Raw genomic sequence first — 121,896 nt, 5'->3', positions numbered from 1 at the left:
ATACAAACAGTTTATTTGTGAAAAAGACTGCATGTATGCCATGGGGGGAGAGATTTTTTTTCTTCAGCACAGCATCATGCGTCCTGGAAAGGGCAGCCATGAAGGAGATAGAAAAGATTCTGAAGTGTAGGGATGTGTCAATGGCAACCAAGATCAAGTTAATTCATGCCATAGTATTCTGTATTATTATGTATGGGTGTGAAATTTGGACAATGAAGAAAGCTGACAGGATGAAAGCAGATTCCTTTGAAATGTGGTGTTTGGGGAGAGTTTTACAGATACTGTGGACTGCCAAAAAAGACAAATAAATGGGTTCTAGATCAAATCAAGCCTGAAATGTCCCTATAAGGTAAAACAACTAAAATGAGGCTATCGTACTTTAGTCACATTATGAGAAGACAAGAGTTACTGGAAAAGACAATAATGCTAGGAAAAGTGGGAGGCAGAAGGAAAAGAGGAAGACCCAACATGAACTGGATTGACTCTAAAAAGGAAGCCACGGTCCTCAGTTTGCAAGACATGAGCAAGGCTGTTAAGACGTTCTGGAGGACATTGATTCATAGGGTTGCCATGAGTCAGAAGCAACTCCACAGCACTTAACACATACATACACACGTGGGGGACCTGCAAAGACTTTCAGGGGGCTTCTCATTTTCCTCTCCCCCACTATTTTTTCTCATAAGAACATAAGAAAAGCCATGCTGGATTAGACTAAGGCCCATCAAGTCCAGCAGTCTGTTCACACAGTGGCCAACCAGGTGCCTCTAGGAAGCCCACAAACAAGACAACTGCAGCAGCACCATCCTGCCTGTGTTCCACAGCACCTAATATATTCGGCATGCTCCTCTGATACTGGAGAGGATAGGCATGCATCATGACTAGTATCCATTTCATAGAATCATAGAATCATAGAGTTGGAAGGGACCACCAGGGCCATCAAGTCCAACCCCCTGCAGAATGCAGGAAATTCACAACTACCTCCCCCCTCCACACCCCTAGTGACCAGAAGATGGCCAAGATGCCCTCCCTCTCATCATCTGCCTAAGGTCACAGAATCAGCATTGCTGACAGATGGCCATCTAACCTCTTCTTAAAAACCTCCAGGGGAGTGAGCTTACCACCTCCCGAGGAAGCCAGTTCCACCGAGGAACCGCTCTAACAGTTAGAAAATTCTTCCTAATTTCTAGACGGAAACTCTTTTGATTTAATTTCAACCTGTTGGTTCTGGTCCAACCTTCTTGAGCAACAGAAAACAACTCGGCACCCTCCTCTATATGACAGCCCTTCAAGTACTTGAACATGGTTATCATATCCCCTCTCAGTCTTCTCTTCAGGCTAAACATACCCAGCTCCTTCAACCTTTCCTCAAAGGACTTGGTCTCCAGACCCCTCACCATCTTTGTTGCCCTTCTCTGGACACGTTCCAGCTTGTCTACATCTTTCTTAAATTGTGGTGCCCAAAACTGAACACAGTACTCTAGTTGAGGTCTAACCAGAGCAGAATAAAGCTATACCATCACTTCGCGTGATCTGGACACTATACTTCTGTTGATGCAGCCCAAGACTGCATTTGCCTTTTTAGTTACAGCATCACACTGCTGACTCATGTTCAGTGTTTGGTCTACTAAGACCCCAAGATCCTTTTCACACACACTACTGCTCAAACAAGTCTCCCCCATCCTATAATTATGCATTTGATTTTTTAGGTAGGCTATTCATGGCTACTAGTAGCCATGAATAGCCCTCTCCTCCATGAACATGTCCACTCCCCTCCTAAAGCCTTCTAAGTTGGCAGCCATCACCTCATCCTGGGGCAGGGAGTTCCTCCAATAGCATTTCCCCAGAGACTCACACCCCAGGGTTTGGTAATTTTGTGTGTTGCTTTTTCTTCCCGGGAATCCCTTGGACTAGGGGTCCTTAACAATAACCACTAATTACTAAAGAAATCATTTAATTTCACACAAGATGTTCAGAATTCATATTCTAAAGTCTAAAATGATCTCCTGAGCACTCAGTTACCTGCTATCACAATCTGTGCGTACCAAGCAAGAGAGTGACTGCTTTCCAAAATGTTCGATTGGAGTTTTAATTTTTCTTCTTAGTCCCTTTATTTATTTTACCTCAGTAGATATGAGACACCAGAGGCTTTTTCAAGTTAACAACCAAATAACAGAGATTTAATAAACACTGTACAAGGGATGGAAACGGTAGGTAGGGAAGGTATAGATCCAGAGCTAGTTTATAAGTTTTACTACAGTGAAGGCATAGATCTTAGATGGCTTAATTAGTACAGAATTACAATTCTTAAATTAAGTTCCCAAATTCAGTTCAAAGAACTTCTTATAGATGTTCCTATTCAGACTCTGCTGCCTAGCTAACAGGGAAGTATGGAGATTATACAATCACTCTCCCCCAGAGGACAATAAAATATGGAGATTGTTCCTCAAATCTCTCTTCCAGTTCTCTCTATAGATCTACCCCACTTTTGTGGCAGTAATCCCTTAACAAAACCCTGTATCTGGTATATCTCCTTCCCAGAGCCTATTCCTTTACAGTGACCAGAGAAAGGGACCCTTTCCTCCCAATCTCTGCCTGTCACTCCACAGGAATTGTTTCACAACCGCTTAGGCAAATGTGAACCCTCAAGTTCCCAGAGTCAAAAACAGCTACTGAACATGCAGGTTACCAAAAACAGACTCCCTTTTTATTGTCGAAGGCTTTCACGGTCAGAGTTCATTGGTTCTTGTAGGTTATCCGGGCTGTGTAACCGTGGTCTTGGAATTTTCTTTCCTGACGTTTCGCCAGCAACTGTGGCAGGCATCTTCAGAGTAGTAACACTGAAGGACAGTGTCTCTCAGTGTCAAGGGTCCTACACCCTTGACACTGAGAGACACTGTCCTTCAGTGTTACTACTCTGAAGATGCCTGCCACAGTTGCTGGCGAAACGTCAGGAAAGAAAATTCCAAGACCACGGTTACACAGCCCGGATAACCTACAAGACCCAAAGACTCCCTTTTTCTTTCAGAAAAGAGAGAGTGAGCTCTTTAGCTCTGCCCTCTTCCTGCCAGTTTTTCCTGAGCTTCTCTCAAAGATTAACACTTTGTTCATCACACCTGCCAAGAAAGGTCAGCCTCTGTGACATCCGCACAGCTAGGCCAAAGTCCAGGTATGACAGTCTGCCACCACAGATGTACTGACACCAAAATGCTTTAGTCGATGTTATCATAAGGGGTGGGAACAGCAGAAGGGGCAGAGGAAGAGAAAGTAAAGTAACTCTTATGTGGTCTTGCTGTCTAGTCTTCACCTAGAGCAAACACTGGTGCAGAATTATTTGTCTGACAAAACAGAAAACTTTAAGATCTCTCTCACATTAAATCTCCATCTTCTTATACTGAAAGTAGGCAGTAATAGCCATTTTTTTTCATTATGTCAAGCACAACAATTTTGTCTATCAAAAAATCTAGTATTCAATAATTCAGCATTTGTCCCCCTGGACAAATATTTACACATGGAATAAATGAAATTTTTGAAGATGAAAAAGCAGAAGTCTTTTATCATCTTCAAACATGATTTCTTGCCTTGGAGACGTAACAGTAATTCTTCATAGGCACATGTGACAAATTGTACTGTGTATTTCTGAAGATATGCTATAGAAATGGAGAGGGTGCAGCAAATGTTCCCTTTCATGTGCTCAAATAGCAGCACTGACATCTAATAGCAGCAATTGGTTATCAGTAACTTGCAGCCTCAGTCTGCTCCATTCAGGCATTAATATTTTAGTTGACGTTTAACCCAACTTTTCTTTCTTTTCACTTTGCCAGAAAGATGACACACCTCGTGTGGGGAAAAAATAAAAAGGAGAGGAATCAATTACAAGTTTTTATGTGGAGGAAAGTAATCTGTGGGGTTCCCCAATATTCATTCAGGGATCAGTATGAATCCCATTCCACCCTTTGCCAGTCATGGCCTGGCAACCCTGCTGCTGCTTATCCAAACAGATTTTTACAACAAAAGACCACTTCCTGTGTTTCACTGTTACCCATTGCCAGGAAGGTAAATGGGACAGAAATGAAAACTAAGGCCGAAACACTTTTAACAGGAAAGAAGTCTCAATGACCTATAAATGGCTGTAAACTAATGAGAGGCTGAGGATGGAACTCTCCCTCCCTCTTTCTAGCTACTATTTTTAAATGCTTTAAAGATTCTTCATCCAAGCAGCTCAAGGCAGTGTACATGGTTCCTTCCTCACAAACCTATGAGGCAGGTTAGGGTGAGATGAGATATGGTAACTGGCCCAAGATCTCCCAGGGAGTTTCATAACAGAATGGGGATTTGAACCGAGAGCTCCCTGGTCATTGCCCCACTCTATCTACTCCAATGAAGTAGGCCAGGAATATTGCCCCATTTAGTTAGTTGAGCTTGTCTCATTTTATTGACTGTTAATTATATCCCTCAGTGGGTGCCTTATATTTTCTCTATTGGCATAATATCTGAAAACATTCAACAGACCCACATTTTCCTGCCATCTGACTTGTATGTTGATAAAAATAAGTTCTTGTAGTCAAACCATTTGTCTTAGCTATGCATTGGAGGGCTCTGACATTTTCTAATCCAAGACCTTCTGAACAGAAGTATTCCATACTTAGAAATAACTGACTTTGATTAAGGTTTCTATTTTAAGCATTCCTTGGTACCAGCTTTTCTAAAGCAAAAGAAATTCAAGGCTATGCTTGAAGATATTCTTTAATTTTATTTCAAGTCTGCACCAACCCATACCTTGAAGAAATTCAGGAGATATTAAAGACTACACTCAGAACATCTACCTTGAAGATAAAGAAAGGGCAAACTGGGGAACTTTTGTAAGAAGAACCCAGAAAGCTTAATTTGTTTTCAAGATAACAACTCTGGCCCAGACATCGACTCTTAGAAGAACAGTAGCTGAAAAACCAGATAACAACTTTCTAAGTCAAGAATTACTAGCTCGCTGTTACTTAAAGCACCATAACACAGTTCACTATTCCACTGTGACATGTGAAAGATATTGTCAAATGTATTTTAAAGGTATTGAAAAACATCTTGATGACCTGCATTAGGATGGATAGAGTTCTGTATGTTCTAGATAAACAAGAGGAAAGACGGAATTAATCTTTCAGGAAGGAGAAAAATGACAAAAACAAACATCTTCTGAAATCTGTGGGACTTACTCTTTTGAAAACAAAATTTAGGTAACACTATCACAGTTACAAGCTCTTAAGTCATAGTATCACAGAATTGGAAGGGGCCTTACAGGCCATCTTGTCCAACCCCTTGCTCAATGCAGGATCAGCCTAGAGCATCCCTGACAAGTGTTTGTCCAGCTGCTGCTTGAAGACAGCCTGAGAATAAGAGTTCACCACCTCTCTAGGCATCCAATTCCACTGCTGAACTACTCTCACTGAAAAACAAAATCTTCCTAATGTCCAGCTGGTACCGTTAATTCTTTTTCTAGTATAAAACTGTTCTTGTATGTATAGGCAAGATTTTATGCAACATGAAAATAAGATAAAATTAAGAAAAAATATTCTTAGCAATAATTGTTAGAATTTTATGTGTAATCTGATTTAAATAATATGTATCCAGTTTTCTGCTCGTGTAGTTACTTTTTATTAGAACAAGAGTTACAGATATCTCCAATACATGATTACTTGAGAGTCCCATGGATTTTACTTATCAGTAAGTTTAGGATTATAGCTAAAGTATAAAGCGTTCACATAGAAACATGTTATAAAAAGATGACATCATCTGCACTACTATGTCACTTCCAGGGAAAACTGAGAAGTGATGTAGAATAGCTCTAGGAATCATAGAATTATTTTGTATTAGAACAAGGATTACAGACATCTTTGTCTATAACTCCAAAACATGTTTACTTGAAAGTCCCATAGAGTTTACTTATGAATAAATTTAGGATTGTAGCTAGGGCTGCCAACCTCCAGGTACTAGCTGGAGATCTCCTGCTATTACAACTGATCTGCAGCCGACAGAGATCAGTTCACCTGGAGAAAATGGCTGCTTTGACAATTGGAGTCTATGGCATTGAAGTCCCTTCCCCTCCAAATCCCACCCTCAGGCTCTGCCCCATAAATCTCCTGCCGGTGGTGAAGAGGGACCTGGCAACCCTAATTGTAGCCAAAGTATAATGTGTTCACTTAGAAACATTTTAATTTCCACTAAAATAATGCAGTCTTTGTAACATTTTCCAAATTCCATCAGATAAATTGCATCTATAAAGACATGAATCAATTTATAGTCTGCAAAGATTCAGCAAAGAAAATGACTTGGCACTACATATTTGTAAATTTAAAGATGCCTTTGCAGAAAGCCAAATCATCACTTTCATTTTCTTTATGCATTCAGGTTCTTAAGGTCTCTGATTTTCTCAGGATGTACTACTGTTAATAATGGCTCTGAGGAGTGGAGAATCATAGCTTGGAAAACGCAGCTGATGAGTGCAAAATATATATCTTTTATTTACAAGAAATCTTAAAATAACTTGTAAAATACTTACTCAACACAGAAATTTGCTGTAGAACCTATATCCAATACCAAAGCTCAAGTACTATATAGAGCCTATGCTTTATGCACTGGAATAACCTCTTGCCCATTTCAATCCATGGTTCCTAGTTTTTATATAGAGATTGTTGATGGAAACCCCATCAGTTATGGAAGTCCTCCTTTAAAACACACAGTCTCCTGTAACTTTTCTGTTTATGCTGCTTTTTGTGGTGTCACAAACAGTACTAGCTGAGCTTTCAACTTGGAGATTAGGTAGAGCATTTAATTGAGAGCCACTGTGGTGTACTGGTTAAGTAGTTGGACTAGGTTCAAATCCCCACTCGTGCCATGGAAGATTGCTGGGTGACCTTGGGCCAGTCACACACTCTCAGCCCTGACCCTGGCTAGTATTTGAAAGGGAGCCCTCAAAGGAATACCAAACTCATTACATGGAGGCAGGCAATGGCAAACCACCTCTGGAGGTCTCTTCCCTTGAGAACCCTATGGAGTTGCTATAAGTCAACTGTGACTTGACCGTAAAAAAAGAGAGTATTTAATTACTCAGTTTTGAAGTTTAAAAAGAAGTGAAACTGTACAGTTTGTTGAAAAGTTTTGCAACGAGACAAGGAAAAATAGAGACTAGCAGACAATTAATTAATCTGTCTAATTTACAGAGAAACTATACAAGCAAAGAGATATTGCGTTGCTTCTTTGCTGCTTCTCACATATTATTGTTTTAAGTATTTTTCATAATATGTGGCTTAACTATTTCTTCTTCCATGTGGTATGTAGCTCATCTTCAATTAGCATAAACGTCTATGAGATAATGTTAGTGTGTGTGTGGGTCACATGTATATATCTAATTCCCAAGTGTGCCCTCTGCCTGCAGATAGTTAAATCTGCAGATAGAGGGCACACTCACCCCAAACAAATGTATCTGCAGACTTGGAGAACACATGCAGAGAACACAGGCCGAGAACACACACAGCTGCCTCTGACCTCCACTGGCCCAGCTGGATGTGGGATGTGTGGCCACCGAGTTGCTGTGGTGGCGGAGCCTGGGAGTTTCTCCAGCCCTGGGCACCAGAGCCTGGAAGCCACTGGCAGTCCTGCCCAGTTGCAGCCAGGAGGAAAGGGGAGATGGGATTCCCCCTCCAAGTTTCACGAGCCTCTGGCTCCGGGCAAGAGGCTCTGGACAAGCCCTCAAGAAAACAAGATGGGGAAGGGGATGAGGCCTTGCTGCACCTGCCCAGAGAGACTCTGGGTGAGCTGGCAAGAGAGTGGGGCTGGGAGGGGAGGAGGCCACACTGCGCCCATCCAGAGCGGCTCCAGGCAAACCAGGGAGTGAGCAGGACTGGGTGTGGAGGAGGACTGTGGGGGGGGATGGGATTCCCCTCCTGCGAGTTTCATGGGCCCCCACTTTTGTATGCTGCTTGAACACCTGCTAGTTCAGCTCACATCATGTTCACCAGTGGTGATCAGGCAGCCAATTAATCAGAAGGCTATTCAGCTTTTTCTTTTTTCACTTATATATTATTATTGTTATATAATAATAAAAACAACATGTAAATATAGAAAATACAAATTGGAAAACATACTACAGATTTGTTTTTATTATATAATAAAAACATGTAAATATAGAAGATACAAAATAGAAAACATTATACAAATTAATAACATACAAGTGTTAAATATTAATAACCTAAGTTTGCTACAAAATATACTTTTAACCTAAAATATTCTGAGTACTTTCATACATTCATTTACTCTAAACAACCTAAGGCTATTCAGCTTTTTCAACTTGTTCCTGTCTATTTGCAAGAACTGGCTATTGGCAGCCACAAGGAACTGAATCTCAGCTGATCGCAGTAGTATTCCATCTTGCCAGGATTCAGCTTCAGATTATTAGCCTGCATCCACCCCAAATTTGCCTCTGGTTCAAGGTTTCTATAGCCTCCTTGGATCTGCTGGAAGCATGAGAGAGCTGAGTGTTATCTGCATATTGCTGACAGCCCAGCCCAGAGTTCTGGATAACCTCAGACAGCAGTTTCACATAGATGTTGAAGAGCACAGGGGACAAAATGGAGCCCTGAAGGACTCCAAAGGCCAAGGAGCGGAATAGCAGCTCCCCACCAACTTCTGCAACCTGTCTTCTAGGCAGGACTGAAACCACTGTAGAATGGTGCCTCCCACTTCTAATTCTGCAAGGCAGTCCAGAAGGATACCACGGATGAAAAGATCTTAGACAATAAGCAGGGTTGTACTCCCCCTGGTACACTTCATCCATTAAGGCAACCAAGGCCCTTTTAATCTCCTAAACCTGAAGTCAGACTGGAAGAATCCAAGTAGTTTGCTTCATTCAATAAATTCTTGAGTAGTCCACACACCTAGAGTTGTCTAGCTCCTCAAGAATGGTACATTTGAGACTGGTCAATAATAATTCAATTGTTATAGGTTCAGGTTTCTATTTTGGTCTTCTACAAGGAATAGTTGCTTAATTCCTATTTAAGAAGATTGATATATTCTTTGCTGATTTGGATATTTTAGTATATTGATTTAAAGTGTTTTCTAGGTTTTGGTACTGTCAACTTCTTTGAAGATTGTCCGGATAAAAATTGACACTTAACAAATAAGAATAAACACATAGTACAAATCATAAATTAAAGATTGAACCCCAGCCCCCAAGGCGGATCACTAGAGATTTCAAACACAACACTAATTTAAAGTATAAATTGTATATATAAATTGTATAAATGTGTACACATTAATTGTATAAATTTATAAATTGTATACATTTGTATGAGCCATGATATTGTTTTTAATTTTTTTTTAACAAAACAGAAGATGCATAATTTCTCCTACAGGGAACTAAACCTAAAATTGCTAACAGTGCAGTTTCTCGTTTTCAGTATAATTGAACCAAACTGCAGGTGCTGCTTCATGCTCCAACTTCAGAAGTAGAAATTCTTCTCTAAGCAAAATAGCTGACAATGAGCTGTGATCTTACCCCTCACGGTATACCAATAACAAAGGCTGGAACAATCTGTGAATTTCACAGATTGTTATTTTGAGGTGTTGGTGCTGCCTAAGCCAACCATGCAAACAACTATTTAGACAAAGGCCATGCACATCCCAAATTGGCTGAGCTACTATTCCTTTTCTGTCCTTCTGAAATTGTAGTTGTCTTTTTCACATTTCTATGCAACTGTTACTTTGCCACTGCACACACAGCTCTGTCTCTTTCTCCTGTAGTGACAAACTGCTCCCATTCAAGCTAGAAAAGGGAGAGAGATACACAAACTGTGTATGGATCCAACTCAGCAGGTAGGAAAGGTGGAGAAGAACATGTATTCCTTAGTAGGGGTTTGCCTAGCAGATGCTTAAAAATAGGGTGGTGTCAATAAAAATTCTACAGGAAAAAAATAGGGTGGTGATTGCGGGCATAACAGGCCTCCAAGCACTCCACGGAAGGGTTACGAGTTTTATCATACATACGGCTAGGTTTGATTGATGCTTGGACTAGAGAAAACTACATTTTAAAAGGATAGTTGGTTTACCCATCATGGCACTGCCTCTAAAACACAGATGGAGGAAACAAATAAATAGTTTTGGAATGGCATATCATAGCTCCCTTTTTCTAAGATAAGTTTGGGGATGAAATAAAGAATTTTCTCGAACACGAATAACAGTATCTGCACAAGACAACAAATTCCAGCAGAGTAGTAACATTAGTTCATTACTGTTTAAAAAAGAAGTCAAAACCACAAAAGTCTTTGCAATTTAAAGGCCCATAGATTTATTACAGCACAAATCTTTGGAAACTAGAACTGCTGATGAGGTGAGTTTCAGAAACATTATGCTATAATAGGTTGTGTGGTAATCAATCTGTTAATCTTTAAGGTGTGACAAGGCTTTTTTTGTTTTGCACAAAGACAATGAGGGAGGGGATGCAGAACATAGCTCTGCCATTTTAAAGGTAAATCTCCCACTTCTTGGACTGGCTGCAGGAAGAGTTCCCACACAGGCTGTCTGCCTGCTGCCACCTCACATTTCCCCCTTTATGCTGGAGTAAAGCTCAGAGGGGGAATATATGGGATACCCATGAGCCATGCTTGGAAAGAGCAGTAAGTTGTGTGGAATCTCCCCTCAAAAGCAGAGAATTCCCAACTGTCACCCCCCTTGGATTCCTCATGCTCAAACATTGTGACATTTAATGAGTCAAGTCAGGGTTCTGTAGATCCAACTTGCCTTCCGGCAGTCACAAAGAAACTCAGGGGCCTGATTCTGCTTGGAACCATGGCTTGCAGGGAGAAGGACCTCCTGCCTTCCCCTGTCCTGCTTTCCCAAGCCAAAATTTGCTCATTTTGAAGCTGTATGTGTAAAGAACATGTGACTGCAGGGAATGCGAGTCCCAACTAGTTAAAAGTCATGATGCCTTTATTCCTGAATATCTAGGGGACAACAGTGCTAATCTGAATTGGGTGAAGGGTTTGGTTATCTATTTATTTAAGGACACTATTAGCATTCATTGAAGGAAGAAAACAATTTATGGACTATTAGTTTATTTGGACCATATAACAAAGAAGTTTTGCCATTCCTTAAAGCAGGGGTGGGGAACCTTTTTTCCGCCGAGGGCCATTTGGATATTTATAACATCATTCACAGGCCATACAAAATTATCAACTTAAAAACTGACCAAGCCCCAAGCAGGCAGCTGTCCCAGATGACCCTCCCCCCCTGGCACGGGCAAGCAGGCAGGCATCCAACTAGGGGTTCACTCGGCCACCTGGTGGCACAGGATGGTCTGTTGCAACAGCAGGGCGTAGCCGTCCAGCCACACGCCGGAGTTGCTTCTGCTCCGCATGGTTGGGGCCGGATTCTACAGCCGGCTCCTGCTACCTCTGCCTGCAGGGATGAAATGAAGACACATTGACTAAGAACTTGCCCCCCCCCCCGACGCATTCTGCCCCTGCCCCCTTTAAACCCCTCCATTGTCACCACTTCTGCCCCCAGCCCTCTTGTAGTACAGAGGGAATAAGTTTCTCCATGGCCCTGGTGGGAAAGGGTTCACACAGTTTCTTGAGCGGTCCTAGCAGCTCCATAACTAATGACTCTTCTGCAAGTGGGAAAAAGTTTCCTTTTCTCAGCAAAACAAACTCACATCTGCCTTGAATAGAGGCTATTCCTGTCTGTGGGAGGGGGCAGATCACCAGTCTTAGATCCTTCTGAGCTAGAGATCTGCCAGGACTCACGAAGGGCCAGACCAAATGATTTCGCGGGCCTTAAACAGCCCCCGGGCCTGACGTTCCCCACCCCTGCCTTAAAGATTTACCAGTGTATAGTGTCATAAGCATTTGTAAACCAGAGCCCCTTTTATCATTTAGTTGGCAGATACAATATACATAGAAACCTACAAAGGGCAGAAAGGAGGCAGAAAAAACAGTAAGAAGGCCCTGTTTCCCAGGACATATTTTTAAACATTACATTACGGAATACAGATACAATCAAGGTACAGTTAAGACAGTATTAGACTTACTCACAATGACAGTAGCCCCTTACACTTAAGCGGCTTACAATGACAGTGGTTAGCAAAGTAGGATGAATCCCAATGGTGTACATAAACTTGTAAGGAGGGACAAATACTTTCTGTAATGAAATAAAAAAGCAATGTAATGTCTTATATTCAAGTTTTCCAGATTGCATCCGTTTAGAATTAATCAGGGGAGAAGTTTATAAAACAGGCGGACATGAATTTTAGTTGATGCACCAAAAATTGATGTCAAAATGGGTAGTATTATGTAGAATTCAGGGAAAATATTGAGTCTCCAGTATTAACATAATAATTACCAAGTTTTTACTTTGCTGCAAGCCTTTTAAGGAACCCAAGTGCTCTCTCTGGTGTTAGAAATACATTTGATCAGCTACCGGTTCTCTTTGTTTCCATTATTCCCCCCCCCCCCACAGAACAGCTAAAATGTAGCCTGACACCAGTTCCACCAGGTATCATTTTATCTATAACAACCTGCTGGGTATTCAGCACAGGATGCTTACATGACAACTTCTAGGGTTACCAATCTTCAGGTGGAGCCTGGAGATCTCCCAGCATTACAATTAATTCTCAGTTCCCCTGGAGAAAATGGCTGCTTTGGAGGGTGGCACTGAATCCTGTTGAGACCCCTCCCCAACCCTGCCCCATCCCCAAAATCTCCAGGTATTTCCCAACCCAGAACTGGCTATCCTACCTTATGATCATGGAGTGAAACATATCTCCCCCCCCCCCTTTCCCCTCTGTTTAAATATTCAGCTTGATGCTAGCCTTTCCTGGCCTGAATTCACAAATTATTGGGTACTACACTACGGCAATCATTTGCAAGTCGATTGATTTGTCCACTCAGGATAATACTCAGGATTTGTCCACTCAGGATAGTAACAAAAGGTTACTATCGGGTAGAGGCAGCTCCTAACTTTGCACATCTTGGGGCATTCCAATGTCTACATGGATTCCAGTTCTGATAGTATCAACTCTATACGTGAATGCCAACTGCCTAACCACAGGATACTTTGGTCCCAGTTTCGCAACTCAGCCAAAAAAACAAAAGCAATAGAAAAGAGCAAGAGTCCAGTAGCACCTTAAAGACTAACACAATTTCTGGTAGGGCAAGAGCTTGCATGAGCCACAGCCCACTCCTTCAGATACCAAAACAAAAGTGAGATTGTGAGAGCTGATATTTTTGAACGAAGGCCGTGCATATATACTTTGCATGAGTGATGCGTTATGGTCACTTGAGAATGGTGGAACACGATGGGTAGCTGTGTTAGTCTGTCACTAGAAGAATCAAAGAGCAAGAGTCCAATAGCACCTTAAAGACTAACCATATTTCTGGCAAGGTATGAGCTTTTGTGAGCCATAGCTCACTTCTTCAGATACAGCTAGAATGTGATTTCATCTATCATAAAGTAGAGAAGAGTGAATTAGACACACAATGGCAATGTAAATGTCAAAAGCAAGTAAATGACATTAACAGGCGTGATTGGATTAGGTGTGATATAGAGGGGTAGTAGGTAATAAAGGAAGGCACAGCCCTCAGTTTGCAAGATTGGAGCAAGGCTGTCAAAGATAGGACATTTTGGAGGACTTTGATTAATTGGGTCGCCATGAGTCTGAAACGACTTGACGGCACTTAACACACACAGTAGGCATGGAGAAATTAGCAATGGGGACGAGACAGGAATCCCAGATCTTTATACAGTCCAGGAGAATGAATTGTCTTGATCATATCACACCTAATCCAATCACCCATGCTATTGTCATTTACTTGCTTCTGACATTTACATTGCCATTGTGTGTCTAATTCACTCTTCTCTACTTAAGGATAGATAGAATCACATTCTAGCTGTATCTGAAGACTTGAGCTGCGGCTCATGAAAGCTCATACCCTGCCAGAAAGTTTTGTTAGACTTTAAGGTGCTAATAGAACCCTTGCTCTTTTCTACTACTTGTGAATGTTGTTAGTGTGCAGTATTAACAGGGCCGGTGCTACCAATAGTTGAACTAGGTGGCTGCCTAGGGCACAGGGCTTCTTAATCTTTTCCCACTCATTTCCCCCTTTCCCCAAAGAAATTTTTACACGACCCCGGGTATATAGGTATATAAAATAGGTCTACAAATCAAACGTTTACTGATAATAAGTCATAAAGAACCCTTTTACTGTTGCCAAATTTTTCGCGACCCCCAAATTCAGTTATGCGATTCCATAAGGGGTCGCGACCCACAGTCTAAGAAGCTTTGGCCTAGGGCACAGACCTCAGAGGGGCGCAGAACTGGCCTGAGGGGCACAGTTTTAAACAGATTAGTTTAAACTGACAATTTATATTTTTTTATTTTAAGATAAGTACCACAACCATGGTTCAAGACTTTCTATTCCTTGGCTCCACCATCAACCAAAAGGGAGACTGCAGCCAAGAAATTAGAAGGAGACTGAGACTGGGAAGGACAGCCATGAAGGAGCTAGAAAAGATTTTGAAGTGTAAGGATGTGACTCTGGCCACCAAGACTAGATTAATTCATGCCATCATATTCCCTATTACTATGTATGGGTGTGAAAGCTGGACAGTGAAGAAAGCTGATAGGAAGAAAATAGATTCCTTTGAAATGTGGTGTTGGAGGAGAGTGTTACGGATTCCGTGGACTGCCAAAAAAACAAATCAGTGGGTTATAGATCAAATCAAGCCTGAACTGACCCTAGAAGCTAAAATGACTAAACTGAGGCTGTCGTATTTTGGTCACGTCATGAGACGACAAGAGTCACTGGAAAAGACCGTCATGATAGGAAAAGTTGAGGGCAGCAGGAAAAGAGGAAGACCCAACAAGAGATGGATTGACTCAATAAAGGAAGCCACAGCCTTCAATTTGCAAGATCTGAGCAAGGCTGTCAAAGATAGGACATTCTGGAGGACTTTCATTCATAGGGTCGCCATGAGTCGGAAGCGACTTGACGGCACTTAACACACACACACACCACAACCAGGCTTGCCAGGTCCCTCTTTGCTGCCGGCGGGAGGTTTTTGGGGTGGAGCCTGAGGAAGGCGGGGTTTGGGGAGGGGAGGGACTTCAATGCCATAGAGTCCAATGGCCAAAGGGGCCGTTGCCTCCAGGGGAACTGATCTCTACCAGCTGTAACAGCAGGAGTTCTCCAGCTCGTACCTGGAGGTTGTGTAAAAAATATTCACAATACTGGTAACCAAAAGCTAAGGGAAAAAAAAACCCAGCACAACTCAATATATTCAACAATTCATTAACAACGTGCTAACAGTGAAATTTGCTCGGATAGACTTTTGGACTTTGCTATTAGGCTTGTGATAACCAATTGTAAATAATTGTATATATTTGTACACCTTGTGGTTGTTTTTCACTGTTAGCACGTTGTTAATGAATGGTTGAATATATTGAGTTGCGCTGGTTTTTTCCCCCCCGGTACCTGGAGGTTGGCAACCCTGATCACAACAGTGCAATGGAATATAGTTATTAAAAGTTTTGCGCTTTTATTTCCCCCCACAAGACGTCTGTTTTTGGAAACAGGTTAGCAACGGGTGTGGGGGGGGGGAGGCACGAGTCGTTCGCCTTGCCTAGGGCGCAAAAACGACCTGCCCGGGTCCTGGGTATTCTTCACCCTCCACCCCTGCCACAGGCCACCGTCCGGGCCCCTTCTCGAATCCCCTGCCGGGATCCAGCCGGCCAGCCAGAGCGCCGCCGTTCGCGAGGGGAACAGCGACCCCGCCTGGCCGCGCGGGCAACCGGCAGAAAGCAGCCATTGGCTTCGCGCACGGCGCCGTCGCTAGGGAGGCAGCTCGGCCGGGCTGGAGCTGGAGCTCCCCTTTCTCTCTCTCTCTCCCCACGGACGCAGCGGGCGGCTCCCCCCGGCCCCCCGGCCCCCATGCCCCGGGCGCCCGCCCAGCCCGAGCGCGGCCGTTCCCCCCTCCATGGAGAGGCACCCGCCGGCCGCTGCCCGCCTCGCCGCCCGGGCTGGGCTCTAGCGCGTGGGCGGGCTTCCCGGTCGCCCAGTTCGCGGCGCGCCTCGGACCGCTGGCTGCCCCCCGCCGCCTCCCGCCGGACTGCGCGCCGCCTGGGCCAAGGGGGGCTGCGCGGGGGACAGACCCTGCCCCCCCGCTTCGCCTGATGGCGTCTCACCAGCAGAGCCGCATCCAAGCCTACCTGGAGAAGAACAAGATCGGGCCGCTGTTCGAGGTGAGGCGCTCGCAGGTGGGGCTGCTCGGGCGGGCGGGCAGGCAGGCAGGCAGGCAGGCGTGCGCAGCCCAGGTGGGCAGGGGCGCGCCGGGGAACTTTGCCTCCATGGCCTGACTGGTGGGTGGGTGCGTGGGTAGGTGGGCGGGGGCGCGCCGGCGGGCCCCTGTGCCTCGCCGCACCTGCCCGCGAGCGCGCGCTTCGCTTCGCCTCGCCTCGCGCCATTGGTCCGGCACGTCGGCGGCTGTCCTGTCTCTCTCTCTCTCTCTCTCTCTCTCTCGTGCCTCTTCTCCTTCCCTGCTGGTGCTGCTGGGCCGCTCTCCCTTCCGACCTCTGCCCCCCCCTCTCTTTCCCATTGCGTTCAGCGCAGGGCCAAACAGCTCCTTTCCACATTTGTTCGGGAAAGGGGGAGTGCAGCGTCCCCCGTCGTGCTTGAGAAGCTGAACTTACCACATTGTCTCGCTGGGACGCATCCGCGAAAAAGGCACGAATACAACGTAACCCATGGGGAATGGGGATGTGCTGTTTGTTCCTCAAGCTTTGGCTGCAACGTTTGCTTGCCTGACTCCACACACCTGGCCATCCTTTTACAGGCATGAAGTATGCTTCCATTCATGGATGTGTTCCAATTTTCCACCTTATGATCATGGGAGGTTTTGCTTTGGATTTGCCGCTCTTTAGACGCGCTTTCCCCCCATCCATATTTTCAAAACTCAACAATAAGCCCCCATGCAGAGTTTTGAGAATTCGGATGGGGGAAATGTGCATCTATAGAGTGGCAAATCCAATGCAAAACCTTCCATGGATAATATTTTATTGACACTCAGGCTTCTGTGTGTGTGTAAAGGGCAGTCAAGTTGCAGCCAACTTATGGCAACTCTGTAGGGTTTTCAAGACAGACTAACGGAGGTGGTTGGCCAGTGCCTTCCTCTGCACAGCAACCCTGGCATACCTTAATGGCCGCCTATCCAAGTGCTAACCAGAGCAGACCCTGCTGAGCTTCTGACAAAATCAGGCTAGCCTGGGCCATCCAGGTCAGCCTCAGTCATCTAAAGGTAAAGGTCCCCTGTGCAAGCACCGGGTCATTCCTGACCCATGGGGTGACGTCACATCCTGTCGTTTCCAAGGCAGACTTTGTTTGCGGGTGGTTTGCCAGTGCCTTCCCCAGTCATCTTCCCTTTACCCCCAGCAAGCTGGGTACTCATTTGACCGACCTCGGAAGGATGGAAGGCTGAGTCAACCTTGAGCCGGCTACCTGAAACCAACTTCCGTTGGGATCGAACTCAGGTCGTGAGCAGAGCTTTTGACTGCAGTACTGCAGCTTAACACTGTGCGCCACGTCTAACATATTTAGTACTGCTGTTCTCCTTGGTCTGTGGAACTGGTTCTTCACCTGCATTATCTCCATATATTATCTCATGTCAAACTTCTTGTCCTCTGCTGTTTAAAGGCTGAACTCAGATGTTGAGCTTTCACTTGAACTGATACAACCATATGTGTTTGTTTCACTAGTACCCTTAGATAAACGTTGCCATGTTTGCTCAAAGAAACTGGGCTGAGTTGGAATCATCTGGATATCTGTCACCTTTGGGCTGTGAATAGTCAAGCCTGTTATGGATCGAGTTGGGCTCTGTGCATTTGTTTACGGAAAGGAAAGTGTCCAGTTTGTTGCTAGGGTACATGGTTAGAGAGTGACTTTGCACTGCCAAGCGACAGAATACGCCTGAGGCAGCCATGCATTGGCTTTCCTGTCATTTTCGATGTAAGGGCCAGTAAATGTTCTAGAGTCTTACTGGACAGGGTACCCAATGAAAGCTGCAAATGCAGACTTGACACATGGGAGCACTTGCAAAAGTGGAGTTACTGTGCTTTCATAGGAAATAGAAGGATATCCAATGCAGCCCACACTCTGTTATGAATGGCACTGGGGCAGTGGTCTTCTTTTGACAAATTTGCAACAACATAAAACCATGTGGGAGATCAAGTCAGGATTACTGGAAGCTCAAGGCAGATTTTTTTCTTAAAAGACCATTATAAAAGTGATTTATCCTATTATAACTGCCATCCTAACCACAGTTACGCCCCTCTAAACCCAGTGACTTGAGTGAACTTAGAAGAGTGTAACTCTGCTTAGGATAACTGTGTGTGTCTCTTCATATGTCTGAACTATATTTTTTCCATTGGTTACAACATTTCAGTATACGTTGTGCTTTAATATTAACAGCTACAAAACCTTGAATTGCTTTGGTGGTAAGATCTATCTTTTAACTGATTCTACAGTGTATCAATGGTTTATTTATTAGAACATTGCAATAGCTGTTCCACATTTAAGCGAATGCACTGTTGGTACTTTGGTCTCTTTCTCTCATTTAGAAGTATTGTGACACATGACTTTGCTTTATGTTGGCATATTTTACAGATCGTGAATAAACCAAATTATATTGCTCTTTTATCTGGGACAGTTTTTTAATCTTCAGAAACCATTCTTGGAGTTCAGCCAAAGGGCTTTCTTCTAATACACAACTTGGTCTAAAATGAAGTGATACCATTCTTACAGGGAGGCAGGTCCCCAAAACTGTGTAATCGTTTTAAATTTGTGACTTTAAAATTTTATGACTTCTTTGATTTAAGTGGACCATTAGAAAGCAGATGCTACAGTAATCCCCATATTTTTGTTATATGCTGGGGAAATTATAACATTTAAAGACTTGGATATGGTCATATTACAGAAGAAAAACATTAACAAATAATTACGAGGCCTTCTATATCATTTGTAGTAATCTCAGTTATTTTTGTAACTTGTTTCATGTTTTGTTTATATTAATATCATGTAATATTAATAAATTTAAAAATAATAATGAATTTATAAACCATTTTAAAAGCATCCTATATACTTTGGCTGAATATGGCTCAGCTGTACCCATGAGTCATACATGGCATCCAGCTAGTGGGATTCCCATATGGACCGTGGGTTTTGAGCACACTGATTCAGCATGCCTGACATTTATAGCGCATAGGGTAGGATACGTTTGGTAATTTCCCAGTGACAGTAACAAATATAGTTAACACTTTGAATTTATATAGTGATTCACATATGCCATCCTTATTATTGTTAAAGTAACTCTTTAACGCGGACCATTGTGGCCTTGTGGCAAGGGGGTAAAGGATCTGAGGCTGAAAAGTGGTGACTTGCATAAACCTACCTCAAGAATTCTAGAGCAGGGGTAAGTAACCTCTACTTTAATTAGAGCTACTTTTGAGTAATGATAATATCCCAAGCTACCCTTTCCCAGCATGTTACCGGTTTTGTTCTGTCCTAGAAACAGAACATTGACTAGGAAAAGCACAAAAAAATGAACCTGTCAGCTAAGCAGCTTCACGAACTACTCTGTAGCAGCTGGCAAGCTACCTGTTGGAAACCCCTGCTCTAGAGAATTCAGGTATGGCTTAAGTTTTAAACCCAATAACTTAAACCTTTCTAAGTCTTGTTAGGATTTTACTGATAGCCACTGCACTAGTTCTGCTTTATTACTGTTTCTGAGAATGATAAGCACCTTGCTGTATTGGACTATCAAGAATAATTTGAGTCCTTCTGAATAACAGTTTGACAGTTTCTTACCTCTGCTGCTTAATAATTGTAGCACACACCATATCTAGCAGGAGTAGCAGGCTACAACCAGAAGCATTTAATTTAATTTTATTCATTACAATATTTGCTCAAAGCGGTTTACAAGTTGTAATTAAAACAGCGTACTTTAAAATCAATAAAACCCTCCCCACTCTAATGCAACAATGCTGAAATAGGAGACCCCTGTTCTTATAGCAAGAATGCCATACCCTTCCAAAGCAAAGCTACATTCTGCTTTTCTGCTGCAATCTTAGGGCAGTAGGCAACATTTCCACAATCTCCGTTTCTCACCCTATTTTCTTACTGGCTCTCTGCTGTACCTCTGACAGGGGAAGGTCTGGACCACAGCATAACCTAGGGCTAAGAGCACCCTCACCATCTTTGACACTGCTGAGCTTTGTTTTCTTCAGCAGTATTAGGGCATAAAACATAGTTTCCCACAGTGGGCATGTTTTCTGTCAGCCTCTTACCCTGCCATTAGCTTCCCAACTGGTGGGGGAAGTGAGAGGAAGATAAAATGCACTTGAAGTTGGCAACACACGTCATCCCTACAGAGTGAGTGATATTTTTTGTCCTAGTCTTCTATCCCCTGCCGTGCATATATGTGTGGGCTAGTGCAGGGACAGATTTTTCAACCCTTTGCTATACTGTCTTCAGACTTAATGCTGTGGAGATGTGCAGTTAAGGTATTGGCAGAAAGTGTTGAACCACATGAAGTAACAGGGTATGTGTTCAGCATGCAGAAGGGTTTTGTATGAAAGGATGGCTCTGGCACAGTCTTGTTGCTGGTGTACCCATGTAAGCAACAATGTGTGTGTCCCTCTTCCAATTTGTTTGGCAGACTGATCTGCTTTAACCATTACACTCAGATTGTGTAGTGATGTTGTTAATTGGTTCTTGTACGTTATCCGGGCTGTGTAACCGTGGTCTTGGAATTTTCTTTCCTGACGTTTCGCCAGCAACTGTGGCAGGCATCTTCAGAGTAGTAACACTGAAGGACAGTGTCTCTCAGTGTTACTACTTCAGTGTTACTACTCTGAAGATGCCTGCCACAGTTGCTGGCGAAACGTCAGGAAAGAAAATTCCAAGACCACGGTTACACAGCCCGGATAACGTACAAGAACCAATGAACTCTGACTGTGAAAGCCTTCGACGATGTTGTTAATTGTTTTGTTGTCTACTGTTTCTGTGAGTCCCAGAATTAATCTTGAAAGTGAGAGAAAATTAAGCCATCATGTATCTTGGGAAATATAGTTATGTATGGAAAAATACAAATGATTTCTGTACAAGAATGGATAATGGTTATTGACTTGGCCTCTATTAGTGAAAAGGAATGCCACAGATATCAAGCAAAATAAGGGCATTTGTTGTAGATTTCCAGATAGTTTAATTATGCTTATTTTTATTTTTTTTGCTTGATTGTTTCTTTGCTGGAGCAAAAAGCAGTGTGCTTAACAATGCAATCATAGGCAGAAAGACTCTAGTCTAAGCCCACTAATTTCAGTATGTTTAGTCTGGAGTAAAGAGGACTGTGCTGGAACTGCATTAATTGGGGTTTACTCTCAAGTAAATGTGCATAATATTATACTGTAATGCTGCAGTCCTAAAATGCTTTCTAGGGACTGAACTCCACTGAATAAAATGGGACAAACAGCCACCTCTGTGTTAGGATCTAGCTGCCACATCAGCTACAAAGAAATTGCAGTACAGCGAGTATAGTTTTTTTTTTTTAAATATAGAAGGCATCCAAAAGTTACAATTCTATTTCATTAGATTTCTTGGTCTGTAACTATAAGGACCATACATTAACATATAAATATACTTGTAGGCATATGCTGTGAAAACAGTCACACTTTTTAAACAGCAAAGAATACTTTTAAAAGCAAATATGCAAGATTTGCATTTTTTGAAATGCAATTGGGAACAAGGCTTTTAAAAGTGCTCTGCCTTGCTTGTAATGTTTAGAATTCAAAGATATGACCAAGCTGTTGCAAACTTATTTTAAATTATTATTTTAATATAAAGCAGGATATTGTGGGGTGGCTTTGAAGGAGTACTTGCAAACTGACAATGAGGAAGCTATATTTTAAGAAATGAAGTTTCTATTATCACATACTGTAGAGCAATAGGCAAAGTATCCTGGCTGCTGGCTTTCTGCCAGGTTTTGCTTCACTTAAAAGCCATCTTTTTTTCTTTAGGATATATATTAGAATAATGACGCTGTGCAACCTTGTTTGGCAGCTGGTTCATTAATGAACGTTAGTTTATTCAAAAATTTCATGGCAGTGAACCCATATTAGCATTGCTTTCACTGCTTCTAATTAAATTAGCACTTTTCAAACTGCAAACAATACATCTATTGAATTTCATGTTCTATAGTAGGAAAGTCCAATTTAGGCTGCACTGATGTTGAGTTTTGAATAATCCAGGCTCCTGGCAATAGAAATGTGCTTTGGTAAAGATAAAAGAGAGAGTAATTTAGAATGAATTGCTGTTCAGAAAATCTTCAAGAAATTGCCCGATATCTGAACGACAACTTCACCTATTAGATGCATTTTAAACTTACGGGGGAAAATGTCTAACATTTTTTTCCAAGGAGATGGTGCAAAAATAATAGTCTGTATAGGGTTATCTCATTATCCAGACACCTTTGGACGCTAACCCCCTTTCTCATATTTTACTGTTGCTGACTGGCCCTAGTTTGGATGGAGGCCAATGAATACTACTTGTTTGAGTGTTGTCTATTTTCCTTAAGGTTACTTTGGGCTGAATGTTTACTGTTTGATTTTTATGGCAGTTGGTATGTAAAATAGAATAGATGTCTGAATAATGTGGGTTGAATCCTATAAATCAAAGCTGATGAGAGAGAGTGAGTTTCATTTTTATGTGATTCCCCATCCTTACTACACCCCATCCTTTTGGCCATTGTACTCACAGGCTTCCCTGACCTCTCTCACCCAGCGTCAGGTGGATTCACAAGGGACTACTGAAGGAAGGGGAAAGAGGGAAATGTCCACAAGTGCCTTATGTTTGTAGGATCCCTCCTTTTGGCACTAGTTGAATCTTTGTTTTAAAAAGTGAAACAAACATCATGCTTATGTATTTTGTTGCCCCTTGCTATTTCCAAACAATTTCACAGTGGTCTTTTATGCATGGGTTGGAGCTCCCTGCTTGGACCTGGGTTCATCGCACATTAAAGTAACCTGGGTTGGGGGAAACTATATGCATTGGCTTGAATGATCAGGGACAAAACTGTGTGCTAATCGAACCATGAATACAGAACAACAGTCTCCCAAGCTCAAATCAAGTCCCACCCCTTTAAATGCTGCTCTGTAATTGGCTTACTTCGCAGTGCTCCCCGTGAGAGAAGATTTCCTCCCCCCAATCCCAACTGCCGCAGAAAAGATCATTTTAAGAACAAAATACGAAGCAATCTAAAAAGAGGGGGGGGGGGAGAAATCCAAGACTCGTTTTTAAAAAGCCTTTCTTCTGCTCAGAACGAGCTCCCAGGAAGCGGGAAGCACTTGAATCCCCACCTCTTTACACACTGCTTTGTGATTGGTTGTGAGAGAAGCCAATCTTCTGTTTTCCCCTGTTTAACCATCGGCATGCTGCTTTGAGGAGGGGGTTGGGAAAGGGTGGGGCGTGATGGCGCGGGGAAGCTTAACCTGAGAACGGAGTATGCACTCTCTGTGACTTCGGAATGAGCCAGGATGAACGGTTTAATTCAGGCCAGAAGAGGAATGGGAAAAGCCAGGTTCATTTTGCTTCGAAACAGCGTTGAGCTTCCAAGAAATGAGATATCGGGCATACTGAAAAATTTGATCCTGGCTGAAACGGGGAATAAAGGAGGTTAAAGCGACCATGTATAAAACACCATCGTGCATACTGAAAAATTTGATCCTGGCTGAAACGGGGAATAAAGGAGGTTAAGGCGACCATGCGTAATTATTATCTATCTTATAGATAAGAAATAAAAAATCAATATTCCTTGTTGGGGATGGGGAGGTATGATTGAGAATCAAATTAACAATTTCTGTGAAATTTATGTGAAATGATCTTTCCTGATTGCTAAATCTATAGCCTTGTGAAATGGTTCCCTGCACAGATTGTTTTGCCAAATGTAGATTTTGCTGCTATGAAGTAATATCTTACTTTCTTCTGAAGATGAATTTCTGTGTCACTACAAGGCTACAGGCTTTGGCTTTTGGGTAATAGTCTAAGATTAGAGTTGTTCCTTATGGTAATGAAGACTGTGTATTCCAGTCATGCTCTAAGAATTCACATAAAATAGCTTATTTTGACAGTATCACCCTTTCCATATTTACTGAGAAATAAGTCCTGATTTAACTGGCATTTATTGCCAAATAAGTATGCATGGGTTCGAAGGACTGCAGCCCAATTAATGTTGACTTGTGAGTAAAAACTACTGGGTTCATTTTGGGCTGAGTCTTAAGTAAATGTTTTATAGGATTGCATAATAATTTTTATCAGTAACCATAAGTCAGCTGATATAGTAATTTAATTGTGCATGGTTATAATTATCAGTTTGCCTTGATGATATACTCATGTGTTTAGTTTGGGTGTATTAACGAAGGTACCTTGTTTCGGTGTGATTTGTACTAAGTTATTAACATTTGTATTAAGATACATGTTCTTTATCATTTAATTTCCTGCATGTAATGGCAGGGCGTTTGTGTATTAGTCTATCCTAAAGAAATGTTTTGCCCTCACAGGAGAAAACTGTGCACACAGCAGGAACTTTTCCTGCTGTTTCTGCTGCAGCAGTGCTGGTTGTCAAAGAGTCTTTCTTTCTTTCTTTCTTTCTTTCTTTCTTTCTTTCTTTCTTTCTTTCTTTCTTTCTTTCTTTCTTTCTTTCTTTCTTTCTTTCTTTCGCTGGGACTGAAAGTTAGGCTTCTAAGGCTTTTATATACGATGGATGTGATGTCTCTTATAATCAAGATGAATTTAGTGGTTTTATTGGAAACATTTGCCTATTTAGCAGATGTAGAAAAAAGTTAGCCCATTTATCTTCTGCCTGCCACAGGATTTGAATTGCTATGCAAGTGAATAAATGTTTAGGATCTACCATATTGACAGTCATGCTGTCACAGTCTATGGTGGTATATTGGAACTGCAGGAGCTTGTTTGTACTTCAGGTAGGCAAGCCAGGTACACCACCAATTTAGGCCAGATCTACATATTCTGTGCAGTTCTGTGATTCTTCTAACATTAATTTTTCTTTTACAAAATGTAGCTGATGTATCTGCAGTTTTAAGGGGAAACTTTTCAAGCTGCTTCTACTCTCCTGGGATAATGAGGTGTTTTTTTCTTAGTGGGGAAATAGTTTTTTGGGGGGTTAAATAGATCTTTTCCCCCAGCATCAGTCTCCATTTAAAAATTGCAGCCCTGCTTCCTGTATTCTGTTTAAGTCTGTTAGAAGGACCAGAGAGCTACATGAATAGGATCATGGTGTTAATTGTCTCTTAAAGTGCACTTGGAAATAATGTAATATTTCTTTCTACATTTTCACCTGCTGTCTTAATGTTCCTTATGTACTTGACAGTTTAAACCCAGGTATGCCTCAGTTACATATAAAGTGGTGGAGAGCCAACGTTTTAAAGCAAAAGGTTTGTATAGTGTGTGTGTGTGTGGGAGTGAAACTTTTACCCTAAGTAGGCAGTCTCCACTTTAGTTGGGGGGAATTAGTTGGAGACAGAGAGGGTGAAACTGAGATCAATAAACTATGTATACCAGGATAGTCCTGGGTGAAAACTCTCAAATGAGAAGGCAGTTGGATAATTAAAATTGGTTTTTATTACAGAATAAAATAATAAAAACAAGAAATATGTTTTAAGCAATTAATATGCACACATAAGGCATACAAGAGCTGGCTAAGAGAAAAGGGAGGAAGTTGGGCAGGGTTTCAGAATTGGTGATAGTTACCAGTCTTGGAGGGACATCCGTGGAAAACAGCGCTGAAGAAGAAAACGACCAGCATCTCCAGGAGCAAAAGGAAAAGCCCACACACAAACCGGGGTGCTTCCACAGAACCAGAACACACACACACACACACACACACTATGAATGGCCAAAGGACCAATATTTATACCCCAAAATGGGTCCTGAGGTGGTATGAGGTAGCTTAGCAGGAAAGCCAGAAACAAAGAATTGATTGCTTTTCTGTGGCTCCAACAAAAAGAGTATTGATGTCTCTGTTACTCTCCTGAATACCGATTTATTGCTGGGATAGGTGCAGATAGGGGAAGTAATGGTCTGCTCGGAGCACTGATTACATTGCTTTAGGGTGACACAATGGGGATTGTCCAGCCAGGCACACCTTAGGGCCAGGGGAAAAGTGCAACTGCCAACTGCTTTCCTGCCCAAGCTTGACCCATAAGATGGATCCCCAAACTCTCAGAGAGGCATCCATTTTGGGGAGAGCAGTGTCTCGCTCTTATGCAAGTCTTTGCCCCTCCTTAGCGGAAGGAGGGGTATGACTGCTTACACAACGTCCCCTGCCCTTGGCTTGCATCCTAGCAGCCTTCTGTCCTGATGCAATCCTCCCCCCCACCTGGGACCAGGAAGTGAGCACAGGAAATAGAAATCTTCCAAGGGGTATTTGCAATAGAAAGGTAAGTATTAGGGAAAGTGTTGAAATGCTCTCCATGTACCCCATTGTTCTAATAATTGTCTGCCTGTTTATATTTAATGTATCTGCTCATTCGGCTGCCGTCTCATGTTGGCCTATGATCAGAGGCTCAGGCCTTCTCTATGGCAGGCTGGGTACTCATTTTACTGACCTTGGAAGGATGGAAATCTGAGTCAACCTTGAGCCGGCTACCTGACCCCGACTAGGTCATCAGCAGAGCTTTGGCTGCAGTACTGCAGCTTACCACTTTGATCCGTGGGGCACCTGCTTTAAATTAGTAAAGCACACTAAATACTGGGTTTGGGAATCTGGGTTAGGGTTGCCGTGTTGCAGTCTAGAGAACCGGCTTTAGTAGCTGTTCAATGATGAACAAGAATGCAGCTAAGTTTCATCTTCCCATGCTTCTTCCACAAGAGCATTCTGATGCCTCCTGTCCAACCTAATAGAGCAAATACAACCCATTTGGCCCCATAATAAGTAGGAACACAGAGATGGTAAGGTGCTAGGCTGGGGAACTATGGATGCATCTTCCTTTGTTGTTGTGGGTCAGATCTGGAACACTTTACTTTTACAGGGCATTTGCATTTCTTTCTCCCCATTTTCTATTCTGTCAGGTGGGGCCCTGAATTTTTAAAAAGGTACTTTTATTTTTGTTGTAACCTTGTTCAAATGGTAATCAATGGAACAGATAAAGAAAAGAGAAGTCTACAACTTTCGCCTGAATTGTTATTGGTTTTCTGTCTGTCAAATTAATGAGGTTTTATTTCTAGCATCCAATTCAATTCTGAAGCAATTTACCTTTTAAGACTTTTTTCAGTTAGTACCTTAGTTAAGAACATCTGAGATATTTTTTTGAAAAAGTCTGTGTATATGTGTGTACATACATGCATTATGGTGCTGATGATTTTTTTGTGGGGGTGTATTGAAAAGATAATTTTACTGTTTCATTTCTGCGACATGATCTAGCAAAAAACTGGACAGATTTTTGATGGAAGCTCCGTAAGTGTTTTGGAACTCATAGGTAAATAATCCAACTAGCATCTCTCTCTCTTTTTTTTAAATAAATATTTTTATTGATTTCTAATATTAAGTGAGAATACAGGAAAAGAAAAAAGGGTAAGGGAAAAAACTATCAAGAAAATACATATTTTTACCCCCTTAACAAGGTTCAAATTGTCATCATTTGTTAACATGATATATTTAATCGTCAAAACTTTTGGTTTTGATATATTCATAGAAGGCGTGCCACTTGTCTTTATTTGATCTTTGAGTGTCTGTTTGTAATAGTTCTGTTAAGTGTGCCATTGTTATAAATTCATACGCTTTGTCAATCCAGATTTCAACTTTTGGTATTTTGTCTGTTTTCCACAGTGATGCTAAGACTATTCTTGCCGCTGTTATTAAAAATCCAACTAGCATCTCTGAGGCAGTATACATAGTCGTATATATTTGCAATATTTCTACCCTACCTTTCAAAAGAGCCAGTGTGGTGTATCGGTTAAGATGTTGGACCTAGGACCTGGGAAACCCAGGTTCAAATACCACCATGGAAGCTTGCTGGGTGACCTTGGGCCGGTTACACACTCTCAGCTCTGACCCTGGCTAGTATTTGTATGGTATGGCAATAGAAAAGGCCAGATTTCTCACAGAGGCCAATTGAATCCGTAAAAGATATTGTGCTGATCTCAGTGGCCTCATGCCAGGAAAGGAGCACATGATCCCAGCATCTTTTCCAAATCTCTTCAGTAAGGGACTGAGAGTTTTATGTCTGCAGCAGTCCTTGGAGTTTCTCTGTATCCATTTCCTAACATATTGATCTTAGAGAGCAAAGGCTTTGCTTTTACATTGAAATAATTTAAAGTTGAGTGAGATACGAGTCGACTGTGGCATACTTGTAGATCAGATATCAGATTTATTAGATATCATTTCCCAGTTAGAAGCATGCGTTAAATAAATAAGTAACAAATTTGTCAGGTTACAGAAACAATGACATTAGAAATATTGAGATTTAGATCTAGCTGAGACCTTTAGATCAAGTTTGAACTCTTGACCAACTATGGTGGCCTCCAAGGGCTGTATGCATAGCTATCAATATGCATTGGATATGAAATATTTTAGAATGTTCTTTTCAGACTGTCTGGAATCCATAATCGTTAGATATAATGAGGGCAGTTTGGACTGTTCCACATGACTATTGAGCTCTGGATATGCTTTCAAACTAGTGTCCCCCCCCCCCCAGAGGATCCACATGGCATCATCCTCCAGTCATCTGCTTCCTGGAATTTCCCCTGTTTTGCCTTGTTGTTTTTCAAATATGCTTTACTATGATCTTTTAAAAAACATCATTATCTAAAGATATTTTCTGTCTGTGAGGATGGGAATGTTTGGGTTTTTGAACCTCCTTGCCCAGATAATTCCATTTAATGATTGTCATCCCGTCACAGCTGCCATTCTCTGCCCCCCTTCATCACCAGAATGCTTTTTACTATTTGCTTGTTTTTTACAGTTGTGTCAGGCAGCTGCATTCTAAAAGTTGTCCCGGTCATAGAACCCCCTTGATTGATAGGGAATTCCAATAGAATTCTGAGAGTGACGGTTAGAAAACAGACAGTTAAGAACTGACAGTTGAGTGAGAAAGAAGTTAACAGACAGAGCTTGGAAACAGCTGTGTGAGCTGTATGCTGTCTGGTGGAGGATTCTCCTCAGGATGAAAAGGAACACATTTTGGATTTTTGGATCCAGACAGGATCCATAACCAGTTACATAGGGGAAATAGCTCTAAGGTTTATAGTGATTCCTAAGAGTTTAATGGGAAATATCTCTTGTGAATCAAGTGAACCTAGGCCAGTTTGAGAGAGAAACTAGAGAAGTGTGTTAATGTTCCTAATTCCTATAGCTAAAGGACTAATGTGAAAATGAAAGAAGCTTAAGTTTAAGAAAGTGTTAAAGCTTCAATTTAAGAAACAAACCAGAGACTGCCAAGAGAAAACACTCTGAGTAGAAACTAAAGACTTGTATATGAACCACCTTGATACGTTTTGAAGTACAATATATCACTTGAACTTAACCATCTCAAACTTGTATCTTGCCTTGAAAACCCTACAGGGTTGCCAGAAGTCAGTTGTGTCTTGACGGCAAAAAAAATAAAAAAGTGGATGAGACTAGTGATTTAAAATTTGTAGATATTTTTAATGCATGGGGGAAACTTTTTTCTGTTTTAGGGGCAAAACTGAAATCTATGCAGTACTTATTTCCTTTTCAAATCTAAACAGTGCCAAATGTATGACTTGTAACAAGGGTGCACAACATATAGTTAGTTGTTGCATGCTGTCCACTGGAACCATGTTCAGCCCCCCTTTCTTGCTGGATTCCAGAACAAGGACATGGTGAGAGGTTGGGGAAGGGGGACAAATGTGAACTTGCAGCTGTTCTCTGGGTTGAGCTACCATTCTCCCCCACCCCATGAAATTTCTCTGTTTTTTCCCTTGGGTATGCAAACTCAAGCTCCTGGAATGCAATTAAAAAAAAAAATCCCTATTGCAAGCCCTTGGGATGCAACAGAGAAATTTGCCACAGGGTATGGTTTGGTGCAGAATTCCATATCTCAGCCCAGATAAGAGCTCCCCCAAAGGCTCCCCCCAAAGAGTTAAGTGGCTGACTCATAATACAGCTGGGTGATATCATGGGACGAGTGAAGACTGATCATGGCTCTCTTAACTGTTTTAGTAGTGCATCTTAGATTTATAATTCAGTACAGATTTATTTGTGGAATTTTAAATGCCATAGTTTTCTACATGCAAAGCTGTGAATGTATCCAATAATAGAGAGAGAGCTCTGCAGCCTGTTGTACCCTATGCCACATTTGCACATGTATCTTAGTTTTTGCAATCTGAGAAATAATAAAAATTGAAAATAGAAATCACAAATTGTGAAGTTAAAAAAAGGAAGTACCGTATTTTTCGCTCCATAGGACGCACCGCTCCATAAGACGCACCTAGTTTTTAGAGGAGGAAAACAAGAAAAAATCTTGTTTTCGTCCTCTAAAAACGCGGGCAGGGAGCGGGCGCGCGGGCGCGCCAAGCGCTCAGGGTGGGGAGGAGGCGGGCGGGCGCTCCAAGAGCTCAGAGCGAGCTGGGAGGAGCCGGGCGGGAGAGGCGCGCCAAGCGCTCAGAGCGGGCGGGGAGGAGGCGGGCGGGCGCGCCAAGCCGCCCCCCCTCCGCTTCCCAGCTGGGAGGCGAACAAGCGCACAGAGCGGGCTGGGCGGGCGCACAGAGCCGGCTGGGCGTGCTGGAACGGCGCGAGGCAGCTTTCCCCGGCTGCCTCCCAGCGCGCCCAGCCGGCTCTGTGCGCACATTCACTCTATAAGACGCACCCACATTTCCCCTCACTTTTGAGAAGGAAAAAAGTGCGTCTTATGGAGCGAAAAATACGGTATATTATTTGGACAGAAATAATGTTGACACTGTCGCCTGGAGAAATTAGTTAAATAACAAAATGATAACCTCACAGATCTGAAATCTGTCAGGGTGCCAAGTATGCAAACTGGGGGAAAAAACCTGTGATGGTTCTGAGGCCACCTATTGTCAGTTGCTGAGCAAGATGGAGCATTACTTAATTAAGTTAATGGTCTGCTACACACATTTAGATATAGCTAATTAGAGATTTCTTGTCATTTGACTTATACTTAATAGGCTGCAAAGGCCGTTTTATTTCTGTTTAATCAAGGACAATCACAGGCAGATTAGATTATTGACCTGCATCAACACTTGATGGACTATCCAATGTAAATTTTACAGTAAAATATAAAGACGTGGCTTTTTAGAGTGTGATGATAGTATCTCTCTTAAGAAATTTGCATTATCTCTGATAGACTAGGACAGTGATGGTGAACCTTTTAGAGACTGAGTGCCCAAACTGCAACCCAAAACCCACTTATATATTGCAAAGTGCCAACACGGCAATTTAACCTGAAGAATCCCCCTGAAGGAACCATGCAAAATAACAGCGGCGGGTTAGCTATGCACATGCTAATGGCTATGCAAACAGGAACAAAGGAGCAGGCGAGTGGGAGGGGTGGAATTTCTCCTTTTGGTTTGAGACTGTGAATAGGCAGTTTTAAATTCGCATTTTAAAAAAGAGCTTTTAGCGAACATCAAAACTGACCATGCATAAATGGTCAGGGTATCTGTTGTGGGGAGGGGAAGGTGATTGAAAGCCGCTTTGATTCTTCCTTAAGTGGTAGAGAAAGTCGGCATATAAAAACCAACTCTTCTTCAAAGTGAAACTTTATATTTGTAACTGAACCATCAGGAAAAGAGGTAAATGATTGGGGGAGAGACACCTGGCAACCCTAAAGAAAATATATGAAGCAAAACCTGCTCTATATTCAGAGGGTTCCGTCCGAAATGTGCATCTGAATGGCAAATCCAATGCAAAACCTCCCATTTATAAATGGCCAATAACCCCCCATGCAGAGTTTTGAATCAAACATTGCTAAACCCCCCCCCGGGCCCCGATCTCCTCCTCGCCGCCCGCCTTGGTGCTGCCGGCCCTCGAGCGCGCATTCAAAACTCGGCCGCGCTGTGAGGGGAGGGTGAGGGTGGCGCTTTACCTCACACACCCGAAATGGGGCGGTGAGGAGAGGCTTCATGGTTGACTTTTGGTGGGGGTGGAGCCTCCTCTGACCTAATAAGGTCTTGGGGGCGGGACTAGAGGGAGGGCTGAAACATCCTGCCCTCCTCCCCACACCCCAGCCAATTCCTCTGACTGGCGCAGGCACGACCGGGCAGCGGGGCTACAGCTGGGGTGCGGCGGTGCACCGCCGCGTCTCTGCGCTCCGTCTTCTCCCGGCTGTCGGCTTGCCGGTTCCTCGCCCCGTCCCTCGGGAAGCGGGCTTGCTCTCTCTCCACCTCTTCCATTCGTTGCTGCCTCGCCCGTTTGGACTTTCGGTCCCATCCTGAGCCACTTACCCGCGTGCCGGCAGAGAGGGCTACGCATGCCGAGTCGGGCACACATGCCATAGGTTCGCCAACACGGGACTAGGAGCTCATATGGTATCCATCATTCATAAGAATATAAGAAAGGCCCTGCTGGATCAGACCAAGGCCCATCAAGTCCAGCAGTCTGTTCACACAGTGGCCAACCAGGTGCCTCTAGGAAGCCACAAACAAGATGACTGCAGCAGCACCATCCTGCCTGTGTTCCACCCTACCCAAAATAATAGGCATGCTCCTCTGATACTAGAGAGATTAGGTATGCAGCATGACTAGTATCCATTCTAACTAATAGCCGTGAATACTCCTCTCCTCCATGAATATGTCCAGTCCCCTCTTACTTCCTTTTATCTGTTTTGAATCTCTCACCCTCCAGCTTTAGCAGATGACCCCGTGCTCCAGTATTATGGGAGAGGGAGAAAACCTCTCCCTGTCCACTCTTTCCAAACCATGCATAAATTTATAGACCTCTATCATGTCTCCCCTCAGCCGCCTTCTTTCCAAGCTAAACAGCCCTAAGCGTCTTATCCGCTCCTCATAGGACAGTTGCTTTAGTCATTTGGTTGCTCTTTTCTGCACCTTCTCAAGCTCTGTAATATCCTTTTTTAGGTGTGGTGACCAGAACTGTACACAGTATTCCAAGTGTGGTCTCACCATAGATTTGTACAAGGGAAGTATGATATCAGCAGTTTTATTCTCTATTCCTTGTCTAATTATGGCCAGCATGGAATTTGCCATTTTTACAGCAGCCGCACACTGGGTTGGCATCTTCATTGAGCTATCCACTACCACCCCAAGATCCCTTTCTTGGTCTGTTGCTGCCAGCACAGATCCCATCAGTGTATATGTGAAGTTGGGATTTTTAGCCCCAATATGCATCACTTTACACTTACTCACATTGAATCTCATTTGCCATTTTAATGCCCGTTCTTCCAGTACGCAGAGATCCTTCTGGAGCTCTTCACAGTCCAATTTTGTTTTAAGCACCCTAAATAATTTGGTGTCATCTGCAAACTTCGCTACTTCACTGTTTAACCCCAGCTCCAGGTCATTGATGAACAGGTTGAAAAGCACCGGTCCCAACACAGATCCCTGAGGCACCCCACTGCTCACATCCCGCCATTGTGAGAACTGACCATTGATTCCTACTCTCTGCTTCCTATTTTTCAGCCAGCTCTCAATCCATAAGAGGACTTGTCCTCTTATCCCATGACTACGAAGTTTGCTTAGCAGTCTTTGGTGGGGGACTTTGTCAAAAGCTTTTTGGAAATCCAAATACACAATATCCACAGGCTCATTCCTGTCCACATGCTTATTGACGCTTTCAAAAAACTCTAATAGGTTAGTGAGACAGGACCTTAAAGAAGCCATGTTGGGTTTTGCCCAGCAGACCTTGCCCTTCTATATGCTTGACAATTCTATCTTTAATAATGCTTTCCACTAATTTACCTGGAACAGACATTAAGCTAACTGGCCTGTAATTTCCTGGGTCCCCCTGGAACCTTTTTTATAAATGGGTGTTACATTGGCCACTCTCCAGTCCTCTGGTACAGAGGCTGATCGAAGGGACATATTACATATCTTTATTAGAAGTTCAGCAATTTCCCATTTGCGTTTTTGAAGAACTCTAGGATGAATACCATCTGGTCCCTGTGACTTGTTAGTTTGCAGTTTGTCTAGACGTTCTAGGACTTCCTGCCTTGTTACCACTATTTGCCTCAGTTCCTCATTTTCCCCTCTCCAAAATCTCTGTTCAGGAGAAGGAATCTACCCTGTATATTCAACAGTGAAGACAGATGAGAATAATTCATTTAGTTTTTCAGCAATCGCTTTATCCTCCCTTAGAGTTCCTTTACTCCCATTGTCATCCGATGGTCCAACCGCTTCCCTAGCTGGTTTCCTACTCCTAATATACTTAAATAATTTCTTATTGTTTGTTTTGATGTGTTTAGCAATATGCCCCTCAAAATCTTTTTTTGCATCTCTAATTATCTGCTTGCATTTCCTTTGTGCAAGTTTGTGTTTGCTTTTGTTCGCCTCCTTTGGGCAAACCTTCCAGTCTCTGAAGGAAGACTTTTTCCTCTCTCTAATTGCTTCCTTCACCTTACCCGTTAGCCATGGTGGTGACCTCTTGGACTTATTACTACCTTTCCTGACCTGTGGTATACAAGCTAGCTGAGCCTCTAGTAATGTGGACTTGAGTAACCCCCAAGCCTTTTCAAGAGATTTAACCCTTCCGTTCCTTTCAACTTCCTCTTTACCAGTTTTCTCATTTTAGAGAAGTTCTCTCTTTTAAAGTCAAAGGTAATTGTGTGAGATTTCCCAGTCACTTTCCCACTTGCATCTAAATTAAATTTGATGCCATTGTGATCTCTATTGCCAACTGGCTCAACTACATCCACATCCCACACAAAGTCACTGGCAGCACCATAGAGTATTAAATCCAGGATTGCCTCCCCTCTGGTTGGGTCTATGACCAACTGTTCGAGGGCACAGTCATTTAGGATGTCTAAAATTTTTATGTCTTTGGCTTGACTGGAGCATACATTTATCCAGTAAATATGAGGGAAGTTGAAGTCTCCCATTATTACTACTTCATTACCTTTACATGCTTCCCTAATTTCATTCTCCATCTCAAGATCACCCTGAGCCATTTGGTCAGGGGGCAAATACAACGTCCCCAGTACTAAATCTCCTTTGGGGCCCGGAATTGTCACCCATAAGGATTCTGTGGACGAGTCTGCCCTTTTTATGGTCTCTAGCTTATTAGACACTATGCCTTCCTTGATATACATAGAAACACCCCCTCCAGTACGCCCTTCCCTGTCATTTCTATACAGTTTGTAACCAGGGATGACTGTATCCCACTGGTTCTCTCCCCTCCACCAGATTTCTGTAATGTTTTCTCTTAAAACCATGCACTCTAATTCCCCCATTTTTGCTTGGAGGCTTCTAGCATTAGGCTTCTAGCATTCAGTGATGGCAACATCCAAAGATGCTTTGCATGAGTGAAACAAATATCAGACCAGTGTTTCATCTTACTCGACCATCTCAAATGCAATACATGTTAAAGCAGACAGTTCATACATTCAGTTTGAATCCTGGAGTGTTGTGCAATTAAGTTTTGAGAAATGCATGCAAAAGCCATGTATTATATATTAAATGAATGAAATGTACAATCCACAAAAATGGCCAGTAGTGACCATAAACCACAGCCAGAAAAAGCAGAAAGAGAGATTAGAGCAGTGTCACACTATGCTGGATTAGAAAGGCAGATTCCATTCTTCCCCCGAGTTCCTTAGCATGCACAAAATATCACAAGAGAGATAATAATAAGAAGCAAGAATTTCTCTTGCTCTTTCCAAGTCTCCAGAAGGTTGAGTGAATTGAAAGACCCATCTCCTGTCCCATGCAAATGCCATAGAAGTCAGGTATGGACAAAACTGGTAGCAACCACAAGTAGTGGCTGATTCCCAATGCACACCAAGGTGATATAGATGAAAATGTTTTTTATATCGCTAATATATAAACATGTTTTAAATCATTTTTGACCAGGTTATTGGTGTTGATTTGATGTAATTACTTTGCTCGTGTAACTACTTCAGTAGATTGTAGTTTAGTTTGCTTTCATACACTTGGATGTTGATATTGGAAGGGAGTACTGATCTCAAAGTTGAAATATCTATAAATAGTTATATAATGCATTTTATATTAGAAGTGCAATGTTCTGTTACACATGATTTATGTACTTTCATTAGTGTACCATTGCAAAGTACAGGTCTCTTGCTGAAAGAGCTTACAGTTAAAGTTTAAGTGGGGCAGAGTGAAAGACAGCAGAAGCAGGGAAGGATTGAGAATGTGTTTAGTTATATATATAGTTCTAAGATTAGTGAGGACTGGTTTTATTTTTAACCTGTAGAACAAAATAAAAACCTAAGCAGAGTAGTAATTAGTTGCCAGTTAACCTAGAGATCAACACAGCAACCACACTGGTTTTTATTTGCTCCTTTCAGCACAGTGGCGATGAGATGGCAAAGATTAATGAACACTCCTGTTCACATTTATCTTGTGCACATACTCACCTGGCACCTAGAGCCCACAGAATCCAGACCGCCTCTCCCAGTTACCAAGGTTCATTTTGCTGTATATTAAACTGTCTTATAAATTATCTTCTACCCCACCAGCTGGGCTGTTGGATCCAATGCAGCAGTTTCCATATGGACAAAGTTGTCTATTTAGCCTGTTGGCCATAGTCCAAAGTTGTGATCGACACACAATGAACTCTGCATTTCAGTGTCAGAGGGCTAGAGTCATTGTGGCAAATTTAAACAAACAGTTCGTCACAATACAATTACATGGATTACTTACTTTGGAAATATTTCCCCTAACAAAAAGTGTAATTGTGCCTGTGACTGATTCAAATGCTCTGGGGCAACCAAATTCCACAGTGTATATATATTGTTTAAGCAGTAGTATTATATGTGTGCAAGGCCCTGATCTGGATAGCCCATCTCATCAGATCTCAGAAGCTAAGCAAGGTCAACCCTGGCAAGTATTTGGATGGGAGACCTCCAAGGGATACCATGGTTGTGATGTGGAGGCAGGCCGTGACAAACCAACTCTGAACATCACTTGCCTTGAAAACCTCACCAGGGTCACCAAGTCAGATGTGACTTGATGGCAAAAAAGAAGAAGTGCAATAGAGTACTTGTTAACTTTTCTGTAATTCAATCTTTTGAAGGAATTGATGACCAAACTGATAACAGAGACGCCTGACCATCCAATACCATTTCTTATTGACCATCTCCAATCCAAACATGGGAGTCGTAGCCAGCTTCAGAGGACATTGTCTGGATCTGCTGCTCTTTGGGCAGAAAGTGAAACTTCGGGTGAGCAAAATAATAATTATATTTTAAGAAATTCTAAAATGATAATTTGAAGCAATTTTTATTTTTTCCCACACCTGTATTTCACCTTTCCTCCAGGCAATTCAGGGTAATTTTAGGGATTATTGAACCATTTGATGTAAGTTTGAGCGACCTACCCAGGTGTGAGCGACCTACTAAGCTCTGTGGTTGGGCATCTGGGTCTCATTTTTATCTAGGTTTATCTTCACCTAAAATTCTTTCTTCCTTTTATACCATACTATGTTTTCTTTCCTTGCAGTATTTATTTACTACTATTATATTTTCTTTATATTGTATTAAGGAAATCAGGGATGTAGTAGAGATACATAGCATATAAAGACAGATATGTATGTGCCTCTGCTATATCCCATTATTTCTTTAACAATACACCATATAAAGACGAGCGTTTTAAAATTGGTAAATAGATAACGAACCTCCTGATTAATATCAGGGCAGTGCTTTATTTATATTTAGCTATTTATTTAAAACTTTTTAATGCTAACTTTCTAACCCACTTAGGGTCCCCAAGGGGTAAACAATCAAAAACATGAAAACCAACTTTAAAATTAAATATATACAAGTAGGGAACCCACAATGACCTGTGTGGGTATCGTATTTCCCCTCCCTTACCATTTCTTCCCCATAACTTCTTCCCTGTTCTTTATTCCTCCTTTCCTTCCCACCCACCAGCCAGCGTACCTTTATCTGCCCTCCTGTCTTCATCCTTCCCTCCCTCTGTCAAAATGTACCTAGGAAAACAGTGGCAAGGTCTTTTCTGTCCAGGAAAGGCTGCAGCTTGTTAACCAGTTGAAGCTGGTGAAAGGCATTCCTGGCCAGTGCCTTCACGTATTTATCCAACAGGAGCCCTGGATCCAGGAACACCCCCAAGCTATGTACCTGATCTTTTAGGGGGAGTGCTACCCCATCCAGAACAGAAGACACCTCTCTTCATGGTCAGGCCTACCACATATCAGTAGAACCTTTTTTGGGGGGGGGTTGTGTCAGTTTATTAGTCCTCATCCATCCCAAAACTGCCTCCAGGCACTGATTAAGGTTTCTTCAGCCTCTCTGGAAAGTGAACACTTGCAATAATCTAATTGCAGCCCTGTAAATAAAAGTTAGAAATTAAATTACATATTGTTTAAAACTATTAGCATTTCTCCCTTGTGTTCCTATGCCTGTTTTATGACTTCTTGGTTGCAGAGAAAGAACTAGACCTCTTGGTTCAGCAAAAGGCACTATGTAATTCTTTCTCTAGGTGGGAAAAAAGAAAAACAACCAGTTTTTGTGGTGACCTAACATGAATAGAAATGTATTTTTCTGTAGTGTTTTCTTTGCCTGATAATATTGTTGTCAAGGTATGTTTTGCATGTCAATATTAAAAGGCAACTGTTCAAATATAATATTTCCCCCCCAACAGAAAACAAGGGAATAAGAAGGGATTTCAGAAGTTATGATAAACCCTGGCAGACAAATGCAAAGAAGCCTAAAAAATCCAAGAGTGATCTTGCTGTATCCAACATTTCTCCTCCTTCTCCAGAATCCAAATCATGTAAGGAAGTGTTAGCATATTTAATATGAATGAATTCTTCAGAGCTGGTTGTTTGTGGATCTTAAAAGCTGAAATAGGAGCACAGTAGAATTTGCTTTTAAATTTAAATGAGTGAATCTTTTAAATTTAAATGAGGGAGTCGTGGTTCAATGTTGAATAATACATTAAGGACTACAAATTGTACATATGTTTTCATGTGTATACAATTTATTTAAAATGTTCATATTTGGGTGTCGTATTTTTTTGTTAGCTATATATTGTTTTCCTTCACACTGGTGTCTGTGGTAGAAACAATTTATAATTTAACGAATGCACAGTTTAAAATTTGAGCAAGATAAATAAGCAATCCAGAATTCTGATTCAGTTTCAAAATAAGAAGTGTAAGACTAGTATTACTGTAGATCTACTAGAGATGAATTTAATTGTATGTCAAAGCCTAGCACAGAATTTACTGGCTGTGTGATTGTGGTAAGGGACTGTTTCTGGGCTTTTGAAAATATTTGAAACGGGGAAAGCCAAGTACTTTAGCACATCTTTCCCAGCTGGCACAGGTTCTTTCAGTCCCAGCACCTTTGGCAAGCTCAGGGCTTTTGAAAAGTGTGTATGGGGATACTTAACAGATCTTTCTCAGATGGCTTAAGTTCCCAAATTTCTTCCTTCCTGAGTATTTCTTGTAAATAATAAAGGTGCCAGAGCATTGTGTAGTGGTTAGGGCATTAGAGTATAAAGTGGGAGAGTCTAATCCCCACTAGGGTGTGCACTTAAAAACTTGTGTTAATTTTGGCTCATGGTTTTGAGGAGGGCATGCTTTTTGTTATTCTGAAATTTCTGAAGTGTTTTGCGGGTAGTTTTTTGCATCCTGAAAATTCAGGTCCATTCTTCCAATTCCCCCTTAAGGTAGAAGGAGCAGGGAAAGCAGGAAAGGGAGAGAGGAAGCTGGTCCTACCAACAAGTCATTAGCTGGTATCTCCTCTCCCCTTAAATGGAAGCTTGACTAACAACTAATATTGACTAGCATCTAATTATCTAGTGGTCAGAGGCCAGGTCTATGGGCTATTGGAAATAACAGGATCATTATTTTCTGAGTTATAGAAAGGCCAGGTCTACCCATCGCAAATAATGGCCTCATTATTTCTGATAGGTGGACCTGGCCTCTTTAGTGACCATCACAAATAATGGCTCCATTATTTCCAGTGCAGTAGACCTGACCTCCTGTCTAAGGACTATCAGTTCTCAGTTAGCTTCTACTGTTAGGGAGAGTTTCTAGTCCCTTTAAAATTTAAAGGGACAGAGACACTAACTAACAGCTATTTGGTGGCCAGCTTCCTCTCCCTCCCTCCCTGCTATTGTGTCCCCCGAAATCTCTCTTGAAAATCCATTTCAAATAAATTTTCATTACTCTCAGAGGTTTGGGAGTGTTATGGATAATTTCTTATATCAGCTTGGGTGTATCTGAATGCACACCTCTAATCCTCACCTTGTCATGGAAGGTTGCTGGGTGACCTTGGCTAGTCATTCTCTTTCAGTGTACCTTTTTTCTCTGGGCAGTGTTGTGAGTCTAAAATAGAGGAGAATTGAACTGTAATCTCCTTTGGGTCCTCTGGGAGAAAGGCATGGTATAAATGCCCATCAATAGAACACACATGTATTATCTCACACAATTCCTAGGGGTATCATCTAAAACATATTAATTACAAGTTTAAAACTGCCAGCCCTGAGTAATATTGCATCCATTCATTGTTATTAATTTTATGAAGCAATGAATCTCCACAAATGGAAAAATTTCAGCATAAAAATAAGGTGTGCCCCATGTCTCTGTTTATTGATGGAGAATGTAAAGCTATATTTGTGTGCAATAATCAAACAGTGAACCACTGAGAAAATACATCTGAAGTTATGAAAGCCTTAGCGGTGTGAAGTGTGTGTGTAAGGTAAAATAAGGTGAGAGGTAAAATAATTTTACGCCCAAACCATAACAAATCTAGTACACACTGTAGTTGTATTATACTCAGTATTCAAATAATATATGTCTGGAATAAGAGATTCGGGATTCAAGTAATATGATAAGGGATTTAAGAAGCTGCCACACTGATTTTAATAAATGGCAGAATATAAAGCAAGAGAAGGTCAAGATTATTAGTAAGGAATTATCCTAAATCTTTCATGAGAAATTCCTGTGATTATTCAGTGATAAATAATAAAATTGGTATTACTTTTTGTTGATGAAAGTTTTACTGATGAAAGTTTGTTGTATTCATGTGGAACCTCTTGGTGGAGGCATGTATTTCAAACTCTGGATGTTTTTGATGTGTTAGAACTGCAACAACACTACTTCTTTCTGCCCCACTAGGGGGCCAATAAAATTGAACCCCCTTACTCAGTCTTACTAATCAAACTACTAGAAACCTGAAGCATGTGAACCAGGTTACCAAAATGCTTCTAGGAGGACATTTACAGTGTTAATGGTACCATGTAGTGTTGTGCATTTGGATATGCCAAAACGAAAAAGGGCACCATTTCAGTGGAGCCAAAAAAGCCGAATCCGAAAAAAGTTGTAAATTTTCGGCTTCTTTCGGTTTTTTTGGATTAATTATACCACATGGGGAATATTTGCAGGACTTGCGCGGGGGAGGGCTGTTCTTTGAGGCAGGGACACCGAATTTGAAGCATTGCATGATGATAAACAAGCTGATTCTCATTCACAAAGATCAGTCAGTTTTGTTAGAAACAAATGTTCGAATTTGGTTTTTGACATATTGAGAAATATTTATCAAGCTAAAGGGGGTTATGGATGATCTCAGTATTGTCAGCAGTACTATGTCATTTGTACAGATTATTACTGATAAATAGAGTTTTCAAACATGAAATAAAAAAAATGATGCTTTATTTTATTTAGTGCCAAAGTCAATAGAACATCCTAAATGGGACTGGAGAACAAAATCAGATAGTCATGATTTTGATGAATTAAATCATATCCTTCAAGAAAGTAAGAAGCTGGGTAAAGCCCTGGAGAATCTTTCTCGAAGTAAGTTGAGTTATCTAGAATGCTGGATTGTTGTGTTATGTTAGCAGTATACTATTTACGTACACCAGTACAAATAAAGAATGATGCCACTGGAGGCAATTCAGCACAAATAATCTTTATGTTTTCAAAACCTTAAAAAATAGGCTTTTTTATTCTTGGTACCCATGATGAATTCCTGCTTCTAGGTGCTGTCTGAGACACAAATCAAGACAGTGGATTGGATCTAGCCCAAAATTTCCTCTTATACTGCTCAAGTGGAAATGCAAGGAAAGACTGCAGTAACCACTTGTACTATATCAAGCTTATTTTATCCCCACTTATGTTTCAGCTTAAGCAAGACCTTGCACAACCATTTTCTGGGACCTATAACGTATATGGAGGAAAGCACCAGGTGTTGCTCAAGATTTTGTGTGTGCAGAATTCTGCTAAATTCATTTATGTTTCTGTTTGTGCATAGCTAGATTTAAACCATTGCTTGCTAAATACAAAACAATGGCAAAAGTCATTGCTTTGGACCACTGCAACTGTTAACAATTTAATGGTACCTCACACTATTGTTTCAAGTGATGTTTGGGGGAACTTTTGGAGACATAACAATTATTTGGGTGTAAAATAAACCAGCTCTTAAGTAAACGGTACCAGATAACCGTGTTACTCTCATACATGCCAAATTCTTGAAAGAAAAATGATCCTAACTGGTGTCTTGAAATGTGGACAGAATCATTGGAACGTTTGTGAGGCCATCTGCTGGCAATTTTGAAAAATGCATCAGCATAGATCTCTTGTTTTGAGTACAATAAATGTCTTTATGGAAATTTGTATATTTAAATAAATTTCACACCAACTCAAAGAAAATAAAAAAAACCCTCAGCATCTTCACTTTAAAGTCTGTAGTAAAAATGACGCAATATCACATTAAAACCATCATTTGAAATAATTTCATATTTGCAAGATCTTAAGACTACTTATACAAATGAGCTTTACAATTCCTTTCTTCTAAGAAGAATGTTTAACCTTGTGAAAAAACCTTGCGATAAAACATGCAGTGGGGTTGGATTCCGCACAGCATTTCCTTGGGTGCAGGACATCTGGCACATGAGCCCTGTATAAAATCATTCCCAGGTTACAGTGGATATAGTATATTATAGCAATTTTAATTCTTCTATTGGGTTTATCAGGGGAGATGCTAGCATGAGTAAGAATAGGTGAGGCAGTTAAAGTTGAGTAAGCCAGAATCTAGAAGAAGTATAGAAGTCAGATATTTTAGTTGATAGATCATAGCAGAATGTGATCAGTGTGTAGCTAAAGGTTGTGGACTGGAAACTGGAAAATAAGGAACTACAGCAAGTTAGGAACTACCATGCTGAGAGCCGGCATAGTGTAGCAGTTACAGAGTCAGACAAGAATCTGGTTTAGAAGGGTGTAACTCTGATTAGGAATGCACAATAGGAGACCAGGATTCAGATTCACACTTTGCCAAGAAGCTTGCTGGGCTGCTTTGGACCAGTCAGTAATTTTCTTTCAGTGTAACCTACTTTATAGGATTGTAGTGAGATGAAATGGAGAATTATGTACAGAATGGCAGGAAAAAAATGTACTAAATAAACAAGTAGAATCAAGTAAAAGATGAGAGACTGTGAAATAAAAGGTCAGTCTGATCACAAGTTTCAAATGAACTGTCAATCTGCCAAGACTAAGCTTAACCTAAAGGCTTTTGTCTAAGCAAAGAATTATTTTTCAGGCCTTCTCAAACTTTCCCAGTCTTTCCATTGGATAAATTGAAAACAAGGCCTTGGACTTTTTCATACATCTCACACATTTGAAAAGGAAATCTTTTTCTAGGACTTTTTTCATTGCTTCCTAAAACTGTTTTTACATTGGGAAAGGACTTTGGGGGAAAATGTTTTCCCCCCCTGAAATGTTTTTCCAGGCCTTCGCTTACTTAAATGTATTAATTCTGTTACAGCCCATTCCTGACCTGAAAGGACAAAAGCCCTTTGGAGGCCAGGAAGGGGCTGTGCCAGCGTTTGTGCCCCCTGCGTTGTGCCACTTATGCCATCCAGGGTGGCATGGATGCCATTGGGGAGCCCTGGATACCACCATCCTCCCTGGGCTGCTGTAGCAGCACCACCCAGGGATGCCAGTTGGGCCTTCCGCTAGGGTCCCACCAGCGCAAAGGCCTGCACCGGCGTCCCAGGGGGCATTCCTGGGGTGTGCTGGGGTGGACCTACCAGCAAGTAGTCTCCTGACCACTTTCACCCTGGGTATGTCATCGTTGAGAACAGCATTGCTGCGCCAGCTTTTTGCTGGTGTGGCCTCACTGTTTTCAATGGGGCAAAATGCCCCATTTTAAAAATAAAAAGCCTCTGAAAAGCTTTTTAAAGCATTTTGGCAGCCGGGGAATGGCTTTGGAGGCTCCACGGCGGCACCTCGGCCACGCCATCCTTGGCCACCAAAGGCTCAGGAAAGGGCTGCTATTCTTCAGGGATGCAGACTGTTTGAGGCTATTTGACACTTGATTATTTGGGTAGGGAAGGCGATATGTCCATTGTATCTTCAGAATAGCAGATAATGTGGATGAAAATTAGAGATGATTGTAGTATACCAAAATGTGCACAGAGGCAAATGCAATATTTTACACACAATTAAAAGAAAAGCACAATGTGGTTCCTTCTTCTGTTCTTAGTCCTAGTGAGCAGACATAGCAAGAACAGTAAGCTAAATTAAGTCTTTACAGTTTCTAGTTTTTGCAAACACCCACACAACTAGAGTTGGAGGGATGTACTTTCGCTGCTAAATTAATCCCACAGGATTAAAAACAGATTAGCTTCTGAAAGCAAAGTGTATTTTGTTCAGTATGTATATGCTTGGTAAACTCAGAGTGAAAAACATTTCCATTAATGACTGGCAGTTTTTCACATATTGATCTAGTCATAAAATGTTAATTACTGTACTCTGTACTACACAAAGCTTTCTCCCCCGCCCCCAACATAAAAGTCAATAGAAGGAAGTAATCTAGTCTTTTAAAAAGGTCAATATGTAGGCAGGTTTTAAAAGCTTTTAAGAAAAAATAAACATCTGTTTTGAATGCATGAAACATCAAACTTCTAACATACTTATTGATATTGTTTTGTGGGAATAGTTAACTGAATGGAATAATTATATATTTACTTTTTAGTTCTTAGATTCTTTTTGAGTAACTAATACTTTATACATGATACATTTTATAGTTGTTTAAGAATGCAAATGTAAGGGGCTTAGACCTACCAATGAGTAAGATGAGAGGCATCAGGACATAGTGCAAAGATGATTGGTACCTACTGTGTAAGTCTGTGAACATTTTGTCTTGGGGTTTCTAGTGATAGCATGGTTTACCTGAAAGCCTCACGTCTGTGAAAATCCACTGAAACAAATCTCCTCTGATCACCCTCCCTTGACTGATTTAATATTATTAGGTTCCATGAGTTATTCCTGAACCATGACATGCTCTGATGACATTCAAACTAGATCCAAATGGGTAGCGTAGTTGGGTAACCTGTTATGTACTACAGACTGATTTGGAAATGCGTAGTGAGCTTTTCATCTACATGAACATGGCATGCATCAGCCCATGGTTGATAGACATGTAATGTTTCCTTATAACAGCCTTGTTTGAAACTTGAGGTCTAGTCCTATGCGTGTTTAACTTAAAGTACGAATGTATTTCAAGTACTGCACCCAAGGGACATTTTCTATAAATGGAGAGAGCGTTTCTAAACTTTAACAGAACTTCCTAAATATGACCTACATATCTTTTTTGGATTGAAGTATTTTAACAGAGACAGCTCACATAGGTGTGAGTTGTAGGGCCATTAAAACCAAGCCAAACACATCATTAAAACAATTAAAACCTAAATATTGTCGAAGGCTTTCACGGTCAGAGTTCATTGGTTCTTGTGGGTTATCCGGGCTGTGTAACCGTGGTCTTGGTATTTTCTTTCCTGACGTTTCGCCAGCAGCTGTGGCAGGCATCTTCAGAGGAGTAACACTGAAGGACAGTGTCTCTCAGTGTCAAGTGTGTAGGAAGAGTAATATATAGTCAGAAAGGGGTAGGGTTTGAGCTGAACCATTGTCCTTCAAATGTGCTAATCATTGTCCTGTAAGTATCAAGATAATGTGCTAATGAGGGTGTGGTATGTTAATATGGAACCATTGTATCCTGAAGTGATTGTTAATGTGTGAAATCCAAATAATAATAATTTGAATAATCAAAACATTAATGGACCGTGCAAGACTGATCTGTGAACCACAGTTTCTCAAGGAAGAAACTAATCATCTAAATCACGCACTGCTAGCAAACGGCTATTCCAGAAATGAAATCAGAAGGGCCATTAAACCAAACAAACATCAGAAAGGAAAAACAGTCTCCCATAGGAAAGGTATTCTTGCCATTTATTTAAGGAGTCACTGATAGGATGGAGAAACTTTTGAAAAAACATAACCTACAAACAGTGTTTAAACCCACCAAGAAAATACAACAGATGCTACGATCAGCAAAAGACAAAAGAGACCCCCTCACCTCTGCAGGAGTATATTGTATACCTTGCAGCTGTGGACAAGTTTACATCGGGACAACAAAACGCAGCATACAAACAAGGATAAAAGAACATGAAAGATACTGCAAACTTGGCCAATCTGAGAAATCAGCAGTGGCTGAACATGGACTGACACAAACAGGACACAGGGTCTTATTCCAAGACATGGAAAGACTGGACAATTCTACCAACTATTTTGTCAGATTGCACAGAGAAGCCATTGAAATTCATAAACATCAGCACAACTTTAACAGAAAAGAAGAGAGTTTAAGAATGAATAAGGCTTGGCTTCCTGTCCTGAAAACCTCCAGACTAACAAAGACTACAGTCAACAATAGCCATGCAGATTAGCTTTGGATTTCACACATTAACAGATCACTTCAGGATACAATGGTTCCATATTAACATACCACACCCTCATTAGCACATTATCTTGATACTTACAGGACAATGATTAGCACATTACCTTTGATACTTTTTGCAGGACAATGATTCAGCTCAAACCCAACCCCTTTCTGACTATATATTACTCTTCCTACACACTTGACACTGAGAGACACTGTCCTTCAGTGTTACTCCTCTGAAGATGCCTGCCACAGCTGCTGGCGAAAGAAAATACCAAGACCACGGTTACACAGCCCGGATAACCCACAAGAACCAATTAAAACCTAGTTAAAATACACATACAATATAATAAAATAGACATACTTAAAACAACAAGACATAGGACAGGAAGGAGAGATCACTAAGGCCACGCCAGATGAATAAAAAAGTCTTCACCCACTGGCAGAAGACAGCAACAGAAGAGGACAGATTAATCTCTCTGGTGAGAGAGTTCCAGGGCTTTGGTGCCACGACTGAGAAGGCCTTATCACAGGTTGCCACCAGCCTAATAGAAGGTGGAGGGGCATCAATGGTAGGGCCTCTGAATAGGACTATAGTGGTTGGGAGGGAAATAGTAACAAGGTCTGATGAGCAGGGTTGTGAACTCCCCCTGTTGAGTTTGGCCCTGCGCCTTTGCAAGCTGCTCTAAGGAGCCATGGAGAGAAAGGGTTTGCTCCTCACAACATACCCATGAGTGTGACAGATATGCCAGATGAATGGCTACCAGAGCATCCAAAATGGTACAGGATCTGGGCTAGAAACGGTGAGATGGCAGCCCCATGGCAGAGTGGCAGGATCCACACCAGTCACCACAGCCACCCCATACTGCACTAAGAATGTTATCATGGCTTGCACAGATGCTACACGGACATAGGTAGTGATGATGGACAGCACAGTAGGCTTGAGGGCTACAGCCATGTCTGTGGGACAGCAGCAAGATCTGTGTTTCCTCCAAAAGCACGGGGGGGGGGGGGCTCCACTTTCCAGGATACCCGTTCAGGGCACCCATCCAGTTGTTATCTATCCTCTGTGCAGAGTTGCACTGTCGCTACTCCAGTCGCAGGTACTGCTGCATGGTGTGGCTGCCCTGAGGGCAATAGGTGCTATGGGTGTTTGGCCAGCAGTTCCCCTAGACAAAGCCCCAGCTGCTGTCAGTTTCCCTGGAGGGGAGGCGGCGGCCTGGAACCATACTGAGAGCCTGCAAAAATGATAGAAAAGGCTTAGGGCGAAAAGGCTTGGGGAGCTGACTAAAGTCAGCCCCGCCCCTGGGAATGCCTCCTTTGGCACTGGCACTAGCCCTTGCACTGGAAAACTCCTGCAGCAGTGGCTGCTCCAGCGCCCAAGCATAGCGTTGCTGCACGGCTCCCCGGCACTGGTATAAGTGGCCCGCTGCCAACGTAGATGCCCATTCTCATGCCACAAGTGGCATCTGCGCTGGTGCTGGGGACGCGTTGCCTCCAGAAGCCTTTCGCCCCTCCCTTCAGGATTGTTCTGCCAAAGTGTCAAAATGCTAACAAAATCCTGGAAATCACATACAGATTTTGGAGAGTGGTGCTGTGTGCCTCCCAAGAACTTCATTGCTTTTTAAAGAATTAATTAATGCAGAGAATATTTGATAGCTTCTTGCATAGCAAGATATTAAGCTGCATCTGAAAATAATGCTGCAGAACATTGTGTCTGATCAGTGCTAACTAATGGAACAGATTTCATAGAGTCGGCAGTAGAGTACATTGTGCGAACATTTCTTTTATTTATTTATTTTTGAATGGCTTTTAATTTTGTCTTTGTTTTGTTCATAGGCATTGCAATTTCTGATGAAATAGACAAGGTAAGAACTGCTGTATACCTAGAAAATTAATTCCTGTTCATATCTATCTGCATTCAAGCAGTGGACATTGGTATGCATATAATATCATAACATTCTTTTATGTTATGATCTTTAACATAATATTCTATCATTCTATTGACAGTGGTGTTTCATTGCTGTTGTTAACGTATAGATGTTTCACATAAATTAGACCATATACAATCTTATATTTTGTTTTTCTTCTTCCATAGTCATTTGAAGCTAGTGTGTCATTGTGACGTAGTGTAAGCTGAAAATCTAAATGCAAAATTGGAAATAAGATCAAATGAAATAAAAAATCTTTCTTCTCACAGCAGTATGGTTAAGGTTGAGGATGTGCGTGTGTGTGTGTGTGTGTGTGTGTGTGTGTGTGTGTGTGTGTTAAGTGCCGTCAAGTCACTTCTGACTCATGGCGCCCCTGTGAATCAGAGTCTTCCAAAATGTCCTATCCTTCCTCAGATCTTGCAAACTGAGGGCTGTGGCTTCCTTTAGTGAGTCAATCCATCTCTTGTTGGGTCTTCCTCTTTTCCTGCTGCCCTCAACTTTTCCTAGCATGACGGTCTTTTCCAGTGACTCTTGTCTTCTCATTTTGTGACCAAAATACGATAGCCTCAGTTTAGTCATTTGAGCTTCTAGGGTTGAGGATACAGGTGTTTTATTACAGTCTTTTGTGACTTTTCCTCACTGAGAAGAATGTTGAAAATGCTTTCAAAGCGGTTTCTAAGGAAATCTGAGTGACAGGATTCCTTTAAAGATATCAGGATTTGGAAATCATAAATATAAGTAACAACATTTTCTGTGCCCTTTAAGTGGGGTATTTTGCAGCTAAAAGACACAGAGTTCCAGGAGCATTTCCCCCTTTTAAATAGCTAGTGAACAGCCCCCCAGTTTAGGACTGTAGGGTTGCCTACCTCCAGGTACTGGAAGAAGAAAATACCTATGCTGGAAATAGTAGAAACTATAATAAATGGCAGCACGTGGCTTCAAAGATAATGTAATGTGAAATATACCAATTGGAAAAGAAAACAATATTATAGAATATAATAATTCTATTTTTTGGAAAATCCAAAACACAACATATATTCATAAACACTGTGTTGAAAGCTATTACAACTGCTATTACAACTGATCTCCAGCCGATAGAGATCAGTTCACCTGGAGAAAATGGCCGCTTTGGCAATTGGATTCTATGGCATTGAAGTCCCGCCCTCCTCAAGCTTCACTCCAAAAACCTCCCGCCGGTGGCGAAGAGGGACCTGGCAACCCTATAGGACTGTGATGTTGGGCAGAGAAGTTTTAAGTCTTCCCCTATGACTTTTCTGACTTGAAATGACCCATCAGGTTGCTGTTTATATCATTTGGACATACATAGCGTCTAACAGAGCAAATTGCTGCCCTGAAGGACAACAGGTTTTGGAAAAAGAAAAAAGTGATAAAATCATATATGAAGTAGTTTTTAAAAGCTCTAGGAGTGAGTGGAAATCGATTGTTAGTGCTGTTGTTGATTTCTTTGTTCATGTATAAAAACCGTGGCTGATCCAACAGTTAAAAGAAATGAGGGATATCAAAGATGAGCCATTCCTTAAGCCTCTCCTCAGGGAATAGACAATTTGATTTCTTCAGTTCACCTGAACTTTCACAACTCTGCATTAGTTAAAATTGATTTTAAAATGCTGTGATGTTATTGATACCTGTCAAATCAAATTCCCCATAAGAGTAACGGATAAATATCCTTGTTGCCTTCTCTGGCCATAACATTTACTCCTCAGCTATTTTCCTCATTATCTGTGTTAGTTATAGTCTACATAGTTAATTCCCATATTTCTGTACATAAACCGTGAGGATCTTTTCCCTTTCTTAGGATGTAGCAGCATTTAATGCTCCTCTTCTACGGCCCCGTGTTGTTGGCGAATGGGTTGGCCGTGAAGAGAATGATGCAGATCCATTGGCTGCTGAAATGCTGCAACCTCCAATACCAAGAAGCAAAGTGGAACAATGGGATAGTGAAGATAGCAGCAGTCCTGGTGGAAGGTAAATTCTGTTGCTGTCTGAAGGACTTCAACCCAGACAGAGGTTCTGATTAGTATTCAATCACAGCAATCTGATTTTATCTGATGCAGCTATTTATCTGGCTCTCTTCCTACTCTAAGAGCCCATTCCTTAAGTGGGGGGGAGCTCCTTAGGAGCCGCTGTGACCCCGTGCTGGTGTAGGTGCCACCTACGCCGGCACGGGGGCAAACACGCCAGCGTCCGGGTGTACTGCTGCCACAGCGGCAAGGCTTTCCTGGAAGGAAAAGCCCACGCCAGAATGGGAGGCGTTGTTCCCGGGGGTTGAGCTGCCTTTAGGCAACTTCCACAGCCCTTTCGCCCCAGGAACGCCCCCTTGAGTGGTAGCAGGGCTGCATTACCTTTTTTGGTGGCGCAGCCTCGGTGTTTCCTATGGGGCATTTCCCCCCTTTTTCCTGTATTTTATTTTTTTAAATGCTTCCCCCCCCTCATGGCAGCCAGGAAGCCTCTGAGGCGGCAACATGGCTGTGCTGCTCCCGCCTGTCACGGATCCACCCCCTCCTTCAGGAATGGGCTGTAAGCACAAGTAACTTGCTTTGGGCATAGGAGGTCTTGTTGGGGAAGGCAAGCTCAGAGCCTCCCATTCTCAAGATTTTACCACCTGTACATTTATAAAACAGAGTGAGTAGTGTCAGCAATGCTCAGATGACTCATGTTGTTCTCCACTATGCTCCTGTACTGTGGTGGGATGTTGACCTAAGTGTCTGTAGCATCTTGCTAATTTGTCATTTTCCCCCCCAATAATGGATGCTAAGCATTTTATAGTAAGGTTGCTTTTGGAAGCAATTACAAAATTTGCAAAATGTATTGGGTTGACTCTGCTTGAGTGGGGATTTTTGTTGATTTTCCTTTACCAGGTTAGCTTGTGTGCCACATTCCTTTATATTCAGGATTGGTTGGTAGCAACAATGGGGGTGTATAGTGAGTTGCAGTAATATGGGAAAGCAAGAAACCTCTTTTCTATTTATAGAGCTCCATTCACAGTCCTCTAGATCCATTTTAAGTATAGCTGAGAACAACATTTCTTTGTATTCTGCCAGATAAAGAGTTCTGTGTAAATCATACTGCAGGCTAACTAAAATTAGTCCAGTATAAGATTTCACCTTAATATATTTTGCATTTCATTCTCTGGATACATATAGTTCAAGTCAATTTGATTTTAAACTCCATTCAGATGTCTTCATGTTGAAATTGGTGTTGCTATCATCTCAGAGTAATATAGAGTATTTTTATAGAGTTTATAGAGTATATTTAATGATTGAAATTTGCATGACATTAACATCCGTGTGATTAGGCTGTTGTTTAGGTAAAGGTAGTCCCCTGTGCAAGCACCGGGTCATTCTTGACCCATGGGGTGACGTCACATCCCGACGTTTCCAAGGCAGACTTTGTTTGCGGGGTGGTTTGCCAGTGCCTTCCCCAGTCATCTTCCCTTTACCCCCAGCAAGCTGGGTACTCATTTTACTGACCTTGGAAGGATGGAAGTCTGAGTCAACCTTGAGCCGGCTACCTGAAACCAACTTCCATTGGGATCGAACTCAGGTCGTGAGCAGAGCTTTTGACTGCAGTACTGCAGCTTACCACTTGATATGTGTATGACATGAACATCTATGTGATTAGGCTGTTATTTACTTTAACCTAATTATTTAGCCTTGGTAACTTTACTATTTGGAGCTAATCTTCCATAATCTTTCATATGGAAGCTGGTATGTAACTACTGGCAGATAATTTTAAATGCTGAATGTGAGGCAGTGTGAGGAAAAAAATGTTTTGTTTTAATTTTTATCTTACATTATTGGGAAATCGAAAAGCAGTTTGATAGTTGACAAGAGTAGGAATTAAAGGGCTGGTGAAACCAAACAAAAATATTAATGTTTATATCTTATATGAATTCTTCTGAATTCTTAGTAAACTTAAGGTTCCATTTGCAACATTTTGTGTGCTCCTGAGTCTTCTTTACCTAATGGATATATTTCCATGCAGTAGTTTAAACTGAAACGTGATCTACACCAACATTAGAGTTATCACAAATGTAGACATTAGGCTCTGAGGAAGGATGTTTAAGCTTCTTGCCACCAGAAACTTTATTTAGGTTTAAACAAATATGACTACAAATGAAAATATAAGACAGGTCCAAGGAAGGTTGTATGATATAAGAATGAAAATGAAACATTTAACGTAACTGTTAATGGGGGCGGGGTTAATTATCTTTTTGGTGGCTACACAAGTGGAGTTTGTATTCTCTGACTGGTTATAAAGTTATTTGTGTGGACTAGAAGAAGCTAGCAAAAGACTCAAGTTTTTTACTTACAACTTACCACTGACTAATTTGTTAATATTAATAACTGGAATTTATTACTCATTACTAACAACCCTGTTCTATGTATCACTATTTATCTACCTTCTGTCTGTACACATGCCAGTGATCAGATCTGAAATTGCCAAATTTCTTAAACTGAATTGCAACTGCAGTTCCTAAACTAGGGATGGAAACCATATGTATAGTGTGAATTGTCCACTTATCACCTGGCTGCTTGCACAGTTTCCCATTTAATGCAGGATATGTACATGGAAGTTTGCTTATCACGTGTGCATAGTTCTACAATTGGGGGGAGAGTATTTTAATAAAATGTAACTTATACATTCTACTAGGGTATACATAAATGTTCTATATGTGATTATGGAGAAGATCACTTTTTCTCCTCTAGTTTAAAGATGGAACCAAAGACCAAAGGATTGAAACACCAGCAGCAGCAACATAAGAAACTTCTAGCTGCCATGCTTTCCCAGGATTCATTTGATTCTGTACAGAGCACAGCTCCGTCAGTAACAGAGGAAGATATTGACAATGAAGATGATGCAATGGAACTCCTGGGTAATTAAAAAAGTTAATTTTCCTAATGTACTTTTCCTTATGCTGACTACTGAAAGGCATGAACCTTCGGAAGTAGAGATTTGAGCCTTTTCCCATTTACACCTAGTTCCACTGTGCCGTGCCTTGATGTAATTCATGTGTATTTTGTACTTTTTATGCACAGCATAATAAACTGAACATTGAGCTTTCTGCCATGGTAGATAAGCTTGCTAACCACTTCCAGTCATTTCCTTGTGATCTAGCGTTGCAGGGGAAGATTGGATGTGTTCATAGAACGATAGAATTGGAAGGTGCTATACAGGCCATCTAGTCCAACCCTGTGCTCAGTGCAGGATCAGCCTAAAGCATCCCTGACAAGTGTTCATCCAACCTCTGCCTGAAGACTGCCAGTTGGGGTGGGTGGGAATCACTATCTCTCTAGGCAGCTGATTCCACTGCTGAACAACTCTTACTGTAAACATTTCCCCCCCTAATATTCAGCTGGTACCTTTTCACCTGTAATTTATAATCATTTTTTGTGAGTCCTATCCTCTGCTGCTCAGTTTATTTCATTATTTATTGGAAGCTGCCCTGAGCCTGGTGATGCTGGGGAGGACAAGGTATAAATATAATAAATAAATAAACAAACAGGAACAGCTCCCTGCCCTCCTCTAAGTGACAGCCCTTCAAATATGTAAAGAGAGCAATCATATCCCCCCTCAACCTCCTCTTCTCCAGCCTGAACATTCCCAAGTCCCTCAGTCTTTCCATGTAGGGCTTGCTCTCCAGGCCCCTAATCATCCTTGTCGCTCTGCTCTGCACCCTCTCCATTCTGACCACATACTTTTAGAAGTGAGACCCCCAGAACTGCACATAGTACTCCAGGTGCAGCTGGACCATGACATCTTGAGATTTGGGTGTTATGCCAAGATCGCATTGGCCTTTTTTTGCTGCGACAAAACTGGGTACCCATATTTAGCTTACAGTCCTCCCATACCCCACATTCTTGACACACAAACTGTTACCCAGAAGTGTATCCCCCATCTAATTTTGAAGCCAGTGCAGTTTGCATAAAATGGGATGGTAACAATCCCTATGACAAGCAACAGAGAACAGCAAGGCAGCTGTATTTTTCATTAGTTCAAAGTCTCTGAACCATTTTCAAAGGCAGTTCTGTATAGACTGTATTACAGTAGTCTAACCTGTATATTTACCAGTACATACCTCCATTATACCCACAACACCTATAGTTGGCAGACCAGCACAAACTGGAAAAGGCACTCCCTGGCAAGCTCATACTGGAATACATGTTGCTAGTCTTTAAGCTGCCACTAGTCTTCGGTTTTGTTTTGATACAATAAGTGAGTGTGGCTACCCCACTAAAGATTACCTCCACTTCCTGTCTGCCAGGCAGCAGAAATTTCCCCAGACTTCAAACCTGCTTCATCAAGTGGAGCACAATCCTGTCTACAACTCACCGTTCAGTTTAAGTCCTGTGTTGTCAAGAGTAAGCGTCAGTTTTTTTGCTCACATCTCTTTCCTTGACAGTCTCCAGACACCACTTCGGTGCTTTGACAGCCTCCTTGGATTCAGATGGAAAGGACATATGAGAATTGCATGTTTGCTGCCACTGTATGCCACATCTCTGGATGCAAGTGTTTAAGAGCATAGGAGACAAGGTGAAGCCCTAAGGCATCTCATAGTGGAACCTTGTCTCCTAGGACTAACTTTTGGGTACCTATGCACCAAATAGGATTGGAGCTCAGCAAAAAAAAAAAAAATATTTAGGATATACTGTTCACACAATTGTTTTTCTTTTCAGTGAAAGACTAAGTAAAGTGTCTAATTGCTGGCATTGTAACTCACATGTTGAATTTTTTTAAAAAACATATGCTTTGGGCCTTCCCAGCTATTTGGTCTTTTTGAGAGAAAGTAATTACCTGTATCAATTTTCTATTAGAATAGTACCCCGTCCCTGTTAACTGACCCAGAAGAATACTATGATCTGTGGTATTGAAAGAAGCACAGAAGTCTGAAAACACCAACAAAGACATTCTTACCCACTCCTTTTTCACAGTGGATGGCAGATTGTAATTTATCTGCATATTTTCTTCTGTTGGTCCATATTCAGCTGTTGTCAGTCCCCTTTATTCTGTCATGCTTTCACTGTTATTCTGTTACCTATGTCTGGATAGTCTCTGTGACTCTGTTCATTTGAAGCATTCAAAATTCCTCTTCAAAACCTGTTTCTCTGCCAAAACAAAACATTCATGAGACATTCATAACCTTACCTTTTTCCGAGCCTTTTGCTTCTGTTTAATTGCCACTTCCAATGACTTTTTGCATTACTTTTGTCAAGGTCTGTTTTAAGAACAGCCCACCATGTTGTGACTGCCACAAGAAGGCTGCTTTAAATCATCTTATAACTTTTACCACATTTATTAAATGCCAGTAAGACTTAGGTACTGGATTACAGACTGTAAAGCCTAGTGATCACACATGCTTGTCCATATGGATTACAATCTCCGAAGAGTATATCTATACCAGGCACATAGTGAGAATGAATATTCCCTCAGTTTAATGTAGTGCAGATGTTTCTTGAATTCCACCATGAATTGTTAAGACCTGGCAGCTATAAATCACATCAGACAATCTGCTGCCACTTTGAAAAGTCTTACTGAAGTGGTAGTTTTATTGAAATGAGTGGGGCTTGTGCCAGTGTAGCACTTTGAGGATCAGTGTTTTAATTAGGCATTTACTATTAAAGACATGCAAGCTGGTTTTCAGTTACCCTAATGGAAATTTTGGCTGTGCTTAGAACTGATATGTTTATGTTTCCAGAGTCCTGTTTCAAAACATTTGTAAAGGTAGCAATCTGCAAAAAAGAAGGAATCCATTTTTCAAAATAGTTCTGGGATGTGATAGAAACAGCATTTAGTATTTTTGACTTGGATTCAGTTCCCAGTTCTGTTACAATGATGTTGCACTGAGGCAATTCATGTTGTCTAATGTATTGATGGGCGAATTCCATAGACTGAAAAAATAGGGCGTAAGAACTTCATTACGTCCTTAAGTATCTTGAATGTCATGCTTAGCTTTTTATGAATTGTGCTGTTTCAAAAAATAAGCATTTTCCTCTCCTAGTAAATATTATCAGAAGATGAAGGTAGGTTATTAAGAGAAAATGTGAAGTAAAATAAAAAATAACCATACTTCTGAAGACAAACAAATAGTTTTCAGTTACCTTAATGGGAATGTGATTGTCCTCTGGCAGAATAAAGGAAACATGGGAGTTGAGGGATAGATATAGAATATATGAAGACAGAATGAATAAAGCACAAGAGTCAGTGCTCCTAAGATATGTTAAAGGGAGACAGTGATTGTAGGATCAGAACCTGTGATGCTTGCTGTTGTCATAAATGAAAATTCTGTGCCATATAAGAACATTAACAGTGCAATCCTATGCAGAGTTACTCTCATCAATCCAGTTTGGTTCAATAGGCTTAGACCGGAGTAACTCTGCACAGGGTTGCACTGTAAGAAGAGCTGCAGCTGTTGCTCCATGTCTGTTCCTACAAATCCCAGTTTGTAGACACAGAGGCAGGCTATAGCAAACCACCTCCGAACCTCTCTTGCCTTGAAAAGCCTACAGTGTCACCTTTTATTATTAAACTTGTATGACCAAAGGTCTTAAGCATAAAACCAATACATCACAACAGATCAAAACTGACAAACCAGTCTAATATGACAAGGCAAAAAACAAAACAAAAAAAACCCAGGCCAATAAAATACATATACCTCATAAAATCTGCGGCACTTAAAAAACAACATGTAACTATGGGTCTATACAGTTAAGAACATAAGAAAGGCCCAGCTGGATCAGACCAAGGCCCATCAAGTCCAGCAGTCTGTTCACACAGTGGCCAACCAGGTGCCTCTAGGAAGCCCCCAAACAAGACGACTGCAGCAGCACCATCCTGCCTGTGTTCCACAGCACCTAAGATAATAGGCATGCTCCTCTGATCCTGGAGAGAATAGGTATGCAGCATGACTAGTATCCATTCTAATTAATAGCCATGAATACCCCTTTCCTCCATGAATCTGTCAACTCCCCTCTTAAAGCCATCCAAGTTGGCAGCCATCACCACATCCTGGGGCAGGGAGTTCCACAAACATCAAAAGGTTTCTCATCATCAAAAAGTTTTAGGGTGATGTTCTTATGTTCTTATCACTATTGTCAGATATTTAGCAACAGCTCAGGTTGTTTCTGAATCAAGATCAGCTAATAATAATGATACCACCCCAAGAGGGAACTGATATCTAGACAAAATAGGCCTAATCCAGAGAGCTCTGGGGACAGGCTATTGATCACAAAATAGCAAAACATAGTCTACAGTCTGTATTACACCATACACAATCACAGAAATATTCGGAAAATTGAGTTTTAGCAATTTGTCATCTTATTTCTGCAGTTGGCAGGACATTCAATCTGGTGAGCATAAAAGCACTCCCGTGGCAAGGTGTTGTGAGGAATTTCAAACATGAGGGAAGGGTCAAGGAGAGGAATCCCTAATGCTGAAATACAACTTGCCAGAGTTAGCGTACTGGCACGATCCAGCTAAAATACCTTCATCCTGGTCATCCTTGATGCTGCCTCGTAATTCGTATTCTTAAGCATAGCAAGGGAAAGGCCAAGGGACTCAACTCTATTAATTACACACCTCTCCCAAGAACTTCTAACTCCCAAGAACTTGTGTGTCACCGTAAGTCAGCTGTGACTTCACACACACACACACACACAAAAGGCAAGCAAGAGACCTGAGTTGTTATTTTCTGATTCAAAACGAAGATTCATCGAACTGGAAAACCACCAATTTGTATCATATATGCAAGAGAAGGAGAGTGGGAATGGAACATATAAGCGCCAGACCTTTTAGAGGCTTGTTCTCATCACCAACAAAAAAAGAGGCTGGTTCTTGACTTTTTGAATGCAGCCTGGAGCTCTGCTGGCACAGATTGCCCTAAGTCTGGAAGGTATTTAGCCCAGTGTAAATGGTGGTACTGACAGTACCCTGTGTTCATAGCCCATCTTTGAAGGGGAGATTTGCAATATAGTTGGTATAGAAATATTATTTGGAAATACAGCTCTGCCTTCTTTTCTACCTTAAAGGCCCATTAACAAAGAGAAAGAAGAAACGTACCTTGGCTACCAGTCTTTGTTTCCAATGGACGATTGTGTTTGTAAAAGCTTCCCTAAAGTGAGGTGTTTTGACCTTGTAATTTTATTGGAGAAGCTAACTAATGGGAAATATAGAGTAATTGCTGGAATGAGCAAAGTTGCAACAAATATGTAGCAACTATGGCTATTTAGTATGCAGCCAGTATCGCTAATGTATACGGAGCTGGAAGATCCTTACTAGCCTGCTTCTGATTATATCTGTTCACATACATACTTATCTTAAGGGCTGGTACAAGTATGTTAAGGATTCTATAGCGTAACATTTTTGTGTAGCAGTGTTTCAGCAATAGGTTGTTGCCACTTGAGGGCACTAATGTGTTTTCTTTTATGTATTCATGTAATTTCAGATAAGCAAAATATGTTGGAGAATGCTAAAAGAGTCTTCATAATTTTTATACGCATGGCATATAAGACAGAATGTATTTTGAAGTGTAGGATTTCTTTAAGAAAATCAAGACATTCAAGTACAAGTGTTATTTTTTTATTGTTTCTTGTAATGCCAGTCCTGGAAGACCTTTTTTAAAAAGTTAGAATATGGTGTAATTATATAGGTAATGAATTTGTAAATGCAGTCTTATGAGAAAGAAAGGAATAATGTATTTTTTTAAAGCAATGAATATTTTCTTTGTCTGCAATTTATGGTTGTAACGTGTGGGGAGCACATTATACTGTCATTGGATTGTATTTTTTGAGGAGACTTCCTCCAAGAAAGAGTATTTTCTGTTGGTAGAAGAGCTGTTTTGGTTAAAGGCTCTTTGTGCTCAAGGAAGTTTGCTGATCAGTGGTAAGATATCACCCACTGATCTAAGCAGAATGAGAAACCTGATAGATAAAGTTGGTAGCCCTGTTGGTTCATACAGAAATTCCAGTAACAACATAGTAGTAGTCAGGCTTTTGAGATTCCAGAACCCTTGTTCATACTGGATGTTCAGTACAGAAAAGAGGATGGGGAGATGGTGCATCCAAGTCTGCAACACCTTCTGAATTCCATTTTAACAAACAACGTTCAAATTAGGCATTTCATTATCATGTCCTGAAAAGACACCGCTCTTCCTTTTTGTTTGCTTCCTCAGTGTTTATTTTGTGGGTTCTAATAAAAGGGCATTCTGATCCTGCCATTTAGACTATTAGAATGTCATTATTACAAAACTCTATAAAATGGGTATATAAACTTCTTTCATTTTTCTGTGTTCTTGGTGCTACTCCAAATTAACTCTTGTAATGTTAAATTTTAATTCTCCTGATTCCTTTTATTTATTTTTAACTTGCATATGTATCCATTTCAACTTGCTGATACACAATAACATGCAGAAAACACACGAGGACTTGCAAGGGGGTATGTTATTCCCCCTTCTCCACTATTTCCTCTTTCTGTTCCCTGAAAGCCTTCCCACCTTCCTTCCCCCAGAAACCTCTACCTAGAAAAATTGTGGCCCAGTTGTGTGGTGCCAGCTGTTGGGCGAAACCCACAAGGATGTATGGGTCACACTTCATTTCCCCCGTATCCCCTTACCCACCCTATTTCCTCTTTCCCACCTCCTGTCAATCCCCATATTCTCACCTTTCCCTGCTTCCTTCTCTCCTTTCTACCCACCCACCAATCTTCCTTTTATCTGCTTCCCCATTTTCAGCAATATTTATTACTTATTTACTTCATTTATATTCCACCTTTCTTGACAGCTTATATCATTCTCCTCTCCATTTTATTCTCACAGCAACCCTGTGAGCTAGGTGAGGCTAAGAATATGTAACTGGCGTAAGGTCACCCAGTGAACTTACAGGGTAGAGTGGTGGTGATTCAAACCTGGGTTTCCCAGATCTTGATGTGAAACTCTTAAGCGCTGCACTGCACTGGCTTTCATGGGATGGCTGCTGTTGAAGAGTAACAGGCAGCCAGTTCCTGGTGCGTCATGTACTATCACGTCTCCTAGAGGTTACTGCTAGGCCTGGCCCCAATGAGTCCTCCTTCAAAGGACCCTAATATCCTTTGTACAAGTTCAGTAATGTGAAATCTTTCCCTGTTTTTCAGTATAATTTACTGGTAAGCTTACACGTGGTTATTGTTAGATTATTTCATTATTTGCCCTAGCTTACTATTTTTAGAATGGAAATTGTACACTTTTCCGGTAGATTACTTGGCAAACTAGCAAAGCTTGACTCCATTAAGAAACCAGTTGCATAAACCATGAGGATATGAAGAAATATGGTGTGACATTCAAGGCTAAGGCAAAATTTAATTTACTCTATGTAAACACATCAAAGCTATATGGCCATCTGTCTGAAAAAAATTAAAAAGCGGTTAGGTCAAATGTATACTAAAATTAATGAATTCAGTATTTCAGTGTTTGTTCATAAGCTCTGGTTCTTTAAAATGGAGTCTCTGAGTTTAATCCCCCCTCCCTCCCACACATACACTCCTTTTACAATGAAGTGTTATTGAAGAAATATGTGAAGAATCATCTCCTGCTGAACATCAGTAGTTTGGCTATATTTTATGGGGAAAATGATTTACAAAACAGGGATGTTTGCAGAATATATAGAAGGACTGTTTTTGTAACAGCACTGTCAAAGACTGGGGTTTCCAGCCCACCACATCCTTGCAAGGAAGATTTGATTACCCTGTCCTCAGACCCGGAACCCTGGAATAAATCCCCTTCTGATACTTTGACCACAACTGGGTTTGGACTGTTACACACTGTAGAACACACCAATAAAAGCAACAGGCTTTATTGAAAAGATTAAAGAAAAGGTTCAGGCTTAATCATAAGACAGGAATAAGCAGGTGCAAATAAAATAATAAAACTAGTTTCCAAACATACACTGACAGATGCGAAGGCAGGCAACTTACAATATCTTCAAATCAGCATAAGTACCAAAGCAGCAGGTAGGGTATGCAGCAAAATGGTCCCTAGCCCATTACTGGTCTTGATGTTACTGTTGGGCCATGCGTGGAAAAACTTGTGTCAAATGGTTATAGGCTAGCTTTATAGGAAACTTGATCACTGACCCCCTGAGTAGTATAAGCCAATCAGCATGAACGTGATTCATGCTGAGAGCAGTTAAATCAGATTGCTTTGAAATACAAAGGTGTGATCCCACTCTTGGCTTGGGAACAGCAAAAGGATGAGTTTGTAGTGTTTGATATGGAACTCTCCGTGTTATTTTTTTAACAATTGGCTGATATATCAGGAAACAGGCCATCACTTTAAATTTATGACATGTCCAAATACTAATGTTTAAACTGTCAGGCTGATTGATACAGAGGTGACCATCTGTCTTGAAAAGCACAAACAATATCTATAGGTTCTTCTGACTGGTCATATTTTCCTCTTGTAATGTTTTGGTAGCGTGGGCAGGACAAACTATTATAAATCCAAAAGGATGAGAAGATAATAGCTTGAATATGGAGAATCTGCATGTAATTTTTGAAGAAAGTTCCCTAAATACTCCTTCCCCCTAAGAACCACAGTAGGAAAATATACCAGCAGAGCAGTGTCAGTTTTTAGGGTAGATTGTCCTTTGGGTTATCTAAAACCAATTGTTTTCCCCTGCCCATATGTATTTACCTTATCACGTTCTCCTAACTTTGATTGGCAAGCGATGTTATGAATACCATGCTGGTAATTGAGAAAACTGCCAACGATCCTTATTGTTGCCTCACACTAAAGAAGCTGTGTGTGCTGAGGTATGTACAAGGTTGCACATGTGCAACCAGCCTGGATATTAATAGTCATGAATGAATGTGAATATGTAGAGGCACCAGCATAGCCACTGACCTAACTTTGGATATATAAAAGAACAATCCTATTTGGGAAGGGACTGTGGCTCAGTGGATGAGCCTCTGCTTTGTATGCAGAAGACCCCATGGTTCCAACTCTGGCATCTCCGGTTAAAGAATCTGGCGTAGGTGACGTGACAGTCTGAAACTGGAGAGCAGCTGCCAGTCTGAGTAGACAATACAGACGAAGAAGAAGATAAGAATATGATAAAGATTACCATTTCTTATCTGACAGCAGACATAAGGCAAAAATGTCCCAACTTCCAAAATACATCATCATCTTGCAAACTGACCAGACTCAGGTCTTACACCAAAGTTCATTATGCATGAAAGAAGTCCTTATTACTCCAAGCCAGGTGTGCCTCTGTGCACTTAGTCATGGAGTAGCACTCCCAACGAGAGGCACTTCCAGGCTCTAAAGCAGGACATTCAGCCCTGTAACAGCCCAGGTATGCAGCTTGCTCATTTCAGATCTCTGAAAAGAGTCCAGTTAGTTCAAGCTGTTAACTGCAGTGAGCTTGCCTGCAATTCCTTCCTCCCTGTACTAATGGAACTGAAGGGCTGGGGGAATGGAGGAGTTGGCTAGAATGCGGCAGCATTCTGAATCCTAAAATGGATACATCCACTGTGATCAGAGCGTGCTGCTCTAATCCCCACTGTTTCCTGAGTTGAAGCCTGTTAATCCATTCATAATCCAGCAGAACATACTTATCCCACAAGAAGAAGGTTCTTTGCTCTGAAGGAAGGCTCTGATCCAGCCCTTTGCCTCAAACCCATTACATACAGATAACCCCTTAAAGATACCAGAGAAACCAAATATTAGGGTACTCATTCTTCACTGTAAAGAACAAGGGCACAACCTGTGTAAAAGGACTGAACTGTGACCATACATTAGTTTACATATTAATGTATATGTGTGTGTTAAGTAAATGTTTATTCCTGCAACTCATTTTCGTTGTTCTTTTCAAATTCTATAGTGACTTTACTGCTTGTATTTCTCTGATACTTGGTGTGTGCTGTTATTGCTGCTAATATTTTCTTAGTGGTGTGTTTGCTTTTTTCCTTGCAGAGGATCTCGATGATTTAAGAATGGAAGGGGTGACCAGTGTAATTTCTTCAGGGAGCAAATTTAACCAGACTCGAAGTACACATACTGCTGAGCCACAAGCCAAGGTCACACTGAACATCTGTGCAAGGTGTGCCAGGTAAATAGTAGGCATTGAGGCTCAAAAATAATTGTTTGCTTTGAGAGTTTCAAATCAATATTGTGCTTCCCTAAGGAAAAATTGTGTTGCAAAATGATTTGTAGAATGCCTGGCTAGATGACTAAGGAGAAGCAGAAGATAGTGTCCCGTCTTATGTTTGGATTGGTTTGTATCTATGACTTGCACTTTCATCATTCAGAATTTAATTTAACAATCCCAGATTCTGGACAGGAAGCCATTGCTCTGGTTTAGCATTAAGACAGAGAGATACCCTAGCTAGATAGAGCCCCTGCTGTTTTGGGTGGAGCTTTCAGCTGAACTGAACTGAAGGGAGCCTTTGGGGAGCTGGAGTGGTTTCCCCCTTTAGCATGGAAAATTCTTATATCATTTTCTAGACTACCATTTGACCTATTTTGGGGTTGGGGTTTCAGAGTTAGCTTTTGATCATTACACTATTCACCCTAACAGTGTACCAAATTGTTTTGAATTCTGATGACCTTCACAGCTGGGATCTGTTTTCCACTTTTTCTGCCTTTGATTAGTTATCTGAATTTCTGTGACTTCTCACTAGAGGATCTAGGCTTTTTATGGCCTCAGAACCTGCCTATATACACCTGTATAAATGGTTGCATAGGTGTCCTTAGGGATTTCATTAAGTTAACTTGTAATGCTTCACAATCCTATCCTGTTGGAAGGAATCTAATCAATATGAAGCCTTTCTGGCTTTGGCAGCTAAAAGCTATTTTTCCATTTGTAGTATGAGAGCCAGGGAATAATGCTGCCAAATCAACTAAGAGGTCCTTTGATTTTCTTTAAACAAAAACCCATTCTTGAGAAGCAGGCTTAGGTGACCAAGCGAGCCAACTCAGACTTTTGTAAGTGGTACAGAATGCAGATCAGCAAGAATTTTATTTATTTTGTACAACTCTGCCAGTTACATCCTTTTATTGTTGCTGCTGACTGTTCTTTTGTGCTCCTTTCAGAAGAGGTTAACTGCTGGTAAACAAAAGCAGCCTGTGGTGAGATGAAGCCCAAATTTGGGCATGTGCCCACCCTCCTTTTATAATTCATCTACTTTAATTTGAGGTTGCCACTTTTTCAAAGGCTGCCTGGTTGGAGATGCTGATTGAATAAAATTGCCATGTTCTCCAGAAAGACACATAGCTGTGCTTATTCAATCATAATGTGGCATAGTCATTGTTAGAGGAAACATTTCTCAATTTGTAAGATTTAAAACTCAAAAATATGGATCAAGCAGTAGCTTTACATCCCTGACACACAAATGTTAGAAAAGCTATTCAGGACAGCTTTTGAAGAAATCAGTGAAAGACACTGCTGTTGGTTTTCTTTTAGTAAATAAAAGAAATAAACATCAACCCAAGCAGCTAAATACATGACATAACTGGAGAGTTCTTCACAGCTTCCCTTACCCTTTCTCTTTAGTTGCCTCTCAGCTGCTCTCAAGATTCCATCCATTCTTGAATATTTTCCAGACCCACCTGATGGGTTTTTAAGGGCCTTTTACCCCCTTCGGTTAATATTTTTCTCCAGTGCCCCAAGTATGTAAAAAGACCTATCTTGCCTGTGGTTGTTCTGCTTTTGCTTTTTTTGTTATGTACACAATATATTTTATCTTCCCCACTGGGTACTCAAAGCAATTGCCATGAGTCAGCCATTTACAAAAGAAAGAAAGAAAAGAAAAATATAATTTAGGCAATCACAAAGAAAAAGAACAGCTCCAGCTTCTGTGCTGGTCCTGGATCCACTCGGTCAGCTCACTCAGAGACACAGGCTGTGAATCATGGGCTAAGAGCCCTTTGGTTCCTGCCCTTAAACCTGCATCAAAGACTCAGTCCTCTTGCTGCACCCAGGCTAAATACCTGCAAGGAAGAAGAAGAAATTCAGCCCAGATCTAGATCTCTTCACTAGATGTGAAGCAGGAGCAAAAAGTCACTGGTACAGCTGACAGCTGTGGTGACATGCCAAGTCCTTAGCCCGACATAAGATATAAGTACATCAAATGTTGTGTTGGCTGTTGACTGATGGAGATGTTTTCCCTACAGTTCTTACTTTACAAAGAAAAGCAGCCTTTCATAGAGCCACAGGAAGATCATACGTTCAGTGTGAAGAGATTCTGTGACTTCATTAAATTGAGCATTTGTTTTAAACCAAGTAATTCTAAAAAAAACTTGCTGTAATGAACCATCATTTGTACCTTGCCCTTTCAAGTGGCACATAAAAACATTATGGGCTATTTGCACAGTGGAGAGAAGGAAAGGTTAAAGGAGAAGCCTGTGGAAAAGGACCAGAAACAATAAGATCTAAAAGAAAACAGGATTCCCAGAATCCCAGAATTCTTATGTAATAGTCTGAAATGTATGAACGTTAGCATCCCTATCAGTCCATCCATTTTCTAGAGCAAGGTGCTTGTTTGAAAACTTAAAAAAATGTTTAAAACATCATTTCTTTAATGTTCCATTGAGATTAGTGGATTCATTTCCAAATAAACATGGCTAGTGTTGGACTCTAAACCTGGTCATCCACACACAGTAACAGACACTTAAATCCTGTCAGTTTCAGTAGTATGTAAGTATGCATAACTGTTGAATTGTGCCTACATGAAAAATGTGCACAATAAACCAAGGACTACTATCGTTATGAATTCCATGCTGCGGAATCAATTTCGTGGTGAGCTCCCTGTGAATTTCCTCTTGAAAGAAACAGCTAGGTCTCATTATGTCCAAAGTCCTTGCTTTGTCATGGGAAACAAACAATCCAAGACATGAGATTTATGTCACAGCTTAACCAGAAATCTCATGGGGCATAGAATTTCCCTAGTTGACCACATTTTCCCACTGAGTATATCCAGAAACATCACTTGAAAAAGCAGATATGCTAATCAAAACATTGTTTGTCAAGAAAAAATGCTCTCTTTGTAAGGGTAAAAGGGGAATAACTGCAGTCTTAATTGTCCTTCTGTTTCATTATATAATTAGTGATTAAATATTCCAATTGTCTTGTAATTGTTCTAATCTTGTAGAAGACAAATGTCTGCAAGTGTTTAATGTTTGCTTTGACATAGACACAGTTGCTGAAAGGAAATTCCATTGGTTTTCTGTGCATATGAGTTCATACTTACAGTTACTCAGCAGTAGGGATTTGGAGGCTGGGAACATTCAGGAAAAAAACCCTGAGGACTCCAATTGGAAAAATTGGAATTTTACACAGTACTGAAACTTTTTTACTCATTCTAAAATAGAAAATATTTCATAGGACTTTTTAACTAAAAAAAAGTATTAATACTGACTATGTGCGTATGTGAAGTGGCTTAAAGTCTCAGCTGACTTCTGGCAATTCCAGCACGGGGTTTTCAAGGCAAGCGAGAAGCAGAGATGGTTTGCCATTGCCTTCCTCTGCAGAGTCTTTCTTGGAGGTCTCCCATCCAAGTACTGATCTTGCTTAGCTTCCAAGATCTGACGAGATCAAGCTATACCATGCTGCATTCCCTCCCTGAATACTGACTACTCTTATGTTCTTAAAGGGTTGTTGTTAGGATAACATGGGGAAGGGGGAACCATATATGCCTTGAGAATAGTGGAAGAATGGGTAAAAATGCACTACGTAGACAGATAGATTCAGTAGAGCTTATCAGCCCATTCCTGAGGGGAGGGCTGTGCCGGTGGCTGGAGGCAGAGCAGCCTCACTGCCTCCAAAGTAGGTTTTGTCCCCCCACACTGAAGCCAAAACCTTGCCCTTACTTGCAAGCCTTATGGAACCACTCCATAGGGTTCCACGGAGCTACGCCACCTCAAAAGGTGGTGTAAGTACAAGTAAGGGCAAAGGGGGCATTCCCAGGCCGAAAGGGCTTAGGAGGCCACCTAAACACGGCTCCTCCCCTGGACCGGCCCGGGAATGCCCCCAGAATGCCCCCAGGAGGACGGCGCACAGAGGTGTGCCATCTAGACACTGGCGCAAAGCTGTGCCAGCATCACTGGGCAGCACTGCCACGATCTTCTGACAAAGTGACAGTTCGTCCACAAACCCTGAAATGTAGTCGGATTCTCAAATCTGAGTAAAGTGCAATAAGAAATATCTTGTAGAAGGGATTAATTAATTAAAAAACCACAATGATATCAGTCAGGTAGGAATAATCCCCTGTGCATATGTTAAATTACAAATATTCCCAGCACCCACATAACCTGTGGAAATTGTTTCACTAAAGAAGGTGACGGCCATAGAGGTAGAGCAAAAGGGGGAAAATAAGGACTTCTGGTATTCATGCAGTTTCTAGGCAGAGGTCCAGATCTCAAAGCGTGGTCCTGATAGGCAGCAGTTTATCCAAAAAGTAATTCATAGGCAGGAGCAATAGGTGCCAAGCCTAGCTGTAGCCTGAAAGAGTGATAGGGACACAATGAATGTCCAGAGCCAGTTATCTTAAAATTCACAAGGTGGGGGTAGCCCTAGGCAAGCCAAAGTGTGTTTAGGGGACAGATTCTGACTCCACTAATTGTAGGGCCAAACGCTTGAGTTCAAAAGCAAAAGAGTTTTTTAAAAATTGTTCTGGTTTGGAAAGCAAGGAGGCAGCAAGGTGAGTTAACATATATGGCACTGGATTAGTCAAGTATGGAGGATAGAGTTTCACAATCCTAGTCGTATTTTCAAATGAGAAATGATGAAGGCAGTCTTATTTAATGCACTGCAGTGGGTTTTGAGCAGGGCGTTCAAACCAGTGCTCGCTGAGTCAGTCTGAACTAAGAATATTTTGGTTAGAAATGCTAATGCTGGTATAGTTCTTATTTGGCAGAAATGCCAGCACAGCAGGATAATTCATGTTATAGTTGGTCCTTGTTGAGTATGCGGTCCTTCATCAAGCTTAGGGAAGGGGGGTGCAGTTGTCTTCTGAGAATCTTTCTCCTTCTTTAGACTCACAGTGCAGGGTACTGCCAGCATTAATTGTGTGTTCCTTGTGCTAGACACCAGGGATAGATTGGGTGTCCTTTTGGTTTACCATCTACCCAGCCTGCCTGTCTGAGATGGATATAATCTCCCAGAGTTCTGGTGCCCACAAACTTGAGACTGCCTGAATGTTCCCATGTAGCAGCTGTTTTCTTCCCAGCAGGATCTGCTGTCAGCGCAACCCTTGTCCAAGGCATGGCTTTCCATTAAGGCTGCAAAACAGTGCTTTTGGGGTAGTCTGACCCCAGGCAGAGGGGGAATATCCATGGATGGGATACATAAGGTGATTTTAGGCTGGCTTTAACATTTTTGTACGGGTTGAGTATCCCTCATCTGGAATTAGGACCAGAAGTATTCTGTATTTTGGATCTTTCCGTATTTTGGAATATTTGCATATACATAATGAGATGTCTAGGGGATGGGACACAAGTCTAAATTCATTTATGTTTTATATACACTATGCAGATAGCCTGAATGTAATTGTAAACAATATTTTTAAATAATTTTGTGTACATTGGCCCATCAGAAAGCAAAGGTGAGAGAGGCTTGGCACACTGCTGAGGGCCTGTGAGTAATGCCTTCCTATCCGCTCAAAACATCCGGTTTTCAGGTCATTCCGGTATTTGGATATCTGGTTAAGGGATATTCAAGCTGTATCTGTTTTTAACATTTGTTTTATATATAATTTTTTTATATATATACTGTTACCTACATTAAGGCCTGAGATGCTTTGGAGAGAGACCGGCACATCAGTATTTTAAATACATAAAATATACTTTGATTAATTACTTAAGGGTTGCTGATTAAGGAGTCTCCTTGCCGGATAACGGGAGTGGCTTGCCTTCTCTCCTGATGTGTTCTTTCCTGGTCGGTACGATGACATCAGGCTTGGTCCTCTAGCTCGTTCTGCCCATTGCTGTGGAAATAGTGAGGAATGCCACTTCTTGGTCCCACATATCTAGCAGAGAAGCCTGTTCTGGCTTTAAGATGGAGGGAGAAAGAGTGAGGCTAGCAAAAATGGAGGCTTGATGGCAAAAATCTACATGTATGCCACCTACAGCCTCTTGCATTTCATAGATGAAAAAACTGCAAGCATATGTGTCTTTGATCATTCATCCATATTTATATTACTCGAATTACTGCCAAGTAATTTAGCACCATAGAGAGAAGGCCACCTATGAACATGTCTATTTATGACATTTTAGCAATACATCATACTTTTAAAAAGCATTTTATACTTTTAATTATCAGATATTTTAATATAAAATTTCAATTGACAGAATGTCAAAATATTTTCATACGTCTCATATTTTCATAATTTGATTTTTAGCAAGAAGCTACAGGTTTGCTTTCACTTTGCTAATAGTTGTGGAATCTTGCTTTTGAATATTTCAGGGCCGTAAAAGAAGCGGTTCAAAAATGTGATTAAAAATTGGCTCTGTTTTCTCACCCTTTAATTCACATATGTCATATCTTGATAACTAGCAAACAGTGAGCTCATCTGATACAACTTCCTATCCTTATGCCAAATCCCCCACAAGCATTAATCTACATCCTTTGCCAAGCAATTGTTACTGCCCAATAATTAGCTTACATTATTCCTGAGTAAATCAGGTCTTTCACCAGTGCCAGATTCATGAGAATACTTTACAGTTCCATGAGAATTCAAGCCTAATGTCCAAAAAGGGACAGTGAGGCTAAAACTCTGTTTCTGTAGGGAAATTTGCAGTGGGGAAAGCCATTAGAAACAGGGAATATGTTTTATTGTTTTTCTGACGGCTTTATGGGAAGATTGTTCTTTTATTCTTTGTGGAAATCTGCTCAGCCAAATGTTATTGCCTTTTGGAGATAGGATTATGTGAAAAGGAGAAAAAAAATCTAACAACAGATTCAAGGTTTTTAAAAATCACTGAACTTGTAACAAGTGCTGTTTTTCAGGAAAGGGAGATGATTTATGGATTAAGTGTACTGGGAAGCTGCAATTGAAATGAAAGTCACTGAAAGGTTTGCATTGTTCCAAAAGTTAATGAGAGATCGGATTTTGAAACAAAGCAATTTATGAAGAGTGTAGAGGGTGAAATAAAACCTGAACTGAAATAGCAGTAAATTATAACTTTAAAAAACCCACACAAATCAGTGTTAATTTTATTTGTAATATTCAAATTAGCAATAAAAATAGGTTGAGTGACTTTTAAACACATCTAGGTGATACAAAATAGTCTGCAACTTGTTCAGTTATTATATCTTATAATTTGGAATGTATAGAACCATGCAATGTTCTTATTACTTGATAGATGTGGTGTTAACTGGAAGATTTTGCACACACACACACACACACACACACACACACACACACACACACACACACACACATATATATATATATATATATATATATATATATATATATATATATATATATATATATATATATATATATATATATAATAGCAAATAAAGATATATATAATCTAAGTGCAAATATATATATCTTTATTTATTTCATTACACTTTTATCCCGCCCTCTCCGGCCCAAAGGCCAGGCTTAGGGTGGCTTTCTGGTATTAAGGACAAACCAAGCTAGATTTAAAAGAGAAAGTTTTATATGTTTGTACATCTTTCCTGTCCGTGTGTAAAATGGGGTCGGTGGGTGGGCTGCTTTTAACATAAAAAGAGGTCAGTTAATGAGAGGAGCTAGACTCTTCCTCCATACTCTCTGTTAAGTTAGGCACTTTTCTCCCAGCCCAGCTCACTTCCAATAATGAGCAACCATTACTGCTACTGTAATCTGCTTTAGCCCTTTGATAAATGTATTTGAACATAGCACATCTAAATATTATAAAATGAAAATAACACACAATTTAAAACTATTTGCATGGAAATGCCTTCAAATGTGATTTTTAAAATTAAAAATGGAGATAAAATGTAACAGTAATTGAAAGTAAGGTGTATATGCAAGAAAAGGCTGTAAAACAATATGTTCATTTTAAAAGGCATCATGTTAAACACATCTTCTGCCTGCCATATTGAAGAGTTACCATTAAAGTTATGTATAACCACAATCCCTGACATTTTGTGATTGACTCCACCTCCTGTGGTAGCCATTTTGTGGTTGTACCCACCACTTCTTGGCATAAATCCAAAGGCTTGAAAACCTTGGGGAACACTGCTTTAATGTATAGGTAAAATAGATGGTGGATTGTTCCCTGTGAGGTAAATCTAACATATGGGTCCAAAAAGGAAAGGTCTATTGAAACTGATATTCTATATGTTACTGTTCTAGGTCTAGGATAATTTTAAATGTAAATATATGGATTTTAATTGTAAGTTGTTTTATTGTCATTGTAACCCCCCTTGAGTCTGGCATCAGAGAGAGGAGAGCAAAAAATACTCTAAATAAATAAATAAAATAGTGTGATGCAGTATGAGGCTGCTTCATATGTTTATATATAACCTCATTTTTCTTTGTGTTATAATTATCCAGGCTACAAGGAGATAACTTGCCAGAAAGAACAGAGGATGTATCCGTTGCCTCTCAGACTCTTGAACAAGAAGTAGCAGAATCTGTTGGTAAGGTCTTAGGAAACAATATATATATATATATATCTATATTATGAAAAACCTTTTGGAAAGATCTCCAGAATTTCTTTCAATATTGATAAGGTATATTATAGGTTTAGCAAAGCTAGCTTTTTATAAATAAATAAGCTGCAATAATATAGTACCTGTATTAAAGGTAAAGGTCCCCTGTGCAAGCACTGGTCATTCCTAACCCATGGGGTAACGTCACATCCCGACGTTTTCTAGGCAGACTTTGTTTACTGGGTGGTTTGCCAGTGCCTTCCTCAGTTATCTTCCCTTTACCCCCAGCAAGCTGGGTACTCCTTTTACCGACCTCGGAAGGATGGAAGGCTGAGTCAACCTTGAGCCAGCTACCTGAAACCAACTTCCTTCGGGATTGAACTCAGGTCATGAGCAGAGTTTCAACTGCAGTACTGCAGCTTTACCACTCTGTGCCACAGGGCTCTTAGTACCTGTATTAGGACTAATTTAAACAAGAAGAATAGTAAGCAGACTTCTTCAGAGTTCAGCAGCATTCTTCATTAGACTGTATGTGAAGCAAGAAAATCAAGGGGAGGGATATTTTGGGGATCACATCAGAAATATTTGATATAGCTCCTACCTCCCTGACAAGTTTCCCAATTCCAATGTTCTTTAGTGCCATCGTTTCCAACTCATGTTGACCCTATGAATCAACAACCTCCAATTCAAAGTAGCATATGTAGAGTGTCCATTCTTACCTGTCCTTGCTCAGGTCTTGCAAACTGAGGGCTGTAGCTTCATTGATTGAGTCAATTCATCTCATGTTGGGTCTTCCTCTTTTCAACATTTCCCTAGCATTTCAACCTTTTTAACTTTTCAACTTTCCCTAGCACAGTGATGGCGAACCTTTTAGAGACTGAGTGCCCAAACTGCAACCCAAAGCCCACTTATTTATCGCAAAGTGCCAACACGGCAATTTACCTGAATACTGAGGTTTTAGTTTAGAAAAAACAACTCCTACATTAACATCTTTTGTCTTAAAAGAAAAACACAATAACAAATCTATCCCTATACCAAAAATAGCTAACACTATTAGTTAACACTAAAGAAATGGATATTCCCTGAATCAACAATCTACGGCAGTGATTCTCACCTGGGGTTCCTTTTGAATTTGCAGACCTTTTGGCCTGCTCTGAAAAAGGCATCTGAGTGCATTTCCTACCTTTGATTCACCTCTGCTGTACATGCGTTGGACCTATCTAGTCCAGCTCCTGTATCTCACAGTGGCCCACATCTATAATAAGGAGGTAGCACATACCCATCAGGGCTAGTAACCCGTGATGGACTTTTCCTCCAGAAATTTGTCCAATCCCCTCTTAAAGGCATCTAGGCTAGATGCCATCACCACATCCTGTGGAAAGGAGTTCCACAGGTTAATTACATGGTGGGTAAGTGGGTGTTCCTCTTTTAGTAGGGGATTTCACTGAAAGGTGGGAGGCACCGCAAAGCCTCTGGCCTGAGTGCTCTGCTCCCCTCCAGCTATGCCACGCTGTAAGCTATGCTCCCCTCCAACCTAGCTCCTCTCCAACCCCACCACGGGAATCACCTTCGCCACAGACTCAACAGGCTGCCATCCAAGCTGCACCCTCACGCCGCATGTGAGCCACCCGGCATGTGAGCCGCCCTGCCACATGTGACAGGGGAGGGAGGAAGTACTCCCATTGGGCTGCTGGGCAGAGGGGTGGGTGATGTGAGAAATGCCCTCAGGCGTGCATGGAGAGGGGAGCAGCCCGGCCCCGCGTCCCTCTGGCTTTTTAGTAATGAACTCAGGCAAACTGTGCTGGGGCGACGGCACGCGTGCCCACAGAGAGGGCTCTGAGTGCCCCCTTTGCACGCGTGCCATAGGTTCGCCACCACTGCCCTAGCATTTCAACCTTTTCAACTTTCCCTAGCCTTTTCCAGTGACTCTTCTCATAATATGACCAAAGTATGATAGCCTCAGTTGAGTCATTTTAGCTTCTAGAAATATGTTACTGTTCCTGAAATCGAGTGGCTAAAGAGGAGGAAGCATATCCCCAACTTGTCCATGTCGCATGTGCCCTTTAAAAGGGCTATTATTTTTAACAGGAATGACGATGTACAGGTATATCACTCACTATTTAGAGCACCCCCAGCTGGTTGGCGGCACTTCCGCCATTTAAACTTTAAAGGGATGTTATTTTCTTTTTCTTTTTTTTTTTGAAAATTTTATTGGTTTTTATATTATAAATTTTCCATGTTAACAAACAACAATATACGTAGTATTAAAAACTAAATCATAGGTAATGTTGTTATAATTGTTTAAGTGCTAAATAAAAATAAAAAATAAAGGAAAATTTATTGACTTCCCCATCACCTCCGTCCGCCTCTTAATAAAGTATTCTATCCCGTCGTGATATGGTCTGATCTTAATTATTCTTATATCTCAATTAGGTTTCAATCACATTATACTATCAATATAATTGATTACGTTTCTTTATGTTAACAATGTCATCTAGATCAGATTAAAAGGTATTCTTCCATTTTCCCCAGTCCTAGTTCATATTCACAATATTTCATCCACGCCTCCCATTCCCCCATAAATTGAACATTGTCTTTTTGATTTAAAATAGCTGTAAATTTTGCCATTTCCACCAGTTCAAACATTTTCATAGTCCAGTCTTTTTTCCCAGGAGTGTCTGTCCCTTTCCATTTTGCTGCATAAAGCAGTCTTGCAGCTGTAGTCGCGTAAATCAAAAAAGTCCTGTGTTTTAACAAATCATCAGGTATCATACTTAATAGCATCATTTCTGGTGTTTTGGGTATGTTTTTTTGTACTATTAGTCTTAATTCGTTATAAATCATATCCCAAAAATCCTTAGCTTTGTCACAAGTCCACCACATATGATAAAAAGAACCAACTTCTTTATTACATTTCCAACATTTAGGGGATGTCACTTTGTAGATCTTTGCAATCTTCTTAGGCGTTAAATGCCATCTATACATCATTTTATAGATATTTTCTTGAATTGACTGCGCATTTATTCCTTTCAGGTCTTTCGCCCATAGTCTTTCCCATTTGTTTAGGGCAATATCATGTCCCACAGTTTGAGCCCAATTAATCATTGTTGGTTTGATTATTTCCTGCTCACAATAAATTGTTAAAAGAAGATTATACATTTTAGAAATCAGTTGAGTATTATTATCTAATAGCATCCTGTGAAAAGATGATTTTTCTTTAGAAAATCCATTCTTCATATCTTGTGTAAATACTGATTTAATTTGATGATATTGAAGCCATTGTAAATCGTCTTTAAGTAACTGAAAGTCTTTTAGTGAGCTTTTCTTTCCTTCCCAGTTGATTAACTCTTGGTAGGTGATAAATTTATCCAATCTAAGTGGGCGTAATGTCAGCATTTCTTGAGGTGATATCCACATCGGTGTTACTGGTTCAAGAATATGTTTATATCTCATCCATATATGAAATAAGGAGGACCTGATTATATGGTTACGAAATGATGCTTGTATCTTAATTTTACCATACCATAAATAGCCATGCCATCCACTTATATTGTTAAAACCTTCAAGATCTAACAAACGCGAATTGGATAAGTTCATCCAGTCCTTTAGCCATACTAAAGCGGCCACTTCAGCATAAAGTTGAAAGTTAGGTAGTGCTAAACCTCCTCTAACTTTAGAGTCCACCAGATGTTTATAAGCAATCCTCGGTTTTTTCCCTTGCCAGATGAAATTTAATACGTCTTTCCTCCAGGTATCAAAGTATTTAACATGCGATATTATAGGCAAATTTTGGAATAAGAAGAGCATCCTTGGTAAAATGTTCATTTGGATTGTTGATATACGTCCCAAAAGTGACAATTTTTTATTTGACCAAATGATCATATCAGTTTTTATTTTGTCCCATAGTTTAAGATAGTTATTGGTTATCAAGTCTTTATTCTTTGCAGAGATCCAGATTCCCAAATATTTGATCTTATTAGCCTTCTCCCAACCTGTGTATGATATAAATTCCTGTTGTTCTGTTTCTGATAAATTCTTAAATATTGTCTTTGTTTTTTCTTGGTTAACTTTAAATCCCGATACATTTCCAAAATCGTCCAAAGTTTCCAACAATATCTTCATTGATTGTGTTGGATTCTCCAAGATTAACAGAAGATCATCCGCGAATGCTCTCAGTTTGAATTCATGTTTTTTAATTTTTAATCCGTGAATGTCCTCCATACTCCTTAGCTTACAGCATAGTGATTCCAACACCAACAAAAATAATAATGGAGACAAAGGACATCCTTGTCTGGTTCCTTTCTTGATTGCGCAGTTGTCAGACATCGATTCATTCACCAGAATTTTTGCCTGTTGGGATGTATATATGGCCGATATACCTCTCGAGAAACGGTCTCCAAAATTTAATTTTTCCAATATCTTTTTCATAAAGTCCCATGAGACCATATCAAAGGCTTTCTCTGCATCCAAAAATACAAAGGCCGCCATTTGTTGAATATTCTGGTCATAATATTCCAATGAATCTAATAAAACTCTTATATTATCTTTAATTTGCCTTCCTGGAACAAAACCTGCTTGGTCTTCATGTATAAGGTCCTTAATAAAATGCTTTATCCTATTCGATAAGACTGAAGCATAAATCTTATAATCCACATTTAACAGCGAGATAGGTCTATAATTTGAAGTTTTTTCTGGATCTCTTCCTTCCTTAGGTATCAATGATATAAATGCATGTGACCAAGTCTCTGGGGATGCTCCCTTATCCAAAATTGTATTACAAAGTAATACAAAAAAGTTCACTAAATTGTCACTAAATGTTTTATAAAATAGTGCAGTAATTCCATCTGGTCCTGGTGTTTTGTCCGTTTTTTGTTTCATTATTGCTTCTTGTATTTCGTCCTTTGTAATTGGTGCATCTATCCATTCTTGTTGGGGCTTTGAAAGGACATTCATCTGTATTGAATTTAAAAACTTGTCTATTTTCTTTTTTGATATAACTTAGTATAGAATGAAACAAATTCTTTTTGTATATCCGTAGTTGTATAAACTGGTCCTTTAGCGGATTGAATTTTTGTTATAATCTTCTTTTGAAATAAGTCTTTCAGTTGGGTCGCCAAAAATTTTCCAGGTTTATTAGCATGTTCAAAGTATTTTTGTTTAGCGGATTTTAAATTTTTGTTCATTTCCTCCATTATTATCAAATTTAATTGGTGTTTAGATACAGAAATCTTCATTTGTATGTCATTTTTCTCTTCTTCATGTAAGGCCATAACCAGTTTTTGCTCCAAATTTTGTAGATCCCAAAGTATATTATTGGTAAATTGTAGTTGAGTTTTCTTCCAGGCCGTGTGTTTCTGTATCATAAATCCTCTTAGAACAGCTTTAAATGCATCCCAAACTGTATTCAGCAAAGTTTCCCCATTAAGGTTAATTTCAAAGAAATCTTTAATTAAGTCCTGTAGTTCTTTTTGAATCTTGTTATCCTTTAAAAGTTTATCATTTAGTCGCCATCTAAATGCTTGTTTATTGTTCCATTCAAATGTAACTGGATTATGATCAGAAAAAGTTCTTGGTACAATTTGGATTTTACGTAGTTGCGTGAAAATAGATTTACTAGCCCATATCATGTCTATTCTGGAGTGTGATTCGTGTCTCGCTGAATAAAAAGTATATTCTTTAGCCGTTGTATTAATTGTTCTCCAGATGTCTTGTATTTCCAATTCTGAAGCCATGGTGAAGAAAGTTTTAGGTAAACATCCTTCGTTTTCGTCTTTTGCTTTTGATTTTTTATCCAAAATTGGGAGAGTAACACCATTGAAATCGCCCATCAAAAGAATCTGATCATTTGCATACTGAGAAATCAGTTCATGTAGTTGTCCATAAAATTTAGCTTTTCCTTCGTTAGGTGCATATATTCCTACTACAATCGTCTTTTGCCCCAATATTTTGGTCTTGATAATTACAATTCTCCCTTCATTGTCTTTGTACAATAGTTCAAGACTAAGGCTAGAATGAGCATATATCACAACTCCCTTTGTTTTTGTTTTAGCCGATGCAACAAATGCTTGTCCAAGCATTTGCCTATCCAGGTATTTTTTGTGTTTTGTTGCTATATGAGTCTCTTGCAGACAAATTAGGGAGTATTTGTATTTCTGTAAATATTTAAAAATTCTTGCCCGTTTGGTTTTTTCATTCAAACCATTCACATTCCAAGAAATTACTTTTGCCATGATGTAGTAATTATTGAAGCAAAATATTCAGTCTATAACACAGTGCCTCCTTCTGCTCCCTGTGGTTCTTCTTCTTCTTCCTCTTCCTTTTGTTCCAGGGTTAGTCCTTTAAGCTCTGTCTTGTATTTCCTCAGAAATTTTCCCACATCCGATGGGGATAAGATTGTCATTTTCATTTCTTTGTAGGTGAAAGCCAAGCCCTGTGGCATAATCCAACGATATTTGATACCATTAGCTTTCAAAACAGACACAAATTCTTTGTAATTATTCCTCTGTGAGAGTAAATGTCTTGGTATGTCCTTTAATAATATTAGAGGAATATCTCCTGCTGAAACCGGACTGTCATAGTGGATCTTCATGATCCTGTCCTTGATCCTAGTGTCATAAAAAACAATCATGAGATCTCTTGGTTTAGATCTTTTCATTCTAGCAGGTAATGGTATTCTGTAAACTCTGTTGATGGCTTGGTTCAATTCTTGTTCTTCTATTTGAAATAAGTATGCCAGATTTGGGACTACAGTTTCTTTGTTGTCTCCCATCATATCTGGAAAATTGCGCAGACGAAGGTTGGTTTCTCTAACTCTCATCTCCATCATTGCTATCTGATCTTTAACAGCTGTCTGATTAGTTTGTATTGTTTCAATCTGCTTCTCTTGGCTTGCTAATTTTTTCTTTGTATTCTTGTGTTCTTCCATCACTTTCTTAACTGATGAATCCATTGCTTGCATGTCCATCTTCATAGTATTCATTTGGGTCTTTACAACCTTAAGGTCTTCTGTAACCACATCTAGCTTTTGGTTAATAGCTTGAGATGCTTGGCCAAGATTTGTCATCATAGCAGTCAGCTGTGTCATTTGTGTAGACATCTGTTCAAACAGTTTAGTTGTTGCCTCTGTTTGCTTGGCTAACATGTCTTGCAATTTCTTTTCCATGGTTAAGGTTTGTGTCGCTTCTTTCAGTTTTGTATAGGCAGGGCTATGTAATGAGCCAGAACGGGGTCGGAATGCAGACATTTACATTGAAGTAAGGCTGGTAAAATACATGTCCTCAATCAGGACCCTCTGATTAGTTGTTGATAGAAAATGTTTCAATGATCAGCTTAATAACTTTTTCGCTTTAAAAAGACCCCTATTTCACTTTAAAACAGCTTTTTAAAGTTTTGAAATACCAGCGAGTTTTGCGGCCGCTCTAGGTCAGATCAATCAGGAAGTATACCGGAAGTTGATTTCACCGTGGACCTTCTACCGCCTCTTCTCGATGGTTGTTCCCTTCAGGAACTATTTCTATGTTACTCGAGTGCGACGTGTATCCGGTCCTACGAGTTGCTTCCTGTTGTTGTAAGCCAGATGATAGAGAGGGTGGTATAGAGGGTCTTCCGGGTTAAGGAGTTCCTTGCTGCAAACGTGGCTGGAGGACCCCCTTTTTTTCTTTTCTTCTTCCACCGGAAGAAAGAAGTTCACCTTCCCCTTCCCTCAAAAGTACTTCTCATTGGTGGAAATTTTAGTCCATCTTATAAGCGTCTTTCTAGCTCTTTGTTTTAGTTTAAGCTGATCAACTTGATAAGGCTCCTGCCTCTAATCCTGATGGATTTTATAGGTAAAACTTATCCAGTTCGATTAAGGGAGGGACAAGGATGCTGGAAATGTCTTCATCTACCCCCCGGTTATTCAGTAACATCAGTAAAAGACGAAGGGTTCTTGCGTACTCACTTGAGCGTCTAGAGGTGAGGTTCTTATCTTAAAGTAGTCCTTATGGTGGTTATAAGGTGGTGGAGGGTAGAGCCTTATGCCGAAGTTGCGTTTTGGCGATTTCTTCCCTAGGTGCCCTCGCAGGACCGGCGTCCAAAACTCCGAGGGACTTAAAAAAGCTCCCTCAGAGTATTTGGGAGGTCAAACTGCTTTTGCGGGCTGCAGGGAGTTCCTGCTATCCGACCCACTTGCAAGGATCGGGTTGGGATGCATATAGCATCCCAAGATTAACGCAAACTTGGATTTCTCCCAGGACAGCCTGGGGAGACGTGGCACTCACCCCAGCAGCAGCACCGGAAGTCCTAAAGGGATGTTATTTTCAACAGGGGTAGACCTGATCTCCAATTTAAAATAATGGTCATTTAAAATTTAAAGGGCAGATGTGCAACCAACTAGCTAAGGACACTTCTTTTCCCTCCGTCCCCCGTTTTACTTCCTTGTCAGGAAGGGCTCAACCAAGGAATTCTTGGATAATTAACCAAGTTCTTCTCCAGCAGTAACATGCCCTAGAGCTTACTGGGTCCCACAAATCTCACACAAAGAAGAGCAGAAGCAAAGAAGAATAGCACAATGGTTGTCCTTAACTAGCAACTAGAGATTGATACTAGATGGTGCATTAAGTGTAGTACCATGAGATTTATTTTCTTGTGATGCTTGTTTTAGATCTAAATGATAGGGGTGAGGCAGACCTAATTTTGTCCAGGGACCCCTGCTGGCTCTCAGCAGCCTGGGTTAGGGGAGGAGTTCAAACTCTGTGAAGATTAGCTGGGCAGAAGGACAGATGAGAAACAAAACGAAAGACCAGAAGTCAGCAGGTGTCACTGGTTAGCAATTTTGAGGGACAATTTCTTAGTTTGCTGTTATCTCTGTTTGAGCATCTGTAGCTCTCCATTCAGAGGAGACAATAATAATAAAAAAATAAAAGAAATACATTTCTGTAATGTATTGAAGATACTTCCGTATATGTTTGTTTAAAATGCTTATGGTTTGCCTATCTCCTGACAATGGGACCAACCATAGCTTACAACAGAAGGTTAATACCACAAGACATAACAGTAAGAATCCAAAATAATAGGCTATCCATTGTGCTAGTGTATATAAAAGTAGTTTTCTTTAACTTTTACACAGAAACTTAAAGAACCAATAACAGTGATTGTATTATAAGCTCATATCTCAGTTATGTTAAGATTTCATCAGATCATGATAATGATGGGAAAGAAGTTCAGTTCATCAGTCACTTTTCATTATTATTTAAGTTTATTTTTCTTCTCATGGCTGTCACTTTTGTTCCCACTGAATGCCCTACTGAGGCAAGACTACATCATGTGGAAGCTGCTGGTGTAAATATTCTTTCCGAAGACACCAGCACAATGCTGAGGCTTGGCAGAATTACAGTGCTTATCTCTACTTTTTGCATAATGATGTATCACTTGGTTAGTAGGCACAATGCTATTAAACCCAAAATACCTCTCCTGTGGCAGTGTGTTCATTATTAATTAGCTAAAAAGCCTGAACTCACCATACTTATTAAAAAGATAAGTGCTTAATTAGAGAACAGATGGCAATGATGGAAAAGGTTTTTCTACTTTCAAACTCAGATTCAGGTCAGATAATGCAAGAATTCAAGGTCCCATTGCATCTATTACAGGTTTACAGTGTGTTATCTCTGATGTCATTTGCTGTAAAATGGGAACATCTAGCCGTCAATATTGAGACTTAGAGGTCCAATATGAGTATTTCCATATGAACTATTCATTTGTCATATATTTGTACTAAAGATCTTATGTTAGTCAGCACTGTTACTGAGTCTATTTTCATTGATTCATTTTTCTGTCTTTTTAAACAATATTTGTGTAATTGGAGGACTGGCGGGGAAGATGGCAGACAGGTGAGATAGCAAAGACTATCCGCCTGCTACCCCTTCCAGTTGGAGGATCTCTAGCCAGCCTCGAAGATCCAGTGGTTCAGAAATATTTTTCTGAATCACCTCCCATTAGATTGGGGTCCATGAGTCCTGAGCTTTTGCATTAGAATATCAATGCTGAGCTAACATAACCATTTTCTGTTGACTTTTCTGTAATACTTTTGTGTGATAAATGATCTTGTGAACACACTTGAATGTGATGAATAAGGGGTTGTCATCCTCAAAAATGTTTGACAGTCTAAGATTTTTCAGTATGTAGTACATCTCACATTCACTGTCATTTTCACATGAACACATGAAGCTGCCTTATGCTGAATCAGACCCCTGGTCGATCAAAGTCAGTATTGCCTACTCAGATGGGCAACGGCTCTCCAGTGTCTCAAGTAGAGGTCTTTCACATCACCTATTTGCCTGGCTCCTTTAACTGGAGATGCCGAGGATTGAACCTGGGACCTTGTGCATGCCAAGCAGATACTCTACTATTGAGCAACAACCCCTCCCCAGTCATATTCAGCCAGTGTGGTGTAGAGGTTTAGAGGGGTGGATTCTAATCTGGAGAACTGGATTTGATTCCCCACTCCTCCTCATAAAACCTGCTGGGTGACCGTGGGCCAGTCACAGTTCTCTCAGAATGTTCTCAGCCCCACCTACCTCACAAGGTGCCTGTTGTGGCAAGAGAATGGGATTGTGATTGTAAACTGCTTTGAGACTTCTTAAGGTATAGAAAAGTGGGGTATAAAAACTAACTCTTCTTCTATTTTGGGGAGAGTTCACTGCAGACTTTCTTGTATCAATAAGTGCAAGTTCATGCACATTTGAAAATATCAGGATAGACTAGAAAAAAGTAGATATTGGGTCAACATATCCAGAAAAAAATGTAAAGAATTTGTACAAATAATTTCTTAGGAAAAAAAAAATCTGATTTTCGGTTGTCATAATTTAAAGATTCTATAGTTAACTGAGCAGGCGCTTCCAAGTCTGAAGTCTTAAGATGTCAACAGTAATATTTCAACTGGACAAAGTTAGTATTTCACCAGATTCATATGCTGATGAATCTTCAAAAGAAAAACGAAAAGTAACGGCATAACTAGACATTTTCAAAGCCATGGTGCTGTGGTTGCTCCATGTCTTTTTTTCTTTGTCTCTCGTCCTTTGGATAAACATGCATACAATCGCTTGGGTCCTGTCTAAAATTTCTACAATGGAAGAGATGGAATTTTTGCTGATTCTTCCCTCCCACAGCAGGACCACCCCCCCTCACATATGCACTATTTCTGAGAGTCCCTCTTCCCTTAGAAGCAGCATTTGGGGCTGCAGTGGGAAGGATGAGGAGGGGAAGTTGTATTCCATAAGGGAGAAATTCTTCCATCATTGGAAATTTTACGTAAGAACTAAACTTATGTCATCACACTGCATTGCTCCTCTAACAACAACATCATTGTTGGGTGTAGGGAACAAGTGGGAGCAGAGCAGTAGCAGCTCTCAGATTAATGTCTGTCATCTCATTTTTCAGCAAATTATGAGATAGTCTACTGGTGAACTTTCTTTCTGCATCTGACAGTTACAAGACAGAAATAACATGTTATTTCCTGTGTTACTTCTGTCTTAAGGTTATAATAAGTAAAATATAATGTTAATTATTCTTCATTGGAATTGGTGAACATATGGATTTTTTTATTCTTTGGAACAGCATCAGTGCCCGGAACAGAAATCTTAATGGAGAGCACTGATGAACTGGAGAATGTGCCCCAAGCAACAGAACAGGTAAGAATGGACACTCTACATATGCTACTTTGAATTGCATGGAAGAGAAATGTAATAACATTAAAGAAATAATGTTAAATAAACAGTATTTTCTTATGAGCAAACTCCCAGTTTATTTACATTAACTTGTTGAGATAGTATATTTGGCACTGAAAAGCATATTGCTCAATTCATACCTTCCTCATAAATATCATGGCAATTAATTATCAATATTTAGATTAAGAATTTACTTTAAATATTGCTAGAGTTTAACAGTTTCTAATTTAATTTGATGCATGTGTATAAAGGGCCGTCAAGTCACAGCCGACGTGATGTCTCCATGGGATTTTCAAGGCAAATGAATAAGCAGAGATGGTTTGCCACCGCCTTCCTCTGCAAAGTCATCTTTGATGGTCTCCCATCCAAGTAGCAACCCTTAAGTAGATACAAAACTAAGGACTTCTGAAGCCCATTAATGTACTTGTGGAAGAATTAGACTTATGCTTAACTCTGGGATTGGAATCAATTCGATTTAAAAGAGCTGAGTTGGTTGGATCACACTCATTGTTTCAAATAGCACACATATAGTGATGGTAATTTCTGAATCATATGGATTCACGTAATTATTTTCGTTGGCTTAGTAACAGTGACAGAGCACTCCTTAGAAGTTACATCCTTCTAAGCACATTGACTTCAGTGAATTTTGAAGAGTGTAACTTTGCATAGGTTGTTACTGTGAGAGAAAAAGAACTTTGTGTCTTGATCTCTGCAGATGTTTTGTTACAACCAAGAAAGCAATATTTAATGGCACATCTTGCGCTGATTTGGTCCTCCCTTGATTTACAGAAACTCAATCAAATATAACAGTGTTCATTTCTTAGAATGGGCTTTCAGAACCCATAACTTCCTCACAGTTGTTAACACCAGTAAAAAACCTATGTTTTTGTGAACTTTGGCCATAATTCACATTAGGTCAATAAAAGTCATTTTATATTGAACATTAAAAAAAACAAAATTTGTATTTCCAAGAAATGCTTCTTTGGGCATGGTATAAAAATGAATAACTTATCACTTGCTAAATGTACATTCATCTCATGATTTGTTTACAACGATAGTATGCTTCATTCTAATCTATCCGAAGTCACACATTGTACGGCGAGGCAGATTATACTGTTTGTTTGTATTTTTTTGGTTTGTAATTACAGTTCAAAGCTTTCATTTATCTGATGAACAATTCTTTTTCTACCAAAAATAATGAGTGTAATGCTCCACTATTCTTCACTTGTCAGCACATGAATAACATATCCTCCTTAGCTTTACCATCTGTGCCTTTTCTTCTTTTAGTTGTCTTTTACCTTTTAATTGTTGTTTGGCATGCATGCTTTTGTTTCCTTGATCCACTTTCATCTTACGTGAAAAATGCTATCAATACAATACCCTGCTTTCAGACCTTCTCTGAAATTAAGAAAATAACATTTTCATTTTCAGCACCTTATGTTTTTTAAAATAGTTCTAGACCTTCATACATTTATCTGCATACGTTATATATATATAATTTTTGCAACTGATTTTCCCCCTTCCTCAAGATTTTTGAATACATTTGCTAAACTTCAGCTGTCAGAAAATGAAGGGCTGAAACGAGTTGCGAGTAACTTGTTATCTTGGTGAACTTGGGACAGAGTAGAAGATTATACAAAATTGATCAAAAATGTAGAGATAAGCAAATAATTCTTGTCATACTAGAATGCAAATCTCATTTAACCTGCATCAGATTGTCCAGTTGTGGCATATACGGTACTTTTTTTCTTTATTAAAATATTTATTCCCTGCTTTTTCCACCATACACAGTGGCTTTAAGCCACTTACAAAAACAGTATTTTTATCTTTGTACAGTGCTTGGCTAACTGTTTTGTAAATTGCTTTGAGTCAATGTGGATGCTGGGATTGGAAAAACAATCCAACAACCCTGTAGTCAGTTCTCCAAAATCCATTTGTTCCCAGTGGATTAGTCCTGTATTGAAAAAAAATTCTGTTCAAGATGTGCAGAACTCAGATTTGAGGTGCCATTTGACTTAGTTCCTGTAGACTTTGAATTTATGTGAAGTATCTTGCTGTGAGTGGAGGGAAGCCACCTGTAATGGAATCTGTACTGGAGAGAAAAAATATATATATAGAGTGACTTCTTTTACAGGAATGGAAGTGAGAGAATGGACCCATAAATAACTCACAGATTTCAGCTGCTTCTGTTGATGCAAGTCTTACCATCAACATTCTATAGATTCATTGCTGGGCCTGAATGTCATGTTGGGGCTGTAGCCAGGAATACTTTTCATCAGTTCCATCTCAAAACCTGTGGCCCAAATTACAGAATCGCTGCAGCAGCTTTCTGGCCTGTAGTAGACTTCAGTGGATAATTTATGGTGTTAGTCATCACCTATGCATCCCTAAATAGCTTAGTTTCTATATGCTTAACAAACATATATAATTCCTGTATTTCATCTTGCCCCTGAAAATCTGCTGAACCTTACCTATTCTATATGTGGACATGAGTGAAGGAAAATGTATGCACCCATTCCAACCTCTCAGTATTAAAAGAAAAAAAATCAAAAGATATCTCCAAACATTTTTATAGATTAAATGCAGATTTTTTCACTTTATATGTTGTGAAGTATATATTGGTTACTTCCTAGTTTATCAATCCTTACATTAATATAATTGATTAATTAATCAATTAACATAATGGATAGATGCAGGAGATCTGCATATGCGGTGGGGCCTTTTACTATATGGCCGTCTTCCTCTCTTCCTGCATGTTTTATCCCCAGTATTTATTTAGCGCCATCAGGCAATTGACACAGGAACCTTAGCAAAGCAGGCTAGCCTATGCCTCAAGGAGACAACAGAATGGGAAGAGATCTAAGGGAAAGAAAGGGTGAATGTAAGAAGATGCAATTGGATGCCTTTGGATTTAATTTCAAATGAAGATGAGGTCTGAAGCATGGGCCACAGCCTTCACAGAAAGATGTATTTAGAGAGAGAATATGAATGCAGAAAATCCATATGTTCTATGTATCTATCTCATTGTGGCTTTAGTTCTAAGAAAACTTTCATGTGAGTGAGCCCTACTAAATAAAATATGACTTACTTCTGAGGAGACCTGCTTAGAATTGCCCCTGTAATACAGCTTTTATCTGTAAAAATGCTTATGATATTTGCACCTGTGATTTTTTAAAAACATAACCCCCCATATAGAGAGTTGTTTTCTGTATGCAGTATTACACATAAGTATTTGTGCAGATTTTCTCCTCTTTGCAATAGCCTAAATCATGATTGAGTGAGGACTAGTTCAGTATGCTTTTGGCGTAAAAGACTGCTGGCATGCTGCCATGCCAAGAAGAAAGCTTGTAATTTCAATTACATGGAATTTCAAGTAGAACGGACCCTAATGATGGACACAGGGATCAAAACATAGCTGCCAATACTGCAACAAGACTCTGAGGAGGATTATTACTTTTAGATTACATATAGAAAAGTTGACTAGCTCACACCATGTGCCTGAACTAATTATGGAGGCAAAAAGACTGAACAGTTGGAAAAATCTAATTGAAAAAATGAATTTGGTGGGAAGAACTCTGCATAGAGAACATTGCATAAACACATTAGTTGCTGGAAGAGCAATCGTCCTTATGTAATTGGAAAAGGATTAATAAAAGAGACAGATTTCAGGAAAAGTTGAAATAATTAGATACGTTTCCATTTCAACATGGATATGAATTGTAAAACTGCTTACCTATGAATAGATTTGTTTGAGATGGAATTATTTCATAAAGCTGGTGCAAACTTTCACCAGAAATTTGTACAACACAAAGTTCAATCTATTATTTACCTGTAATATCTGGTTGCGAAGGTTTTAAAAATAAGTATACCTGCTGATTTTCAGCTTTCTATTTGTTTGTTTATATACTAGTTTTACTAGTTTTATCCCAAATAAGGGACCCACAAATTAACAGAAACAAATAGAAGGCTTGAATGCAGAACACGCCTTTCTCTCTCACTGTTGTTTGGTCAATGTAAACTTTATTTAGGGAGGAACCCTAAGCATTTTATTCAGAAGATATTATTCCACCAAAGTGTTCTTATTATTGTAGCCTTCATTGCTTTTTAACCTAGTGTTTTAGTTGTTTTCTTTCTGACGTTAATTGAACTTCATGTACTTTGAAAACCAGAGATATTTTTTGGCCATGTCTATGCGAGATACTCTCTAGAGCAGTGGTTCCCAAAGTGGGCAGTACCAGCCCCCTGGGGGGCGGTGGGATTACCTAGGGGGGACTAAGAGGCAAGGGGGCAGCAGGGGGGTGCTAGAGGTGGGCCCCTTTAACTGTGTTGTTCACTAATTTACAATAGATCTAGCTATGGCACCATGCTGGCAAATTTGGTGGAAACTATCAGAATTTTTTTTCCAGACTTTGAAGAGCTGATACCACTGGATCAAGTTCATCAGTTTTGTTGAATAAATTTCACCTAAAAAGTTTTAATTTGATTTTGAATAGATGTGCAATTAATTTTTACTGTTTTTAAATTTTATTGTTTTGAATAATGCTCTTTATAGGGTAGGGTAAGGGGGTGCTGGGGTTGAGTTTGTGGAACCAAGGGGGCGGTGGCCCAAAATGTTTGGGAACCATTGCTCTAAAGGAAAGGATTCCTGAAATCTTTGATCAAAAATTTCTTATGTGAGAAACAATGTAGGTAAAGGTAGTCCCTTGTGCAAGCACTGGGTCCTTACTGACCCATGGGGTAACATCATATCACGACGTATACTAGGCAGACTATGTTTATGGGATAGATTGCCATTGCTTCCCCCAGTTGTTTAGATTTTATCCTCAGCAAGCCGGGTACTCATTTTACCGACCTCGGAAAGATGGAAGGCTGAGTCAACCTTGAGCCAGCTACCTGAAACTGATTTCCGTCAGGATCGAACTCAGGTTGTGAGCAAAGCTTTGACAGCAGTACTGCAGTTTACCACTCTGTTCCATGGGGCTCTTTGAGAAACAGTGTATTTATTGCAAATATATTTATGCCCTCCTGTGGTGCATAAGCAGGGTTCTTTGTACACCACTACTGCTGGATCAAGAGCAAATGGGCAAATGGGTACTGTGCACAGTGTCCCATATTATACCTACGAATCCATGTGGTGGCTCCTTTTGCTGGGATGGAACTACATGTGCCACTCCCTCCTCAACCTGCTGTGACAAATTGTATTCATAAGGGAAAATAGAGCCCCTGCTTCGTAATTCCTGTGGTGAGTCTGCTTGAAGATTTTATTCCTCTTACAAAACTGGAAATAGTCAAATATGCCCTTGGAAACTTCAAATTATCCATGTGAAAGTATCTGGTAGGTATCTATAATTGAAATAAGAAACGTAGCTAAGTGAATATTGAATATGTGCTGTTTAGTGTTATCTTTGTTTTATTACAAGACCATGGCAAGGCATTTGTTTTGTGTATTGATTTTGGAAATATTTAAAGCATGTATCACTGAGAGTATCTTCTGCAGAAGTTGTTGTACTCAAAGTTGCATAACTGTAAGAGCAAGCAGATATTTAGTGTGGAGCACAGTGACCATGGCAACATAAGAGTGATACCATTGCTACAATAATTTCGAGACAAATATATTGTTGTAACATTACACATGTAACATTACACATGCCCTGACCTGGATAGCCCAGGCTAAATCTCATCAGATGTCAGAAGCTAAGCAGAGTCTTGGTTTGTGCTTGAAATGGGAGACCACCAAGGAAGTCTAGGGTTGCTACTCAGAGCCAGGCAATGGCAAACCACCTCTGCATGTCTCTTGCCTTGAAAACCCTACGGGGCCACCATAAGTCAGGTGCGACTTGATGGCACTTCCCACCACTATTACACAGGCAACATAGAAATGGGCTAGGTGTGATAAATGTGGGACATGAAAAAGAATTACAGCTGTTATTGCAGACTCTCATCCTTGATGTATCCTAGTAAATTATTGGAATCAAATTACACTGGCACACATTCTAGCTGGAAAGAGTAACCCCTCTAACATATACTCTGTGTACAATGTATGCTATACCTAACTTGTACATTGCTAGTCCAACAGGAAAACCAAGGCCAAGACTCTGCATACGTCTGCTAGCCTCTGACATCAGTGTTCCTCACTTGCTAGAAAAGCAACAAAGTTAGGCTTTAAAGACTGAAGTAAGCAGAATAATCCCTCTAGCCTCAGCTGAAGAATGAATGGTGCCTTGCTACAGACAAACGGAAGAGTATGCCTTGAATGAAAAATCAGGGAAAGCTAAAGGCAGTTTAAAAGCGCAGTTAGCCCAATGATCAGAGTTCGCCTGGAGTATGGCCAGTCAGCAACTATAGAAGCTTCACTTAACCTTTCCTGAGGTGGAAGCTGTTTGTTGAGTACAGTTATACTAGATGACTGAATTCTGGTCCAGTTGATACAGAGGTGGGGGAATTGGAGAAGTATGAATGCACTCATGCAATAAGAAGTAGGTACATGCTCAGAGTTCCAAGTAAGTGGCCCTAAAGGGGTTCCTGTAAGATCTTGAAGGATCAAGGTCAGCTCAGCTCAACTACATCTAGTACGTGTTGCAACATAAATTCATGGAACTGAGTGGTAATCTATTGATTACGAACAGATTTAGGGCAGGTTCCATTTATCCTTAAGGAACATTTTGCCCTCAATATTAGTTAATGCCCTTAATATCGTCTACTTTCCCCCCTCTAACTGAAAGAGTAAAAAAATGACTTGTGTCTGCCCAAATTCATTGCTTAAATCAGCTGTAGTTGTTGTTTTCCTTTTTGATATGTTGATATTAAGGCAAGCATATCCCTTTCCAATCAGATTATGGTGTTTTCCAAAAATATAAAAAACCCATTAAAGTAGTGATTGAATTTGGACCTTTTCTTTGTAAAATATTCGTGACATAAGGAATTTGTCTGCAGTAATCTGAGTATAGAAAAAAAAATAAACACAGTGTATTTGAATAAGTAGTGAAGACATGGGGAAGGAAGTTAAATACTGGCATATGGCTAACCTCTGCTGCTGGCAAATACATCTTTAAAATATAACTTTAATAGTTTTCTGTTACTAAGATAGCTGAGGCCTTACCTCAATTAAAAATTAGGCAAGACTGATCATAAGCCAATTCAAAAAGTAGCAGTACAATTTTTTTTATAATTTCCTTTTGTCTGAAAAGTGTAAAATGCATTGCTAACATAAACAGGTAATTATGGTATTTGCAAAATTTATACTGTACCTGCCTTTCTGCCCTCACCAGGGTTGCTAAGGCAGCTAACAGATTAAAATATGCATAATAAAATCACATCTTAAAAACTTTTTGAACCAGCAAAAAACACATCATGAAAACAATTAAAACTAGCACAAAAATAACATACAAAAACATTTTTAAAAGCATAAGGCAGGAAGGAATGATCACTGAGAGAACACCAAAGAAAACAAAAAAGACTTCAGCCTCTGGTGGAGAAGAAGACTGATGAGTCTTCCGGGAAAGAGAGGTTTTGGTGCCACAACAGAGAAGGCCTTCTTCTGGGTTGTCATCTACCTAATCTCAAAAGGTGGGAGCACCGGAACAGGGCCTCAGAAGATGACTGCAGTGGTTGAGTAGGTTCATGAGAGAATAGGTTGTAGGGGACTACACCACCAATAGGGGGCTACACCACCAAAATAAAGGCATGCTGCTGCGAGAAGAGGGTCCCTGGGGCATGAGGGGTTAGGAAGCTGCCTAAAGGCTGCTCCGCCCTCAGGAACGCCCTGAGAACACCTCCCAGGGCACCAGTGCAGTAACTTGCGCTGCTAGAACACTGCCAGGAGGCAACACCAGTGCCCGAGCCCTGCATTGCATCCCGGTGCCAGCATGGATGCCACCCATGATGCCATAAGTGCCTCTTAACGCAGGTTAAATGGGCACTTACGCCACTGCAGGGTCACACCGGCTCCTAAAGAGCTTTGGCATCCCCCTTTAGGATTGCAGCCATAGAGTGCATTGGAATAATCTTATCTGACAAATATATTAATGTATGTATTCTCATACTGAGCTCCAAATTTCTACGTCCATAGTATAATACTTTTAACTATTAGTGTGAGATGCCTTGAACCACAAAGAAAGACAAGATATAAATGTTTTAATAAATAAATAAACATTTTATGCAACCTTTTAGGAGGAGGAATATATTTATTTAATTCTTAATTTATTAAATTTATATCCTGCCCCTTTTCAACCAAGGTCAGGCTTGAGGCAGTTTATATCACTATGGTCAACAATCATATACAGTCAGTTAAAACATGATAAATATCCATCATTTCCTATTAAAATCCAATAAAATTCTACAATTTTAGCTTGCAGAGTTTTGCAGACAAAAATGGTTCTGGAAAAGCTTACAATCAAAATGTACTGATCGGTGACATTTGAATGTAAAAATACATTTTGCATAGATGAGAGTTGGACATGTTGAAGTACACTTTCAGTTTTTAATTCCCGTAGTGTGACCCAAGGATAAATATTCTCATTTCACAGTTGTTGGAGGGTTTTGTCAGAGATTTTGGAAAAACCCCGGGCTGTCATTATAAGGGACAGCATGGGACTGTAATGCAGATTCTTTCTGTATTTTTCATTAAGAAAAATAAACGTGGTCCAAACGTTTCATCGTGATACTCACATTTATGTGTGATGATTGCAAGAACCACAAAGTGAACAGACATCATAAAAATTGGTTGATAATGTGTTGGTCACGAGACATAGATCAGAAGGTTTTTAGAGCAGTCCCCCTTTCTCTTCCAAGAGAGATATTTGTATCTTATGGGTTAGGCATATAAACTGGAGATAGAAAAGTGAGCAGAAAGGCCAACATGAATTCAGAAGAGTTGCAGAACTGCTTTCCCACTTGTGGAAATACCCACATGATCCTGGAGATCTGTGACTGAATCCCCAGGTATACAGTTTAGCTGCAAGAAGTTGCTGTAGCACACCCTGAACCCATTTTAAGTTGCAGTATTTTTTTTAAGTACTAGTATTTTTCCTGTTGTGATTTTTTTTCTACTGGGACTTATAACAGCCTGTGGGGAGGGATCATTTCTAGCCAGGAAAATAGCAGGGAAACTTATATGTTTGGGGAACCTGATCACAGATGTCCCTGAGAGACATGTGAGAATGCACATGTGAGAATACCATACATACACACCATCAGTATATCTATTCTCACCATGACCCCATCTGTGGATACTTAAATCTATGGATTGGGGCTACGTAGAGACAGGGAGATTTTCGTGCAAACCTTGAGGGGGGGACACCCGAGTTTGCAGAAAAATCGTAAAAGTTAGAAAAGCTGGAAGGAGGTTGAATCTCCTCAGAACAGAGAGCATTGGCTGCGCAAGTGCAGACAATGCACCTCTGTAGGCCTGGTGGGCAAGATTCTCCCTCCCCTGTGGGTTCCTTGCAAGGGGGGGAGTAAGTGCTCAAAGGTGAGTGGGCAAGTGAGCTAAGGGGGGGGGGGAGTATGGGATTCCCACCTGCCATAAGTATCATGAATCCCCATGTGTGTATATGTATTTAAGCTTTCAAGTTTATAATAAACACAACAGTTTGTGTTGATTTTCATAAAAATGGTAATTTAACTGGAAAATATTCCACTTTGCTATTTCCCAGTTCTGTTGCATTTTGGACTTCATTTAGAAAAATAACTAATAATGTACTGTTGTTTTGGCTCTTGCATACCAAAACTTGAATGAGAAGCCAAAATACTGTTACAGTTTGGAATAGCTGTACTTTGTGGAAAGCTTTTTTCAGTCACTCAAAAGCATTTGCCAAACTCATGATTACAAAGTTTAGAATTGTTTTATTTAGAATAAGGCACTTTCCTGACTTTTTTTGAGAAAATCTGATATTTGTGCACCTGATGTTTAAAGTTGGGACATATATCAGCATGTATCTCCAAACCTTCCGTAGCCGCAATGCACACAACAGAATGTAGACATTTATGTAAGCTGTTATAAAGTTAACAGCTTAAATTTATAAACTCTTTGTTGAGTGTGTGTATAGTATTTCTTTTTGACTAGTATTTTTCCCCACAAACCTAATTGCATGATAAGTTTATCTGTAGTTTTTTTTTACATTTAACAGAAGTTTCTTTGCATTTCTGGGGAGTGGCCGTGGCTCAGTGGTAGAGCATCTGCTTGGCATGTGGAAGGTCCCAGGTTCAATCCCTGGCATCTCCAGTTAAAGGGACTAGGCAAGTAGGTGATATGAAAGACCCCTGCCCAAGACCCTGGAGAGCCTCTGCCGGTCTGAGTAGACAATACTGACTTTGATGGACCAAGGGTCTGATACAGTGTAAGGCAGCTTCATGTGTTCACGTGAGGCAGGAAGTTGCGCTAACATGCATCAGTGTGACTGGATCCATTAATAGTGGAAAGATGTTGTTTACAGCTGGGTTGATCCAAAAGTAAAATCCAAAAAACTAAGAACACAATCTATGTCATAACAAGTGCTCGCACACAGTTATGTGTCATTGGGTTGACCCTAATTAAAAATATGACATGGATTGTGTTCTTGGTTTTTGTTCTTATTAATAATATTAATTCATTAAATTGTTAAAGCCACAGACAGAAGCTGGAGAACTTTGTTTCTTGCCGCCAGATGTCACTGTGGAGTCAAATTTTCAATAGCCAGGCATCTATTGCTTTTTTGCATTCTACCTAATCCACCTGCTCAGATATAACAATGGGAGATAGCTACAATGCTACGCAGGAAATTGAAGAATTATAGCCTCACAATCTGTGTTGTAGTTGCTCATTCCTCTGAGGAGCCAAAGATCTCTACTTTTTAGGTTTGCTAGGCCTTGAAGCTAGAATCATAGACAGAATTCTGGCCTTTTGCATTATATCATCTTACTGTATCTCCAGCAGTCTCATGCTGTGGACAGACCAGAGTCATGGATCTCCATCCACTGCCACTCTCTTACCACTTGTTTTCTTAGGGAAGTTTTGCAGATTACAGGAAATGACAAGAAGTTTCACAAGAGGCTTAATCATTTGTTTTTTTGTGCTTCCATATAGCATGGATGTAGTCAGAAAGTGCACCTAGTGCCATTGGGGTAGTGTACAAATTCGCCTTGGGGGGTTACACTACTATTCTAGAAAACAGATGCACAAGCCAATTGTGGAGTTGCTTCTTGCCACTTCCCGAAATTCTAACAACCTTAGCCTTCAAAAATACGTAGGAGGCCATTTAAGAGAAATGGCATCCAGTACATTTATGCGCACACCTATTTTGAGACATCACCCTGCTAAACCATCAACAGCTAATTCTTCCCACTAACAAAACCCTCCGTAATACTGACTTTTATAGGCAAATTGTTGTGTCCTTTTATAGCGGATGACTGCCATTATTGGATTCCAGTTCTAATTAGTTTTTTTAACATATTTTATGTTACCGCATCAATTACAGAAACTTGAATAGTTGCAATTAATCAGTTAAGTTGTGAATGACATTGCCTGGTGATTGACAGCTGAAATTTCTTGAAACTGCAAGACTATAAGAACACATCTCAACTTTGGAGACAAGAGGCCATACCTAAGAATCCTGTCTCCTACCTGCTGGGTCTTTTCTTCAGTTTTACAGGAGGAGAAGTGGTAAAATCCAGGATAGTTGCTGCCTTCCCAATTGTGTCACATCTTCTCACCTCTTGCATCACTTACAAAAGGAAGGAAGGCATCATGCTGGTTTTGTGCACACATGCTGATCTTACTGCTCTCCTACTACACTTCCCCTGCCCTCTGGTTAGCATGCACAGAGCTACTATTTGAAAATGTCCATGTTTACAAACTCTTTGATCTAAGCATACTTTGTTATAATCACAGGTGTTTCTTTCTAAGTAACAGAATCCTAAACCAAAGATTAATCATTCTGTACAGACAGGAAATATTCAATCAGGGCATCTTCAATAGCAGATCAATACATGGGAGTAACAGGGTGATATACAAGTCTGAGGATTTGAGGTTTACTTACATCATAAATAAAATATGGTTTGTTTGATGCCCAACAGAACCTGGAATTATTATTGCAGTGTGCATGCAGCTTACAGCTATTCAATGTACATAATTTAATAATTTGGGATAGCCATAGTTCAGTCCCAGAGCATCTACTTCACATGTAGAAAGTTCCAGATTCATTCCATACCATTTCCAGTTGAAGGATCTGGTAGTAGGTAATGTAAGGGATCTTCTACGTCATAGCATAAAGAGCTGATGCCGGTCTGAATGGATAATAATGACCTTGAGGGACCAGTGGATCAGATTGCAATCTTGCATCCTCATCCATTATTACCTTTCTAAATTCAGTGAGATTTTTCTGGATAGGCCTAATGTAGTAAATTTGTAGGTATTAGAACTCATCATCAAATTAGTGATGCAATGAAAATTTGTATCCACTAGTTTTAAAATACAAATTGTGTGGCTTATGATGCTTGCCTCCAATTTGAAATGCAAAATACAACCCAACAGTTCTTCTCTGGCAAAAACTATAAGCCATGTCACAAAAGAACTTCTCTTCTTCTTTCAACCTTCCTAATCTCACTAAATGTGATGTTAGGCAGGCAGAAAGAGATAAGAGTTCTTCGTCAGGTAGGAAGAAATAAAAGTTCTTCCTTCTGGAGTATTTCCAGGATTTTTAGCACCTCAGACACTGCCAAAACAGTATTCATGGCTCTAAAGCATGAGGGCAAGAAGGAAGATAGATGGATACTTCCCACCTATCACCATATGTCTGTCACCACCTCCACAGCTGTTCTCACTGTAGCAGTCAGCTCAGCACCAGCTAGGGGAGCTTGGGAAGATAGTTTTCGGAAAACCCCTGGGAACATGGATGTCATTTTTGGGAGCACCACAGGGTGTCTTGTTTGAAATTAGACTTGGGAAGAGCAGGTATTTTTTTAAAAAACAATAGATAGCTTAAAATGCTTTAATTAATCTATGGTCTTGTTTTCCTGAATAGTCTTCTACATCTGGTCATATGTTTTTTGTTATCTCCACAAAATCTATAAAGAAATTACTTAGTTTACTTCATGAGCTTTTCAGTTTAAAAAGCAACTTCTAAAAGTCAGTTGATCAGGTTCCAACAAATATAAGTAATTCTGAACACCCAGTGTTCGATAGCCAAATGACGGAGAAAGTATTTTCCTTGCCAGCAGCTTTCCAAATGCAGTAACGCTGTCATGGCTTGTTTTATCTGAAAGTACTATTTTTGCTGTCATACAACTGCATTGGAAATGCTGTTTTGTCCCCAGAGGTTACGAATTATATAAATATTTGGCCAAATTAATGTTGACTTAATCTCAATGCACTCTCGCCGAAGTCATTAAGATCATACCAAGCATAAATCATTTTGACCCACTGTGTTCAGTTTGTTCCAGTACATACACACAGGTAAGCAATACCGCACACTGCCTTGGTTACTGATTAAAAGAATATGCCATTTGAGATTTTGAGTAATTTTTAAAAAAGGAACTTTGAAGCACAGACAACAAACATTCTAGTATTCTCCCTTGTTTTTAATCACATTAGAACCAACCAGTTTGGGATGTAGACATTATGAGTTCCAGAAGTGGAGATACCCCAAGCCAGAAACTATTAAAAGACTCCTTGGCTGCAAAAGAACTGCAGACCATGGAGAAACACCTTGCTGGTAAGTACCATGGCATTAAAAACCAGATTTTGCATGTGCTTGAAAAACAGAAATAATTCAGGTGAATGAGGAGTTAACTGATTTTCCCCCTGAATCTTCATTTCTCTTGTACCTTGTTGAGTCAACAGAAATATTCATTCTAAGACCAATATTGAACCTTAACTGTGCATCATAATCTATCTGTAGAACTTCCTCACACATTTATTTCCATAGCTCAGTAACTTGTCAGTGCTGGTGAATTACTGTTATTACTGTTAGGCTGCACTGCATAAATCTTCCCAAATGACTCCAGAGAACTCAGAGTTTGAAGGAAATATTGGCCTATGAAGCCATCTTGTTTGGTTTCCAAAGCCTATAGAATAATCCCTGGCTGTGCAGTGATTACTTAAGCAAAATTGTTGCTGTGAAAGGGTTGCAAGATTATGTTATAAAAGTCCATCAAGGTATTAAATGCGAATTTTTGTGTGGAAACAGGACAGTGGAAATTTTCTTGTTCAAGAACTGTCTTCCATAATTATCACCACATAATGCTTTATGTTAATGAATCCTTATTAATACCAAATTCCAAAAGGGAGTTGATCCCAAGGACCAAATTCCCTGTCCTTAGTTTCTGCAATTTAAAAGTTCATCCAGGTCCTTACACTTGCCACCAGGAATGCTTCTTATGTTGGGCAAAAGTGTTCTGTGGAGGAAAAAAATATATTGGGAGGTCAAGTTGTACAAATACATCTGTTGCTTGGTATGGTATAAGACATTCTTTTGAAAGGTGAGGTTACATTTATTGGGAAAGGTGTCTCTTGTTGTATCATATGACATAGTGAAAGTAGTCATGAGCAGGCAAGTACAGAGCACCGGAAACACATGAAAGAGCTCTAGCAAAACATGTCATTCATTAATCACCGAGTTTAAGGAATGATGGGACAACAGGCAAAGCACGTAATGTGTTTTCCTCACTTACTGTGCCATAAAAAGGGGTGAAAGAAGTGGTGACATAATTGCCATATCTTCTGTCTGTCTGTTCTTCTTGCCCTGTTGGACTGGAACATTGATTCACATGATTGCTTTTCTGTGACAGTTATACAGTGAAGTCACTAGGCAATTATTTTTGAGAGGCGTGGGGGTCAGGATGTGTTTTGAATATGCGTTTAAACATCTGTCAAGATAACAACTTGCCACTTCCTGGATCAATCCTCATTTTCAAAGGGGTTTCCAGTGCCTGATGAGCTGCCAATGTGACACGTGTCAGAGGTAGCCCGAGCACTGGTTACAATGAAAAATCTCCCACCCTGGCCCAAACTAGTAAGTGAGGCATTCACTTTGTAAAAGGTTATATTACCTTTGAGTGGAAAAAAAAACAGTTAAGGAAAAAGACAAGGGATCTTCAACAATAAGGAAGGTAAGTTTATGTTACTCATCATTAAGTTATGAAATTAGTTTCATAACATAAACAAAGAATTAGACACACACATAAAGGATTGAACTATATACCGTGTTAGCTATGATAGCTAAACACATTTAGAAGCAGTTATGCCTCTGCTTGGGATGGTTGTCAGTGACATACCTATAGAGTGCTGGACTAAATGGGCCTGTTGCATGATCCAACAAGTAATTTTTTTATTGTCAATTGGGCTCCTATAATTTGTTGCTGATGTGTCAATGCCTCAAAGGCATACAAACATTATAGCTCTGGCTTGGCACTTAATGTTACCTTTAGCAGTGTGAGAGTGGCTGTGATGTATCTGTTCCTGTGCCAGTCTTGGTAAGAGTGGACATGAATCATGTAAATTAAGCAACCCATGGCCACGGTCATTCAAGCATTTACCAGCGACTGCTAACACTGACCAACAGGATTGCCCATGAGCTTCACCCAAGCCAACACTCATTTGGGAGGGATTGAATGCCACATAAACCATCAATTTTTTAAAAACCCAACAATATTTTGATTCAGGTCTTCTATGAATAAAGTATATTTTATATCACAGTGGCAATTGTGCTGCTGTGAAATTGCTAAGACTTTCTTCTTAGAGAGCTAGGTATTTTTAAAAAATTGTTCAAAAGATGCTTCCTTTTTTAAAGTACAGGAATTGAAATATCATTGAATTGTGAGTTAGTGTGATGTAGTGGAGATCCTGGTTCAACACTCCACTATGACGTCCACTAGTTAGTATCGGGGCATCTCTCTAATCCTGCATTATTTCATAAGGGGAAACCCTAAGGTTCTTGGAGGAACGGCAGGATAAATATGTGAGAGACCAGATATTCTCATATATAGATTAGCTGGTCCGTAATTATCCACCTCGTTTTACTGTTTTAGTAAAGTCTTAAGCAAGGGTCTAGAAAGGCCGCATAATTAGTAGTTGAATATTGCAATATGAATACTCTTTAAAGTGGTTCCACTGATGATACATGTCCACAGATTGTCTACCTTGCCTCTTCTTCTACCTTGCTGTCCTTTTCTTTTTGCTCATCCAGCTCAGGGTGAATGGCTATGAGGCTGAGCTAGTACCCTAGCAACCAAATTGGAGACCAGAAAGCAGTGGGCTTTTCATTCTTTAGCCAGATGTACTGCCAATTTTATCCTGGTAGAATTTAAATATGTCTAATAATTTTTCTGTAAATCGTCAGGTGCTGACATCCAGCAATGGTTTACAATTCCAGCAAACTGCTTGTTTAGATTTTCCCTTTGCAGTAGTTTATAGTATAAAAATTTATGTTAGTAAACTTTCCATTTCACATTCTGTTGTCTCTACTCAATTCAGTTCAGATGTCTACTGGGAAGAGAGTCTTTGAATAATCTGCCCAAAATATGGTAATGGATGCATATTTAGTGACATTTTTTTTGAGATAATTTTTTTTTCATCAACTGGCCAAAGTTTATGTTGAATGAAAACCATGAGATATACTCTGCTAAATAAATGTAAGCAATTTTGTAGTGGAAATCTTTAAATCAGCTGTGGCGAAGTGATTAAAATATCAGCAAAACCAATCCATTTTTGCAGATAATTGAACTTGGGCCAAAATTATTAAGTTCATTGAAGTCTCATTGAAGCATAAATATTGCCTATTGGTTTTCCAACATGCCTTCCTCTTATTCACTAGAAACATTTGCAAAAACAGAGGATAATTTAATTGTAAGAGAACTCACTCTACATTTGGTTTCAGTTATGGTATCTACATTATCATCCGTTGAACCAGGGTATTTAAACAAGTATTCTGCAAATTCCAAAGTTTTGATGTTTTCAAAGCTTAATACTTGGTACCTTAAAAGAAAAATCTTTCAGAATGTTAAAGTGCATATAAAATATGTGATGAGCTCATTCTTTCTATTAGATTATTTTAATATTAAAGCAACAATAAAGTATATCTACTGGATTATTTTATTAAATAAATAAAATATGTCCATTAAATCAATGTACAATACTGACTTGAAACATTCAAATTACAAAATATTCGCTTACTCAGAGATTGGCCTTTTGAGGTCTTGCTAAATATCTGTGTCCATCATGTCCTTCAGCAAGAAAATATTTTATGATGTTGAGCATCTTGCTTGAAAGAGTAATTTCAAAGAGAGGGGAAAACACTTTCTCCACTACTGGCAATCACACCTTTTAGATTTCATAGAATCCACCTTTAATCTGAGATGTTTTCCTGCTTTTTATGAACATTTCTAGAATTGGAAGTGACCAGAAGGTCAAGTAGTCCAGCCCCCTGCCCTCATTGAAATCTGTATAATGTGGCATTTAGGCTCAGAAGATCCATGTGAAATATAGGCTGCTTTAAGACATTATAATAAATTGTTTTACATCATCGCCATCATTATTGTTATTATGTATGCCTTTATTTGTCTTTCTGCACAGACATTGCAAAGGACCTTGCGCTGTGGGAAGAGGAAAGACTATCAAGAAGTATCAGTAGCCCACAAACTAATTTAGTTGCACTAGATCACCAAGGAAATTTTAAAGTTACACCAGGCCTGGATTCAGAACCACAAGTGCCAACTCTTACTGGGAAAGATATTCAGCTCCAGCTTCAAAGAAACAAATCACCGCCATTATCCAGTAACAATAGACTGCAGGTCTCCAGTGTCACAAACAGTAGGCCTCAATCTCCCAGTGCACAGACCGACAGATCTTCATTGCTGCCAGCTCCAGCAAACAGGTCTGCAACCCTAAATACTTTGTTACAAAGACCTCTATCCCCTAGCAACCAAGGAAATAAGGAAGGAATCATTAGTATGCAAAGAAGCCGGTCTTTAATATCAAAGAACCAACTTGGGAGGACCGTCAGCACTCCCTCGGGTCTCCTGCTTGAAACAAGTGGGGACGCTCTAGGAAATGTCACTCAAAGAAGCAGTTTATCTGAAGTAAGTTTTTAAAATTATACAAGCCTATAAAAATTTGATTTAATGTCATCTCCAGTTAGTTTTAAAACAGAATTATGTGTTGTTGCATATTATTTTAGATCAATGAAAAGCAAAAAGCAGCAGCAATATCAGAATCATTGTGTGTGTGTGTCTGTTCTTGTATTTGCATATGTGTGTATTTTGTTAAACTTTCTCAACATCACAAGCCCAAGATATAATACGAAAAATGTATAAAACACATTTGCCATTATTTTGTAAGTTAAGATGGGAAAAAAGAGAAAGATACTTCATAAATATAATTCCTACCGTTATACTTTTTCTTAGCACAAACACTGAAGCTTTTCAACCTGCACTAATGCTTCTGTTCTGTTTGCCATGAATATGGTTCTTCACAGCTGAGTTATGGAAAAGTAGTTTAACTGAGAGAAGTATTTAAGGGCAAAAACTCATAATACAACTCAGTGAGCTGAAATAAAAACTAAGAACACTCTGCACTGGAAATGCATATTGAAGGGTGAAGTAACGTACCTGTTTTTTCATCTACCACAATGTCCATCCAGTTTTGTTTTTTTGGACATCTAACAAGTCTGGCATCTTTACCACCATTCAAATAATGAGCAGAGAGCTATCTCTTTGCATCAGGGCTGTTCCCACCCTTCCATTTGTGGGGAAGTAGAACGTGGCACTAGATTGGGGCTTGCAGAAGGAGCGTACAAAGGGCTAAATGTGGTTGCAATGTACTTTATTTGAGAATGTGATAAATAAGGTTGTGGTGCAACTTTTGTTGAGAAGGAGGAATTGTGGGCAACCCTTAGTTCCATCACTGGTCAGTAATTCAGTTCAAAATTGTTGTTTTTAAATGTGTTTTGTGCTATTCTATAATAAATATGCAGTACTTCAGCAAATGAACTTTGGAACATTTTCTGCCAGTTAGTTACTCTGCTTGTTCAACTTAGAGGTCTCCCCATGCCAAACAGAATTCTAATAAATACAATTCTTTCTGCCTTTCCTTACACAAGAGACTATACAACAAACAGGCATTTTAAAACAAGCATAGAGCGACTCTGAAATAATTTGGCAAAGATTAACATGTCAGCTGTGAAGTTCTTTTTGTAAAAACTCCCAAGATTTTCGTTTTGTGGTCCCGTCTAAAAGAATTATAAGTTGCCTAGTGATCTGAGTTCTTGTACACATGCCTACAGTTATGCTGGCATGGAAAATAGTGCACAGAACTTGCAGGTGTGTTGTATTACAAGCTCAGTTCAAATTCTAACCAAGCAACATAGCACAGATAAATGTTTTTGTTATTGCTACAAAATGAATAAATCAAGGTCTTTAAATCCTTTCCTACGCAAACTTATACACGTTTAGTCTTCTAGACCTGCAAATCTTTCTGTAAGTTTTGTCTCAATTGAGACAAATAGGTTGATGGATCAGATCATTAGTGTTTCCTTCAGTGTTTTATGAAGTGTGACATCTGAAAACCCAAACTGTTTTATCTCTTCAGGGTAATGTTTTATTTGAGGCCTGTGATTGTTCTTATCACCTGATGCTGGGGAGTTCCTGTCTTGGTTTTAATTTTTCTTCTGCATTGTTGCTGTTAGGAATAGAACAAATTGGAATTTGTTGGCTAGTCTGTTGGTTTTTATTTTTACCACGTCCTTCCTCCGGCTCAGAGCAAGTTAAAGCAATCTTACACAAAGAATTGTCTAAATAAGTCAGAGAAAGAAAAGAATCCAGTCGAAGACCAAGTTCAATAAACCCATATAATTAGGGATGCTCAAACACATGCCTGTTCAGCTGTGGTGATCAGGGAAACAATAACCAAGGGGTTGATCAGCTGTTTGTAACTTTATCATGTGTATTTGCAGAAATAAGGGAAACTGGATTAGATTTAGATGAAGGTGGAGTGAAAATTGGTGGAAGGAATGTTAACAATCTGAAATATGCAGATGACGCCACATCACTGGCAAAAAAATAGTGAAGGTCAAAGCAAAAAAGCACCAAAGCAGGATTGTAGCTGAACATCAAGAAGACAAAAGGTTATAACTACTGGGGAATTATACAGCTTTAAGGATGATGATGATGAAATTGAAATTGTTCAAGATTTTCTATTTCTTGGCTCCATCTTCAACGAAAAGGGAGATTGCAACCAAGAAATCAGAAGGAAATTAAAGACTGGGAAGGGCAGCCATGAAGGAACTAGAAAAGAGCCTTAACTGGTGAGGATGTGCTGCTGGCGACCAAGATCAAGATAATTCATACTATGGTATTCCTCATTACTATGTATGGGTGTAAAAGTTGGACAATGAAGAAAGCTGACAGGAAGAAATTTTGACGACGAGGATAATATGTTGTAAGTGGTTGGTGGAGAAACAGCCAACAATTCAATGTGACCAGGAAGCAACCCTCATGTGAATCCTGAGTTAAAATCTCAAATGAGTTAAAATTGAATCCGTTCTTCTCTGTGTGAAATGCCCTCCCTTGATCTGAAAGCAGTTTAAAGGCTGTAGGATATACTTTGCTATGAGAGTTTTAAATTTTCTTATGGTTTATTCAGGTGAATTTATTCGTTACTTTTGTATACAGTGTTGGTCAATCTGTGTGCCATTTCTATGGGTGCTGCTTCTACCATGTTAAAGAGTTCTTAACCAAATAACTGAATGAGTTTGTAATGAGTAAAAATTACTTAAATCTGCATATGCATAAAACCAGGCATTTAAGATGAAAAATAACATGCTTTCTGGCCCAGGCAACTCAAAAGTAATTTCAACTGATTTCAGTGTGGTTTTCTCCCAAAGAAATTTGGGGAATTCAACCTTACAGCTTACATATATGTGATGCCCTGCATTGTTTTGTTTTTTTTGGGGGGGGGGCGCATATAGCTGTCCTTTTTCTTTTCTGAATTAATCCATCCAAGAGATGAAACAAGGGCCTGCCATGGTGCCTATTTATGGTGAAGCTCCAAGCCTCTGCACCCACATCTGACTTTGTCTCCCTGGAAGGGAAATAGCAAGCAACAATTTGGAAAGGGAGAAGACAGCTAAAATAATTCCTGATAAGTCAGGGGGAAGTCTTTAATTGTGTATTTGGTTTGTTTAATTAATCCCTCGTTTTACTCTCAATTACATATCATCTGTTTTTGACAGGATGAATTCTTACACCAACTTCAGCTTGCTCACCAGCCATGGATTTTGCCAAGTGATACCGAAAGTGAAGGAGTAGCCGCAGATTAAGATAAACGTGAGCCATTACTGCTTCTTTGTAAGAAACTATTGGTGGGATCAGAGAATAGATGCCCTTTTTTACAATGGTAGTAAGGGCCTTGCTGGGGCATCAATCAAGGTGCCTCCTCTTATAGGTAACACCTCCAGAAAGTGGTTTAAAAGGTCAGAGCTGCCAGAAAGCACTTCCTGGGACTGGGTGGGGAATGAGGGAACACTGTTTGCTCTTACCCTGAATCCCATGAGTTTTAAGATTAATGTCCAATTCTGAGAGAGTGCTTTCAAACAGTAAACACAATGCACAATCCTATAGATGGCACGGCCTCCACTTGACTGGCTGGCCATGGATAGAAATTTGGCAGGTCATTTTTCTGCTTTCCCCCCACATATTACTGGGCCAGTGATCCTCGTGAGAATTCTGTCGCTCATAACCAAGTTCTCTATTTAAAAAAAAAAAAGATACAGCCCTCCTTAGGCTTCAAACCCTAGGTGGGTAATTGCATGTTGAACCATGTGATTAACAGTTATTCTGTAACATCATTATTCTACTGTGCCCTGAGACAACTCCTAAGGAGGCATAGGCTGAGCTCAGCTTAAAGACCATGATGCACCACCCTGAGGACCCTTATCAGCTGGGGGACAGTTTCCTGAAGCAGATCTTTTGTGCAGTAGCCACTCAACTATATTTCTTCCTCTCTCCTATCCCTCAGCAGTTCCCAGTTGGTATCAGAAATCTCTAAGTAGAGGCATTGCAGTTGTAAGGGTGAGCACAGTGCCTCAGACTCAGCTGATTTCTCTGTGGGGGAATTGATACCGCTCATCTGAGTCCTGAAAGAGTTGGGACTGTCAAGAGCTTTGAGCCACATAGCGTGCCTTCATGGGCTGTATGTTGCACAGTGTGTACCCGTGTTATAAAAAGCTCTTGTTACAGAAGAAACATATTTTACAATGCCATCAAGGATGCTAATATGAATAACTATCATAGAGAGTTGATGGACCTAAAAAAACCCTAAGACAAGTAGCACACCCTAATTTATTTCCATGTGTTAAGGCTCTAACAAATTATATGTGGCTATACAGCAAACATAAATAATCTTGAATTGTTCTGAAAGTTCGGGGTTCCCCCCCCCCCAGTAGTTTGTAATCTGACAGGATGAAAATGTGTGTAATTTCCTAACCTATTTTAGACTTTATGGATGCACAAGAACAGGCTGTTTAACCAGGTGTTCAGAGCACCTTGTATGTTGAACTGAAATCATTTAAATAAGACCTATTAAAGTAGAAATGTTGGGCTTGAGGAGAAAGTATAACTAGCCGGGGAATGCTATTTAGTAATAAAGCCCAAATCAAGATTTATTTATTTGTCAAAATTGTTGCATTGTTACTTGCTGGCATTTAAGTGACCAAACCACAACTTTTAAACATAACATGTACATTTGTAAATTATTTCTAATAGAACTGTTCTAAAATTCAGAAGGCCAGTTCAGTCCTACAATGTAGTGGTTTTAGAAAAACTACGTATAGTAGGATGGATCCTGTCCTTTCTTTCAACCACCACAAGAAGCCTTCCATTATAGGCTCTACTGGTACCAAAAACAGGAAGAGCAATTTGGGCCACTTCCTCCTCACTGCAGCCATTGGCTTTGCATGGTTTTTGTCCAAGTAAGCCTCCCAACCCCTGGAATGAATTAACACATTGAGGACATTTATTAATATTCGTTGATATTAAAATTTCTTCAGTATTCTGGCTGTAGAATTTATGTAGGTCAGAGGAAGAGAAACAAAGAGAAAGGGGAATGGAGGCAGTTACTGATATGCAAGCATTCCTCCACCTCAAAACCTACTGTGTCAGGCCAGTGAAGGGTTTGCTGCCACCTGTCAGTCTAAGTGAGGGAGTGGTGCTGGCTAATAATCTCTCCCCTTGCCATTGCCTCCCTTGCAGCTTGGATACTCTGTCAGACATGTTAAGAAGTCATGCTTCGATGCATCCAAGCATCAAAAAGTGAGGCCAAGGCCCCAGAAAGGCTGGGGATTGGGGAAAGATTCTTGGCCTGTACTGCCTCCCTTATCTGGTGCTGGAGTAAAAGGTGATAAAACACATTTTAAAAAAATTGGGATAATAGTGAAAACAATAAAAATAAAGCTTTAAACATAACCAAATGAACAAAAATACTCTACAAACATTCGTTGACTAAAGTAACCTATGTGAATTCAGACCATTGAATTGTAATTACAAAATCTGCGTCTTGCACTGGATACCAAATCTGTTTACTTTAACTTGAATCTGTGACATAAAAGGCAGAGAAGGGTAAAAACACCATAATTACCAGTAATGGTTACCTTCTTGCAAAGGTTGTAAGGCTGCAACAAACTCGCATCTTGTTTTAAAACCTATATATCAATTTTCAGACTTGCTTCTTTTTACTGTTAAAAGTAGTCTGCTCTTTCTATGGTTGTAACCATAGGAGGAGAAAAAGAAATGGTTTGATCTAAGTAATATTGTACAGTATGTGACATCTGAGAATGGTAAATTGGTTAAAGAAATAAGTCTTTAAAAATAATTATATGGGGTAATAGCAGCCATCTGGTTTTGGAATGTAGTTGCTGTAGCCAAGCACACAAGTGAAGGGCAACTCCTGGAAAATGCAAGCGACCAACACCCAGGTGTTGAAATGTCTGTAAAGTGGAGAGCCAGTAAAAGGCCTGGCATAGTTTCTGATGCCAGTTCTCAGTGCACACTGCAGGTAGAGGACCCAGCCATCTGAAGACCAGTCCAATTTAATTTCTTTATTCTAGAGAAAATTAATAAATGACTTGCAAACATGCACAGACGTGTGTGTGTATGTGTGAGAGATTTAGCAATGAGACTGAAAGTTCATAATTTATGAATGTGAGCAGAATACCTGTAGAATTAATCTTCACAATAGTGACAGGTGTTCTTTGACTCATCTTTTAACAAATTATGTGCAGCCAATGGTTACTACATTCTTTGACTTCTTCATAATAATAGCAGCCCAGGTGTAAAGCTAACTGTGGACAGTGGGAAAAACTCTGCTGGCAATGCAGTTGGTTAGGAAAGAGGATGCAATAGTAGCCTTATGTTCTCTCTAGATACAATGAGTTTGGGTGAAATACTCTTATTTACTGTAAAACTGTTTGATAAATTTTGTACTTGGAAGTAAACTCTTTGGTGCAAAGTCCAGTGAAAGTGATAGTGATATCAATGAAGTGAAGAGTTTGTTTAATGTGTGGCCTAGAGTAAATGGAACTGAAAATATAGGCTTGGAATTATTACAAGTTCAAATGTGTTAAAACTATATAAGGTATCTCAAAAGCATAGTTCTTGAATGTGCCACAGAGAAATTTGAAACACCAGTCACATCAGTGGAAATATTCAAAAGCACTACACAAAATGAGTCCCAAATGGGAAAAAAAATCTTTGTTCAAAGGAATGCGGGGGTTCCTGATTCATATCTGCTAATTCTAGTGACTGGGACTTCAGCCAGAATGAGTCAACAAGCATATTCCTGTGCAGTAGCTCTTTGACCCAGTTTGGAAAAACTGAGACTCAGTGGTATCTTTTTAGAATGAAATTCAGAGGTTGAAATTCAAGGGTTCAAATAAGTATGTCCAATATTATGGCTTGTGGCTTGCGATCTTTATAATCTTAACTCATTAACAGGCTCCCATATTTCCCCTACTGGTAGACAAATAGCTACAGACTTCAAATACCTTTGACACTTGCCCATACTTAGAAGTGGGCTCACTCTGATCCCTATTGGAATATGTGGGTGGTAAAATATCTGATTTCTACACCACACATCCATCTCAAAACTGTCATGCAAAGCACCACAAATGATCGTTAATCCTGCAATGGGACCATAACCTGCACCTTGGCTGGTACACATAGTCATGTAGGCAGGCCTTAGACTTGTGATGCTATATAGGGTATATAATGTAATGCTATATAAACTATGGGACTACCGAACTCAACAGTGACATTGTCATGAGTTGTGACCATTGAGAGAATCTTCTGCATTCGTTGTGAAACAAAATGAGGTACATTAGAGTTGTGCTAAATATATTCCAACTGGCTTTTGTTTCATCAGACTTTTTAACTGTAGAGCACTTTTTTTACCAGTACTCTACAAACATTAAGCTCTGAGCATAGCTTGTACATGTCTGTTCAAGGCTAACTGTTTATTTTCAAGTCTGATCCTATGGTACTAGTGCTGTGATTCCAAAGCTGTCTTAGTTAGTAATGTAACTTGGATATTCTATGAAACACAGAATTAGGTGGCAAATCTGTAGAAATACCACTGTAAGCAAACTAAGTAAGGTTGCAGTCCTTCACAGAGTTACTATTGAAGTCAGTGGGCTTAGACTGAAGTAACTGCAATAGGATTCCAATGCAAATCATTTTACCTAAATATACAATGGAACTGTGAAAGAAATATGATTTTTTTTCTTTTCAGAGCAGAGATTGTCATGATATTTGCAAAGTATTTCACATAGAACAGAGCCTAATTTATTCTGGTTTTCAGTACTGTGAGTATTCTTCATAGGAACACCAAGATAAAAACTACTGGAGATATAAATATTTAACTTGTCATGATGACTTAAAAGGCCTCTGTTACATTCAAGTAAACATTCAGATTTGGTTTTCTAGAGAAATCTCCCATTTCCTGTATTCAGTGGAATTTTACTTCATTTATAACATTCATTTATAAGTTTAGCAGAGAAGGAAAGTCCGGAGATAATCTCAGCTTCAAGCTTCATTTTTGGAAGAATTCACTCTCATAATAGATATGGTTGTGTCAGAAATGAGTAGAAATACAAATCCAATGAGAGAAATTTTCTGTTAACTTGTACTGTTCATCTTTAATGGTAGGTAAATATTTATTTGTAGATAGCCAAAGGCCTTTACAAGGTATATTAAATTATAAAACAAGAAGATTATACAATAAGGATAAAAGATAGAATACAAAATGCCGTATAAGTTATAATAAAATACAATATAATTAAAATATATCCTAGCTGGCCATCAATTCTGGCTAGTTGCATTCTTTGGCACCAATTTGGCTCTTACCTTTCTAGCTACTAGAGCGAAGAGTGACATCCTGTAAGTAATAAATGGGTTGGTATCTGACAATAAAGATATACTAATTTATTAGAGTCAGAAAATGAGTTTAACCCGTTTAGTATGGTACAAAGGAATTTTTCCCTAGGTATTTTATAAAAAGGACAAGTTAAAATATAATGGGATAAATCCTCTACAGCAGAACCGCAAATGCAGATACATTGTGCTATTGGCACTTTATTGTATCGTCCATCCAATATTGCAGTTTGGTTACAAACTGTACTGTTCAAGTAAAGCAGGATGGACAGTGACAGGATGAACTCCAGATGTGAGTTATGTCCATTTTTCTTCCATCAGTTAGCATCTTGTAGAACCCGTTCTTCCCGGAGATCCAGTGCAGCATAGCAGTTAATGTCATGGACTGGGAACAGGAAGGCCCAGGATCAAATTTCTACTCTGACGTGAAGCTGCTCCAGTGACGTTGAGCCAGCCTTTCTCAGCTTCACAGTGAAAGTAGGGAGAACTGTGTACCCCAACTAGAGCCTTCTTGAAAGAACCGGAGAATAAAAAATGCAATAGTTAGATTTTTTAAAAGTCGAGACCACTCACATTTTACATATATGGTTAAACGTCAAATATCCTTTTATCCTTTCTGTGTGAGATCCAACCATCTAATACTGCTTACTCCAGTTGCAAATGCACATAAGCATTGCTTATACCTGCGGTATAGAGATTTGACCTGCATTTGCCTCTGCAGCTGCAGAGTGTCCAAGAGTCTGCTTCTGAAGTTCTTGCTTCACCGCAAAACCACGTTTTTAACTTTCTCTGTAGAGAATGAGCAGAAATCAATGCAGTAATGACTTGGGAAAGTGAGAGCTACTGATCTAAGGATAGTGTTTCCCCATAATAGGGTTTCTGTGACAAAAAAACTCATAACAAAGTGTATCACTTCACTTAAGCTACTTTTATATAGCCCTTGTTTTTACTACCCATGTAGACATACTTAAAGCAATAAAACGAACCACCCCCATAAAGGAAACAAACTTATTCTTTTCATGTTTCTTTAAAGCTACATTATCTTTTAACTCTTCTTTTTATATATATTTCCCAGGTTTGTGAATGAACTTGATGGAAGATACCAAGAATGGATTTCCACAAATATATAACCTGCAAGTGAAGAGTGCTTTTCACTCATTATGTATAACAAAAGCTTATTTTTATAAATTCAATAAAACTTAGGTGGAATTATTGTAATGTGTGGATGCTGAACTGCTAAAATGCACTGAACCTTACATCTTACTATGGTACAGTGGCCTTAGGTGAGGGTAGTGATCTGCCACTTTTTAATACATAGTCCGTAATATAATGTGTTTTGTTTAACTTATACCCCTGTTTTGGATTGACATTTGATAAATTAAACTTTGCTTGGCGAAAAGAAAGTTTCCTCAAAAAAATTATGCATTTTAACAGGACTGAGGTTTTTTACTCCTTATATTTTTCTAGACTTGCCTCATTTTTGGATAAAAAAATGTTAACATGTTTAGCCACATCTGCCAGTATACATGTATAACAATCAGACAACACAAAGTTGGCTGCTTATTTGTAATTGTTGTAAAAATTGGCTGAGACCGTAGAAAGAAAAGAGTGACATGTGTGGTCACACAAGTATAATTAATAGTAATCAGCACATTACTAAGTTCTAATTAAATCTTACCATATAGATTGCTAAATGAAATATAATGTGGAATGCAGCATGCATATACAAAATGTACGAATTTCATATATTATTATTTACCCGTATCCTAAATGGCTTATTAAGCAGTTGACAATTTATTATATATGTTGATATGTGTTTGAAACAAGTTGACTGCTCTATTCTGTGAGTGTAGAATTTATGCAGAGATATCCCATGAAGAAACTGCTGGAATTGACTGCATCTGCAGTATTCATTGACTTATTTATTCTGTTAAGCATGGGTTTGGTTTAGTGCCTTTTTTTCTCTTTGATTTACATTTCTCAGCCATAACTGCATAATAAAATTGCCTGCTACAGTTACGATATACATTGCCAATTATTGAAGAAATAAAAACTAATTTCCTATCATAGATACCCTAAGTGTGTCCTTCCTGGTTTTCATTTACTAATTTAATAATTGGTGTGAGAGCGTAAGAAGAAAATGGAATATACTAATGAGTATTTCTTTTGCTGGCCCCTCCAGATTAGTAAGGGGATTTATAATTCTCCTAGTGCTATATTATTTATTTAGGATATTTCTATGTCACTTCTTCACAATCCTCCTCAAGGCGACTTACAGTTCAACACCATTCGTGCAATTTTCCATCCATGGAGTGGGAGGGAAAGCCTTGCTGCTATTCAAAAATAGCAAAAAATATTTAAAAACAAGGGAGAAAATGCTGAAAAAGAATAAAATGACACCTCCAATTGTGATAGTGGAGTTGTGGTGTCTCTCAACAGTGGGTAAATCTGCTATGGTCTCCTAGGTATCAAGGTAGCAACCTCTAGGAGAGGAGTTCACTTGAGCTCAGCCTCCTTTTTCTTCCTGGAATTCAGGGTTGTGAGGGATTTGGACTAGGAGGCAGTACACTGAATTACCCTACTGCTTCTGAGTGCATTTCTTCCTTTTCCTTCCCCTGCTGTTGCTTTGAGTTCTTCTCTAGATGCTTGAAAAGGGGCCAGATTTCCTTCACTCCCAGTCAACCTCCCTTTTTCTCCAGAGTAGCTCCTCATTTTGGCTGAAGGAAGCAAGTTCTCGGCGAACAATCATCCTTGCTTACAGGTAGGAGTGTGTTTGATGCCCTCTACTGCTAGGTATATTTCCCAGTGGCAGAGAGTAACATATTGTAATGTTTTTCCTTTGCTGTGACTTGTTTGGGGGGATGGAGGGGATACAGTTTTAGAACCACTCCACCATATTTTTCTGTTATGGTGATGCTTTCAGCTCCTTTTTGGGTAGGGCTTAGAGTTCCTGTTTTGGCTTAAAGCATGCCTGCACACAAGAAACTCCATTTGCTAATATAGAGATTGTTCAGGAAATCTGCCTGTCTTGCTGAATTGTATTGACATGTGCTTTACGTCATATGGCTACAATATGGTAGCCAATGCTTATAACTGATAATAATGTTTACGCAAACTGCTGTTTTTAGAGCCCTACAGGAATATGCATTAGAAAGGGATTAGTTCCCTTGACTGAATTTAAAACAAGAGACTGAGCACAGAGATCTTAGATTCCAAGGTCATAATTTTTATCTTGCTTCTCTATTGTTTGTTGACTTCAGGTGTTGCTAAGACATACAAATTGGTCTGTAAGAAAGGTTTCTGGCCTTTTCCACGGGATATAGCCTATTAGCACTACACAAGAGGGAACTGGAACAAGATATTCCCTCCAACATTTTTGCACATTTTTTCGAATGACAATGGGACATGTAAAGTTCAATTCTTCATTGTATAAGAATCCATGAGCTAGCTGATCCAGGAGGCAAGGTAGAAAGGTCTTTAGGAGAAAGGAAGGGCTTTTCACATTGGAGGAGGCATATTAAATTTCAATAATTGCTTTTCAGGAAGCTAGAATGAAAATGTACAGAGATAGAATTTTCAGTGTGATGCTCCTATAAAGAGTGTTTTGAATTTGGACACCTTTTGTTTCATAAACAGCTGTCTGAAACCACAAATACTAGAAACTAACTTTTAAAAAATAAACCAAGGATTTTAACGGTTCTAAGAATAGACGACTGAACAAAATACTTCCTGAGTATACAGGGATGTAGGTCATTTAGTTTTGCTCTGTCAGCGCATAGAGGGAAAGACATACCTTCATACCTTGAATAGCAGTCAGTTATAATTTCCTGTAGTTTCTAGCCTTCTCGTTTTTAAAAATGTGTAACAATCTTATATTAAGGAAGAACGATGAAAAAGCTAAATACCTTATCAAGTCTATTCAATCATCGCAACCATATCTAAGGAGTGGATGAGGAATTCATGAGTAAATCTCAAAATGGTTCCAAAGAATGTTCCTTGGGGCTTGATGCGTACATATGCCAGATCTCTCCCCAAATGCCTGCAGTCATCATTCTCTTCCTGTTGATGTATGTAGTCTAACACCTAAATGCTAGTAATTTTAGTTTTAACAGGTAGAGGTCTTTTGTTTAAATTCCAGAGCCATTCCTTAGCCATATTCCCTTCAGTGAAGCCTCTTTATTATGTCCAGAACATGTTATTTGGGTATGGTTCTGCAGCTGGACAAACAGCAGATCTAATTTAAACTTTCTCCTATCCCCTGTTTTGTTGTTGAGGACAGCTGAGGGAGTTGCCTGAAGCTTCTGAATGTCTAAGTACTTTGGGAAATATATGAGCATACATTCTCAAACTTTCTCAGCCACAATTCAGCATTTGGAGAAAGGTGTGTGTGTGCGTGTAATTGTTTTACAGCAGACTACATGAAAATAAAAATCTATAGTCATATTCTGTATTTCTTTAAAAGACTCAAAACAGAGAAACTGAATTGTCTTTTGTGCATGTGAAGTTACACCTAACATAGAGTTAGGCGCTCAGGGTAACTAATGAATTCATTGGTGCCTCGGATGTGCATTTCATCTGTTGACCTGAATTTTCACTGTGTATGGCTGCTGAGTGGGTCACAGTGCTTGGTGTGATCCCATGACATCAGCTGTTATGGTCACCGATAATTCTTTGCAGTGGGCATTTAACATCTTGAATGGCAATTTCAAGTGGCCAAGGTGCACTGCAGTGTGGGATTCACCTCACAAATGGAAAATAGTGGGTTAAGACTCAGAAAACTTCAAGCTTTTAACATTCCCTTGCTTCATACCTTTTCTATTATTTATTCACCTTCTTATGTGGCATCATCAAAGCGTGTGTGTTTAAGTGCAATCAAGTCGCTGCTGACTTATGGCGACCCTATCAATTAATGGCCTCCAAAATGTCCTGTTATCAACAGCCTTGTTCAGGCCTTGCAAACTTATGTCTTTGGTTTGTTTGTTTGAGTCAATGCATCTCATGTTGGGCCTTCCTCTTTTCCTAACATTATTGTCTTTTCCAGTGACTTGTCTTCTCAGTACGATAGCCTCAGTTTAATCATTTTAGCTTCTAGGGAGAGTTCAGGCTTTATTTGATCTAGAACCCACTTATTTGTCTTTTGGTGGTCCATGGTATCTGTAAAACTCTCCTCCAACACTGCATTCCAGATGCATAATCAAAAGTACATGGTGGTTTATACGGTGCAAGAATTTACAATCTTAAATTGGAAATGTGGAAGACACCAAAAGTAGCAGAGGGAGGTGAAGGAAGGGATGAACAAGAGAAGAATATGCATTCATTACAATTATAACAGCAGACACCGCAACAGAATCTCATATTCAAGTTATCTCCTAGAGGATCATCTTGTAATACAGCAGCTTTGGGAGCACTGTGGAAATGGGCTTGGGGGAACTGCAGAGCAGGATTTGAAGGTTTTGCACCATCAAAACTATGTAATTCATACTCATGCTGGAAGTAATTTTGGTGGTAATCCACCACCCTGTTCTATGACTCGGCAGAACTTGTGTAGGAATCGTCAGTGAAACGACTGCCTTTGCTGTGGGTACTTCACTAATCTAAAGCATTTGAAAGAGTTTCAAAACCAAACTCCTAGAATTACACAGAATTTTGTGAACAGATGTTATAGAAAAGTGATAAGGTATCCATGGAACGTTTTCTGTCAGGGCTTCCCCCCCCCCTTTAAATTTTTGAATAAGAACTGAAAACTGAGTTGGTGATTCAGGCTTGCAGAGAAACAAAACAAGCAGCAGCCTCTGACCCTTTTGAAAAGCCATTGCGTAATTCTAGCAATGACAACAAAACAGCATAGCAACCTCTATTTAATATTCGCCATATGGCATTTCTCACCCTCTACATTGTTCAAACCCCCCAGTAAGTCACATACAAAGGGGTAAACCTCAGTCCCCAGGGGCTTCCCTGTAGGACTACTCCACCCCAAAATGTAGCCTCTGGGACTGTTTTTTTTTAAAAAAAGAGTAGAATCGAATGTGAGGAAGGCTTTTTTAACCCTTTCATTGTCTTGCTGAGCAAAGCCGGCTCCCAAGCCTATTTTAATCTTGCTAGAGAAAATATATGGATGTCCATAAAAAAAGAAAAGTGGGTGGGCAGGGGGATACCACACATATGCTAATTGGGCATTGTGTCAGCCTGAACCTGGTGCCACTCAACTTCATAGGAGATGCCAAATTTATGAGAAGCAGTTTGCGAGATAATCTGCGTTTATGGCAGATGTAAAAAGCATAGCTCTGATTTTGAAATGTCATATATCTCCATCCGTATAAACTCTAACAGTTTGCCACATACTTGTGCATTCATGCTAACTTGAACTATGGGACAAAAGAAGCTATCTACATGTGTCTGTGTCTGTTTGTATGGGTATAATTTCTTATTGGTGTCATCTTCCCTTTCTGATAGAAAATGGTAGTCTTCTTCAAAGTCTGAACACTAATTCTAATATTCCACTTTGTTATCTAGTTAGCTCACTTTGGCCTCTTGCTTTTCATTGAGATGGAATGAGAGACAGAATTGCAGGTGATTTGAGCAGAAAACTTCTAACTTGCTTATCTAAAATATTTTACAATTATTTTCTTCAAAATGAGACCCAAAACGATTACTCTGAAAATTATGAGGAATCCACAATACTTACACATTTTCAGTTGGCTTGTTCAAGAAAGAAAGGAAAAATTCTGAGTACAGAAATCAGCCAGGGCTCCACATTCCCAAGCCAGAATTGTGTTTTCCTTCTTCAATAATACTTTACAGTTAATTATTCTCTTTATAGTAATTACAAGTGATACTGACATTATGTCCTTGTCTCTTCTGCAAACAAATTATGATGTCTGACTCCTCTGTTTTAAGTTTTAATAACTGTAAATAGAACTTTTGAAGTCAGGACATTTTAATTATTGCAAATATTTCTATACAACTATGCTAATAGATTTTACTCTCATCATGACAGAAGCAAATCCATATGTTACCGTATGATTTTGCCAATTCAATTCATACTTTCTTAGCTTCACATTCAAAATCTCATAGTGGTGATGGGGGAGGATTAGCTGAAAGAGTCTGTGGTTGGCCTCCATTTTAAAAAAAATGAATGCTACTCATTTTTAAACAACATATTCTTAAGTTGTTCTTGTATAAGCTCTGAATATTTAAAAAGAACATGTAAAGTGCTATAACCATCAGTTTAGCCTTAAACGAAGGTCAACTGTGTGCTGATCTGCTGGTGCTATAGAACCTCAGTAGATTTTTGTGGTACTGGAGAAGGACTTACTTCAAGTGTCATTGAAATTATTGAATATTGTGAATATGAGCAGCCATGCTGGATCCAGATAATGGTCCATCCAGCCCAGCATCCTGTTTCATGCAATGACCAACCCAATGCCCCAAAAGAACTACGTGTAGGGTCAAGCACCCTTCTCTTGTTGCTACACCTTTTACTGCCTTGAATGCCACAAGTACATTGGTGGCCATACTGGTGGGAATGGAAGATGGCTGGGCAGGAAGAGAAAAGGCAAGGAAACACTTGGGAAGTGAGGAGGATCTCTAAATTTGCTGGTGCTATAATTAAATCTCTATTACTTAGCAATCTTGCTTTGCTGTCCTACTGCTACTCTCTCTGTGTGTGTGTGTGAGAGAGAGAGAGAGAGAGAGAGAGAGCACAAAGAGAAAAAGAATAATAACAACCTAGCTCTCTACAGACAAATGCTAACAGCAGGTCATTCCATAAAACAGCAAAAATATTGGTAGCAGTATGGAATATCCCATGACCCAGAGGTGGGACTCCATGACCTCAAGGTCCCAACACATGGGTGAAAGACCCGTGCTCTAGGCCATGCATCTCGCTTCAGCTAAATAGTAAAAAGGTGCTGCTACCACCTCCACACTATAAGATGAGTGAAGGCTTCCTCTCACTTTCTTCCAGTGAATACAACACAGAATATTATTATATTATTAATATAGAACTTTTAAGGACAAATCAGTGAGGAGAAAGTCTTACCATCAAATTAATGAGCCTTAGGCTACAAAAGTAAGAGCGCTTTCCTGGAAGTGATCCCCGTTGAATAAAATGTAAGTTACTTCTGAGTAGACCTGCTTAGAATTACAAGGTATTCACACACACTATATAGTACAAAGGTTATAAAAGGGGATTACAAATATAGAAATTCATAGACCAGATTATTCAAGTCTCAGTTTACTTGAAAAGATAAACCAATAGCACTGACTGGACTCATTCCAACTAGCTCTGTCAAAATGTGTCCTGCTGGCATTTCTGTATGGAAGCATGGCCTACAGAGAAAGCCTGAAGGGGTGTGCTCAGAGGGAAGATGAAGGATCCCTAGGAAAGGGCAGAGAAGTTCACATTAACCCCCCATCTAACCCTTTGGCCTTGAGTTCCACAGGGTTCCATCTAGTCCTCCAAGCTCATGAACATCTAATGAAACAGGACAGTCTGGATTGTCACCAATAGGCAGATGATGCTCAGCTCTGGCTTGTACTTCTGGCTGACCCCAGGGAGGCTGTACAAATTCTGAACTGATGCCTGGAGATAGTTCTGGGGTGTATGCAGGCTAATAAACTGAAGCAATCCTGAAAAGATGACATGCTACTGGTGAGCCATAGGACTGACCTGGTACTTAAGGTGTTGTCTGTTTTGGATGAGCTGCACTCCCCCATGAAGGACCATATCTGTAGCTTGGAGATATTGCCGGACCTGTTGGATAAGGAGGTAGTGGCTGCTTTCACCAGCTGTGACTGGTTAGCCACCTGTGGTCTTTCCTGGACAGAAAAGACAGTGACTGTAGTTACATACCCTGGTAACATCTAGAGTAGATTAACTGCAATGTGATCCTCTCAAAAAGTGTTGGGAAACATCAGTTGGTACAGAATACTGCACCAAGGATGCTGGCTGGAGTGGGTCATAGGGAGCTTACATCTTAGTCCATATTCACTGGCTTCCAATCGACTTCCAGACTCCAATGTGCTGGTGCTGATCTTGAACCCTGTAGGGTTTGGGACCAGCTTATCTTAATGGACTGTTAACTCCAATGCGAACCTACCCAACCACTATTGTCATCCTCTGAGGCCCTGCTTTGGGTGCTTCTGCCTTTTGGTCAAGGCACCAAAATTGGGGAACTCCCTCCCCCAGATATTCATCTGTCTCATTGTTTTTTGCCAGTGTGTGAAGACTTTGTTTTGTGTGGTGTTCTTTTAATGGTCTCTGCTTCCTGCCCTACATTTAAATTTAACTACGGTAATTTCATGTGTTTTATAATGTTTTCCCCTTAAATTCTTAGATGCCTTGGTGGTTCTATTTGGGCTGAAAAGCACAAATATACATTTTGTAAATAAATAAATAGAATGCACCTTTTAAAAAATTGCACAAGTAGAAAAACAATTTAGGAGCCATAACTGCAAATTATTTTGTTTGACATTTCCAGCTTCTTTGTAAATTCACATATAAACATTAAGCCTGAGTTGAAACAATTTCTGTAACTTCACAGTCCCATTCACAGGTCATGAAGTTGCCCTGTCCCTTTTCAGTGATGCTGACAAAGCTGGTCCACCCACTAAGAGGCAAGAGGAAGGAAGGACATCCTTGCCTTGGCTAGGTAACTTGGGAATGCATTTCTCTCTTCCCATGCTGCACTGCAGCGTTGCAACACAGCTCCTCCATTGCCCAGACAACTGGGTAATCTCTTTGGAGGTACTTCCCAGTTTCCTAACCAACATTGGGATGGCCATTGTTTCTGTGGTGTGCTAGAAGTTTGCACCACAGCTCAAGAAGACAGGAACACACCACTGTATTGCTTAGGCTGTTCAACTCTTCTCACAAGCACTGCCCAGTGTCTTATATACCGTATATACTCGCATATAAGCCGAGTTTTTCAGCCCCAAAAATGGGCTGAAAAAGCCGGCCTCGGCTTATACGCGGGTCAATACGGGGGGAGGGAGGGAGGAGGGAGGGGGGAAACTTACCGCTGCCGCCGCCGGGCCCGTGCCTCTTCCTGCCGCTGGGAGCGGCCTGGGGCAGCCTCCTGCAGCCGCAGGATGGCTGCCCAAGGCCCCCCCGGCCCCCGCCGCCATTTTTCCCGGGCGGGAGGGGCCATGGGAAGCCTCCTGCAGCTGCAGGATGGCTGCCCAAGGCCCCCCTGCCCCCGGCGCCATTTTTCCCGGGCGGGAGGGGCCTTGGGCAGCCTCCTGCAGCCGCAGGAAGGCTGCCCCGGCCCCCCTGGGCCTCGCCACCATTTTTCCCGGGTGGGAGGGGCCATGGGAAGCCTCCTGCAGCCGCAGGATGGCTGCCCAAGCCCCCCCGCCCCCCCGCCATTTTTTTCGGGCGGGAGGGGCCTTGGGCAGCCATCCTGCAGCCGCAGGAAGGCTGCCCCGGCCCTTCCCGCCCCCCCCATTTTTTTCGGGCAGGAGGGGCCTTGGGAAGCCTCCTGCAGTCGCAGGATGGCTGCCCAAGGCCCCCCCGCCCCCGCCGCCATTTTTTCGGGCGGGAGGGGCCATGGGAAGCCTCCTGGAAGGCTGCCCCGGCCCTTCCCGCCCCCCCGCCATTTTTTCCGGGCGGGAGGGGCCTTGGGCAGCCTCCTGCAGAAGCAGGAAGGCTGCTCCGGGTCCCCCTGGGCCTCGCCTCCGCTTCCTCCCGCCGGGAGCGGCCTGGGGCAGCCTCCTGCAGTCGCAAGAAGGCTGCCCAGGCCCCCCCGGGCCGCGCCGCCGCCGGACCCTCGCCGCTGGAGAGCCCTGTCAGGTAAGCCTGTGGGGGGGGGAGGGGTTATAAGCCGACCCTCGGCTTATACGCGGGTGCCTAATTTTTCCCCATTTTTGGGGAGAAATTAGGCACCTCGGCTTATACGCGGGTCGGCTTATACATGGGTATATACGGTAACACAGAGACATTTACCTAGTTTCTCATGCTGAGCTACAAATCTCCAGAACAGTGCAGGAAGCTAAGGCACCTCCCTGCACTAGAGACAAAATGGGTCATTGTCACCATGAACAGCCATGGAAGAGACTTGAAAAACAATGTTTGGCATTTGGAGGAGAGATTTTATGCACACACTCTCCCCCCGCCCCCCAATTTCACAGCACTTTTTTGTGAATGGCACTTCAGCCCAGCTCTAATCAACATACCATAAATGACAAGTTCAGAGCACTTCAATGTGCGGGCCTGCACATTTATTTAAATAATATGCTTTATGCAATTGTTGCTAATGAGCAATTACTTTTAAAAGGACATAAAT

At 40.2% G+C, this 121,896-nt stretch overlaps 1 protein-coding gene across 1 annotated transcript; it reads left to right on the top strand.

Annotated features, from left to right (window-relative positions):
* Positions 1–16,208: 16,208 nt before the first annotated feature.
* Positions 16,209–113,942, top strand: C8H8orf34 (chromosome 8 C8orf34 homolog). Its single transcript, XM_056854905.1, is given in 14 exon segments — positions 16,209–16,279; positions 37,291–37,438; positions 38,877–39,008; positions 41,905–42,033; positions 48,791–48,819; positions 50,699–50,868; positions 53,613–53,779; positions 63,845–63,980; positions 72,421–72,506; positions 84,111–84,184; positions 97,788–97,908; positions 101,766–102,271; positions 105,421–105,535; positions 113,872–113,942. Coding segments are annotated over 14 exon segments (1,953 nt in total). The 5' UTR covers positions 16,209–16,210.
* The last annotated feature ends 7,954 nt before the right edge of the window (positions 113,943–121,896 follow it).

This window comes from Euleptes europaea, chromosome 8 (genome assembly GCF_029931775.1).
Source record: "Euleptes europaea isolate rEulEur1 chromosome 8, rEulEur1.hap1, whole genome shotgun sequence".
In the NCBI taxonomy this organism is placed as follows: Eukaryota; Metazoa; Chordata; class Lepidosauria; order Squamata; family Sphaerodactylidae; genus Euleptes; species Euleptes europaea.
The sequence above is the reverse complement of the archived record's forward strand: the minus strand, read 5'-3'. Positions and strand labels throughout refer to the sequence as shown.